Raw genomic sequence first — 144,179 nt, forward strand, 5'->3', positions numbered from 1 at the left:
ATTAGTACTCCAATTTGGTTGTAGGACACACACACACACTTAAAGCCAAGCTTCTTGAAAAGCTTTCCAATGAACACTATCAATCTTGGGGAGTACTCCTACTTGGTTGTAGAACACACACACACTTAGAACCAAGCTTATGAAAAGCTTTCCAATTAGCACTATCAATCTTGGTGAGTACTCCTACTTGGTTGTAGGACACACACACACACACACGCACACAAGCTTCCTTTTACTTGAATAGGTTTGCTTTCTAGTATAAAGGAAAGCCCACCAGTAGAATGTCTGAGTTTTCTTATGCTTTGACTACCTATACAATAATTCCCAATTCATGCATGGTCCAAATTATCTTACTACCCACTTTTGATCTTGGATATACTCTCTATTAGTTTCCAATTCATTTCTTGAGTACATAAGGATGAATACATAAATGGTAGCAAACTCAATGCTATTAAGGACCACTTACCCTACAAACCCACTAAGCCATTCATGGGGATAAAGAGCAAAAGGAAGAGCTCAAGCTCTTGCAAAGACTACCTAGGAAGAAGCAAAGCTAGGAATGCTAAGCTTTAGCAAAAAGCATTAATGACCATTTATAAAGAAACTCTTGAGGATGAGAATAACTTTGAAGATCTAGCCATGGATTCTGACAAGTTGCTTGTGCATTTAGATTAATAACAACCAATAAATTGGTTGATTAAGGTGCAAGTCATAAATTTATCGCACAAGAGGTATGGGAAAGCTTGCAACAATAGGTACCTCTTAACTCTACTTTCACAAAAATCAGAGCCATTAGTGGCCAATATCTATCCACCTTGGGTTATTCACACTCCAAATATCTTTTAATAGCCATGTAGTTGAAGCTTAATTCTTTTTCATGACCGCCAAAACAATAGAAGAGCAGGTCATTTTGGGACAATTATGATGCTGGAATGTCATTTCTTAGAGAACAACACTCGCAAATGGTCAAACCTCAGTAGTCTATCTTTTAAAGGAGGACAAAAGTACCATGGCCATACCCCCTATTAAAGTGCTCCTCTCGTAATCAACCATGACTACCAAATGAATTCGAAGACCCAATCCTTAGCATCGACATAGTGCTGACGAAGGAGACAATGACACATAAATCTTTGCATTAGGAAGGACCTATTACAAGCCCAACATTACTTTGAAGGAGAAGATCAAATATGGATTCCACGTACTTCACTTCATTGGTCACCCACTACTCCAGTCACGAATCTTGACCCACAAGAGTTACCCATACAAAGGTGGCAACTTCGGTGGTTACCCATGGCACTATTGCAATTCCAAGGATACTATTAAGGAAATACTAAAATACGGGTACCAAAGCTTTGCTAAATGTGACCTTCCTCTACCATCAATAACGAGTATCCACCTTCACAATCGCAAAGTATCAATGAAGGCCCAAAAGGACTAGGATTGAAACATCGATAATTGCAGATGTACTGGTTATAATCCCACAAGAACCTGCTCCCAAAAAATGAGTATAACCACGAGAACCTACTACTGGGTCTACAAAGGGAGAGACTATGCAAAGGAAATCTACACGACTGATTACACAATCGTTCTTTCAATGCGACATTTTGTCCACTTCCATGGCAATAGAGCCAAAAGAACTTGCTCCTAAAAATGGAGTAGACGACAAGAACTTGTTGCATTGGAAGAAACCAAATATCTCAAGGCAATGTTGCTACCATTAAAGAACTCTTCTCAAACAAAGGTTCTCATCGATGCCCCAAGATAGTGCTTTTCTTAACGATCATCGAGCCATGAAGAGGACCCAAATAGTGGAGACATTCAACTCATGCTCTTCATGGATGTCAAGAAGGTATGCAACACTAGTGCAATTTTGATCCTTTTGCTAGGTCTAGGTAAGTCAAGGTCACTTTTGGTCCCAGGGCACTTGAGTGCTCACCTAGATTGAGTCAGTGTAGTTCAGGATGGAGTTGCACTTCCTCTGAGTAAAATTTTATGAGCAAGGTTCTATAAGCATTTCAAGATTAGACTCAAGGAATGTTTGGTAGAGAAACGACTTTGGAAATTAGTTCTATCTCTTCATTTTCAGTCAGGGGTGTTTAGTAGAATGCAATTTCGCTAGCTATTTCTAGAGTGTTTAGGAGTGTTTAGGCAAAAACAATGAACCAATAATTAAATATCACACTTCCATTAAACCATAGCTTGTTATACTTCCTCTCCATAGAGTTTTCTTATCACTTTTTGTGGCTCTCATTAAAGGCTTCATCAATGAGAATCAATTATGATTTCACTAAAAAGTGAAAAGTCTACTAAGATTAAAGATATTTTATGATTGTTTTTATACTCTTAAAATTTAAATTCAGGATTTAAGACTCTAAATGATATAATTTATAACTTATAACCTGGTAGATGTGCTCAAATGGGTTTTTTGTTTAATTTGAGTGGCTAAATGACTATATTTGGACATTAAATGTAAAAGTTATGACATTTTAAAAAAATGTTGTCCAAGATGGTTTTGCCGGCAAAACTACCTTGGAAGGCTTCCTACAAATGGCTTTCTTTGGAGAAGCCCCCCGTGAAGAGGGGTGATGAGAGCATTCCTTCAAAGTCCAAGGTAGTTGCACGATGAAACTGCTTCCTTCAAATGAGTTTCTTTGAAGAAACACCCCATGAAGAGGGGTTATAAGAGGTTTTATTCAAGCATACTTCCTATCAAATAGAAGTTATGAGTGGAGTTATGAGGGGGATTTCTATATAAAAAACCACTCTACATGTGGGGTTTTTCAAAATCCTTTCCATCCCAGTATCCACCATACCTAACATCATTGTCATCATTAGATAAAGTTCTCCATCTTTGTGCCAATATTATGGACACAATAGACATTCTCATTTGAAGCAAAAATGTGCTTTTTTTGTAATAAACTATAAAAATATAGTTTCTCTGAGAAACATAGTTTTAGTAACATACCTTGATATGCCTTTTTGAAAGTAGAAATATGATTTTTTTGTTCTTCACAATCTCACTTGCTATTCCATTCATTCCTTGGTCAATTATACAAGCTAAATCTACCACTGGAAGTTAGTACACTACTTTGTGTTAACAACAAACCACATCAAGATCCAGAAGAAGCTTAAGCAGTAACTTAGGCAGCCACGGGTGCTGACTTAGCTAAGTCAGCATGGTAGTTGACTTGGAGCCCATAAATTACATCTGATGACATCAAAGCTCATATGCACGTTAAGGGAAGCCCTAAATCATATGTTGGCTTAAAACTCTTATAGGAAGACCTCCTTCACACAACACGGTGTTGACTTAGGGCTAATTCAACATGGTGGTTGGATCAACCATGTAATGATGCTATGAATTGGATTGCAATGCTTGGGAAGGTATTATAAGGACCAATAAAGAGGCCTATAATGCCAAATCTATCCTTTGGTTAGCCGGGTTATCAAAATCACCCAGCACACTAACTTACGACTAAAGTCAGAGAGGTGGTTGAACTGGCCACCTCATGGTACAACATTTTGCATCTCAATGCTTAAGGGAGTTTTCGTAAGACAAGGGAAGAGGTCCACAACCATAATTTGCTTTTTTTGTCAGCCATGAAATTAGTCCAATAGGGCTTTGACTTACTGTTAAGTATACGTGGGGGTTGAATTGGCTATCTCATCAAGCCAAAATCTAGAGTGGAGCGCTTGGAGGAGTAGCACGGTTATGTTTGAAAAGGGGGCCACAACGCTAAAAACAACTTTGGAAGTCTTTAAAATGCATGTGTGTAATCAAACCTAACTAAGTTGGTGCCACTAACATAGCTTAGTCAGTGTTGTTGACTTAGCCCCAAAACTATAAAATCCCACCAGGGGTTCCAAACACTGACATAGTCATTAGCCTATTATGTTGCCAAAATTCTCCTAGATTTCCTTCACCCTTCATATTCTCATTCAAGCCTCCAATTAAATTCTTACAACACCCTCTCGACGTTGTTGAATACTCCCTCATGTCGTCAAATTCCTCTAACATGGTTAATCAACCCTTGAAGAATCTTTTCACCCTAGAATCAAACATTCAATTTGATTTTGAAGAGGAAATTTATTGAATTCATGAGACACATGTGACGTCCCATTGTGACACAAAACTGGGGGTTTGGTTTTGGTCACGTCAACCCACAAATTGAAGAAGAGAGAAGAGATTTGGGCATTAGATGAAGCTTAAAGAGACACTCACTCTCTATCTTCTCAGATCAAAACAAAGATATAGACATCAAAGGTGAGGTTGTACTCTAGCATTGGAAATAAGAAAGGCTGAGGGGAAGCATTGATTTGAGCTAATCAGACAGCCCCAAAAGTAAGGGCAAGCCATTGTTGGAAGAACATCTTTTGACTCAACACAATGTAAACTGATGTGAAAGGCATGAATTGATGGGCTGATTTGGCTGAATGAGATAGTTGGGAAGAAACATACATCTCGAAAAGATGAAGATTCTGATATCAGTTTCATTCAAAACGGAGCTTGGAACAGAAAGTTATGATGGTTTTACGAAAGGTTCTCAAAACTGCTCCAAACAATAGACCCGACCACTCCGACAACAATAACTTTTATTCTACTAAATGGAACAAATATCTGAATACATCAATAGATAGATCTTGAAAAGATTAAGATTTTGATATAAGTTTCATTCAAAACAGAGCTTGGAACAAAAAGTTATGATGGTTTTGCAAAAGGTTCTCAAAACCTCTCCAAACAACAGACCCGACCATTCAAACAACAATAACTTTTGTTCTACTAAATGGAACAAATATCTGAATACTTCAATAGATAGATCTTGAAAAGACAAAGATTCTGATATAAGTTTCATTCAAAACGGAGCTCGGAGTAGAAAGTTATGACCATTTTATGGAAGACTGTCAAAACTGTCCATACCCGACTGTAGTTATGGAAAGGGCAACGATCTCCTTCAGCAGAGAAGTAGCTTCCAAGATACATGGCAAATTGAGGTCGCCCAGGGGAGTAGAGAATACCCTTAAAACAGATCTAGAAATGACTCACTCATGTGGGTACACTAAGCTTTAGAATGAGGAGAGAGGAGATGGAAGAAGGACGAGGAAAAAGAAGCATGAACTTTATTCAAAACATCAGAAGCAAGAAGAGGGATACAAAGTGAGAGCCTAATGCTCTAGGGAGAAGGGAAGAGATTGGCAAAGCTAGATACAAGTGATGGCATAACTACAATGAGAAGAACCAGATGATGGAGAGGGAGGAGAGAGGTCTCTTTTATAGAGCAATTCTCACCCTCCTTCACCTTGTTACATTTTCAGCCAGTAGATTCCTTCACCCCCCGGTGACATAAGGACATGGGTCACCATCAAATGTCCTTTTGGGCACATTTTGACAAGTGTCCCATCACAAGATCCTCATGACTCTTTGAAATTTGAGAAAGTCAAGAGTCTTTCCCCTTGAACCCATAAGGACCCTCTCTTTTCCATATGTCAACATCCTCCATATACCACCTTGGAATTCTAGAAGGATTCCTCTTGACTTTACACTCTTCCACACTCCTCCACATGCCCTCGATGTGCTTGGCATGTGCTCTCCATATTATTTTAGTACATTATGGAGGCCATGCAGTCATTTGGCCCACTCAAAATACATGAATCATTTCTATTTTTCCAATTACAAAGCAAATAATATATCTCTTAAACCATTCTATCCCTATACCAAGATATTTATAATTCATATCCGTAGTATTTACAATGATGCACCCCACTCATAATCACATTTGCAATCATTTTCACTAATTATTCTAATTAGTGTCAAACCCACATTAATGATTACATGAAATAAAGTAGTCAACATCAAAAGATTGACAAGCCGCAACAAGAGTAGCTGCAAAGAGCCGTCTCCCACCACCAACTTTTCTGTCACGCTTATTGGTTCTTTGTCTCCATGGCTGGCTTTTGTCACCTTGCGGGTCCCACAAATCCTCCCACAAGTTTCAAAAGAAAATATCATTTTTTGTTGTCACACCACACCCCAAGCCTAGCACTAATCCCTCATCAATCATCTGTGACACCTTCAATCTGATAAGAAATCCAACCACATTTGCATCCCAAAGCTTCAACACAACTATCAACATCACAAACGATTAAGAAAATACATGTCGAGTCCTCGCCTTCTTCAATGCTTTATACCAAGCATGGGGTCTAATTGTCCTCTATTTCTCCCTTAGGCCCACAATGGATCTTAGATGGAGTTGTGGTGCACTCCAAATTCATATAAAAGGCCCATTCCATCACATATCACAGTGCTAACTCCTACGGTTCCCATTCAGATCCACAAGTCCAACCATCCATAGAGGCCCTGGGCTAAGTACAATGTGTACCAAGCTACCTTGCTAGCTAGACTTGCTTGTTTATAGTAAACTATAGTGTCAATACGAGCACCACATTTGTTGAAGAGTCTAAGGAACAAGAGGTCAGGTTTACATTGAACATTGACGTGGTCCGCAATGCATTTCAACTCCTGATCATCAATGATCCATTCAAGAACTTCTAATTGCTTAGAGAGAAGCTATAAAACCTAAGTGATTCCTCCATCCATAAATACAAGGGAGGCATTGCATTGTAAGATCTTCAAACGGCCAACTTCATCAAACTTGCACAAGTATTATGCTTCCTCACCATGGTGGACCTATTAGACCACCACAATGTAATTACTCCAACCCATTTAGCTAGACTCTGCCAACCCCAATAGTAACTCACTAATTGGGAATACTATTTTTTCCAAGAGTTGAACATGCACACAACATAATCAAAAGATTGGCAACCCAATTCTATTAATCCCAATCATAAATCATATGGCAATTTCACTGATGCCCGTAGATGATTTTGGCCTAATAGCAATAGCTCGCGCTTTGATCCAGGAACCTGCTTCAGCTGGACTCCCACACTTGGCTCCATCTTTCAAGACTCATATCCATGACAAGAAGAAGTTGGCAGAGGGCCAAGGCAAATCCGCTCGATGGTGGCTAAAACATGTAGCACCAAAGAACAGGAAGCTAAGCAAGCCAAGGCTTGAGGTGCACAATGATGATGACAAGAGCAAGAGACCAAAGCAAATCGCAAGTTAACAAAGGACTCCCACATGACACCCCAAAAGCCTAAACTTCTAGTCGTATGGATTCCAATGCCTCTCAACTCGCAATGGAACACTTGGTCACCAACATCATGAAGGGATAAACCATTATGCCACCAGAGGCTAAACCTTTAGGATCTATGTGGGTGAAACACATGGAAGCAAACATCCCCTATTTTAGCCATAACTACGTGAGCATAGAAGAATAGCATGGGCTACCCATGGAGAATCTTGCCCAAGCCGATAATATGAAGTTAAATTCATGCAAGTCATGGTCCAATTACAATAGACAACCCTAGAAGTTTTCAATTATCATGAAAAGGAGACTATCACTACCTCGACCCAATTGATATTGGCATGGTTGGATAACGTCAACCCCCAATAAGAACTCACAATGGAACAAAATCGGTGCAAGATATCAGAAGCTATGGGTCTAGAGGTTATTGATGCATGTAGATAAAACTAGGCAACCAATAAAGAAATAAGGGTGTACCTAACATAGGTGGATGCCGAATCAGAATGGACCAAAAATACTCAACTCAAGAGACAATGCCAAATGGCACAAGCCAAAGCCCAAAGAGAAATCCAGACCTACAAGGTCACAATAGAGCAAAAGATGTGGCACATATTCCATGTCGTCGAGCAAGAGTCACTATCTTAACACAATGCACATCATGTTTGTGTTGTATATGCCTAGTCTTTTTTTTTAAAGGTTGTTTTTTTTGCCGTGCTTTGGACCTAGGAGTATTTATAGCCTTTCCATGAAAAGGGTGGGGGGGAGCAATGTCCCCCCTAGGATTGTCACCGAAGGGTTTCAAAGGGGGGGGGGGGGGTTTGGCAACATGCATTAGGCCCCCCTTAACAAGGGTTCAAGGGCAGCACCCACAAAGCCAAAATACATGAAAACTCTTGCATGAGTTGTGTGGTCAAAATTGTAAGATAAGGATATGGCTCACAGAGTAGGAGTGCAGTTGATATACTACTTGTATCTTATATCTTCTCGCTTGCTAGATAACAAAAAAAAAAAGAACTAGCTATTTCTCTGTGGACATAGCCCACACTAGGTGAACCACATATATCGGTGTCTTTCTTTCTCTTCCATTATGTGTGCTTTTTTTATAGTGTATTCTATGCATTCCGTGTCTTGGCATTGTTGCTCCATTTTCATATTACTCCTAATAATTGGTATTAGAGCGTTTGTTTGACCAACGCCCATTTGACTCGTTTGGAATGAGGTTCTTGGTTCAAGTGGGAGCAATGATGAAATAAGGCAAGTTCAATTTGAAAAGTTTGATGGTAAAACTATCAGCATTGGAAGATGTAGGTTGAGGATTATATGTACCAAAAGGACCATTTCTTGCCATTAGGCGGGATCGCAAAGAAGCTTGCGTCAATTGGACAAGGAGATTCTTGATAGAAAAGGTGCTAGGAATGATACGATTGTGTCTAGCAGCATTAGTGGATTTCAACATTCTTGTACAAAGGACTTGATGAGCACGATCGATACATTGTATGAGAAACCATCAGCTTCTAACAAGGTATTTCTTATGAAACATCTATTCAATCTGAAGATGTCAGAAGGTGGGTCTATAGCTGATCATTTGAATCAGTTGGATACAAATACAAGCCAAGTAAGGTCTGTAGGAGTAAAATTTGATGATGAGGTTCGAGCTCTCCTGATTTTGTGCTCAATTGCTAGAAAGTTGGGATAGCTTAGTCATGGATGTGAGTAACTCTATTTTTGCGCCAAACACTTTTAAGTTTGATGATGTTGGTGGTGTTCTCCTTAGTGAGGAAATGTGATCGAAAAGCACATGTAAAACATCAGATAATGATCTGACTCTTGAGAATAGGGGAAGACAAAGGGAGAGATGAAAGAGCCCAGGACATCGTGACAAGTCAAGAAGAAGTATATCCAAATCTAAAGGAAGCCTGGGTGGTGGCATTGTGGGAAGATAGGATACCTAAAGAAAGCATGTTTGTTATGAAAGAAAAAGGAAGGAGATGGACAACAAGAGAATATGTAGGAAGCAATATAGCTGGTACTGTGTTGCAAGATGCCTGAATTGTTTTATTGGATACTAACACTGATGCATGGGTAGTGGGCTCAGGGGCTTCATTTCATGCTACACCTCATAATAAATATTTTCAAGACTATGTTCAAGGTGATTTTTGAGTTGTTCATTTAAGGGGATGATGAAGCATTGAAGGTTGTTGGAAAGGGCAAGGTGCTAATGAAATTGCAAAATGGAAACCAATGGTCATTGAAGGGGGTAAGGCATGTTCTTGATTTAAGAAGAAACTTAACTTCAGTGAGACAATTGGATGATGAGTGAATCCAAGGCATGAGTGAACACTTTATAGCTGCCACTCAATCCATGCAACAATATGGAGCTGATTGTTAGATGGTCCCATAGTATGTGCATATAGAGCTACCTATAAATCCATAAATGGTTTGGAGCTTCCTGTAAATTCATGGATGCTTCTTTTAGGTATATAGCGGCATGGTTTTGTCTATCCATTTATGTCAAGATGAGTGGTCAATGCTCCATTTTCTTCTTCATGATGTGCAATGACACACATGTTTTTTGCTCTATTAGTAAATTCTAGCACTAGTATGGAGCTGCTTATAAATCTAAGGCATGTAGTAATGCAAATGTATTCTCTACTAGTTTTGCAATCATGCACATGTTTTTCATTTGGTATACAACTGCTATCAAAATCCTAGCAATGTCAACAACATTGCTACACTTCAAGAACTTATTTTTGCAACTTGGTTTGTTCGAAGAGGAACACATTTTAGCTTTGCATGCAAGCATTTCCCAACCAACATTTGGAAGGCACTCAAAAGATATGTTCCCTAACAATTTCAACCCCACCTTGTCAAAACTATGGGGAACAAATACAGACGCACAACTTCCACGTGGAGTAGTTACTTATTCCACTTCATATTTCACAAAGATCAACGAAGAAACTTGGCAATGCAACACTCAACACATAATACATTAGTACCAAACAAATTTTTTACTTGTGCCTCTCATTATTGGTGACAAGCAACATTAGAGAATTTGAATACATCAACACAAACCCACCAGAAGAATAGACCTTCCTACTAAAGATAAATTTGTAGTTGGAGAAAATGAACCTCCATCTTCTTCACTGTCATTATCAACAAGCAGTCGTAGAAAACATCACTGAAATTGGATGATGTTGTGGGTAGCTTGTTGGCCGAGGAGATTAGACGGAAGTCTATGGATAGCAACAAGTAGGATGCAGCCTTAAATGTGCAAAGGGGCAGATCATAGTTCAGGGGGAAGTCCCAAGAAAGAGGGAAGTCTCGTAGCAAATCCAGGGCACGGAACATTGAGTGTTACCACTGTGGCAAGAAGGGCCATATGTGCCTTGCATCTTTCAATAGCTAATACACAAGCACAACCACGTAATCCACAAAAAAAAACTGAGAGAAAATTATTTTGTTACAACAACTACAACAAATGAAAAGACCTAGAAAACTATTATAGAGAGTTTTGTTTGCTTTTCTTACCTTTTGTTGATGGGAAACAGTCTTTAAATAATGAGATCCCCACATGGCACGACTTTTACACACATCATCAATTTATACATGAAGAGGATAGAGAAATCAATTCAACAAACTTACAGCCTCGCAAGTGCAATGGTCAACACAAGCAATCATGCATCAACATTGTCTATGGAGTTGATTATAATAAATAGTGTCGATATATAAATCTATGAAAACAAATAAGCACGAGCAACAAGGCAAAACCATTTCACCCAGCTTGCCAACTTACATACACACTCATGTCAAATGAGCAATAGTATAGCTCTCTACACAAATTGAATTTCAATAAATACTCCTAAAAGACATATTGCTCAAAAAATGAATGACACGTATCTCTTCCTTGTACTTGTTTTTGATGGATAATGCTAGTACAACCAAAACTTTCACCTTGTTGATGTTGGTACAAGCTTTGTTGTGTCACTACTCCCATCAACAAATATTTGACACGGAGGTGCCCACGGCTCTTTTGCTAATGTACACTGGAAAAGCATCTTACAACATAGGATGCACAACCATACACTCTGTCCTTCATTTGCCTCTCATGAGGGCCAATTACAAAAGTCTCTCACTGAAAAACTACATATGCTTTCCACTACATACATAAACTTGGACTTGGTGGTCTTCAATGAAGTGTCTTTGATAGGACAAAGCACACTCCTTCCCTCAGGCATGCACAGGCATAGAATCAAACACGACCACCTAAATGCCTTGGAGGCATGGACATTATTATTTGTGGTGACTTGTATCAAGCTATCCCTAGCCAAAAACTCTTGGATTTTTTCAAATAAGTTCACATCCTTGCCAATGCTCCCTTCCTTTTGTAAAAACAATGTGCAATGTTATGAATCAAACAAACAATGCACAAAAATAATGATTTATTATCAACACATTGAATCAAATTTGTGTTGGGAAACTCTCCACCCCAAAAACACATGGTATTTTACCCTTACCACACAAACACATCCAACGAAAAGCACCACAATGACACTTTAAATCTAGTTGGCACCCCTTGCACATTTTAAAGGCATCCAAAAGAAAGCATAAAACTTGCAGTAAGACAATTCACATCGCAAACAACCCAAAGGCAACAACACGGCTACATGTTGAGCCTAGACTAAAACTTGGCATGATTGTTGAAACGTGCTCTGCATTGAGCATTGCCATCCATCCCAGCACCTTGATCCTCTTTGAAGCTTTAGAATTGTGAGCAGTCTATGAATGCTTGATTTGGATATGATATAAGGCCAAATGATTGGTTAAAGAATTGAGGGGTCGATTTGTGCTAAATCTAGCCTTGAGAGCCATACGATCATTTTCCATGGCTAAAACTCATGGGCAACAAAATACAAAAAGGGATGGAGGAAAGGTGAAGAGAAGACAAGACTGAGCAAATTAAACGGAAAACTGGCAAAGGGAAAGAAGCTGAGAAGGTGAAAGATATTCGCCTATTGTAGGTACAACGGTTAATGTCGAGAGGTTAAATAAGATGGGAAACTACATATTGTACCAAGTAATCATTCTTCTAGAGAAATTGCATTGACAACACAATTCTCATTTTTGAGCAAATGCAATCAGTGTAATTGGCATCCATGGCCTTTCTTTCAAAACATTCATTAAGTATCAGAGCACCATAAAAAATTAAAGAAATTATTTTTTCCTTACCATAAAGGGCAAGCCAAAATTTACAAGTGGAAATTCACAGATGATATAAAGCATTTAATAGAATTGACAAGCTCTTTACACATCGCCAAATGGTGCCCAAGTACAGCTAAATGTGTGGGTGCCAAAAAAGAGTCTTGGGCAATCTAGAATGGATGCATCCCATTATACACTATTGCCCATTGGGGGTTTTTAAAAATTGAGTGCCATTCCATGGACACCCCCTTTACGCACCGCCCAACAACCTCCCAATGATGGTTTTGTAATTTGTGAGACCTTGAATACAAAGGTGATTAATAGATGTGAATGGTGCCCATCATTGGACAGCCAAGGATGGAAGGACTTCGGAGAGGGCAGGACCTCCCGCCCATCGTTAAAAAACTTTGTTCAAATGGCTACCAGAATGGGTGCTCATGCAAGGAGATTCATAAGCATTATAGACGATTCTTTTTTTTTAACAAGGGAAAAAATTCACCAAAGGCGATGGGACAACCTAACCCTTAGATTTGGGAAAGCCTTTGCATCCCCTCTCATGTTATTCCACGATAGCTTTCATTTAAAGCCCTTGTAGAATCCCCATCTATTCTATTCCTTACAGCCACTAATCCCATACCTAGTGATGTGGTAGGTATGTGGAGGTTTGAGAAGAAGAAGGGTGGTTCGGGAGAGGAGGCACCATGTGGCACAATCAACAAGCCAACAACAACATGTGGCGATCACAGAGTCAAGGGGTTGACTGGACTTGGACATGTGTCAACGAGGCGTAGAGTCAAAGAGCGGGCAGTGGGTAGAGCCATGGTGGCAGGATGCAGAGTGCTACATGGTAGTGGTGGGCAAAGGCGAGGCAAAGGCTAATGTGCTATGTGGTGCCATTAGTGAGGGTCAGAGGAGACAAAGGGCCAGCATAGGAGCATTGATGACCACATGGCGTCTCCTAACAACCACACACGCGGGAGCAACACTTGGCATGAGGAGGAAAAAGGTGCACGAGGACACACTAGCGCGGGTTGCTGCAAAAGCACCATGTGGCATCGTGGTGGCTAGCGGTGGACAGACTACAGGGGAACAAAGGATTGTGCAAATAAAGGTTGGCGTGGCTAGCACACCAACAACATAAAGGCTGGCGACTGACAGTTGTACACACAATGTGGTTGAGGGTAGTACGCACAATGTGGCGAAGCCCATGCGGACACATGGCAAGATGACATATCGATGTCAATGTGGCGGGACCGCAAAGATTAGCGGGTAGACAATGATGTGGCTCGACACGTGGTGGTTGGTACAGATGGATGAGGGTGCCACAGAGAGAGAGAGAGAGAGAGAGAGAGAGAGAGAGAGAGAGAGAATCTTACATATATTAAATATTTTAATTAATATAATATATTTTATTTTATATATACAGTGACGGAATGAAAGTTTATTAAAGTCTTCAGAGGATCGATGGGTCTATGAGACTGTGAAAAACCTGATACAATGAGGTGTGGTAGTGGAGCTACTAAACGAGCATCCACAACAGTGCAGAATGCAATAAATGCAAAATGTCAGTACTAAGTCCTAAGTACAACATAGTCATGTTGATAGTCGACTATATATCAATCTCAGCATCATCATCAACAGCAGCAATAGTACGAGATCAGGATGGATGAGGCAATGGAGGCATGTGGTCGGCAATAGAGTGATGTTGGCCCCTCAAAGGTGCAATCCTGGTATGTCTCCTAGTCGTAGTTTCGTGTCTAACTAGGACCACCGTGATGCCCATTGGTCGAGCTTCGACTCTAAACAAGGATGTCCCCAAGTATGATCTATGTGTCAACCCTCTGTCTAAGCTGTCGGGTCACAGGCTCCAGGTCACGGACATGTCGAGGTCTCATCTCATGGGGGTCTATGTGATCTGGCTGAAAGAACTTTGTGATAGAGCTTTGAGAGGTATCAGTCGAGGAAGAAGTATGCTCTTGTCTCCGTGCTCGAAGTATCCTCTCGCAGTGTCTAAGCACCTCTCACGAATGAAACCAGCCAAACATCGCTATTCTGGGTAGGAGAGGAAATGGGCCAGAATCCCATGCATAAACGGTCTGGCGTAGTCAGCATGATCCAACCGTTCAATATACTGAAATTGGACGGTTGGTAGGAAGGAGGCCCTAACTACTAATGTGGCATAGTTATCCATGCACACACACACACACACACACATGCTTTTTATGATAGTGTTGAATGAGAAATCACATCTAGACCATTACAATAATGCGGTGTTTGTTTGATAGCAGAGGTTGAACATCTAATATATCATTGAAATGTTAATCCTAGAGGGCAGCTATAAGCATCCTGATGATAGTTAAGGGATAGATATACTATAGTAGAGCTAAATTATAAATACATGGGTATTGTAGAAATGTTTATACTCATATAGTCTCATAATTTTTAGATAAAGAGTGCATGAGATGCATACAATTGCTCATGTGTAATTTTTTTGGGGGAATTCTCATGAGAAGAGTCTTGACTTGAGAAGATGAACCGACTAGTCGGCTTAGTCATGAAAGATATATAAAAGGTGCTCATGCATAAGTTGCTCTCTCACACAAAGCTTCAACTGTCTAAGATAGCACACTATTTTTTCTACTCACCTCTGTGGTTGTAACTACCTATGTGATTCTATTCACCTCTATGGCCGAAGCTGGTTGCATGTTCACTTAGCGTGGTGACAATTGGAGTTGCCTATCATTACACTGAAATTGTATATCACCGTTCGATATACTGAAATTGGACAGTTGGCAAGAAGGAGGCCCTGACTACCAATGTGGCATAGTTATGCGCGCACACACAAACACACACACACACGAAATACAAAATAATATATATATATATATATATAAAATAAATTTGATTAGTAAATGTATCTCATACACACATATACTTATTTCTTTACACACACACATACACACATGACTGCTTCCCTAACTATGAATTATTCTTTTATGTACCCCCGTGAAGTCTTTCCTTTACATTTTCTTTTTAATCACCCCGCATACCAAGCCCACTAATTGTCCCATACCCCCTCTAATCCCTTCTTATCCCATGCACTCATTCACTCCTTACTCCATTTGTGACTTAAACTTCACTCGTGGCTAAATTGTTTTTTAAATTATCTAAGAATCCATATGGTTGTCTATATTCCTAGGTAAAGTGATAACAAGCCGGGGAAAACAGGCATTACGTGTCTACCCAAACGTAACTATGATGTTCTAACACCTAGTTTGTTTGGATGGTGGCAGGTAAGTGGACCCCTATACTGCTCGAGGATTCGGCATCTTTTTTCAATATTATGTTTGTCAAACTCAATATTATTAAAAATTCTTAATTTTGATCGAAATTTTTGCAAACTCTAGTTGCATTTTTCAACTTAGATGTCTCAAACATTTTTATTTCTTTATGTCTCAAACTTAGATGCTTCAAATTTAGATGTTTCAAATTTATATTTAGATTTTTATTTTAAAACTTAGATGTTTCAATTTATAGATTTCTTTGTATGTATAAATATATAAATATGTGTGTATAAATATATAAGTTTATTTACACACACACACACACACATTGATATTTCTATTTATTTAAAATACATATATCTCTTACTTTTATATTTATCGTATATATACATTTAGAAAGGAGGAAATGCATGAAAGCGGTTCGGGGAGCTTTAGAGGAGGGCTGTGTGGGTTCAGAGCTGCAACACGTGGTGGTCATGGGGGGGGGTAAAAGAGATCAGATCATGACCACATGGCAAAGTGCACACACACAAAGAGAGAGAGAGAGAGAGAGAGAGAGAGAGAGAGAGAGAGAGAGAGAGAGAGAGAGAGAGAGAGAGAGAGGGTGTATATATATATATATCTCTATATTTATCAATATTAATATTTATATATGTATGTATATACGTACGTATGTAGGTATGAGAGAGAGAGAGAGAAGATATATGTGTATGTGTGCGTGCGTGTGTGTATTTATTTATTTATATTTATATTTGTGTATATATATTTATATATAAAAGAGAGAGCAGGGAGGGAGAGAGAGAGAGAGAGAGAGAGAGAGAGAGAGAGAGAGAGATATGTGTATGAGTGCGTGTGTGTGTGTATTTATTTATTTATATTTATATATAAGAGAGAGAGAGAGAGTACACACAGACACACACATATATTTATATATAAAAGAGAGAAGAGAGGAGAGAGAGAGAGAGAGAGAGAGAGAGAGAGAGAGAGAGAGAGAGAGAGTGAGAGAGAGAGAGGGGGGGACGCGAAGGAGGGCCCCACTACTGAGATGACATAGTTATAGATACACACACATATAATTTTAAATGTATAAATTTATTTATATGTATAAATATATAAATATGTGTATAAATATTTAAATTTATTTATACACACACGCACACACACACACACACACACACAAATATTTATATTCATATTTATTTAAAATACATATATCTCTTACTTTTATATTTATCATATATATACATTTAGAAAGGAGGAATGAAAGGCATTTTAATTATTGTACAATTGAAAAATCTTAAATATTTCTGTGTGTGTGTGTGTGTGTGTGTTGGTAGGTATGTATATGTTTTTCACAAATTTTCTTCATAGTTTGAGATTTATAAATGAAACCTTAAATTTTATTACGGTAGGCAGCCTAGAGGGAAGTTTTGGATTTAAGAGCTCTCCCTGAGCCATGTGTTCAATCCTAACCCCTTGATCTTAAATTGATATCAAGAGCTACAAAAACTCTTCCAAATTTGAGTCTGCTTTTTGTTGATTCTTGCTTTACAATTCAACAATCTATGCACACTATGCTTTTCGTCAATCTGATTACATCTGAACATGATTAAAATCCACCACCTTGCAAACATTCCCTATTCCATAACCAAATACTGCTAGGCTGGCTCTCTTGCCTCATCCAAGGGAGAGAGCTTTCTCAATTGGATGTTGGACTATGCTTAAGAATAGTGCTAGCTCTACTGACCTTCCGCCAGGCTCTTGCCATGCCTATAACATGTAACAAGAGAAAAACAGAGCTAGCTCGGCGTTTTTCTATTGCGATCTACTCCAATTTTCATGTGAGATGATGGAATAAGTTTGTCAAAATGCTCAAAATTTTTTGCTTGCATCAATGTCAAATTCTTAGCCCTCAGTGATCATTTCCTTGCCACTATTGAATTGGTTCTTAGTGCCGCTATTCGCAAATATCAAACAAGAAAGTCAAAAACTACAGGTTGGTTGTCCAACTCTCCATCACAAACTCTTGTTTGCTTTGCCTGAACTTGTGGGACATTTGCTTCACTGCCATCTACTACTTTTGTTTGTAGTAACCTTGTGCGTGTGCTACTAGATCCCTGACTTCAAAACTAGAACACTAGATATGGATGTTTTAATTCTCAATGAGACAATCCAGTGAGTCATCTTACAAGCTTCTTGAGCCTTGGGACGCGAGGTTCTCAAGGAGATAAATTTATGTGATATAGGACTTGTTTGCACTCCTACAACAAAAGAGAAAGAGTTGCCAGATGATGCAACCATCATGACAAGAAAAGTGGCACCCTCACTAGCTATGGGAATTTAGGCGGTGAAATTAGTGTAGTAAAATACGGAGAATGGGAAGGAACCCAACTAAGAGAAGCAAGTGGATGAAGAGTTTTGCCTCACGATGAGCCATCTCTAAGCGTGTGAGGAACAACTGTTAGAGTCTGGAGGAGGTAGTAAATGGTGTTAAACAAACAATATCGTCATGCTATGTTGCAAGGTGCACTTTTTGAGTTGAAACTTTATCAAAAGATCTAGGATGCAATAGAATAATGTTGAGAACTGGCAAGTAAAGAGCAAGGGAATTGATTCCCATAATAATTAAGTGTACGTGTGCTTTTGGCCTTTTAGAATCCCATCCATAGTCTCCAAACTTGCTACTTGCTAATTCCTCCCTTTCACACCACGTTTCCATCTCCTTGTCGATTCGTTGGTACTTGAGTTGCCTTAAGCCGTATTGATTCATCATCACCTTAGTCTTTGATTGGTAAGTAAGGCGATAGATACGATCTTGGTAGATGACATATTTGGGTTGATTAGGAATGGGCGGCAGTTCAAGAGTTGATAGGCGAAAGATAAGTGGCATATAGTAGGTGATTTTGCCTCCCTAGAAGAAGGTCCACTTGCTATCCTACCAAAATTATTCCCCAGCTCCTTCTTCGTAATGCTAATAGAGATATAAGGAAAATAGGCTTGTGAATCAATAGAACTATCATGGCTAGGAGATGAGACTTCGGAGATGTTCGTAGAGATTTTGCACTATTCATACAAAGACTCTAGTACCTTGATCACTCAATCTTGCTCAAATTTGAGAGAAAGCAACCTGCACACTTTTGATAGAAAGAAGACTTTGGAGGTCTTTGAGTTTTAGATTTGAGCCTCAGGGACCGTTGGTTTCCGTGATGGAAATCAGAAAGGCTCAAGTAGAGTTTTTGTACCTTTGCACCGCATCGGTAGAGTCGGTGAATGATTCTTCGACTAGCACTGATGTTACGCAAAGTGATGAGATGGCCAAGCTGGCTAATCTTATAACAGAGGAGTTCTCTGAATGTTTTAGGGATGAACTACCTTATGGGTTACCTCCAGAGCGGAAAGTTCAACATAAGATTGAACTAATCCCGGGGGCAGAACCTGTAAATAGACCTCCCTATAGAATGAGTTTTACTGAAGAAGCGGAGGTGCGTAGACAACTGGAAGAATACCTCAAGTTGGGGCAGATTCAACCAAGTTTCTCACCTTTTGCTTCACCAGTGATATTAAAGAGGAAAAAGGATGATACGTTTTGCCTCTGTATAGATTACAGAGCATTGAATAATATCACTGTTAAGCACAGGTATCCGATGGCTCGGATTGATGATTTGCTAGATGCATTATATGGAGCCGTGATTTTCAGCAAGATAGATCTTAAGTGCGGTTATCATCAGATCCGGATTAGAGCCGAGGATGTGCATAAAACCGCTTTCAGGAGCAGGTTTGGTCATTATGAGTTTTTGGTAATGCCCTTCGGACTTACCAATGCTCCAGCGACCTTCGTCATGCTTATGAATGATTTACTACGTCCGTATATCGGAAAGTTCGTAGTACATTTTATTGACGATATCCTGATATTCAGTAAAAGTGTTACTGAGCATCGTGAACACTTAAGAGTAGTGTTCAGTACTTTGAGGAAAGCCAGTCTTTATGTGAATAAAAAGAAAACTATACTGTGTATGGTTAGGCTTGAGTACTTAGGGTTCATAATTACTCCACAGGGGGTAGAAATGGATCCGAAGAAAGTGGCTGCGATACTAACTTGGCCAATCCCTCAGAGTCTGACCGCGTTGCGATCATTCTTGGGATTTGTCCAGTTTTATAGAAGGCATATCAAAGGATATTCCGGAATAGTATCGCCCTTGACTGATCTGACCTCAGATAAAGTACCTTTTATTTGGAGACAGAATCAACAAGAAAGTTTTAACACCATAAAACAAGCCGTGGTCACAGGACCGGTGTTAAAAATAGTTGATCCCCAGAAACCGTTGTTCCTAGAAACCGATGCGAGTGGCATTGCGGTAGGAGCAGTTCTCCTTCAAGAGGGAAGGCCAGTAGCCTTTGAAAGCAAGAAGCTTTCTCCCTCTCAAAGGAATTGGCCAACTCATGAATTGGAGTTGTATGCTGTTATCCATGCTTTGAAAACATGGAGGCATTATTTGTATGGTTCAGAGTTTTATGTGGATGTAGATCATGATACTCTGAAACATTTTTGTAAACAACCTGACTTGAGGGGCTGCCAAGCTAGGTGGGCAGAGCTCATGCAGGAGTTTAATCTAACGATTCGGTACCGAAGAGGAAAAGACAATAAGGTAGCTGATGCGTTGTCTCGCATTATGCACAACCTGAGTTTCACGGTATTAGAGAGTGCTCTAATGACCGAGATCAGAGAAACTCAGAAGGTGGACGAGTTTGTCCAGAGCTTATGGCCTAAGGCTCATGTATTAAAACCCGGGGAAAATGAAAAGGATGACCTGGCATCCAGAAAAGGCCAAACTTATGCAAGATATACCATAAGGGATGGTATGCTAGTTAGAAATGGCAAGGTTGTAGTACCTGGTCAGAATGATCTCAGGCAGAGAGTCATTCGACAATGCCATGATAGCCCGTGTGCGGGACATCCAGGAGTCAAGAAGACATATGATCTCGTGAAGCGAGATTTCTTTTGGCCAAAGATGAAAAAGCATATTCATGAATATGTGACACGGTGTTTCTCGTGTCAGGTAAGTAAGGCCGAGCGGGTGAAGCCACCCGGACTTTTACAGCCCTTGGAAATACCACTAAGTAAGTGGGAGAGCATTTCCATGGACTTTATTGTAGGGTTACCTGCAACACAAGGAGGGTATAATTCTATCCTTGTGGTGGTTGATCGTCTAACCAAGATGGCTCACTTCATTCCGACTAGAGAGTCTGTTAGTGCCCCGCAAGTAGCGGATTTGTTTATTAGACATATATTTCGTCTGCATGGATTGCCTAGATCCATAGTGTCAGACAGAGATGTCAGATTTACCGGTCATTTTTGGACAGCGGTATTTGAGACACTAAGGACGGAGTTGGGAATGAGTAGTGGGGATCATCCTGAGACGGATGGTCAGACGGAGAGAGTCAACCAGACTTTAGAGGATATGCTGAGAGCATATGTGTCATTGAGGCAGCATACATGGGACAAGTGGTTGCCATTGTTGGAGTTTGCCTACAATGATAGGAAACACTCATCTACTGGGTTCAGTCCGTTTGAGCTGAACTATGGTTATAGACCAGCCAATCCGACTATAGTTGGAGTACCTCAGAAAGTACCTAGTGCCGCGAACTTTGTAGTTCAGATGCGGGAGATGCTAGCACTTGCGAGAGCTAATATCCGTCAGGCTATGGATAGAGCCAAGGTGTATGCGGATGAAAATCGGTCTATAAGAGTATTTGAAGAAGGAGAAAAAGTTTTTCTCAGAATTCCTTCGCACTCGAAGTCGTTGACTTCAGGAGAGTGTGCTAAGTTATCACCTCGATACTGTGGGCCGTGGTTAATTCTAAAGAGAATAGGCAGTGTAGCCTATAAATTAGAATTGCCACCGGGGTGTAAGGTGCACCCGGTTTTTCATGTTTCGCGTTTAAAGAAATTTTTGCATACAGGTGACTCACTAATCGAAGGTGTGGTTTTGTTTCAGGAGATAGAGGATATTGCAAGGCGCAAACCAACAAGAATCCTGGACCGAGGAACAATGCAAATACGAAATCGGAAGATACCCACGGTGTTGGTTGCATGGCATGGTCAGCCTCTATCGGAAGCTACCTGGGAATCCGTGTACCAGTTGCGGAGAGCATTCCCAGATTTCATCATCGAGGACGCTGATGCTTGAAGAGGGAAGGAATGTTATGCTCTAGTCGAGATAGCATGACCTCGGATAGATCGGTGGGCATTTTCTCTTAGATGGCCAACTTTTGTAATAATTAATGTGCGCAATTAAATGGTCAAGAGAAGTAACTGCCAAGGTCCTAGGTGAGGGCGTAATGGCATTGACTAGATAGTTCTAATAGGGCTAGGGCCTAGGTGCATCTAATGTGTAAATTGCCAAGGGGCAATTGTTTTAAAAGGGAACTCCAAGAGAGGGGTGAAAAAAGGATGCATCTAAGTAAGGGCCTAAAATGTGACATGTGGCTAAGAACTATCTAGGGAGATTGGGGTCTCAAGGATAAGGATGAGAAAAGAATAACGAAAAATTGACGTAATGAGACGACTCCTACCTTGAGAGTTTGGCTGGGTGGATATACGAGTTGCCAACGCCCCTGACTACATGAATCTACGTAATAAGTTTTAGGGAATCTGTAACACTACGCGCGTGACTACATGAATCTACGTAATAAGTTTTAGGGAATCTGTAACACCAAGCCTCTAGAGCTATCCTTGTCTCCTCTGGAGTTTTTGTCTTCTGCAGAAACAGATGATTGGAATCACTAATATGGACCTTAGATCAATCTCTCCAACAGAATTATACCATTAAATTTCAAAGCTGAATATATATAAGCATAAATGCAATGACAGCACTACTCATAAAGATGAAACGGTAGAAACACATTAAAAAACCATTGCATGCTTATTGTATTAATGTAGCGCAATGACATTTATTAACCAGCTTTTCTATGCTGAGAAGGTTGTTTTTTTGAAGTTACAAAGTATTTATGGGGAAAACACAACAAAATCTCACACTAGTTCCAATGCCGATAGTTTCTTTCTTTTTCAAAGAATCTATTAATAAATTCCTTAGTGACACGGACACCGAGGAAAATACAAGTCCCCCTTGATATCAAAGCTACAAGGATGTCCCCTTGGCTGGCCACTCTATGGGGATTACTTCGTACAAAGGGCTGAACAAATAGCCACTCTGTTGGTTTATAATGTCATATTGTACCACCATCTATGAAATGAAGGAAAGGGCATGGCTCCCATATACTGATGAAAGCCTCCCTCCTGCGCATAGCACAATCTGAGTCTCCCTGGAGCCTATACTATCCCCCTCTGAGAATATGAATGGTATCTAGCCAAATGTGGGCCAATGTCTCCAAGGCTGATGTGGTCTGCTGCTCTATGGCCTGCTTGCACCTAGCTGTCAACATGTACCAGGCAACGATGCTCACTATCAGCTCTCATCTATGATGGTGTCTAGGTATGCATGAAGGGTAGCTCTTGTCCTACCAATCTGAAGGACAAACTCCCCTGAATGTCCTCGTACCCACAAGTAGATACTTCGTAGCTCAAGCCACTGCTCCCTAGGTCACCACTGTCGCATCCCGAATCCTAGTGGAGACCATCCTCAAAACTCTTCTTCAAAGCTCTTGTGCTAGTGGGTGATCCCAAATGCAATGCCTCTAAGACTCCTTCGTGAAACCAATCGTGAGCATGTAACTGGAAAACGACCAAACCCAAGGCATGTGCCCACTGCAAGGGTTCTATATGCGTCAACTGCCAAAGGAAGTGGGAGATCCTCGTTGGCTTGTAATAGTCCTCGAGCCTGCACCAAAAATCCTCAACAAGCCTCCAAAGAGTCCTCGTTTGTGCCACTGCACTGCTGCGGTTGGTATGCCATCAATCCTCCCGATCTAAATAGCTGGGAAAAAAAATATCGAGGCCATCTTGAATGAAAGAGTCTCTACGAAACCCCTCTCCTAGGTCCCAATGAATCCTTCGTAAGGGTCTCATTTCCAACCACCAAGCCGCCTCCTTTGTTGCGCATAGAGCTGTATCATTATACAACCTCCTCTGATACTGAGCTACTATTCTGGCCCTCTGAGGTGTACATCCTCCAAAGTCCTCCATTCTGAGCACGTGTCTGCATCCTACCGTCGTCTTGCACCATAAATGTTAAAGAAGACTGACTTAAGTATCCACCGCCAATACCAAGATCTCATGCCTCATAAAATACCCAAGCCATAAAGGAGCCCATACAACAAATGGCTCCTCCAATCCTCAGAGCATGCACAATCTCCTTTATCATGGTCTGCGATCCTCTGAGCCCTTGAATTCTCTATCTCAATGCAAGTGGGAGCAACTCCGTGAAAAAAAAAAGCACTCTCCCACTATGCTAGCCGTGGTCTGAGAGAAACCTGCCCAACAAAGGTTGGGTCTCTGCCCAATGGTATGTTCAGACAGCAAACCGATAAGATCGTTGAAAAGGAGAGGCTGTCGCCTCCTCTCTTCAAACAACATGGGATGCTTCAGAAAAAGTGTCTCATTCTGCATCCCAAGCCCTACGAATAGCTACAGTAAATCTCACCTCTTAGCTCATATCCAAGCGAGTTGCCCTCATCCTAGAAAAAATCGCCTAGTACTGGACTCCCAAGCGTCTCCCAACTCTGGCAGGATCTCATGAAGTTTGTAAAGGAGTAGTTCCTTCCACGGCATACTGCCAAGCAACATGCCTCAGATAATGACTTTCACAAGCAACGCTCTGCTCTGGAGCCCTGAGTCCACAATGCCTAACCCTCCTTTGGAGCTTGGCTGAATAATGACATTCCAAGCCATCCCCTCTTGACCACATGAAGTTTTGATGAGTCGCTTAGCCTGGCCATTGGATGATCCAGCAAGAGGCTATGTACCACATAGTAGCAAGCAAAACCTGGTTGACAACCACTACTCTACCTACCAAGGATAGCCTAGCTGAGCTTTAATGCAAGAACTTTCTCTGAATGCTCAGGAATAGCTGTGCCAATTACTTCTCAAATGCGTTGACCAGGCTCCAGCCCTACATGGCAATCCAAGTATTGCCCTGCAATCCCTTTAAGTACCTAAGTAAAATGTCCATACGGTCTCTAGTCAAGGTGTGGTAAATCACTGATTAAAACCCCGTAGGACTTGTGCCAATTAATAAGAGCTCCCCAAGTGAGGCAAAACACCTCCATTGCTAAAACAAATGCTCTGAAGTTGTCTACCCTTCTATCAAGATACACTGCCATATCATCTACAAGCCAAACTGCCGACCAGTCACAGAACTCCTGCCTCTACCGGCCTGATATACATGTTGTCGTACAACCCGCATTACCCTTCACACCTGCTATTATACCAGCTCAAGTACCTTTACAAAGCTTGACCTAACAATAGATCTATGTGCTGCCATGTGGCAGCCAATCTACTGGCCACATGGCAGCCCTAATCTTTCCATGTATGTCCCATCTAGTATAATAATCATACTCCCCCATGTTCTCCTCGTATGAGGGTTCACAAGTGGGGAGGTGACCCTCAGATTCCAACATACCATAGAATGCCTTGTATGGAGTTTTTCCCTCAATCGCCTTAGTTTTTACCCTCTTGAAGATGTGAGCTGCCACATGGACTGCCTCATCCCAAAAGGATCTAGAAAGCTTCTCCCCCCTTAGTATACAAAGCCCCATCTCTCTGACTACTCCATACTTCCTTTTTGCAACCTTACTCTGTTAGGATGTGTGTGGAGTCGTCAACTATCTCATGAACCCTTCTTTCTTGCCCTAGGCATTACAAGCCTCTAAACTGTGAACTCTCACTCTCTACCAGTTTGCAGTGTTTTTACTCTCTTCCCTGACCCTGGCTGTCACAAGGACGTGAATTTATGGGAATTTGATTTGCGACCCCCGTAAGTTGCATGTGATTGCCTTGGGCCTCTGGGGCACGGAAGTCTGGCCATGTGTGCGGGACTTGGGGAATTAAAATCCCTAGTGGGCCCTTGGAAATTGTGAATGTGCAGGCCAATTACTAATCAATTCATTCCTAGGACCAATGTGTCCAACAAAGGAGAAAAAGCGTGGTGCAATTAATATTTGCTATTTTTAGCACGAGACTCCAAAAACAGTAGAGGACACATGTTTGGCATGTAGGAGGCCAAATTCAAGCCAGGAATAGAGAGAAGAGGAGCTGCAATTTAGGCTAGAGGGTCTCTAGATCTTGGCGACCTGTTTCCTGGCTGAGTTTTGGTCTTCTGTTGCTGGTGGTGACCTCCACAAAGCTGGGCGACCTGTTTGGAGGCTATGCCTGCTGCTGAAAGCTGACGAGGAAGTGTTCTGAATTATTTGCAGGCTGGTTTTGCTGTTTTATGGGCCTCAAAAGTGCTGGGAATTCCTCTACAGGCTGATTTCTCTGATTTCCGGGCTCCATGAGAAGAGGAGATCCATCTTGTTGCTTTTCGGGTTGAAAGAAGGCTGCAGAAAGTGGGGCGAACTGATTCCTGGCTGATTTCTGTCAGTTGCTGTTGATTTCGGGGCCTTTTCCAAATGGGGCGACCTGTTTTGGAGCTGCCTTTGGGCTGCGCCAGGACCAAATCATCTGTTCTTTGTTGGATTCAGAGCTTTCCCGTTCAAACAACCTATTCCTATGGATTCTGGGTAGAGAACCGCTAGTTTTGCATGCTTTTGCCATTCTCGGACCGGTTGTTGGCTGGTTATTGCCTTTGGTATTGTTTCCAAGTAGAGGAAGGCTGATTGATGCTATTGGGCAAAGGCCAAGGTAACCACAAATAGGGGCGACCTGTTTTGGACTAAGTTGCAGGAAACGTCAAGGAAAATAGGGAAACGCCCTTTCCCTACGTTTCCTAAAGCTTGACGTTTCCGAAACGTGGAAACGCCTTGAAAACGCCAGCTCTTACGTGCAGCGCTGGTCCACCAAAAAATGGCTAGTGGTCTCCACCAACGATTAGTCAGTGGCTCGCCTGTGGTCGTCAAGCTCTCTGACAACGCTCTTGTGGCGATGAAGACACACCACATATCGTTAGACAGACCTTGTGGTGATGAACGATGGTGCATGCAAAGCTTGTGGTGATGAGCAACGAGGCTAGCGATGAACCTTCGTCCACCATATGTTGCTCTAACGGAACAATCCACCAACATTTCAGTGGTTTGCATGCGTGTGTAAAGACATTCCAAATTGGAATGCATGCGGGCATCTTTATAAGCGCCTTGCGTAGTCTATCGCACTCCATCGTTGGGTATGAAGCCGCTCAAGTATCGTACTCGAGCATTGGTCAATGATTGCTTGAAGTTCGCATGCCCTTGCTTTTTGTGGCATTGCAATTGTAGTTCGCAAGCCCCTGCTTCATTCGACAAACGATGCTACTACAACTATTCTGCATTCCATGGTCAGGCTGCTATCGGGTTCCGTCAGAATTTCAATGTGGTTGTAATGATTGCTATTAGTGACGCAGGCTTCTATTTCGTTCAATGTTTGTGTAGTCTTGACAATTGCCATTGGCTTCGGTCGTTGTGCAGGTGCACGTCCTTATCTCGCTAGAGCACCCTGTTTCTTAGAATACCAGCATTCTCTCTCTCTCTCTCTCTCTCTCTCTCTCTCTCTCTCTCTCTCTCTCTCTCTCTCTCATATATACATTTACTTGGGGGTCATCTTCTCCGCCCCGATCGTCACGATAAGACCAACGATGCAGGCCAGACTGAGTAGGGGATACGCCTCACTGGCTCGACTAGAGAGACAGTGCTTCCACTCCCACTTCTAGGACCCTCGGACCAAGGCTCTTCTCTTCGACTCCTTGGTCCAACTAGCCAGTATTTATGGCAGCCCTTGTTGGGTACCTGGCATGTCAGAGATAGAGTGGACACGGGTGGAGCACTTGCAGATCCTCATGCTCTCACGGATGATCCAAGGGAAACCATCTGTACCACATCACATCATTCAGGCCGAGTTTGGTGCTTCTCCACTCTAGCTAGATGCAACCTTTCAGACCATCACATATCTACACTGGGTTAGATCATATGGGGACTGCACATCAAGGAGACAGAGGTTGCCATGGTTGACTCTCGATTCCTCCATGAGCTTGGCAGCAGAGGGAGACAAGCGATGCTGGTATGCACAGACTCACAGATGGTTTGTGAGACTAGGGTTTCACATCGATAGGATACCTCCTTTTCAGTACAGTTTAGATGCCCCTCCGGTACTCCCACCCACCATCCCGATCGGGCCACACACCAACCAAGTCATTTGAGAGGATCTCCTGTAGCTACACACCTTTAGAACCTAGTTGGAGCCGAGGGAGCTTCCAGTGAAGCTGAGTTTCTACAGAGATTATTGTCTTCGTATTTCGGAGGAGGGATTCATCACACCACCGGGATACACTGAGTTTCATATGCCTCACTACGGATCTCCATCGGACAGTTTCAGGTATCATCACATCGCCTCCGCATAGAGAGCGGCAAAGCAGAGAGGATCCCTAGGGAGCATCACATATGCATATTGTGCGACTGTCAGGAGGTTGAGTCGGAGGAGCATTTTATTTTCAAGTGCCTAATGTACTACGAGATCCGAGGTCGCTACCACTGTCTCATCAGAGACGGCTCCGGGCTCCTTTCCAAATTCCTCGCCTACCTAGATCAGAGATGTCTCGCGGCCTTCATTCATCGAGAGTGACGTTGATCGTCCAGTCTCTAGCCGCAGACGTGACATAGAACTCGACCCGACGACCGCAACACGACACACGAGACATCGAGGGGACACACAGATCACTCTGGGGGACCTCCCGTCATTGTTTAGACCCGAGATACGTCCCACAGGAGTCACAGTGGCTCTGGTCTTGCGTCGAGCATCCTCCAGGAGATCAAGACACACGACACCCCTTGACGGACGCCAACGTCCCATCACCGGCTATGCACCAGCCAAGACGACATGACATACGGAGGATTCCGCTCCGCTCCAATCTTTTCATTGTCACACCCAGATGTATTTGATCATGTATAATCAGACTTACGATTCAGCACGGGTGATGATGCTCGTTTTAGTAGCTACACCCTTACTGTGATTTGTATCAAGTTTTCTTTCAGTCTCATAAACCCATTGGTCTTCCGAAGACTCTAATAAATTTTCTTTCTTTCTTTCTTTCTTTCTTTCTTTCTCTCTCTCTCCAGAATTCTTCTTTAGCCCTTTCATTCCTTTCTTTCCTCCCTCTTCATGAACGATGGCGCCAATGACGACAATCTGCAGTGCTTCTGTATGCATTGTGTGCCGAGAGATGTGATATTTTCTCAGTGCACCTGCCCACTCAAGCTCGCTTCTACTCTCTCCCTTGACGATGCCATCCGTCAAAGGGCACTCAACTCCAAGCATAAGCTTTATTTGCACCCTTTAGTGGTATTGCCCGTTGTACCAACGACTTGAGGCTGCTAGCTTGGGTAAGAGGCGAAGAAGGCGTTTACAAGATTCGTTGCATGCTTTGGTTGGCTGAGGATACAAGATTGCCTAGGGATTGGATGCCGTTCACCGTTTGAAGTTGAGCAGGGAATTACAGGGTGGGCTGGACGGGAAGTCTGAGGGCGTTGGTTTGCCTATAGAGCAGCTTCCCAGAGACCTTTGTAATCAACCTCTTGGCTTCAAATGAATGTTAAATAAATACCGCAAGGGGCGCCAGTGTTTGGGGCCAATCGGTGTCTTTGTTTTTTAGTAGGAGCGCTCTAGCTCCCCTGTGATTTGTGGTGTGGCACAAATTTATTTGTCTATTTACTGTATATGCTGTATTTACGTTGATCCTACGACCCTTTACGTTGTTGAGGCTGGTTTCAGTGGTTCCATTGCTGGGATCCACCTAACTTCTTCAAGAGGGGAGCCTGTGGCTGGGTGCAAGTCCAATGAAGAAGACAGCATACTATTCAATAAATATGTCACACAGGGAGAGATTCGTGAGTCTTACTAAGGAGCAGCAGCAGATGTCTCAATCTCTCGGAGGGACCCATGCTGCAAGAGAGGACACCCAGCATGTTGCAAAGCATCAGGATGATCGGATGGATGCGGAGGATATGGAGCTATTCAAGGCACAGAGGCAGAGCTTTGTGAGTGCTTTCACGCAGTTCACACAGGATCCTCGCTTCCAGAAGACGATGAACTCAGATGCGCAACCGAACAAAAGGAAGCCGGATGATGGGGATAGGGATGTTGGAGCTAACAAGCGACCCCATGTCACTTTTCAGGATCAACCCTCTCAGATCCCTTATGGTCAGCAGTAGTTCAACACAGGTCTCAAGGTAATAATTCTCAGTCCATGGTTTCCGGACAGCAGGGAGTTTTGGCAAAGTCGGTTCAGCCAGGCTATTTTGGTGAAGGGTCAGTGTTTCAGGCTATGGTCAGCCCTCAAGCCCAATTTTCGGGGGGGACGAGCATTTTCCGAGCGAAATCTTCCGAGCGTTTGAGCGAAGGAAAAAAAAAGCTTCCAACTATGCAAAAATATGACAAAAATGGATCAGAAGAAAACATAGTTTCACTTAGAAATATGAAAAGTATTATAGGAATGCCTATTTTATACACGAATATTTATGTGAATCTTTGGGAATGGTGAGAGCATAATGGGATGGCTTTTGAAGAAACCCACATGTAGAGTAGACTTCTCTATGAAAATTCCCTTATGATCCTTCTTACAACTTTTTACTTAATAGGGGGTAACATTGAAAAACTCTCTCACCCTATCTTCATGAAACAGTTTCTCCGAAGAAAACTCATTGAAGCAAGCCATCAAGGTAGTTTCGCCAGCGAAATCCCTTTGAACAAGGTCTTTCAAGGTAGTTTCGCTGGCGAAACTACCTTAGACAGCACTTTTAAAAGTGACATAACTTTCACATCCAATGTCCAAATATAGTCATTCAGCCAGTCAAATTGATCGGAAAACCCCATTTGAGCACATCTATGGGGTTATATTTTGGAAAACCTTGCATATATAGTATTAAATATTACATGTATTTTATGAGAGTGATATATAAGCCCAAGTTAATACTTATTTACAGTAATTTAAACTTCTATAGAAACATGTCCATAAATATATTGTTATTAATACTATAAAAACACTTGAAAGATATTGCCATATGATATAAATGTGTTTAATAAGTAATTATTTATGTATAATATTATTATGTTGAGAGTGATTATGAGGGACGTTTCTTAAATGAATTATTTTTCAATACTTTTTTAAGGTAATAACAAGGGTATAAAGAGATGTCTATGAATAAGAAGATTTATGTTATGTAAAAATGAATGGGTGACTAGTTTGTATATTTTTATGATAAAGGGATCTAGTTCTAATGAAAATAAAAGTGTAAAAACCATGTTTCCTAAAGAAATACTATTTTTAAAATCTCTTGAAAAACACGCTCGTATAAACCTGCTCATAGGTTTTTGCTCGTAAAATTGACGCATCCATTTTCGGGTATGCCTACTAGTCAAACAGTTGTGTTTCAGCCTAATTCACAGCTATGCAAATGTTGGAGCAGCCCAAGGGATGCAAACAGGTATGCCTAACGCAGCAACAAGTAACCTTGCTTTGGGAAATATGCAAAATTCGGGTGCTGGTATGAATAGTACAGCTTTTCCTAATGCTGATAGTGTGGGGGATAGAGTGAGTGCTGCTGTCCCGTTTGTCTATACACCTGTTTATGACAATTTGGCACCTCAGAGGAAGTTGAAGGACTTTAAGGAGGCAGGTGCAACCGTGAAATTTGAGACATTCAGTGGGGTGCAAGAAAACTCAAGGCTTTGACCTTTTTGCAACAATTCGATGCAGCTTACACAGGAGGAAATTTCACAGGGTCATCTAAGATACGCCGGGCTGCTAGTTTTCTAAAGAGGAATGCACTTCAATGGTGGACCACTATGCTCATGCAAAACACTGCACCAAACACGTGGGTAGGGTTCAAGCATGTGTTTTCAGCCGCGTGGCTTACCACGACTTTTGAAGTTGACATTATGACTGCTTGGCATGAGCTGAATTCCATTATTTGCCGCAATTTAGAGGAGTATAACAGCAAGTATTGGGCGGCTTTGTTGCCTGTTAGCTCCTACTGGCTTGTTCCTTTCACTGAGCAGGTTGAGAAATATTGTTGCGGGCTGCCTAAGGAGTTGAGACTATTGCACGAAGACCCAAGTTTCTAATATGTCTCAACTTATCAAGAATGCTAGCACGGCTTATGCTTTGATGCAGGGGAAGACTTCGGGGTTCAAAGGTGGACAGAAGCAAGAAGCTAAGAAAGATGACACAGATAAGAAAACTGGATTCCAATTTTCCAAAATAGAGAAGAAGGCCAATCGTCATAAGGCTGCGTTTGTTGCAAGGAGGCGACAAAATAATAAAAAGGCATCTGAGTATTTGAGTAAAGAGGAGCGGAGAACTCTCTTTGAGGAAAAGAAGTGTTTCAAATGCATAGAGCCACGTCATATATCTCGAAATTGCCCACAGTGGAAAGAGGAGAAGGCTGAGGCAAGAAAAGGTGATCAAAAAGGGAAGAAACAGAAGACCATGGCTGGGTTGATGCCTGATGTGATCAGTGAGCAGCCCTAAGGTGAGGAAACTGAGTTATGCAGAACTTGGGATAAGGTTTGGGATCAAACAGCCCTTATTTGCTTTGATCTATGGCTAACCCGGAGCTCACTACTCCTGTCACACCTATTATAGGGAAGTTGCACGTGCATATCCAGTATTTTGTGGACAGCAAAGATTTTTACATTATGCCACTTGCAAGTTGTGATGTTTTGTTGGGTATGCCATGGATGCATTGTTGGGATGCGGTGATCGAAGCCAAGAAGAGAAAAAATACAATTTTGCATAAGGGGAAGACCCATGTAATTGACACGAAATTAAAAGGGGAGTCTGTCCCAGTTGTAACGGCTTCTGCCATTAATTCTATAATGAAAAATCATATTTCTGCATACATGGTTTTTGCTCGTGAGATACCCCCTGTAGATGAAGAGCATACTGTTTCCCGTTTAGAAAAGCAAAGGGCTGTTTTTCTAACTGAATTTTCAGATTGCTTTTCTAATGAGTTGCCTAGTGAGCTTCCACCAGAAAGGCCAGAGGACCATGGCATTGACATCATACATGGCAATAGTCCACCCAATAGACCACCTTACAGTGTTAGTGCGGCGCAACAACAAGAGATCATGAGTCAGGTAAATGAACTTTTGGAGAAGGGGCTGATTCAACCAAGTTCATCGCCTTATTGCTCTCCAGTTCTGCTGGTTCAAAAGAAGGATGGTTCTTGGTGTATGTGTATTGATTACCACGCCCTGAATAAAATCACCATTAAGAATCGCTTCCCTATACCCGAAATCGATGACATTCTGGATAGGTTGAAGGGGGGAGCTGTTTTCAGCCGCATTGATTTGAAAAGTGGGTACCATCAGGTTCACATACGTTCGGAGGATATCCATAAGACGGCGTTCAAGACTTCTTTTGAGTTGTATGAGTTTTTGGTTAAGCCTTTCGGACTCACTAATGCTCCTGCCACCTTCAATCGTATGATGGACAGGATCTTTCGAGACCACAAAGCCTTTGTGGGTACTTTCTTTGATGACATGATTGTATTTTCAAAAGATGAAGACGAGCATTGGGAGCATCTCACGATTGTGTTCGCTGAGCTCAGGAAGCAAACGTTGCTCATAAACCCCAAGAAGAGTGAGTTTTTCATGGCTGAGATTCATTTTCTGGAGCGTATTGTTTCCAAGGACGGGGTTCGTATGGATCCAACTAAAGTGGAAGCAATACGGAGTTGGCCACAACCAAAGAATTTGCACGAGGTTCGTAGTTTCTTGGGTTTGTGTTCCTACTACCGTCGTTTTATCCGTCACTTTGCAGAAATTGCAGCCCGTATGCATGCGCTTTCCAAGAAGGAGAGACCTTTCCAGTGGGCACAAGCGGAGAATGACTCTTTCGAGGAGTTGAAGCGCAAGCTTACAACAGATCCGGTGCTGATTTTACCAGACTTGAGGAAGTCTTTTCATGTGCATGCGGATGTTTGCAGTAAAAATGGTATTGGAGCTGTTCTCACACAGGATGGGCATCCTATAGCTTATGAGAGTCGCATTCTACAGCCAGCTGAGTTGCATTTATAGATTTATGAGAAGGAGATGTTGGCTGTCCTTCATGCTTTATCCACTTGGAAGCATTATTTATTGGGAGCTGATTTTACAGAGTACAGACGGATCATCAATCTTTGCGCTACTTCTTGACGCAGTCTAAGCTCTCCGAGAAGCACATGAGGTGGGCAAACTTCTTGTCCATGTTTCATTTTCAGATTGTACATGTGGAGGGCAAGAAGAATGTGGTTGCAAATGCCTTGTCCACGAAGCCACAAGTTTCAGCTATGACAATTGCTTATCACAATGGGTTGGATGAAATGAAGGATTTCTATGCGGAAGATGAGCAATTTGCTGAAATCTATGACCAGCTTATTAATGGACTACGGCACGAACATTATGTGTTTAAGGATGGGTTTATGATGATGCATGGCAGGTTATGTGTAGCTAAGCAACTAAGGCAAAAGGTCATGAGGGAATGTCATGATCCACCGTATGCAAGACATCGAGGTATTGATGCTACAGCTAAGGCAGCGGAGCATTTCTTTTATTGGCCTACACTGCGTCGCGATATTGATGAGTATGTCCGCACATGCCTAACCTGTCAAAAGGTGAAGTACGATGGCAAGAAGACTTCTGAACTGTTACATCCTTTGCCCATACGCGATGGACCATGGGAGAGCATAGCCATGGATTTTATTTTTGATTTGCCGAGGACACCTACAGGTAATGATGGAATATGGACAATCATTGATCGCTTCAGTAAGCAGGCGCACTTCATTCCTGTACAGAAGAAGATTGGGACAGATCATATGACGAAGTTGTTCATGCAGAATATCTTCAAGTATCATGGTATGCCAAAGTCCATGGATGAGATCCTTGTACCCGAGTAGATCCTAGCACATAGGGAAAGGAAGGTAAAAGGTAATGTTGTACGACGCTATTTGGTGAAGTTTTGTAACTATTCATCATTGCATACGAAGTGGATGGAGGAGGACGAGTTAGCAGATACTCCTCGGGTGTTACGGCTTTATCTTGAGGCTTTTCAGTTTTAGCCCACTTTACGTGGTACTCATTCAGGTTCAGCAGAGCGGCGGGTGTCTGTAGCATTACCTGATGCACAGGGGGGGAGTTTGCGCTTCCATTCTTGTTGTACAGACCCGCCCATGTATCTTAGAGGACACTTGGTGTTCCATTTTGTTTCACCCGAGGTACTGGTTGCTGACAATATCTTCGCTGTGACGGCCTCTATGATTGGTATCCTAGCCACTTGGTTTTGATGCATCTTATGTGCAATGTATTATGTATTTGTTACCTAGGCTCTACAGATACATATTCATTATTGGTTCACCTGTTGGCGGCATTGGTACGCTGTCCTTTCAGGTTTGGTTGGTCTGTTGGGTTCAGACTTGGTTGATCTATTGATGGCATTGTTGGCTGTATTTCAGATTTGGTTATTTTTCTATTTCAGCTTTGGTTATTTCATTTGCTCCATTGCTACTCTTTCTTTTTGTTTGGTTTGCAAGCAATCGAGGACGTTTGCCTTCTTTCAAGAGGGGGGTTTGTCACGAGGACGTGAAATTATGGGACTTTTGATTTGCAACTTTCGTAATTTGCGTGTGACTGCCTTGAGCCTCTAGGTGGGAAATCGAAATTCCTAGTGAGCCCTTCAAAATAGTAAATGTGCGCACAGTTACTAGGCAATTAATTCCTAGGGCCAAAGTATGCAACAGGGGGCCAAAAGAGTGGTAAAATTAAAAACTGCTATTTTAAGCACAGGACTACAAAAGAGGCCCAGTGCTCTTATTTTGGGTTCAGTTGGCCAAATCAGTTTCAGAAGGAGCCAGATCATCAGTTGTGACCTGCCAAAGCCTACCAGGAGCTGCTAGAGCAAAAATCGCAGATTCCCAAGAGCTTCAGGAGCCTGCCAGAGAAAAACGTCACCAGTCAGGGCCCGTACCAGCACATCCAGGACCTGCCAAAGGAAAACGCACCAGATCCAGGGCCTGTAGCAGATTGCGATTTCTGCCAAGGCTGTCTACTGCAAATTGTGATCTAGTTTCCAGGTTTTCCGAACTGTGCCAGATGACTGGGTCCTATTCTGGTACTGTTTCCAACTATTTCCGGGCTTCTACGGAGATTGCGATTTCTTTTCAGGAGTTTCCAGGCTGTTCAAGCTGTGCAGGGAAAATTGTGATTTCTTTTCTGGGCTGTCTAGGCTGTGCATGAAAATTGCGATTCATTTTCCAAGCTGTCCAGGAAGATTGCGATTTGATTCTGGTGGCTTCCGGGCTGTGCTAGCTGACTTTGGCAACTTTCCAAGTGTGGGTGTTCGCTTCTAGGCTGTTGTCGGGGCTGTGCCAGGGCAGAATCAGCTTATCTCTACAGGATCTTGGGTTTTCTAGCCAAGGTGACATTTCTTCTGTGGACTCAAGTAGAAGAGGGCTTGTCTTTGCTTGCTTTTGCTGTTCCCAGGTTAGTTGCCGGCTAGTTATTGCGTTTGGGTTTCTTTCCTCGCGAAGAAGGGTTGATTTATGCTGTTGGACAGTGGCCAGGGAGGCTATAGACTGTGGCAACCCGCTGGGAAGTACTTGGTTGTTTGATTGCACCAGAGTTCAGCTGTTGAGGGCTTTGTCTTGCAATTGTTCAGCCATGTTGGCTGGTTGGGCACTTGGATGTGCGATTGCGAGAGTGGTTCAGACAATGGATGCTATTGGGGTCTCTGTTGCATGCTTTGGTTGGCTGAGGATACAGGATTGCCTAGGGATTGGATGCCGTTCATCGTTTGAAGTTGAGCAGGGAATTACAGGGTGGGCTGGACGAGAAGTTTGAGGGCGTTGGTTTGCCTGTAGAGCAGCTTCCCAGAGACCTTTGTAATCAGCCTCTTGGCTTCAAATGAATGTTAAATAAATACCGCAAGGGGCACCAGTGTTTGGGGCCAATCGGTGTCTTTGTTTTTTAGTAGGAGCGCTTTAGCTCCCCTGTGATTTGTGGTGTGGTGCAAATTTATTTGTCTATTTACTGTATATGTTGTATTTACATGGATCCTACCACCCTTTACGTTGTTGAGGCTGGTTTCAGCATATTTGCCCATTTCATATGCTTCTCGGAGAGTTTTGTCTGAGTCTGGAAATATCTCAAACCTCGGTGATCTGTTTTAACAGTAAAATCTGCACCCAAAAGATAATGCTTCCATGTATGGATGGCATGAATTTCAGCCGGCAACTCTTTCTCATAGATTCCCAAATATCTGTCTGCATCCCAGAGTCTCCAGCTCTCATAGGCCTGATGCAATGCAGCCCCAACACATTCCCCACAAGCATCACAATCCACCTCGAATGACTGATACAAATCTAGAGGTATTAAGATTGGCTCTGTGGTCGGCTCTGTGGTCAGCCTCTCTTTGAGTGTGGTGAATGTTGTCTTTTGTGGAATTCCCCATCTGAAAGCGGCATTTTTCTTTGTAAGATCATGGAGTGGAGTGGCTATATCTGCAAAATGCCGGATAAATCTTTTGTAGTAAGAACACATGCCTAGGAAACTTCAAACTTCATGCACAATTTTCAGCTCTGGCCATTCCTGAATGGCACGGATCTTTGTCGGATCCATCCGTATCCCATCTTTGGATATTATATGCCCGAAGTAATGGATCTCTTCCAGAAAGAATTCACTTTTCTTGCTGTTTGCATAGAGCTGATGATTTCTTAGCTCTTGAAACACTGTAGCAAGATGATCCTTGTGCTCTTCTTCGGACTTCGAAAAGACAATAATGTCATTGAAGAAGGTACCAGTGAACTGTCTGTAGGGTCGGAAGATGCGATCCATCATCCTATTGAAAGTAGTTGGGGCATTAGTCAATCGAAAAGGCATCACCAAATATTCATACAACCCAAAAGTAGTGCAGAAAGCTGTCTTATGCACATCCTGAGGTTGTATCCTCACTTGGTGATAGCCACTCTTTAAGTCTATTCTGCTGAAAACTGAAGCTCCATTTAACTGATCCAGCACATCATCAATGCGCGGAATAGGGAATCTATTCTTGATGGTCATTTTGTTCAATGCGCGGTAATCGACGCACATATGGAATGAGCCATCTTTCTTCTGTACTAGCAGTACAGGGGAACAAAAACGATAAGAACTGAGCTGAATCAGCCCCTTGGACAACAAGTCCTGCACCTGAGTCATAATCTCCTCTCACTGAGTTGCACCAACTCTGTATGGGGGCCAATTGGGTGGCTCACTGCCAGGAATGAGTTCTGTACCATGATCCTCAGGTCTGTCAGGGGGTAACGCCCCTCGCAAAGCGTCAGAAAAACAATCTTTAAAAATTTCAAGAAACTAAAATTTATTCTGATCTGCCTCACTTATTTCAGCATGCATTTCCATCTCTCTCTCTTTTACAAAATCCATGTAAGCTGAAACTGCGGACTTTATTTCTTTTCCAACATAACTACTTGATATAATGGAAATAGTTTCCCCTCTATTCCTAGCAACCACACCATGTACTTTGCCCCTATGTACAAACTCGAGCACTCTCTCAGGAAGAGTCAACTTCACTGCCTTGCGATGGAACCAAGGCATACCCAAGACTACATCATGATGTTTTAGTGGAGAAATGAAGAAGTCTTCCTGATCCACATAACTCTGTACATGAAGACGGAGCTTCCCTATCAAGGGAGTAACTGGCACAAGGTTCCCACAGAACATCTCGTCGGCATCTAGAGCCCTGCCCAACTCCTTCGTCCTTATTCCTAGCCTCAAGGCTAGATCCTCTGATCCTCTGGGTTTGAAACATGACCCAAAATGTCAGGAATTCCTCCTGCTATTGACTTGTGCCGTCCCCATGGCTTCTCTGCCTCTTTTCCCTTCGGAGTTGAAGGCTTTTCTGGGCACTAGGCAGCCACATGCCCCTCTTTGCCGCATCTGAAGCATCTACCCTCTTTCCTGAAAGTTTCAATCTGTTCAGGGGTAAATTGCGGTCTTCCCTTATAGGGCTTTTGTACCTGGTTTCCCCTCGGCTTTTGAGGCTGCAATCCCCTCTTCTGAGCCTTGGGAAACTCTCTTGTTTCAAACATGGGGGTCACTGGCTTTTTATCCCCCGGTATCCCTGCCTGTAGTGAAGGCACACTAGTAGGATCTTGCATGTACACGAGACTAGCCACATTGGCCAAATGCATAAGATCTAATATTTCTTTAATATCTTTAGTGTTCACTTGGGCCTCTATCTTTGGAGTGAGTCCGGCCCAGTACTTCTTGAGTTGAGTCATGTCAGAAATTTTCTTGAAAGGCGAAACCTGCAAGTATGCGTCCCAAAATTTCTGGTTGTAAGACTCAACTGTATCTTGTGCTTCCATATGAATGCTCTCCCAACCAAGAAGGACATGATCCCGAAACTGTTTGGGAATAAACTGTTTATAGAAAGCTTTCTTGAAGTCCTTCCATTTCTTGAGGGCTACATAGTTGGCTGTTTTAGCTATCCACCATGCACTGGCTGTACCAGTCAAGTGCAAACCAACCATAGACGCTTTGAGAACTCACTGAAATTTTACAAGCTGAAGGCAGCATCAAACTGCCTTTTCAACTTGGCCATATTGGCCATTGTAAGTGGCAAATCTTACTGACTTCCCACCATCTTTAAATTCTTTAGTCTCTGCCTTCCTGCTGGACTTCTTCTTCTTCTTCTTCTTCTTCTTTGGCTCTGAAGATCCAGAAGAAGGAGATGATGTTGAGGATGAAGAGGTAGAGCTAGAAGATGAAGACGAACTGGATGAACTATGATGATGCTTCGCCTTTTTCTTCTTGGGAAAAGGACCTGCTCTTTTCCTCTTTTTGCCCACCACTTCTTCCTGATCTGCTCCAGAGGGAGGCTTTTTTGGCTTTTCCTCAAAAAGAGGTTGTACCATCCTGCGAAAGAAGGGATCGCTTGTTGCCTCTCCCAACTGAGTAATCAACTCTCTGTAGGCATTCTCTTTATTTATCTGTATAGCCTCAGCCTGCTGTACCTGATCAGACTCTGCCATTCCCTCATGGGATGATTGGGCATGCTGCTGTGAAGCCATCTCTGCAACTTGTCTGAGATCTGCAAACTCTCACACACACGGTGTATGCAACTGATGCACTCAGCCTTTGCTTTTCAAAGAGAAAATACCTCAACAAGAGGTGTATTTCATTCACACTTGTGCCAGTACAAGCTATCAACTCAAGGCATGAACTCAAAACTGTGTGCCCCTTTTCTGGCTACTGCAAATGACATTCACAATGCATCTGTTTTCCCCTTTTTCACTGCTCAAAGGCATGCATGTTCTTTACTTGTGCAAATCTCTGATTTTTTTGCTTTTTCTGTTACTTTTCTGACAGAAAAAAGTCTGACAGGTAGGTGGAAACTGATGGCCAGAATTGTCTCTGCGACTGTCTCTTTTTTTTTTCTTTTCTTTTTGAAACAGTAACTGGATGAGTAATCGACTAGTTACACTAACCAGACTAGTACTGTTCTGGTCGGTTAGAAGAACAGTCTAGTTGGTCTGTAACTAGACCACTGACTGAACTGAACTAGGTACAGTCTGGTTAGACTAGTCTGGTTGGGTCAAGTTAACTAGGCCTCTAACCAGTTCACTAACCAAGGTTAAGTTAGATTAACCCATGGTCTGCCACATTGACAAATTTGTCCACCTCAACTGTCTCCCATGTCAGCATGTGTGTATGCCACGTGTCAGGGCCATGTCAGCATCTAAGCTGGCTGCCACGTGTACTGCCATGCCAGCACCACACGTGAGTATGCCACGTCATCTGTGTGCCACGTGTCTGCTGACCTGCCATGTCATCTTTGCTGCCTGGCTGGGCACCACGTCAACGTAGCCTAAGGTTGAGAAAAATTCTGGCAAAGTTCCAAGGTTGTCACGGACTTCCGTCAGCGTCGCAAAACAGCGATGAACAACTTTGCTCGCATCTATTTCACGACGAACACCTCGAAAGCTCTTCTCTTGTGGTTCACCAGTCGACACCCTGTGCTTGCCAACCATCAGTGCACGCGTGAGAATATTCCTTTGGGGTCGTCAGCGCAGAATTCGCCTTCGCAAAACCTCCACGCTACCAGAAACTCCAAACAACGTTGAAAGATCTCTCCAGGTCCTTTTGGTCGTTCAGCGTCGTGAGACTACCCGGAGATGCATGCCAAGGTAAGCGTCACGTGAAGAATTTACTTCACGGAGAGGCATGTTGCTGTGTGGAGATCTCCGTCGTCCAGCTCTTCATCAGATGCACAAGTCTCTAGTGAAGGCGTGTCTACACCTTCACGACGCCTGACCACATATTCACACCCCCAAATCTCTACCTGCATCACAATTTCTTGTGGAGTTTTCTTTTTGCACGCAGCCCATACTTGATCGTCACAGCTACAAAGAGTTGTGAAGCCATGCTCTGATACCAATGCAATCTTCTCGCTTTTTCACAAACTTCTTACTGATGCAATCTTTCTGCTCTTTGCAATCTTACGAACAGCTCCATCGCTATTTCTTTACTCTCTCTCTCTCTCTATCTATCTATCTATCTCTCTCTCTCTTTCTCTCTGTTGGAAAATCAACCCTTCTTAGTACCTGCAACAATTAATTGTTAGCGCTGTTGCATGCAAATAATAATATATATTTGTTATGTGTGCACGTGTGTTCAGTAGGATTAGTCCACATATTATTATTTGCATGCAACAGCGCTAATATATATATATATATTCTCTGGTTGACCGGAGTCAATGCTCTTGATCATAATTAAGGGGGCTTTGACCAATGGTCGAGGCACCTTAATTGTGGCCAAGTCTCTTGAACCGAAGGTGGCACATCTCTCCAACCGAAGTTGGCACAACTTAGTTAACTGTAGTTAACCCTCTTGGCGCATACCAAGTCTCGTTGATCGAAGTCAACACTCTCTGACCGTAGTCAACTCTATGGTTCTCTGGTTAACCACAGTTAACCCTCTTGGTAATGAACCAAGTCTCCCCGACCGAAATCAGGTTTACTTGACCAAAGTCAAGTATCTTTGACCGTGGTCAATTCTTTGACCAATAAAAGAACTCTTTGACCATAATTGACACAAATGAAAACTCTTTAGTTATGATCAGATAAATGGTCAACTGTACTTTGACTTAGGATATTTACATTGTGATGACACTTCTTTGGGTTCATCACTTCCTTCCTCTTTTGACAGGCTTTCTTCTTTCTACATTCTTTTGCAATATGGGCCAGCTTGTCACAATAGAAACACTTTTGATCCCGATTCGTCTTTCTTTTATCACCATTGTCATAGAACGCCCCTTCTAGTAACGATCATCCTTGGGCTTTCTTTTTTCAGGCTTACCCTTGCCGCCTTTCCCTCTCACAAGGAAGGCCTCGCACCACCATAGCTCCATCGTGGGAGCAATAGAGGCCCAAGCTGCTCAGAGGTCGTTGGAGTAGACTGTTGTATTGTTGTGACAAACCTTTGAAGCTTCTAGGGAGAGACTCTAGCACAAGCATAGCCAACTGCCTTGTATCATTGTGTGGCCGATTGCAACCAATTGGTTCGTCACATTCTTGACCTTAGTGAGATGGCCATGGATCTTGTCTCCATCCTACATCCGCATAGTGAACAATAAAAATGGAGGGAAAGGATGCGTGATGTGTTATTTGTTTCATAAAGATCCCTTAAGATCTTCTAGGCCTCGCTGTGGTATCTGCAAGCTGGAAGTGGAGGATGACCACCCAATTGCAGTGATGACCACCCAACTGCAATGCTGTCGACTATCATGGAGAGTGCCTCCGCATTTATGTGTCCAATCTCACACTGCTACTAGGTCTGCCGGTGTCACGAATTTGTTGTCGGATCCATCACGTCCTTGGGCGTCATCTCGGTTCCTTTAGTAATCCCCCATACTAGCCTTGCAACTAAATTACTACATAGGTTCACCTTCCAAATAAGACAGTTAGCCCCATCCAATTTCCCACTTTCTCCAAAGTTAGGAATAGGCATGCGAGAGGCCATTGCAAGCAATTGAGAATGACCTAACAAACTTTGACCAGAGTACAACCATCAAATAGAAAAGTGAAATTACAGCACCTGACTGAATCGGAATCTCCTCCTTCCTAGAGGGACGCCTTTCTTCAGCTCATTGGAGCAAAACACAAGGGTATCACCCTTGTCTCTGATACCATGTTAGAGTTGAGGGTCTACTGAAGAAGTAACCTTATGCAAGCGAATAAACTTCTCAATTCTCTCTCTCTTCTCAATTATCTCTCTCTCACTCTTGACGCACACACACTCTGGGCCAACACTAAGAGAAATGAAGCAGAAGATAGAGAAGAAGCACTCAGATTTTATTCATCCACAGGCATCGGAAAAACCACTCACAAAGTGTGAACAAGAAACATCAGGCAAAGTGCTGGGAAAAAGACAGCTAGAAAGGGGGCTTCCCAAAAATCTAAGACGTGAGGTCGATTCATACTTAGGGGCAACGAAAACGAGGAAACAAGAAACGTGAATGGAAACATTTCGGGGTGTCTACAAGGGCTGAAACGGGGAAATGCCACGACATCAACGGGGGTTTAGAAAAAAGGATTTTGAGCTGAGCACATGCATACTATATACAGCCTACAACCTACCTTTAACTTAAAACATGGAGCATAACACATACCACAAGCTACAAAATTACAACTTTGAAGAAAGATCATAGTATAGAACTTAGACCTATCACCTTAGAAGTTGGAGCAGTGAGGAATAAATGACAAATATGAAATCAATGAGAAAGGCTAAATAGTAAAGATTGGCAAGTTACAAAATGCCAATATTGAATATATCGCTCAAAATTTCAAACTTCATATATGTCGAAACTTGAAAGTACAAAACCCAAAAAGCCTAGTTTATAAGCCTCAAGGCCATCTGCTACATCAATGATGATATGATCAAAATCTAGAATCCAAAAGCCTCAACCTCCTCCTCCTCCTCCTCCTCCTCCTCATCATCATCATCATCATCTGATGCCTCCTCCTCCGCCTCCCCCTCCTCCTCCTTCTCATCATCATCATCATCATCAGTGAGGGTGTCACTTTGTTGTGCACTTCCCTTGTGTTGAAACTCTGGGTCCACAACACAAACGCAGCTGAATGGGAGAGTAGTATTGGTTCCACCTGCTCACGGCCAAGTTCTCCAGCTCTCTCAACATTTGGGGATCTTTCTCTAACACTCTGATTGTTATGCTCTAGCCAAGATAGCATGACCTCGGAAAGATCGGTGGGCATTTTCTCTTAGATGACCGACTTCTGTAATATTTTATGTGCGTAAATGAAATCGTCAAGAGAAGTGACTGCCAAGGTCCTAGGTGAGGGTGAAATGGCATTGACTAGGTGGTTCTGAGTGCTAAGGCCTAGGTTCACCTAAATGTGCAATAATGCCAAGGGGCAAGTGGTTTTAAATGTGCCCCAAGAGAGGGGTAAATGGTGCACCAAGTGGAAAGGCTAAAATGATGACATTTGGCAAGGGGAACATCTAGGGAAATGAGGGTCTCGTGGATATGCATGAGGAAGAAAAAGGACGAATTAATTGAAAAACGTGCGATCCAGGAGAGTAGGCTGGGAGGAAATAACAGATGCCATCGCCCGGTCCTAGGTGAGGGTTGATAGTACCAGACTAGGTGGATCTAAGGCTAAGGGTCTAATGCAATAAATGTGCCTAGGGGCAAAGGAAACTAAAGCATCCCAAGAGAGGGGTGAAATGTTGCATTAGTAAGGCCCTATAATGATGACATATGGCATCTAGATCCATCTAGGGAGATGGGGCTTGTTGAAGCTAGAGAGAGATGAGAATGAGCTCTCACGTATGTTTTTTTTGGAATTCTCAGTTGGCTCTCACGTTTCAACAAGGTTGACTGGGTGGAACAATAGTGGTGCTTCTCCCGTGATTTGTCTGTAGTTAGAAGTTAGTGTGTTACATCAGCATGGGTGACTGATAATCTCGCTCGATCTCATGAGTGTGTGTTAGAGAATAGAGATTCTATCAATTGGTATCAGAGCTCAAGGCAAAGGAAGAGCGACGAGTTAGGTGACGGAAGGAAGGCTTGGAGCGCAGAAGTGACGCAAGGTGGTCAATTGCATCACCTGTTCGTGACGTGCGAGGGACGTGAGGATCGCTGGTTGTGACGAAGGCTGTACGTGACGGGAGCAGGTGGACGCGCATCTCCGGTTGATGTTCTGCAGTGACGATGTGGCGTGGTGTTGACGGGCACTTACGCTCATTTACGTAGGCCTCCCTCCATCAGAGCGATGTCCATCTATAAGCCTACAGAGATTCCGTCGGTTAACGAACTGTAGGCCTAGATATCCTGGTGGATTGACGAGGTGAGGAGAAACGGGCAACGTAGGAAGAGTCGCCATCGCCATCGCCTGCCAAGTTTCCGTGGCTAATTTACGTCATAGTTCCAGAAGGTCGCCGGTGAAACGACGCGCATCAGGGGCGAGTGACAACAGGATACCCATCGGTGGTAGCGACGATGATGAATCATTGATTGGACTTCCGCGGTTTTACCGTTTTTCTTTCCAGCCGTTGATGGGGCTGCTTTGTTTGGATATGACATCGGAGCTACATCAGGCGCTTTGGTATCTTTAACGGTGGAGGGAAAAGATCGTGGTTAGCCCAGGATGCTTAAAACCCGATCGTTGAACTCGAGATATATATAAAAAAAAGCGAACCAGAGATGAGTACGACAAGGGGAATCAATCAACATTTCGAGAAGAAAATCAGGGAGCACCTTCTTTCGATACAGCTTTTGCAGTTTTATATATGGTCCTGTTATTCCTGCACCGTAAAAGGAACGTTCAGAGTATTATATATTTGGGAGTTTAGTGTGCAGGAGAAAGAAAAACAGGAAAGCAAAATAGAAAAGAGGTGTATATATATTTTATTTTGGGTTCTAGAAAAGACTGGAAAAAAAAAAAAACCATTTTCCCTTTTGAAACTATGGAGGCAGAAGGACAAAATTCTAGGGTGAATCCTAGTGAGTCTAGAGCACGGTCTACGCAACAAATGTCACATCACACAGCACCTACTTTGATCGGTAGGATTTCGATATTAGAAGATGCTTTACAGCAGATTATGAACCAGCAGCTTCAAGTGAACGCTGGTCAGAATGAGATCAGGAAGATGGTGCAAGCCTTGTCAGCTAGACCGTCTAGAATTGATAAGGGCAAAGCTCCAGCAGAGCCAGAGCCCAGTATAAACTCATCAGAGCGCGCGAGGGTCAAAGTGCCTAATATCGCTAATTATAGACCGAAGAAGTACGCTGGTCGGATGACCGAGCGCAGTTCTGATGTGATCGAGGTCTGGTTACACAAGTGGGAAGAAGCCTTCGCCATTTGTGAAATCAGATCTGATCTAAAGAAAATCCGTGAGGCCACTCACCTGTTTATTGAGGCAGCGGATAGATGGTGGATAAAGCAACAGAAGGATCAAGTTGCTCCTACCACCTGGGAAGGGTTTAAAGCTGAATTTAAGAAACACTTTCTCCCACCTGATGAAGAGTCTCGAGCTTGGGATGCTTATAGAAATCTGTCAGACGAGTCTGTCGGTGGCAGAGTACACCGACAAATTCAGGGAATGTGTCATGAAAATAACAGACCCTCTCCCTATGTCGGTTCAGTTAAAAGACTATATCTATGGACTGAACGACAAGATCAAAATGGAAGTTCGGGCTAAATATGTGACTACATTAGATGAATCTATTGCAGTAGCCCTGAACTATGAGGATGCCAGAGGCAGATCTGGTGGATTTGTGCAGGCAGGGACTCAGTATGAGTACCCGAAAAAAGGGGGATTTCAGAGGAAATGGACTTCAAAGACAAGTGTCTCGCAGCCAAGTGGCCAAACCAAGCAGGTGAAGCCGGTTGAGGGACCAGTAAAAACAAATACCACCGTTGCGGTGAAAAGGAAAATAACTCCAATGGCAGCCCGGGCTTGGTCAAAGTCCCGGTTGACCCCTGAACAAAAAGAGAAAATGCCCACCGATCTTTCCGAGGTCATGCTATCTCGGCTAGAGCATAACATTCTTGCCACCGGGGTGTAAGGTGCACCCAGTATTTCATGTTTCTCGTTTAAAGAAATTTTTGCATATTGGTGACTCACTACTCGAAGGTGTGGTTTTGTTTCAGGAGATAGAGGATAATGCAAGACGCAAACCAACAAGAATCCTGGACCGAGGAACAATGCAAATACGAAATCGAAAGATACCCACGGTGTTGGTTGCATGGCATGGTCAGCCTCTATCGGAAACTACCTGGGAATCCGTATACCAGTTACGGAAAGTGTTCCCAGATTTCATCATCGAGGACGCTGATGCTTGAAGAGGGAAGGAATGTTATGCTCTAGCCGAGATAGCATGACCTCGGAAAGATAAGTGGGCATTTTCTCTTAGATGACCGACTTCTGTAATATTTTATGTGCGTAAATGAAATGGTCAAGAGAAGTAACTGCCAAGGTCCTAGGTGAGGGTGAAATGGCATTGACTAGGTGGTTCTGAGTGCTAAGGCCTAGGTGCACCTAAATGTGCAATAATGCCAAGGGGCAAGTGGTTTTAAATGTGCCCCAAGAGAGGGATAAATGGTGCACCAAGTGGAAAGGCTAAAATGATGACATTTGGCAAGGGGAACCATCTAGGAAAATGAGGGTCTTGTGGATATGCATGAGGAAGAAAAAGGACGAATTAATTGAAAAACGTGCGATCCAGGAGAGTAGGCTAGGAGGAAATAACAGATGCCATCGCCCGTGATCTGAGTGTGTGTTAGAGAATAGAGATTCTATCACTGATATTTTCTATCATGCGATCCATCCCCTGATATACTTTGCCAATATTAGGCTTATCTCCATCAACCTTTTTCAGCAACAACACAATCGTCTAACACAAAGCATACATGTGTGATGCATTAGCCCAAAAGCCATCGCTGCCTATACACAAGTCATAGACCAACAACCAAAGGGCCTGCCTATAAGTGGGCCATGCATCCCAATTTGGGCTTGCCACAACCTACTTAGGTGCAAGTCTCATTTCAATGAGTCTTCGAAGCATCAGATAATTGTATGCAAGCGTTGTCTCCGCATACTTCAAGAGCTCCTTGCTTGCAACCTTGCGATACAAGGAGAGAGAAAAATGATGATGTGTAATAAATGCAACTATCTCTCTTCCATTGTCAATACTATTTTTTACCCAAGGCAATTTGCCAATATCTTTCAACAAATTATTTAAACAATGGGCAATACAAGAACTTCACTGAATGTGAGGATGCTTTTGCTCCAATAATGCACCTGCAGCTTTGTTGGTATTTTCACCATATGAAACAAGCTGCACAACATCGGATGGCCCACATATTCCACTACATCTGCCCACATCTGCATCAAAACATTTGCTTTTTTTTTGCTGTACTCCACACTCTATGGAGTGTATGTAAAGAGAAGATCATCTACAATATGCCAAAATGCCCTCAAGTGAGCGACTCCGCACATTACTCCAACCATTTGCAACCAAAGTGACCCCACACTTATGCCATTTCTCCTTCACAGGCTGAATGGCTTCATAAACTGCCTTCACCTCATCCTCTCAAAGCTTTCCCCTCAATGCATCAAAAGTGGGAGGGATATATGTGGGCCAACATCTCCTTGAAATAAGTAGATCTTGCAACATTGAAACTAATCCGATCAAGTAAAAAAAAGGTCCATGGCTGAATCTACCTGTACCTTCTATTGTAAAGGGTTCCTTGCCTTCGTGCAGGTGGGAGAGGTGAAGGAGATGCACTAGGAGTAGAACCTGTAGCTCCAAGAACATGTGCACTCCCAGAAGAGGAAACTGTAGCGGAGGGAAGAGGAGTCCTTTTTGCCGTAGCCACATGAGACCCTGAAGTAGCTCCTCCACCTGTGGATGCAATATTCTTTAGTCTATTTACGGGAGGAAATGCTTCAACCTCTCGTGCCAACCTTGCTTTCTTTGCCTCGAAGACTACGCCACATAGCGTAATTCCCTCTCCCTTGATGCCAAGAAGATGGGCCTTCACCCTATCAGGGATCCCACCTCTTTTCAATCCACACCACCTAGACATGAACCTGCGACGAGCGCCTCCTTTCTTGCTGTTATAGGAACCCAGCAGATCAACTTGACTCCACCGAAAATCTGCTTGGGTGAAGTCCGCCTTGGGAGAAGCCTCAAGGATGGCTTCTTGAAGCCATGGAGGATTGAAAGAGGGCTGAAACTAGAAAGAGGGCTGAAGGGCTGAAAGGGAGGGCTGAAACTTGAACAAAGGGGGCTAAAAGAGGACTGAATAGAGAGCGGAAAGAGAGGGCGGAAAGAGAGGGCTGAAGGAGGGTTGAAAGAGGGCTGAAAGAGAGGGCTGAAGGAGTAGCAGCTGAGCTATAAAGAAGGGCTGAGGGGAGTGGATGATGGAGGGGGGCTGAGCCAGCCTGTAGGAGAGAAAGGACTCCCAAGGAGTGAATGGGGCTGAAGGAGGGCTAGAAAACCCTCAAAACTCCAAGAGTGTGAGGCTGAAGGGGTGGAGGGAGTGAAAGATTGCAGAAAATGAAAACGCGGAGAGAGAGAATACCCATTGGCGCAAATCGCGATTTAGAATGGAGCATGTGTTACTTGAAACGGCCCGTTTCAGGGTCCCTAAACGCGTTTCAGACTGGCTTAAATGTTTCAGACAGCTGTTTCAGGGGGCTGAAACGTTTCAGCCCTGAAACGCCATTTCTGGCTGGGGGTTTTTCCTGAAACGCGTTTCGCGGCGCGTTTCATAACTATGGGCCAAAAAGGCTGACTCTGTTCTGCTCCTACATGCCTTCTGTCAAGGGATTCTGTGTGATTTGAACTGAGCCAACTAAGACTCCTTTTTTATAGGCAGCAGGCACCTGACCAGGCCAACCTAGTCAATAATTTTTACCAAAACAGACCCCAGCTGACCTGGGTCTGTTAAGCTCGACCAACATCCAGGTCTGCCTATCTGTATATACCCCACCTGTTCCCAGGCCATGCCAGGCCTATAAATAGACCTGTCCCAATACTGCAAGGCTGCTGCAGGAGTGCTGCTGACCTGCGCAATGTTCCAAACACCCGCGTGCTGCACACTGTTCCAAAGACTGTACCAGCCCGTACTGCAAACCATGAACCAGGTTGTACACTAGGCACAATTCCAGGTAAGTCTCCACACTAACTAGGGCAACTTAACCCTCAGCCTGCTCATATGGGACTCACAAATGGATCAGTGAACTTTTCTAACAGGCCTCGATGAAGAAGATCTCCATTTAAGATACTCATGTATGTTGGTTGATAAAGAGGTAAGATTTTATAACGTTGTAGAACGAGCATGCATGGTTCTTAAGGGAAAGTCTCGATGCCTCATGAGTCATGAATCATGTGAATTGACTCATGAGGCAATTAGGGATCCCCTTAGGGACAGCTGCCTCAAAGGTTGTATGTATTTGTTGTGTCTTATTTCATTAAAAACTAGCATTTAAATTGAACTGCAAACAACAAAGAGCTAAGAACGCTGCCAATAATGGAAATCCAAAAACTAGAGTCATGATTGCCAAGCTCCAAAGTTCGGATGACAAAAATTGCAAGAATTCAAGAGTCAAAGTAAGTCACGTGACAAAAACTGAAAATATATGACTCTTAACAAGAGAATAGAAATTTCACATAGTGTAGGAGCCTAGACTTAATCAAATTTCGTTCTTTCTTAGTCTCACAGCAAATAAAGGGATGATTGCTTTTCAAAGAGGATGTAGAAGAGATCACCCTTCCCATGCAAAAATGTTTTAGTTTTTTTTGGGGAGGGCCGGGCGGAGGGAGGCAGGGAGGGGGAAGGGGGGTGGGGGATAGCAGAGATGCCTCTTACTGTACAAGGCGTCTTGTATGTCTCGCTTTTATCCAGATGCTGGGAAGAAAAAAAATCTTTGGTAAAAATTTAATGATCATGGTGAGCCTGTGGTGATTCAAGGAGCCTCGTGGGATTGTTATGTTTTGCTTCATTTAAATTTTCAAGTCAAAAGTGTAGAATTGGGCTAAAATGGATTATTAACTATTTGAAGGGTTGCAAATCCACTTCCCCCTAATGGGCTGGACCTCGTTCTGAACAACCATCACTAAGCATAGATGCCTTGTGTAGCTCAGGTAGCTGGACAACAAGTATACGGTGGCACGGGACACTGTAGCTTATTGTTGTGCCTATGATCAGGAGGAGTAATGTGCTTCTTATGGAGCGGTGGGTCAAGAACATCCTAATAGAAGCAAACGGAAAAATCCATCTCCATCAAGGAAATTTCCTACCTCAATTTCTGCATCAACAGGGCAGGCAACTGAGTTGCAGCAAAGCCGAGGCCCGAGAAGGGATAGGGAACAGGAGAAAAGTGCATAGACAATAGAATAATGATGCAAGCAAGGACAAGGAAGAGAGGCAAACAGCAAGGTGGAAGGCAGCAAGCAAGAAAAGAGAGTAGAGACATGCAAAGAGGGAGAAAAAAATTAGGGAGAAGGGTTGAAGAGCTCAAATGAGATGTGGGGGCAGGAGGGTAGTGTCAAACAATGAGCAGGAAGACAAAATGAGTATTTCATCTTAATCTCGCCATATAAGCAGTTCCAAGCACAAAACTTGGGGAAGGTACCTGATAGGGAGCAGACTGCTAAAAATATTGCCACAACATCAGCAGCCGCAACTTAGACAGAAACTTCACAAGGTGAAAACCCACACGTCCACTAACACACCAAATACCACATTATTGCCATAAAAACTGTATGCAGCATATGTGTTGCTTCCAGACCTATATATTCTTTGACAGAAAGTTCCTGTCTTGTGAAAAAATTAGCTCTTTTCAGCTGCAACGCTTTCAAGAAAACCAAAACTGGAAGTAAACTTGCCAGCTACTTACAACAGAACTGTTGGATAAAATGGCCAGAATATACATAAAGAAAAACGGAAAGGAGTCTTAAAGTTTAAAAACAAATGGGAAGTAACAAAGCAAAACAATATCTGGCCTGATTGACAAAAGAAGGCCAATCCATGCCCAAATTTATTGAGTCAATTGCATTTTTAACAAGCATATATATATCCCCTCCTGTCCCATAAATATTTAGACAAGTGCTCACCTGCAGAAGTCCTGTGGAGTTTGATTGTCCAACCCAGCCAAGCCAGTTGGCAATGCATTGGACGTGAGTATGCACACATCGTAAGTAACAAAGCAAAACAATATCTGGCCTGATTGACAAAGCTAAACAAAAGAAGGCCAATGCATGCCCAAATCTATTGAGTCAATTGTATTTTTAACAAGCATATATATATCCCTTCCTGTCCCATAAATTTTTAGACAAGTGCTCACCTGCGGAAGTCCTGTGGAGTTTGATTGTCCAACCCAGCCAAGCCGGTTGGCAATGCGGTGGACATGAGTATCCACACAGATACCTTGAACATTCTCCCAAGCAACATTCATAATCTGCAACAATTTAATATTTAATAGAACAAAATTGCCACCTTTATTTGCCTAATTACTGTGTTTCCCCCCCATTTAAAAATGAATCGCTCATCCCACAGCTCATTTGAGACTTACTAGGTAAGCCATCTTGGGACCTATTCCAGGAAGAGCGAGAAGGTCTTGTAGATTGTTTGGGATGTCTCCACCATATCTGTCCTGACACAATGCTGCTAATTTCTTCAAGTAGCCCGCCTTTCTTGAATAAAACCCAACCTTTCATGATCCAAAAAGAAGACATAATTCTTGCTTCCAAAGAAACAAAAATGACAGTACACCTGCAGATGAAATATTAAAGGATCCAAGTTCCAAACTTTAGCATTACACTACACCTTACCGGGTATATAAGTTTACTGATGGATGTTTCCGTTGATCTTGCAATACCTTCAACGGATAAAATGCCTTGTTTCTGAAGCCTTTGCACTGCCCCTGATTACCAACATCAGGGGTTCAGAAAGTACTTCGCAACTCTCTTTGCAAAATATATTTGGAAACCTTCTTTCGGAAAGTTCTATGTGCAGAGCATGTGAGTGAAAATACAGCCTGTTAATTTGAAGTAGCCTCTATCTGAAGAAATTACCCATTCTATGATAGAAAATAGATTATCAAGAAGTTCACAGTATGATTTGTAGTTAAACATCATTGTCAGAGACGTTATGACAGAAATTACAAAACAAATCCATTCAACCCAACCATCAAGTAAAAAATTGAATTCACACCATTCAAGAAACAAATCAAGGAAAATGAAATATATGAATTTGCTATAGGTCCCTCTCTTTTCTTTTCTTTATTTTCATCCTTTTAATCATCTTGGTGTAAATCTTTTCACCAAAAGTATGTGTCTATGTATGCAAGTAGCTACATATATAGCTAGGTGGATATATATAGGTATGTGCGTAGGTATGTAGGTGTGTACATATGTTATTATGGAGGATGTACTTGTGTATGTAATGTAGGCATGTTCGTGTTTTATGTATGTACATGTGTGTCTACGTATGTACGTACGTACAAAGGTAACTAGGTGTGTAAGCCCCTAGAAGCGAATATTGATTACCTCTGTCCGAAATGCTACTAATTCAAATAATTGAGAGGGGAGCTCTTCTCTAATAACAAAGTGTGGAGATGCATACAATGCAAGCCGAAATATAACCTTTGGGAGGAACAGTCCAACACATGCAAGACCAGACTGTCCAAATGCAACACAAAGGGACAATGCCAAGTCACATCCAAAACAGCTGATGTAGACACGTACAAAACCCAAGGGAAAATCATCCCTGCTCATCTGGCTCAGAAAGAGCTTGGAGTGGAGGCTGAAAAGAAAAAAACCGAGGCTCAACTAGCAAGCTTGGCTGCAAAAGTAGCTGAAGCAAATACGATGATAGTAAAGGCAGGCCCAACGTCGTATGCACATTGCTTCATAACATCTCGGCTCTCCTACAAGGGACCCAACTGTATGTTGGAGAGGACTTCACTTCAAAAGAGTAAGAAGACCACGGGAAGCGCTTTGAAGCACGTAAGAACCCTCAACCTAGACTAGGCTCAACCAACAAGGGGAGTCCACTAAAATTGTTAAGGGCTTCATGACCCATGGGATCATGAGAACCCTTGATGCCTTGATGAAGGATTCACCATGGGGCGTTCAACAAAACTCAAACTCTCCTCCTGGACATGCGCCTTTTGTTACCTTCCGGCATCCTCTTCAAGAATGCTATCGTTCAATCCTTGATTTGTGGAGATAGCTGTCTCAAAATCATGTTGGGTTAGAGCTTAGAATGTCATTAAATCATCCCTCAACGAATAGGCTACATGGGCTTTTGTAACCTAGTAGCCCTAGCTTCCACTCCCAAGGCCGTGGTCTTTGAGTCTAGACCAGCTATTTGCTCTCGCACTACCTCCATCACTTTCTTTTTCTTGACCTCCGAGCTAACACTCATGTCATGTGTATCCCCTTCTCTTTGTTGGACACTGGTATGCTTGGTCATCTTTTAACTAAAATTTCTCAGTCTCACCCCTTATTGCTTCTCCTTAATTTTTGCATTAGCAATACTCAAGCAAGAAATTGTGGAGAACTTCCCTCTTCCTCAGAGCTTTCTTCGATGCCACGGGTGATAGTTTTGATGACAGATCGGTATCGCATAGGCATGCTTTGGTTGCCTTTGAAACTATGTCCTTTGAAAGTCAGCAAGAGCTTAGATTGCTTTGCTCCTTCAAATGTCCCCTACGAGATGAAAGCTAAGAAGAAGACAATGTCTTGTTGGATGAGTTGTCTGCTAAGTCAATCGCACCATCTTTTGACTTGAGGAGTTAATTGTCAATTGATTTACCTTCTTTTGTTGATCTTGTCAAAAAGTAATGATTGCTCCTATCATATGTACTACCTCATCCATACTAACTTGAGATGTAGGTTTCTCCACCCCATCTTTGCTATTATGATCATATGTATTGCACCACATGCAGTTGTGATAGTGTCTTACGCACTTGCACTTGCACTTGCAAGAGGCGACTTGATCGCCACAAATTGGTATCAAAGCACACTGACGTCTCTGTGGGAGGACATGTGGACTGGATGAATTCAATTAGTTCCATAATACTTGGAGTTTTGAATTTGGGATCTGTTGCACGCTTGGGATGTTTGATTGCCTAGTGATTGGATGCATATTCGCCATATAAAGTTGAGTATTGCAAGGTGTGCAAGATATTGGAAGTCTGTGGGCAATGGTTTGCCTGTGGTGCAGCTTTCAAGAGACCTTGTAAATTGTAATCAGCCTCTTGGCTTTATAAGAATATTAAAGAAATACCGTAAGGGGCGCCAGTGTTTGGGGCCAATTGGTGTCTTTGTTTTTGAGTAGGAGCGCTCTAGCTCCCTGTGATTTAATCTGTGGTGATTGATAATTTCATTATTTGCTGTGTATGATGTGGTTAAAGTGGGTTCTACCACACTTTGATTAGTGAAGGCTGGTTTCAAAGATCTTCAAACATGGAAAGATATTTTGAGCGAGAGATGAAAGTGGAATGGAAAATTTCCTATGTCGACCCCTTCGGATTGGGAGTCCGGCCAATACAACAGGTATCTTGCCTTATGACACGCAAGATTCAGTAGTTGAATGCCAAAATAGGAATTTTAGAAGATGCTTGTAACAAATTATTATGCAACAATTATAAGCAAACAAAAGTCAAGAAGAGTTAAAAAAAATTTTATGCATACATTTGTTGAAGTGTGTTCTAGGGAGGATAAAGGTAAAGAACTAGCAGAACCAAAGTTTGGTGTCCATACGCAAGAAAACATAAAACTAACATGGCCTAACATAGCAAACTATATGCTTGATAATATAAAGGCCCAAGAATTTTGATATATGAAGGCCTAACATAGCAAACTATATGCCTAATAAATATGAAGGCCCAAGAATTTTCCAAGGTTGGCTTCATAAAAAGGGACAAGGCTTTTGCCATTTGTGATGTACATAATGACATTATGGAAATCCGCGAGGCCACTCACATGTTCACTGAGGTAGCACATAGATGGTGGATCAAGCAAAAGGGCGGTGTTGCTTGCGTTACTTTGGAGAACCTCAAGATGGAGTTCTAGAACATTTTCTCTCTTGATGAAGCATCAAGAGCGTGGGATGAATAGAAGTATGTCACACGAAAGAATTAAAAGAATATACCAATGATTCAAAGAAATTATAATAAGATTCTTGACCCATTATCACAATTTGTTCCAGTCAAAGATATATATTTTCTACTTGAATGAAGGTAAGTGGGCGATCCAATAGCAATTGCATTGAATTATGAAGATTGAGAATCAAAACCAATGGTTTTGTGCCTCTCGGGGCTCAGAACGAGTACCCACAGAAACCTATGTTTGTGAAGAAGTTTGTAAAGAAGTGAAGCAATCAGCTACCTTCAACAATAAGCGAGATATACCTTTGTAAGACTAGAATATATCCAATCATACAAATTTAGAATTATTGTTATTCTAAAGTCCAAAAATTTACACAGAAAAAAAAAACAGAAAACGAAAGAGAAGAAAAAAGAGGTAACAAAAACTTTTTTAAAAACAAAAGGAAGACATACTTAGCAAGCAAAGCAACACTTATGGTCGTCATCAATGCCCAAGCATAAGCATAAGCAGCTATATTGCGTTTCTAATGACCCGCGGAGTCTCTTGGGCAAACCAATGCTTACTAAAATACGTCAAATAAACAAAAGAGAAAGAAAACAAGAAATAAAGAAGAAAGGAAGAAGGTGACAACGCAAAAATAAACAAGCAAATCAAGAGACAAAATCTTTTAAAAAACAGGAATAAAATCAAAATCAATCTCTCTCTCGGGAGAGCTAAGGATCATGATGGATTGCAAGCGGAGTATGTAATCCATGGGATTGATGCCTTAGATTTTGTTCTTTCCCGTCTCTTCAATGAGTCTGTTTGTACAGGCCTACCACAGTCCTGGTTAGGCAATACCATAGTACCTATCCACAAGTCGAGGGACCCTATGGAGCCGTCGAATTACAAGACCATCATGATTGGACACGTTATGGCCAAGATCTATGCATCAGTTTTGGAAAGCCGTATAAATGACCACGCCGAGACGACAAGACTCAGAGCCAGAGGGCAGGCTAGATTTCGCAGGGATCATTCGACACTTGACCACATCCTCACACTCACGGCACTGGTAGAGGAGGCGAAGTCACAAAGGCAACGGCTTTATTGTTGCTTCGTGGACTTCAGGAAGGCATTTGACACAGTTCCGCGATTCAGATTGTTTCAAAGGATTCGTCAGATGGACTTCAGTGGAGAGATACAGTGGGCTATCATGGCTTTGTATGAGAGGGTCACTGGTCGGGTTCGGACACGTGAGGGGCTCTCAGAGGACGTATGCAGCACGATTGGGGTGAAGCAGGGTTGCCCGCTCTCTCCTACTCTCTTTGGATTATATATTAATGAGCTAGAGATGTTTGTACAGATGACAGGCGGTGTGGGCTCTACTCTCTCAGGATCCTCCATTCCTATCCTCCTGTATGCGGACGATGTGGTTCTCATTTCCTCTACTGCTCAGGGCCTCCAGGCACATATTGAGGCACTCCATGGGTTTTGCCACGACAGGGGGTTGACCGTAAACCTTGGCAAGACCAAGGTTATGGTTTTCAAAACCTCTGATCGTATTTACAGCACGGATGAGTTTTGCTTCACTTATGACGGACAGCCCATTGAGCTTGTTAGAGAGTACACTTATTTGGGGGCAATTTTCAGGGGACCGGTCTTCACCATGACATATGCAACACGAGATAGGATTAGTAAAGGGTATGCTTCGTTGGCTCATCTTGAGCGTCAGTGTTTTCAGTCCCACTTTCAGCATCCCGATACGAAATCCTTGCTTTTTGATACATTGGTGAGACCAGCTGCGATGTATGCAGCTCCTTTCTGGGCAGGAGACCTCGGCGCTGCAGATCGAAGACGAGTAGAGAGGTTACAGATCATCATGTTCTCTCGGCTCATTAGGGCCAAGGCTACAGTTCCGCATGAGATCATACTAGCAGAGTTTGGAGCTACTCCCCTTGCATTGGATGCAGCGTTTCAGTCGGTCATGTATTTGCACAAGGTTAGGGAGTTTGGAGACTCAGCAGCAGGCAGAGCTAGGTTGCCATGGTTAGCACTTGCATCTTCTATGGAGTTGGCACGATCTGGGGCCCGATACTGCTGGTACTTCAGACTCACTAGGTGGCTCACATCTCTTGGACTAGACATGGATAGACTGCCTCCCTTCCGATACAGCATAGATGCCCCTCATCTCGAGTTGACTCACCACGAGCTTAGCCAGGTCACGAGAGCAGACTTGCTGCAGCTTCATACGTATCGCACTTGGATTTATCCCACGCAGCTTCCGACGAAGATGGCCACATATCGTGACCACTTCCTTTGGATCTCAGAGGATGGATTTGTCATTCCACCAGGCTATACAGGTATCCACATGTCCCACTCACTGAGGATTGCCCTTGGCCAGCTTAGAGTCTCTTCGCATCAGCTCGAGATAGAGACTGGTAGGATGCGACGCATGGAGGATGGACGGCGACCAGGCCGAGAGACCAGGATCTGCCCTTGTTGCACCATGGGAGAGGTGGAGTCAGAGGAGCACTTCATTTGCAGATGCCCGCTATATTATGAGCTCAGAGGTAGATTCCACTGTCTCTTCACGGATGGCTTTGGACCTCTCTCACGAGTGATGGACTACGAGGATCAGCATTGCCTAGCTCTTTATGTCAGGGAGGCCACTATGCTTCGACGAGACTACCTCAGAGACCATCAGCACAGGCCGGAGCGTGATAGAGCCCAGCTTGATAGAGCTCAAGCACACGCTATACCAGAGGACAAAGACCAGGAGGAGCACGAGGAGGTTAGAGCTCACACAGGACACATGCCTCCACCCTGTGGATGTACATATGAGATGGTTTGTAGACGCCACAGGATCTTGTTACATAGGGGACGTACTCGCCGCTTCATCTCCAGACGATCCAGGATGATGGCAGCTTTTCGGAGGAGACTTAGTCATGGAGATCTCGCCCCACCAGCCGCTCACCTCACCTTTGCTCAGATTTGTACTCTCATAGGAGGAGGCAGAGTCGATGGACGGGATTTCCAGTATTATTTTGGTTCTCAGACTCCGTGACACCTGGACTTGTATCTTTGCATTGGCATATTGTACTCATCCCCCCATTTTGCACCCAGGGGCGGTTTCCTTGCATCTAGTTTACTTTGTATTTAGGCTCAGATTTGACATTATGTACTTTCACTTGCATTGTATTGCGTAGCACTTAGATGATATTCGACGATGCCTCTTCTTTGTGGCACGTTGATTTTGTGCTATCTTGTATGCAGAGTTCTTGATGTCCCATGGGCCCATTTTGGTCTTTAGTGGACAATAATACACTTTCTTTCTTTCTTTCTTTCTCTCCCCCATCAGCATTGGCACACAAATTGAGGCTGATGGCATTCATTTGAAGGTCGTACGGATATCTCACGCATCCCAAGGCGCGTTGATTAGTCGTATGGATTGTACAAACCATTCGGGCACGCTATATGAGGCTGTGTATGGAGCTGCTGCTGCTGTATAGAATCGCTGCATGCCACCCGAGATTGATTCCTGGCTGTACGGATCAGTTAGCACGCATCCCAAGGTGTGGTTATTGCTGTATGGACTGTTTTCACACAGCCCAAGGCTGTTTTGGCTGTTTGTACGGCCCATTACACTCCCCAACGCTTTTTGCTAGCTGTACGCTCTTCCTCTCCAGCCCGTGATCCTTCTGCTCTCTCTCTCGTTCAGAACATTCTCTCTCAGTATAGGCAAGAGCTAGTATAGGCAAGAGGTAGCACTAAGCTGCTGCTCCTCCCCAACCTTTGCTGCCTCCCCTCCCTCTCCCTCTCTCTCCCTCCCCTCGCAGCGGCTCCCCTCTCCCCCTCGCAGCTCACCTCTCCCCCTCGCAGCCCCTCGCAGCTCACCCCTCCCCCCCCACAGCCCCCCTAGCAGCTCACCCCTCCCCCCCTCGCAGCCCCTCACCCCCCCCTCGCAGCTCACCCCTCCCCCCTCGCAGCCCCTCGCACCCTCGCAGCCCCCCCTCGTAGCCCCTCCCCCCCCTCGCAGCTCCCCCCCCCTCGCAGCTCCTCCCCCCCCCCCTCACAGCTCCTCCCCCCCCCCCCTCGCAGCTCCCACCTCTCCCCTCGCAGCCCCCCCCCCCCCCCCTCGCAGCCCCTGCCCCCCCCCTCGCAGCTCCCCCCCCCCCCCTTCCCCCCCCGCAGCTCCCCCCTACCCCCCTCCCAGCCCCTCGCCCCTCCCAGCTCCTCCCCCTCGCAGCGGCTCACCCCGCTCAGACCCTCCCCCTCGCAGCTCAGCCGCTCAGGCCCCCCACCCCGCTCACCCGCTCATCGCGCATTGGCAGCGCTCGCCATCTCCCGCTTTTCAATGCCGCCGGTTTCCCGTTTCCCGTAATTAAACATGGCCGACATCGTCGAGCATGTTACAGAAGGAGCAACAGCAGCAACATCAATGGCCTCCACGACCGACATGCTGCACTATAGTAGAAGAGGACTTGCATCCTCTTCAAAGGACAGAGCAGTACCCGCACTTGCCGCACTCCCAGTCGCAGGTACACCGGTTTCAGCTCCACTATCTCATCTTCCGCCCAGCGCAGTGCCCGCACTTGCCGCACTCCCAGTCACAGGTACACCGGTTTCAACCCCATTATCTCATCTTCCACCCATAGCCACCTTGTACCCACAGTTTTTTTCACCCCTCCCCTCTCAGGTCCCTTCTTCTCCTACCCCTTCTCCAACTTTAGCCTTCCCCTCCTCTCCATCCTCGGTACCCGCTTTCTCTCCCCCTCTCCAGCCTTCTCCCTCATCCCCGCTACCCACCTTACCGGTTTCCCCCCTTTCTCCCTCTCTTTCTCCTTCCATGCCTTGCACTGTTTGTCCTTGCCAGCACATCCTACCAGAGCTTCAGCACTTTCAGACCCACCTCCAAGATGCCCTTCAGATGCTTCACAGGAAGGACGAGACCATTGCTCTACTTACAGCTCAGGTTGCATCTCTTACTGATCGAGTGACACAGCAGGACCGGGAGATCTTGTCTATTAGAACAGATCTTCAGGTCTTACAGGCGACTCATAGGACTCTTGCTGGAGAGATTCATGGACACACAGAGCGAGTGCAACAGATCGAGACTCGCGTTCAGCACTTAGACACATCTCCCACTACAGCAGTAGCAGCGGTTGAGGAGCGTTTGACCTCCCTTCAGACAGAGGTCCAGAGAGCCACAGAGTGGGTGGATGTCGTCCGCCGTCAACCATCACAGCCTCAGAGATCGACTGTATCAGCTACATTGGCCGAGTCACAGCAGAGGGCCACAAAGGCCCTCAACATTCGCATTCATGGTATCTTGCCCTCGGAGACAGAGTCCACGATGACACAGGCTGTGACCTTTGTCTCTCAGACATTGGGAGTACAGGATCATGGCATAGTAGGAGCATATAGAGTCGGGAGAGATCGTACTAGAGAGCAGCCTCTCATTATCAGATTCAGAGATGCCCAGGCACGTCTAGCTGCCCTCAGGAGGAGAGGGACACTCAGAGACCACCCACAGATTTCCATGGACGAGGATCTGACTCAGATACAGGTTGAGGAGCGCAAGGCGCTCATGCCTCAGAGAGACGCAGCCCGAGCTCAGGGCAAGTGGGCAGTGATCAGGGATGGCAGACTCATCACAGGCACCTTGAGGCGTGCTCCCACAGTGCCTAGGGATGACAGACCAGCAGATATGGCCCCACCTCCACCTCCTGCTCCGACCGCCTGACGGGACAGGGCTCATGGGACACACCACCTGTCAGATAGTCTACGCATCGCTATATGGAACTGCAATGGTTCTTTTACAGCACAGCCAGGCAATCTACGGGGGGCTTTCTTTGGGAGAGATATCATCTTTTTCACAGAGACACACGAGAGTCCAGAGAGACCTTTGCCACAAGTGACAGGATATACATGGAGATCTGCCTTCAGACAGCACACTCGAACATTTGGAGTGAGAGGATCTGGAGGAGTGGCCATTTTGTACAGAGAGCATCTCGATCGGATCATCACAGTGGAGAGAGCGGATTCACATGCCCGATTCTTGTGGGTACGCATCCACCGCAGAGCCCCTCAGCGAGATCTCTTTATTGCAGTTTGCTACTTCCCCCCGACGCAGTCGTTTTATTCTTCCACTGGACCAGGCCAGTCCATATTTGAGGATCTCTCAGCGGACATTGCAGATTTTTCACATCGCGGAGAAGTCATCCTCTTAGGAGACTTCAACGCGAGGACCTCAAACAGACAGGCCCTCACTTATGACTTCATGGAGGATCCGGTCATACTTCCGGCATCTCACAATGATAGCCTCTGTCGGACTTCATCAGACTGCACAGTACAACCCACAGATCAGGGACGTCAGTTACTGGAGCTCCTCACCTCGCACAGTATGGTCATTTATAACGGCTTGTCCAGGTGGCCACAGTCTTCCATGCCTACATTCTCTTCTGCTTCTGGGCGTGGCACTAGCGTGATCGACTACATCATAGGTCCCCCGACTCTAGTCCCTTCCATCCATAGCCTTACTGTTAGCCCCTTCATGCCCTCTGCCGACCATGCACTCATCCACTTTACTTTGACTCATGTCTCCCATGACCCACCACCCCCTCGTCATCACGACCGCCAATCCTATTATGAGGTTCATTTCGACCACCAGTTCGATGATGTATATAGCCAGAACCTCAGCCGCCTACTCCGTCCTCATCTATTAGATGCTCTACCATCCACGCAGGACCGGTGGGAACTTGTACATTCTTCACTCGTTTCTGCCGCCCACATGTCCTTCCCTGCCACGTGTCATTCGTCTAGTCCCCCACCGGTTGGTCTTGTTCCTTGCAACGGTTGGTATGACGAGGAGTGTAAGGAACTCCGCAGGAAACTTCACCTTGAGACCAAGGAGAAGTCTCCCCTCCTTACCGAAACCAAGAGAGACTACAAGTGGTTGGTTAGGCGCAAGAAACGCCCATTTCTAGCCCAGAATGAGGAGGAGCTGAGAAGCTTGCTTTTCAGCTGTGACTCCAAGGAATTCTGGAGAAAATTCCTCCGCTCGAAGTCTCAGAGCCCCCTTACAGATCCACGTGTCTGGTCTGCATATACTTCAGCTCTATACGATGTTCCAGATCAGCCAGCCATCGATTTATCCCATTCCCCTAGGCCAGCTTCATCTATTCTTTTCACACCAGAGAGTGTCCGTGCAGTAGTCCACCGATTGAAGAACGGGAGAGCTAAGGATCATGATGGATTGCAAGCGGAGTATGTAATCCATGGGATTGATGCCTTAGATTCTGTTCTTTCCCGTCTCTTCAATGAGTCTGTTTGTACAAGCCTACCACAGTCCTGGTTAGGCAATACCATAGTACCTATCCACAAGTCGGGGGACCCTATGGAGCCGTCGAATTACAGGACCATCATGATCGGCCACGTTATGGCCAAGATCTTTGCATCAGTTTTGGAAAGCCGTATAAATGACCATGCCGAGACGACAGGACTCAGAGCCAGAGGGCAGGCTGGATTTCGTAGGGATCATTCGACACTTGACCACATCCTCACACTTAGGGCACTGGTGGAGGAGGCGAAGTCACGAAGGCAACGGCTTTATTGTTGCTTCGTGGACTTCAGGAAGGCATTTGACACAGTTCCGCGATTCAGATTGTTTCAGAGGATTCGCCAGATGGGCTTTAGTGGAGAGATACAGTGGGCTATCATGGCTTTGTATGAGAGGGTCACTGGTCGGGCTCGGACACGTGAGGGGCTCTCAGAGGAGGTATGCAGCACGATTGGGGTGAAGCAGGGCTGCCCGCTCTCTCCTACTCTCTTTGGATTATATATTGATGAGCTAGAGATGTTTGTACAGATGACAGGCGATGTGGGCTCTACTCTCTCAGGATCCTCCATTCCTATCCTCCTGTATGCGGACGATGTGGTTCTCATTTCCTCTACTGCTCAGGGCCTCCAGGCACATATTGAGGCACTCCACAGGTTTTGCCAGGACAGGGGGTTGACCGTAAACCTTGGCAAGACCAAGGTTATGGTTTTCAACACCTCTGATCGTATTTACAGCACGGATGAGTTTTGCTTCACTTATGACGGACAGCCCATTGAGCTTGTTAGAGAGTACACTTATTTGGGGGCAGTTTTCAGGGGACCGGTCTTCACCATGACATATGCAGCACGAGATAGGATTAGTAAAGGGTATGCTTCGTTGGCTCATCTTGAGCGTCAGTGTTTTCAGTCCCACTTTCAGCATCCCGATACGAAATCCTTGCTTTTTGATACAGTGGTGAGACCAGCTGCGATGTATGCAGCTCCTTTCTGGGCAGGAGACCTCGGCGCTGCAGATTGGAGACGAGTAGAGAGGTTACAGATCATCATGTTCTCTCGGCTCATTAGGGCCAAGGCTACAGTTCCGCACGAGATCATGCTAGCAGAGTTTGGAGCTACTCCCCTTGCATTGGATACAGCGTTTCAGTCGGTCATGTATCTGCACAGGGTCAGGGAGTTTGGAGACTCAGCAGCAGGCAGAGCTCGGTTGCCATGGTTAGCACTTGCATCTTCTATGGAGTTGGCACGATTAGGGACCCGATACTGCTGGTACTTCAGACTCACTAGGTGGCTCACATCCCTTGGACTAGACATGGATAGACTGCCTCCGTTCCGATACAGCATAGATGCCCCTCATCTCGAGTTGACTCGCCACGAGCTTAGCCAGGTCACGAGAGCAGACTTCCTGCAGCTTCATACGTATCGCACTTGGATTTATCCCACGCAGCTTCCGGTGAAGATGGCCACATATCGTGACCACTTCCTTCGGATCTCAGAGGATGGATTTGTCATCCCACCAGGCTATACAGGTACCCACATGTCCCACTCACTGAGGATTGCCCTCGGCCAGCTTAGAGTCTCTTCGCATCAGCTCGAGATAGAGGCTGGTAGGATGCGACGCATGGAGGATGGACGGCGACCAGGCCGAGAGACCAGGATCTGCCCTTGTTGCACCATGGGAGAGGTGGAGTCAGAGGAGCACTTCATTTGCAGATGCCCGCTATATTATGAGATCAGAGGTAGATTCCACTGTCTCTTCACGGATGGCTTTGGACCTCTCTCACGAGTGATGGACTACGAGGATCAGCATTGCCTAGCCCTTTATGTCAGGGAGGCCACTATGCTTCGGCGAGACTACCTCAGAGAGCACAGACCGGTAGAGCCCAGCCTCATAGAGCTCAGGCACACGCCATACCAGAGGACAGAGACCAGGAGGAGCACGAGGACGGCAGAGCCTACACAGGACACATGCCTCCACCATGTGGATGTACATATGAGATGGTTTGTAGACGCCGCAGGATCTTGTTACATAGGGGACGTACTCGCCGCTTCATCTCCAGACGATCCAGGATGATGGCAGCATTTCGGAGGAGACTTACTCATGGAGATCTCGCCCCACCAGCCGCTCACCTCACCTTTGCCCAGATTTGTACTCTCATAGCAGGAGGCAGAGTCGATGGACAGGATTTCCAGTATTATTTTGGTTCTCAGACTCCGTGACACCTGGACTTGTATCTTTGCATTGGCATATTGTGCTCATCCCCCCCATTTTGCACCCGGGGGCGGTTTCCTTGCATCTAGTTTACTCTGTATTTAGGCTCAGATTTGACATTATGTACTTTCACTTGCATTATATTGCGTAGCACTTAGATGATATTCGACGATGCCTCTTCTTTGGGGCACGTTGATTTTGGGCTATCTTGTATGCAGAGTTCTTGATGTCCCACGGGCCCATTTTGGCCTCTAGTGGACAATAATACACTTTCTTTCTTTCTTTCTTTCTCACTCCTAGCTGCCCATTCCTCTTGCTGCCTCTTGCTTGCTGGGATCTGCTGCCTCTGGAGGTGTTTTGGAGCTGGATTGAAGTCATTTTGGAAGCTCGTTGTTGCTCCTTTGTTGTTGGAAGCCCCTCGTGGCCATTCAGGCAGTGATTGGGCACCCAGTCACAGAGGGTGTAATCAAAGGGGCAATGTGTGGATTTTCTTCCTGTATTCTGGTCACTTGTTCAGTCTGAGATCTGTGTTGAGGCTTGATCACCCTGAGAGGCTAGTCAATGGGTTGTGGGATTGCCATAACTGGTTGAGTAAGTTGGATAAGTTGTGGAATGCTTGGACACCTTTACAGTTGGTCATGGACAATGGTGAATGCCTTAGCCTTGCCATGGCACTTGGGTACTAGTGTGTGCACTAGGATGGAATGCAGGTTATAGCCAAGGTTTGGCTTGAACAGTGGAATTGCCCGTGGGGCAGAGCACAAAGGTGAGCCCTTGTCGTATGTACAAATCTCATTCTTAAAGAAATAAATAAATGCCGGAAGGGGCGCCAAGAGTTTGGGGCCAGTGTGGTGTCTTGTACTTGGTTTCATTGAGCAGGGTCACTCTAGCCTCCATCCAGTTATTTCTCAAATTGTTTTGAGGTGGTATTGTTTAAAGTTAAGTGGTTGGAAATGATGCAATGTGGCTATGAGTAATGAATATGCAATGCAAGTTATGGTCTACTGCCCTTTAGGAAGCTGAAGGCCGGTTACACGTTCTTATGTCTTCATCCACCACATCAGTGAAAGATTGCCCAAGAAATAAAGAAAAATGCATGGCAAGGATGGTGATCTTAGAATGCAATGGAGAAATGAAAGAGAGTCCTAAGGATGAGAAGCTTTAAATTCAGTTGACAAAATCTTCTCAAAGACAAATTCTATTTTGTTGTGTGTGTCTGTTGCTAAGAAAATAGATGATGCACTTGATAGTATCCTTTCAAACCCGTAGCTACAAGTTATTCAGCCTATGCCAAACCAGAATTAATAAAGATGAAAGGGCAAGTAGCCAATCATAGTGCAATTGTGTTGTCTGACTCTGCATCAACACAAGTTGGAACTCCATATCCAAGATTGTTGAGTGGAGAACAAGGAGGACGAAACAGCTCAAATGTACTCCATGAAAAATAATGAGTGGAAGTACAAAGTACAACCATATGCTATATGGCCTATCTTAGGACTATGTGTCCTAACCCTAGATAGGATTAACAGTACTAACAGTCTGAAAAGACTAAATCTAGGCTACAAGAGGAAAATGTAGCAAAAAATCCTCCTCAATGTTATGGCTGAAGTATCCCAGAAACGTCACAGAAATACCTGGAAACTAAATCACGATTGCACATGTTCATCCGTAATGGATATAGCAACCTATGATAGTACAAGGATAGCAATGATGTGTAACAAAAGTAACCAAGTATAAAGCTTGCCGAAAAGCTTCAAAATTGGGTCACAAAAAAGCCTTCATGAAGAGATCTGCCAATTTATCATGCGTCGGTATGCCTCCAGCTAACAGTCACTCCCTGATATAATGATAGGAAACCATGCAGTCAGAATGAGAATGAGTGATTGCAACATAGAGTCACATCACTAGATACACTGGATAGGGTTGTGCTATCTAAGCACACCTTGTAGGTCACATGCAAAGTGTGCCTACTAAGCACAAAACTGCCTGGCAAGGAAAACCTCCGGAGTAATAAGTGCTTCGTACCTAGTCTATCATCTGTCACTCCCAGAGCATATATACTTTTAAAAAACCTGGAGTGAAGAGGTGAACAAGTACAAGGTATACGGCATCAACATAGTCAAATAAAACGTTTCTTCGTTTCAACAAGTTTCATTTGGTTTGTTTCGACTTTTCAAAATGAAATGGATAGGTTCCAAATTGATACTTAATATATAGCCTTATAAGGGCAAATAAGATACGTGACCATTTAACATTTTATGGAGTCAAAACTTAAAGCCTAGAAAAAATGGGGCAAAAACGTGTATTTTGATTTGGGCGAAACAAAGGTTTTGTTGAGAGAGTTTCCTCCTGTTTCAAAAGTTTCATATGTCTCGCGTTTTGAGGTTTCGAACACGATGAAACGGGTTTTCATGTGACCATTGGCATCAATCACCAAAAGGAAGCAAGTTTTCATCAAACACACCCGAGGTTCCGTTGGCTGAATCTCATTCCATGCTACACAGGAGTGGCAATTGGCTTGGAAGGAGAACCTCTGAAGCAACTTCTGAAAGTACTTGGTTTGCATCAATATGTCGCAAGTCATCAACATATAAAACACTGACCAGAAAATCATGTGACGCTGCAGGGGATAGAGAGTACACTCGGTTGTGGATCATCTCATACCAAGCTCAAGGTGCCTGTTTAAGGCCATATGGAGCTTTCCTGAATCTGCACACTTATCCTCACAACTACCTGAACAAAACCACAAGGTTGTGACAAAAATTTATTTCTGCAAGTCCCCATGTAGAAACGCAGTCTTGATAACAATCCAACCAAATTGGCAGCCACAGCTATCATGCATCTCATAATGGTCATCCCTGATGTGGGAGCAAAGGTCTCCTCGAAGTCTATGCCTTTCTGCTAAGCATACCTCTTTGCTACCAGCATTGCTTTATAACAGTCCACTCTACCATCAGCTTCCCTTTGAAGCTTGTATACCCATTTTGTACCAATGACATACTTGCCTTTAGGCAAATTAGTCAAGTACCATGTATTGCTCTCCATGATTCACTATGCATGGCTGCCTGCCAATGTGGATCCTCCTTTGCATCCTCAAAGGAGAATGGCTCCTCCTCACCGCATGTACTCTCAAAAGCATAATGAGTGAATAACCCACATGCATGATGAGATTTAGCACAAATCCTAGCAGGCAAAGGAGCATCCAACCTGCTCTCTCGTAATGTACCAAGCAACCAACGAGGCACCCGCTTGGATGTCTGTATAGCTGCACCTCCCTCATTCTCACTGCATGCGTAACACTGGCCTCATATGAATAGCATATGTGCTGGCCATAAATCAGCCATTACAGGCTGTAGTATCAGCTGCAACAAGCTGAATAGGTGTATTAACAATTCCCCCCTCCCCGGCACTTCCACCATCCTAAGGTAGCATTAATTCAAACACATCCCTTGAGTAAATCTCAGTCTGTCTACTGCAGGACAGCAATGATTGAGGAGAAAGTTCATCAAATATCACATCTCTACTCACAATGATCCTCCAGCTGGAGGGATGGCAGAGTCTATATCCTTTGCTCTCATCACTATAACCCACAAAGATTCATTAATTGCCTTGTCCAGCTTAGTACAATGTTACTCTGGCACTAATGCATAAGCCAAGCATCCAAATACACTTAGGTGTTGCCACATTAGGCTTCTTCCCGAAGTAAGCCTGATATGGAGTTATGTGCTTTGGTGGGCATCTGTTTAAGACATGGCATCTTTTTAAGACATATGTCACAAACATAATTGCCTCCATCCACAATCTAATGGTTAAACCCTTAATCTAATACTTTATCATTGTAGGCATATTTGTAAGACACGTTAAGACACGACACGTTAGACACGCTTCAGACACCAGTGTCTAAAGTGTCTAAAAAACAAGACACGTCATTGTAATAATAAATATTTGATTGATATATGTATAAGAATACAAGTGTACAACTTGCTAGCATAGCTAACAGCTAGATTCTAAAAGTACAATAACTTACACTTAAACAAAGCACTTGTACAATGTACTCAAAACTGTCACGATCTGTGACGTATTCCTTTTCTCTATATCTTAGACTTATGGATGGTTTCATGAATGGACACTTGTGGAAGGGTATGCCTTTTCGACGGGACACTTCCTATGAGGCACAACCCTCCACCAGGGTCTTATTTTGAGTGGGAGGGGATGTCACAATCTGTGACGTATTCCTTTTCTCTATATCTTAGACTTATGGATGGTTTGATGAATGGACACTTGTGGAAGGGTATGCCCTCTCGACGGGACACTTCCTATGAGACACAACCCTTCACAAGAGACATTCTATGGAAGAGACACTCCCATTGTAATGTACCCTCTCATCAAGGGTCACACCCTTCACAAGAGGTACACACCTCTTCATGCACATACACTTTGGAGTACACACCTTTTCATGTGTGACTCTTCACCCTCTATATAAGAGAGGCCCAACTATATGGATGACACTACAGACACTCAAGCAATACAAATATTCCTTGTTCTCTGCTATTTCAATCTCCTTTCTGTTCCTTAGCACATTTCTAAATATAGTAAATCTAGGATTTCTTACAGTGGTATCAGAGCAAATTTCGCTCCTGCCTGTAGGAAATGCCCCCCACCTTCTAGCACCTATCTGATACACCTCTTTCTGCTAGAAGGATATCCGCGCACATTGTGCATGGAAGAGATGGAGAGAATGAGCGTAAAAATTTTTAGCGCCAACCGCACCTAAAGTCATCAATGGCCTCTCCATCTCCCCCACATCACGAGTTCATGTGAATGGACACGACAAAAATCGTGTCTTTTGATGTGCTTGGGCTATCCCAAAACCAAGGGACGCACCTTTTCCACCATCGGACACACCTTTGGATGAAGAGTTTCTGACTCCTCACCTAAGGGACACACCCCATCGTGGAAAAAATGACATTTTTTCGTGTGGGGACACCCCTTTTTAAAACAGGGTCACACCCCTTCACAAAAAGGTACACCTATTCCAAGGGTCACACCCCTTAGAATAGGCACACCCTTTGGCACCAAGCACCACCCTACAAAAGGGTACCTAGAGGGCCTAAAAAGGGTCACCAGCCCTAAACCTAAGGCCCAAATCAAGACTAACCTTACGTTCAAGTAACCCAGCCTTTAATTTTTGGGAAAAGCAATGCCTAGTAGTTATTCCGACCTTCGTAAATCGGTTTTGGGCGTCTCGAAAGTCGCGCCTTCTTCTCGAAAGTCGCGCCTGCTGTTCCGTACAGTCTATTCATGTCGATTCTGCCCCTCCCTTGCCTATTTCTTCTTGCCACCCGACGCCAAGCCCACTTCAAGCTTGCCGTTTCTGTTTGCAGCCTTGTGCTCGGCCTTCCATAGTCACGCCAAACATGCCCTCAGCCTTCTATCTGTTCGCCAGCCTCTGCTCAGCCATGGATGCGTTCCATCGCCTTGAAGAGTGACAGCCTGACGCCCATCTCTACACAGCTTGCTAGATCTCTTCACCTCGCCATCTCAGCCTGCGAACAGAGGAGGCCTTGTTGTTCAGCAAATTCCCTCAACCAGCCCCTCTTGTACAAGAAAACCTCGCCTCTACACAACAGATCCAAATCTTGTGTGGTTCGTGGTTTTGCTAGCAACATCTTACTGCCCACAACCGGACTCTTTGGTCGCTAAATCGCCTCCCTCTATAGCAAACCCTAATTTCGAAACTTGAAGCCTAACATCAGGACCTCCTTCGACTCGCAATTGATGCTGTACTTTTTCCAACCCAAAGCCCACCGCTGGTGCTTTTCAGCACAGTTGGGCAGCTCTAATCTATTCCAGGTGGATTCTTTCATTCTATTTCTAAGGACTCTCTTTCATATTGTTATTTGACGCTCATTATCAAATTACAGCAAATGAAAGCCTCCTCCTTAAAGCATGGAAACCCCTGGTAATTCCCAGTCCCTTCAACGACATCTTCAGGCCTTTCCTCGATAAGTTCGTCATCATTTACCTCGATGACATCCTCGTTTTCAGCAGATTCCTACATGAGCACAAACAACATCTTCACCAAGTTTTTGAAGTTCCGCGCAAATTCTCTCTACATCAACATTGAGAAGAGTGAGTTCTTCAAGACCCAACTCGAATATTTGGGGCATGTTATTTCAGCTCAAGGCATCTCTGTGGATCCCAAGAAGGTCGAGGTAATCCGAAACTGGCCTACTCCTAAGAATGTTCATGATGTCCGCTCTTTTCTCGGATTGGCAAACTTCTACCATACAAAGGTCTATCAGTTTTCCGAAATCGCAGCTCCTATGTTCGAATTATTGAAAAGCACAACAGTTTTTCAGTGGCTTCTCGAAACAGAGTATACTTTCCAACAACTCAAGCAAGCACTCACTACCACACCAGTTATGGCTATTGCTGACCCAAACCTTCCATTTGAGGTCATGACCGACGCTTCCGACATCGCTACAGGAGCAGTCTTGATGCAAGAAGGCAGAGTTATTGCTTTTGACAGCCATAAACATTCCGATATCCAAACCCGATACCCGGTTTATGATAAGGAGTTTCTTGCCATTGTACATGCTTATCGCTCTTGGAAACATTATCTCATGGGAGGCGACTCGATGGTCAAGACAGACCATCACTCTCTAAAGTATATCTTTACTCAGCCAGTCATGAACGCTTGACAAGCACACTAGGTTGAGTTTCTGGCCAACTTTCACATGACCATTGAGTACATTCCCGGACTACGCAATGCAGTTGCAGATGCTCTCAACAAGTTAACTCTAGCATCAGCTATGGTAATCTCTACATTATCTGTGGATGTTCCGAATTCATTCAAAGGGAAGTATTTCAATGATAAAGTCTTCCGCACAGCAGTACAAGTTCTTTCAAAAGATCAACCTTTGACTTCCGAACAGAAGATTTTCTCATCCTATTCTTATACAGATGACCTTCTGTATTATCAAGATCGTGTCTGTGTACATCATGACAAGGATGTTCGACATCTTTTGTTAAAAGAGCATCATGTAGTTCCTTATGCTGCCCATCCAGGCATCAACAAGACTTATAGGTTACTCAGTGCAACATATTACTAGCCTCAGATGAAAAGCGACGTCATCAAAATGGTTACATCTTGCTTATCTTGTCAACAAATGAAAGCAAGCCGACGACTTTCAGCAGGACTTCTTCAGCCTCTTCCAGTTCCAACTGAAAGGTGGGAAAGTATTTCCACGGATTTCATTACAACACTACCACGATCCTCCCGAGGTAACACTCAGATTATGGTAATTGTTGATCGACTGTCCAAAATGGCACACTTTATTGCTTGCAAAAGCAGTGCACAGGCTCCGGACATCGCCAAACTCTTCATACAACACATCTTCCGACACCATGGATTGCCCAAGAATATCATATCCGACAGAGATCCTAAGTTTACCAGTCACTTTTGGATTTTACCGTTCGAATCTTTGGGTACAACTCTACTGTGTTCAATTCAGCCTACCACCCAGAATCAGATGGCCAAACTGAAAGAGTCAACCAAGTTCTGGAAGAAATGCTTCGACATTATGTTCAATCACACCTAGCAGCTTGGGAAGAGTATCTACCACTCCTTGAGTTTGCTTATAATAACTCTTTCCATAGTGCCATCAACTTGACTCCATTCCAAGCAGCTTATGGACACACTCCGATTGTACCAACGAATTTTGTACTTCAACATCGAATGGCCCTAGCTGATCAACTGGTTCAAGAAATGCACGACATTCTCCTCCAAGTCAGGGATCATATGCGAAAAGCGCAAGAGCGGTATCAACGGTCTGCCAACAAACATAGACGTCACCTGGAATTTGACACTGGTGACATGGTGCTATTATTTGTAGCCCCACATCGCTATAAGACGGTTAAGTCTGTGTTTCCTAAGTTGCGACCAAGATACTATGGACCTTTCCGGATCGTCAAGAAAAATTCACCTTTAAGCTACAAATTGGAATTACCACCATCATGGGGTAAAATCCATCCGACATTTCATATTTCTTGGCTAAAGACGTACATTCCAGGCGATGAAGCAGTTCCTCCTGCAGGTGATTATGTCTCAGAAATCGAAGAGGATTATGTTCTCTTTATTCCTAAGCGTATTCTGGACCATCAACAGAGAGAGACTCGACATCGACTTATCACGGAATTCCTTGTTCTTTGGCGAGATCTGGACGACTTCGACGCTACTTGGCAATCTGATGAAGACTTACAGCAGTACCCTGACATTTTACAGCAGTATTTTCAGAATTTACCATGATATTTTCTACATCACTTTATTATCTCCACCAGGGTCTTATTTTGAGTGGTAGGGGATGTCACGATCTGTGACGTATTCCTTTCTCTATATCTTAGACTCATGGATGGTTACTTAACAAGAGCCTAGAGGGCTACATAGATTATATACCAATCATCATCGATCAATAAACATAAATATCATGACAACGGTCTGTCAGTCACATGTGACATGAATGAAATCTACATCTCGATACATATAATAGGAAACTTTCGACTCTCAAGATTCATCCTAATCCTAATCTACGAGGTCTCTGCCACTGCTGGATCCAAAGTCGCCATCAATGATAGCATGGTTAAGTCAAACTCAACGTTTGTTGGTAAACCCCACCCACACCCAAAAAAAAAAAGCTAGAGTGTCTAAAGGTGTCTTAAGGTAAGACACGTGTCATAAGTGTCTTAAGTGTCGTATCATAAGAGACGAGTGTCTTAACAACCATGATTGTAGGAAGCGGTAAACAAGTGTAAGAGGTTCCTTTAGTTACTATAATTCCTTCATTTTGTCACTCTTTCTTTCATTCATATATGTGAATGAGAGAGAGAGAGAGAGAGAGAGAGAGAGAGAGAGAGAGTTTTTTCCTCTTTTTTTGTATTGCGGTGCCAGTGGAGGCCTAGCGAGGGGTTGAACTCACACACCCTCTCACACACACACCCGACCAACCACCAAGCCTTTTTTGGCTCTCTTTTGTTTCTTGATATGCTTGTTTATTTTGCTTACTCACCTTCTTCCTTTCTTCTTTGTTTCTTGTTATCTATCTCTTTTGTATTGTGTCCATAGCTTTTGACGAAAATATTTTATTTTGGTGGTTTCTCTATCTGGCTGGTTCATTGTCTATTGATGAGTCTGCACATCTATTCTATGCACATTAAGTTAAGAAGTTTGTGATTCCACACCGCACACCACACTGTGTGAGCTCCTAGGCAATTCTATTAGTCTTCCGCTGTGCGTATCCTCTGTTGGGTCATTTCTAACAAGACTTTCATCTTTTTTTCGCATGGATTCGATATTGAGGCCTCTAGACTCTATGGAAGGACAGAAATCATAGTGCCTTTGAGGACTCCACGTTTTTCAAGTTTTCCTATTTCCGGATGTCACTAAGGCAATCTTTTTATAATTGCTCAGTGCTCGTCGTATAGATTCCTCTATCTACTAGATTTGTCTTATATAGAAATCTGAGATGGCAACTTCTTTCTTTGAGAACTACTTCTTGTAACATAAACAAATATGAATTTAACCCCCAAAAAACTAAGTGTATATGTGCGTATATATGTATACATATATGCGCATATATGTGTAGGGTTATGTGTATGTGCATGTGCATGTGCATGTGCATGTGCATATGCATGTGCTTGTGCCTGCACATGTGCATGTGCATGTGCATGTGCCTGTGCTTGCGCATATGCATGTGCATGTGTAGGGTTATGTGTGTGTGTGTGTGTGTGTGTGTGTGTGTGTGAGTGAGAGAGAGCTCGAGAGCGTGAGAGAGGAGGTCATGAGAGAGAGGAGGCCCCGTACAGCTCCCCCACCTGTCTGTACACATGTACGGTCGTCGTACAGGTGCCGTACGGCCATACGAACTGGCCCGACTCTTCCTGCGCAACCCCGAGCAATCCCATTCCAGTTGTGTGTGTGTGCATGCTTAGCTCCATGGAGGACCATCTTAAAAGCTATTCCCGGAAGGACCTGTCTCGGGACTCCAAAAGACAGCAAGTTGATTTCTCTACTTCAGCCTCTGTAGATGCTCACTATGTTTTCGACATGCTCAAGGATGAATTTCATCACAGCCGGAAGGAGTGGGCCAAACCTCCCCCGGCCCTTAAATATAAGCTAAAGTTGCCCTCATTGGTCGCTCCTCTCCGAAAGTTTTCTCAAAGCAGTTATCATTTTCTTCCCAGGGAAGCTACCTTCAGCAAATGATGTAGCTCAGTGGGTTCAGGATTTGTTGGGAGGTTGCTTTGTTGAAGGAGTGTACTTTGCTTCTCGAGGTTTTTATGAAGTGCACTTTTTGGATGCCTCATATCGTCAGCAGATATTGGAGATGTCCCCTCTATTCTATGGCAGACAAATGGTGCATGTCATGCCATGGTCGCCAAATAAGGATTATCACGGTCTCATTCGACATCACTGCCCTGTATGGGTTGAGGTAGTGGATTTTCCGGATTATATGAGGGCTGAGTTACCAAGTCTGGCAGCTACTTTGGGGCAAGTTGTATGCCCACCCCGTCCTTCGGGTAATCGAAATCGGTTTTGTGTTCTTTGGGATACAGATCACCCAACCCCTCCTTCCATTGCGGTAGAGGTAGAGGATGTTCCCTTGGGCGAAAAATATTTTGACTTAAAATGGGGAGTATTTGCAGGTGCTTGTTTCACATGTCATAAGTTTAGCCACCTAGCCTCACAGTGTCCTGCAGTCCTGCATCAGCTCCCACCTACAGCTATTGCTCCGGAAAATACTTCCCCTCCAACTTATGGTCCGGGGCCTAAGGCTATGCCTAGCAAGTTGGGGGATATGGCATCTAAATCTTCCCCTCCCAAAGAAAATGTGGTTCAGGTTTCAGCCAAGCAAAAGGGAAAGGGCAAAATTTCAGAATCTCATGCCTCTCTCCAGGGTGCCTGGCAGCAACCCAAAAAGATATTTGCGCTCAAGCCACGACTGTTACAATCTCGCCATTGCAATGCCTCTACTTCCACCCCTGGTCAGGCCTCTACCCCTGCTGATAGCCTCACTGTCACGATCTATGACGTATTCCTTTCTCTATTTCTAGACTAATGGATGGTTTGATGAATGGATACTTGTGGAAGGGAATGCCCTTTCGACGGGACACTTCCTATGAGGCACAACCCTTCACAAGAGACACTCTATTGAAGAGACATTCCTATTGTAATGTACCCTCTCATCAAGGGACACACCCTTCACAAGGGGTACACACCTCTTCATGCACATACCCTTTGGAGTACACACCTTTTCATGTGTGACTCTTCACTCTCTATATAAGAGAGGCCCAATTGTATGGATAACACTACATCTACACTACAGACATTCAAGCAATACAATTATTCCTTTTTCTCTGCTATTTCAGTCTCCTTTCTGTTCCTTAGCACATTTCTAAATATAGTAAATCTAGGATTTCTTACAGTGGTATCAGAGCAAAATTCGCTCCTGCCTGTAGGAAATGCCCCCCACCTTCTAGCGCCGATCTGATACATCTTTTCCGCTAGAAGGATATCCGTGCACTTTTTTTTTTGGATTGCAAGTAATACCTGGAGTCAATAGCTTTGTATTATCTGAATTGTTCTATTTACAATGTCCTTGCATTGAATTTTTCTTTTGCTCTTTTAAAATATCTGCAAAAATAAATTTTTAGCAATATGTAAATGTATTATGCAAATGTAAAAGAGAATCGAATTAGGAGAAACATAGGGTGGAAACCAACTTACTTTCATGTTGTTCAAAATGAATGAAAATTCTTTACGGATATTGTTCTCAATCTCCATAATAATGTCATTGTGTAACTGAGAGAGAGTGCAGCATTGTCCCAATGAGATGGATGTTAGAAGGATGTCATTCTCAATAACATTTATTTCAATTATTGGACCTGAAGACCTCTCATCTTGGTCCATTGCCACAAGTTTTGTGCCTATCATCCTGCTGCATTTATAGTAAATGCAGCATTTATAGTAAAAAGAGAAAATAAAGTTTTGCGAGGCAATCGTGTACTTAATGTTGATGGAGTTTGCAACGGGAGCACAACATCAGCCAGCCCTTCGGTCGAAAAACAGCCTACAAACAGATTTTTCGCCATGACAACAGCAGCCTGGTGTGCCAGTCCTTATTGCGATCTGAACACGATATTGTGTGGTAGATGATGCCTGAGGTGTCCTTGAAATGCCGGGTGAATTACCAGGGGTTTCCATGCTTTAAGGGAGATTCTTTCATTTGCTGTAATTTGTTAATGACAAGAGAATCCTTAAAAGCAGATTGGAAAGACTCCACCTGGCAAGGAGAGCAGGCTATCAATGGCGCAACTGGCTGCAGGTACCCGATTCTGGATCGCAATAAGGACTGGTGCACCAGGCTGCTGCTGTCATGGCAAAAAACCTGTTTGCAGGCTGTTTTTCGACCGAAAGTCTGGCTGATGTTGTGCTCCCGTTGCAGGCTGGAAAGGAGCAGGGCTGCAATACCAGCGGGGCTGTAAAGGGAAAGAACCTGGCAGTGACAGAGGCAAAGGGCTGGCAGCGAAAAAAAAAGGCAGAGGACTGGCAGCGTGATTCTGTGTGAAGGCTGCAGCAGGTGGCGTGGACTGGCAGCGAGATGGCGAGGCCAAGGTGTGCAGCAAATCGACGCGGGCTGGCAGCGAGATGGCGAGGCAAGTGGCTGCGAACCTGCGTGGAGCTCCGTACGGTGCAGATCCGTACGAAAAGGGGCTGAGGCGGCTGCTGCACGTGGAGATCCGTACGGTGCAGATCCGTACAGAAACGTCCAAGAGGTTCGCCTCTTTTCGTTGGGGCTGCCTAAAGTTGGGTAGTTGCCCAAAAATTAATTTGGGGGTTTAGTTAACCCTAGGGTAGGGAAGTCCAAAAAAGGCCCCTGAAGTCAACATACAAGGCGAATCACTACTGCAACTTCAAATTTCCCAGCTTCAAGACAGCATCTCCGACTTGGTCCAGAAAGTTCAAGAACTTTAAGATTCTCGCAGTACCACACATAAAGAGGATGACGTGACGCAACCAGATGACTATGCGGATCCATTCCCACCAGAGGTAGAAAACACTGAACTACGTGCCCTCTACCGTTTATTCCGAAAGCCTACACTGGTCAACACAATCGCCGAACAGTTGACCAATGGCTCGCAAAAATGCGTATGTATTTTGATACTGTGGACCTCACTGAAGGCAAAAAGATCGCCTTGGCAGCCTCCCTCCTTAAGGATACAGCTTTCCTATGGTGGCAAAGACGCTTAAAGGACGGCAAAAGTGTGTTAACATGGGAACGTTTTGAACACATACTCCGTAAGCAGTTCATACCTGCCAATGCGGACTTCCAAGCACGTTCAAAACTCCGACAGTTGGAGCAAACGGGCTCCCTGTCTTCCTACATCTCTCAGTTCACCACATTGGTGCTGGAGATTGATGGTTTAACTGAGGATGATCGCCTTCATGCTTTCATCTCAGGCCTAAATCCCTCGTTACGCATTGATGTCCTTAAAGCAAACATCACCACCACAGCTAGCGCTATTGCTTACGCAGAGCGCGCATTACAGATTTCCAAAACACAAGGAAGCAGAGTGCTAATCGCACACAGAACTCTACTATGGCCAAAGGTGCTCGCCCTCAAGATAACACCAGGTTCCTACAAGTAAAGAAGTGGGCTCGTAAACGTCAAGTAAAGACTTCACTTCTGTTGGTTACGGCAGTAGAGGAGACACCAACAAAGGATCCTCCTGAATACCTCAACCAACCTTTTTTCTAGCCTTACCTGGATATTTTTCCACAGGAATTGCCAAAGCAGTTACCACCTCGACGACCAGTGGATCACCCAATCGAACTTATTCCCGACAGTAATCCACCGTCGAAACCTCCTTATCGGGTTTCTTACACTCAAAATGAAGAAAACCAAAGACAGGTCACCGAACTACTCGACAAAGGTCACATTCGGCCCAGTCACAGCCCTTTCAGATCTCCTGTACTACTTGTGGAAAAAAAGAATAAGTCAATGCGCCTCTGCATCGACTACCGAGCCCTCAACAAGCTCACTATCAAAAACAAGTATCCATTGCCTCGCATCGATGATCTCTTCGATCAACTTCTACATGCAACACAATTCTCAAAGATTGATCTTCGTTCAGGTTATCATCAAATTCGCATACGAGAAGGCGATGAGTACAAGACAGCTTTTCGAACAAAGTATGGACACTATGAATGTTTTGTCATGCCTTTTGGGTTAAACAATGCCCCGGCCACATTCATGACACTCATGAACGACATCTTCAGGCCTTTCCTCGATAAGTTCGTCATCATTTACCTCCATGACATCCTCGTTTTCAGTAGATCCCGACATGAGCACAACCAACATCTTCACCAAGTTTTTGAAGTTCTCCGCGCAAATTCTCTCTACATCAACATTCAGAAGAGTGAGTTCTTCAAGACCCAACTCGAATATTTGGGACATGTTATTTCCGCTCAAGGCATCTCTATGGATCCCAAGAAGGTCAAGGTAATCCGAAACTGGCCTACTCCTAAGAATGTTCATGATGTCCGCTCTTTTCTCGGATTGGCAAACTTCTACCATACAAAGGTCTATCAGTTTTCCGAAATCGCAACTCCTATGTTCGAATTATTGAAAAGCACAACAGTTTTTCAGTGGCTTCTCGAAACAGAGTATACTTTCCAACAACTCAAGCAAGCACTCACTACCACACCAGTTATGGCTATTGCTGACCCAAACCTTCCATTTAAAGTCATGACCGACGCTTCCGACATCGCTACAGGAGCAATCTTGATGCAAGAAGGCAGAGTTATTGCTTTTGACAGCCATAAACATTCTGATATCCAAACCCGATACCCGGTTTATGATAAGGAGTTTCTTGCCGTTGTACATGCTTATCGCTCTTGGAAACATTACCTCATGGGAGCCGACTCTGTGGTCAAGACAGACCATCACTCTTTCAAGTATATCTTTACTCAGCCAGTCATGAACGCTTGACAAGCACGCTAGGTTGAGTTTCTGACAACTTTCACATGACCATTGAGTACATTCCAGGACTACGCAATGTAGTTGCCAATGCTCTCAGCAGGTTACCTCTAGCATCAGCTATTGTAATCTCTACATTATCTGTGGATGTCCCGAATTCATTCAAAGGGAAGTATTTCAATGATAAAGACTTCGGCACAACAATACAGGTTCTTTCAAAAGATCAACCTTTGACTTCCAAACAGAAGATTTTCTCATCCTATACTTATACGGACGACCTTCTGTATTATCAAGATCGCGTCTGTGTACCACATGACAAGGATGTACGACGTCTTTTGTTAAAAGAGCATCATGTAGTTCCTTATGCTGCCCATCCAGGCATCAATAAGACTTATCGGTTACTCAGTGCAACATACTACTGGCCTCAGATGAAAAGCGACGTCATCAAAATGGTTACATCTTGCTTATCTTGTCAACAAATGAAAGCAAGCCGACGACTCTTCCAGTTCCAACTGAAAGGTGGGAAAGTATTTCCACGGATTTCATTACAACACTACCACGATCCTCCCGAGGTAACACTCAGATTATGGTAATTGTTGATCGATTGTCCGAAATGGCACACTTTGTTGCTTGCAAAAGCAGTGCACAGGCTCCGGACATAGCCAAACTCTTCATACAACACATCTTCCAACACCATGGATTGCCCAAGAATATCATATCCAACAGAGATCCTAAGTTTACCGGTCACTTTTGGATTTCACTGTTCGAATCTTTGGGTACAACTCTACTCTTCAGTTCAGCCTACCACCCAGAATCAGATGGCCAGACTGAAAGAGTCAACCAAGTTCTGGAAGAAATGCTTCGACATTATATTCAGTCACGCCTAGCAGCTTGAGAAGAGTATCTACCACTCCTTGAGTTTGCTTATAATAACTCTTTCCATAGTGCCATCAGCATGACTCCATTCCAAGCAGCTTATGGACACACTCCGATTGTACCAACGAATTTTGTACTTCAACATCGAGTGGCCCTAGCTGATCAACTGGTTCAAGAAATGCACGACATTCTCCTCCAAGTCAGGGATCATATGCGAAAAGCGCAAGAGCGGTATCAACAATCTGCCAACAAACATAGATGTCACCTGGAATTTGACACTGGTGACATGGTGCTATTATTTGTAGCCCCACATCGCTATAAGACGGTTAAGTCTGTGTTTCCTAAGTTGCGACCAAGATACTATGGACCTTTTCGGATCGTCAAGAAAAATTCACCTTTAAGTTACAAGTTGGAATTACCACCATCATGGGGTAAAATCCATCCAACATTTCATATTTCTTGGCTAAAGACGTACATTCCAGGCGATGAAGCAGTTCCTCCTGCAGGTGATTATGTCCCAGAAGTTGAAGACGATTATGTTCTCCTTATTCTTGAGCGTATTCTGGACCATCAACAGCGACAGACTCGACATCAACTTATCACAAAATTCCTTGTTCTTTGGCGAGATCTGGACGACTCCGACGCTACTTGTCAATCTGATGAAGACTTACAGCAGTACCCTGACATTTTACAGCAGTATTTTCAGAATTTACAGTGATATTTTCTACATCTCCACCAGGGTCTTATTTTGAGTGGGAGGGGATGTCACGATCTGTGATGTATTCCTTTCTCTATTTCTAGACTGATGGATGGTTTGATGAATGGACACTTGTGGAAGGGTATGCCCTTTCGACGGGACACTTCCTATGAGGCACAACTCTTCACAAGAGACACTCTATTGAAGAGACATTCCTATTGTAATGTACCCTCTCATCAAGGGACACACCCTTCACAAGGGGTACACACCTCTTCATGCACATACCCTTTGGAGTACACACCTTTTCATGTGTGACTCTTCACGCTCTATATAAGAGAGGCCCAATTGTATGGATGACACTACATCTACACTACAGACATTCAAGCAATACAATTATTCCTTTTTCTTTGCTATTTCAGTCTCCTTTCTGTTCCTTAGCACATTTCTAAATATAGTAAATCTAGGATTTCTTACAGGGAAGGGTATGCCCTTTCGATGGGACACTTCCTATGAGGCACAACCCTTCACAAGAGAAACTCTATTGAAGAGACATTCCTATTGTAATGTACCCTCTCATAAAGGGACACACCCTTCACAAGGGGTACACACCTCTTCATACTCACTTCTCAACTGTGGGTTGATGTGCTCAAGAGGGGCATCCCTGTATATGACAATGATGAGGATTATAGAGCTACTGATCTAGGAGGCCAGGTGGACGTCGATGTCATGGCTGAGGCCTGACAACTTACACCTTCACTATGCTTTTTGGTTCGGCTGTACATACCTTCTATGTCTACTTCAATTACTTGCATTACATACAATGTTCAAGGTCTTTGCAATGTCAATAAGTGGAGACTTTTTTGGCACTATGTACATAGAATGCACCCCGATGTAATTTCTTTACAGGAACACAACCAACACTTCTTGGCTGGCCAGCAAGGCCACTTTGGTGGTTATGACATCTTTTATGCTGGTACAATGCACTTTTCGGGGGTATGCATGCTAGCAAAACATGATATGCAACCCACGGTTCCTTACAATGACCCCCAGGGTCGATGGATGGTGATCAGATGCATGTGTCATGCTGATCTTTATGAAATAGCATCTGTCTATGCCTCTCAAACTTCTGCGACAAGAGCTCGAATGTGGGCCTCCCTCAAACAATATCCATGGCTGTCTAATGCCTTTTTGTGTGGAGACTTTAATAACTCGCCTGCCATCCAAGACAACACCACTCATCGTTCTCACATGATCCCCACTGAGCTTCGACATTGGGAAGATATGCTTTCTTTCTTGCATGCAGAAGATTTATGGCTCTCAACAAGGGATAGAGATATGGGTTGCACATACCGTCACAATGCCTTTACTCACTACTGGGCTCGACTTGACAGATGGTATTTGTTGCATGCTCAGCAGTATGCTAGTTTCACATGTGCACTATGGGTTGATCATTCCCTCTTGCTATCTGATCACTTTCCAATATGCTTGACATTATCTATAGCACGTTTGACAGATGATATGCCTTTTTTTGTCGTCGCCTACTCCATGTTAATAGTGCTTATTTGCTTCATCAACAATTTCAGAACATGGTGAGAGTGGTTGTCCGCCCCCTCCTCTTACATGCTCAGGAGGACATGGATTTCGCTTGTATCAGTCTTGCCCATCGTTTGCAGGCTGTTATTCAAGATTATGGACGGAGTTACATGGGAAACCTCAGGCTTAAGCTGAAATGGGCTCAATCTCACAAGCAACAAATGGATGTAATCAGCTCTTATAAGCAGTTCACCTCCTCTGAACAGGATTCTTGTGCTTATGCGGTTCACATCATCCATCAAAATGATCTTCGCAAATTAAAGAAGTGGCAAATCCGAGCTCGCATGAAACCCCTTTTGGATAAGGGCTGCTCCTCCAAAGCCTTCTTTAAAAGCCTGCATGCGGATAGGCGAAAGGAGGACATTTGCAGGATCAGGCAAGATGATGGCACCTGGACCACCTCCAAATCAGAATTGGAATCGCAATGCTCTAGTCATTTCCAGCATCTCTTTTCTCCTCAGCCTGATCATTCAATGCAAGTGAATGCAGCTAGGTCTCAATTTATGATGCATGTTCAGCCTATATTGTCTAGGTCTCAATTTATGATGCATGTTCAGCCTATATTGTCCCCGGAACAGGCTCGTGCACTGGAGCAGCCCTTTATGCTTAATGAACTGGATGATGCTTTGAGTCATTTACGTAAAGGCAGCTCTCCTGGTTGGGATGGATTGACTGTTGAATTTTTCCGTGTATTTTGGGGTGATCTCAAGAACACTCTGCTTCTTATGATCAATCATGCTTGGGCAGAACAATCTCTTCCTCCTTCTTGGAAACATGGCCTTGTCAAATTGATCCCCAAAAAAAGGTTGTGTGAGACAATGGCTGATTGGCGGCCCATATCTCTTATGCCAGTCATTTACAAACTCATTGCCAAAATGATTGACCTCAGGGTTCGATTTATCTTGCAAGCAGGACTTCATCCCAGGCAGTATGGGTTTGTTCCCAGAAGACAGATTACTGACAATATCTCCAATGCTTTGCTTGCGATTTAGTATGCCAAATATTCTAAACAAGATGTTCTCATTCTGCAAGTGGACATTGCCAAAGCATTTGATACTGTCCATTGGGATTTTATTTCTCAGACCATGCATAAATTGGGATTTGGCCCTCGGCTGGTCCATATTATATACTGGTTCTATTCTCATGCCACTGCGCAATGTTTGCTTGGTGGTGGGTTGTCAAGAACATGGACTATGACCCGCTCAGTGAGACAGGGTTGCCCTCTTAGTTCGCTATTGTATGCCATTGCTACTCATCCGTTATTGTTGCATATGGACCATCTGGCAGCTACAGGGCAGCTTCATGGCTTGCAAATTCCAGGGGCACACCCGTTTCTTGCACAGGCATATGCTGATGATTCATATTTCATGCCCAGGAATTCTCAAAGTGGCCTCTCTCATTTGATGCATACTCTGAATGATTTTGGCATAGCTGCTGGACTGCATATTAACTTTCAGAAATCGAATCTTCTAGCATTGAAAGAAGCTGATTGGCATGCACTTCTCTGGCCAGGCCGCATCCTCTCTTCCCATACTATTGTGAGGCATTTAGGGTATCCCATTGGCTGGAATATTACCCCTCAACAACAGCTCAAATGGGTGCTTCAAAAGATCAACAAGAAGCTGGAATACTGGCATTTGTCCACTTGGCCTCTACATGTTCGACTTCGGATAGTACAGTCTATCATTATGGCATAAGTGCAATTTTATCTGCCTCTTCTTCCCTGGTCTTTTAAGCATTTGGCTTCCTATATGTCCCAGGCTATGGAGATATTTTGGAAAAGCAAATCTCACAAAAAGGCTTTGCGACTACTTCCCATGCAGTCTGTTTGTTCTCCTAAGACTCATGGGGGACTGAATATTCTCAATCTTCAGTTTCATATGTTGGCAAGAAAGAGCACTATGATTGCTGATTTTTTTCAGCAAAAACAGCCATGGGCTATTATGTTAGCAGCTATGTGTGGAAACATGACGTCCCATGCATATGGGCATTGGATTACAGATCACTGGGAAGCAGTCATGACCACATTTCAGGGGAAAATTCCTGGTTGTCCTGTTTCTACTGCTTTTATTCATGATTGGAAGAGAATTCTCTCTTATGCTAAATGGATAGGTGCTTCTTCCCATCATAATAATTCTTTTCGCTTGGAAAGCATCCATTGGAGCAAGGTGTTTGAATCGCCTCTCGCTTTACAGGCACCTATTAAAGCATATAATCTTATGAAATTGGGCATAAGATTTGTCGGAGATGTTGTGGATCAACAAGGTTATGTGCTTTCATTTCCACAAGCTTGCAGGACATTCCCCTTGGGTCTGCATCATAGGCCCATTTGGAGAATACTTACAACTATGTTGCAGCCATTTGTTCCTATTCCTCCACTGTTTGTACAGGACAGATTACTGGACTGGAATCTGACTTCCTTATCTCCTGCTACCTGTTCGCTTTCAATGCATAATCTGGCCTCCTCGATGGTCTACAAATTTCTTCTTCCACCGCCATGGATTGATAAGCATGCCAACACTCTTTGGAATTTGGATAGGCCTTTATCTTGGTGGCAATCACGACTCAAGAAATTTTGGAAAGCCAAATTGCCATTGAAACAGAGGCTTTTCTTTTGGAGATGTATGGGAGCTTTTTCCATTGGGGTGAAATTGGCTGCACGTCGCATTGCTTCCCCTTCTTGCCCCCATTGCTCTCATCACCGTGAGACAGTTCCCCATTTGTTATGGTCTTGCCTGCACTCTCGGATATTGATCACTCATGTCTCTCATTTGCTGCGGCTTCGGTTTTCCCTCTATCAGATTCGGGAAACTCTTCTGGATGTTTAGATGCTTCTCATCTCAGATGTCTCCATTCCTCCTTTTCTTTCACGGGACTCGTTTTTGGGTACTATGGACCATTTGAACACGGAGATTGCATTCTAGGATGGGACAACAGTTTCCTCAGGCATATGCTTTCTTCAGAATGTCCCTCAAGCAATCTTTATATGATAGTTATGCTGCGAGGGACTTGGATGCTACTAGCCTTGAAGTGTTTTCTGACTGTTTGAGTTCTTCCATTAGGCTCTCTTTTGGAGTCTAATGTCATGTACATTGATCTCATGTTAATAATATAGTTACTGGTTTCACGAAAAAAAAAAAAAGTATGTGCATGTGCCTGTGCCTGTGCTTGCGCATGTGCATGTGCATGTGCCTGTGCCTGTGTGTGCATGTGCATGTGCATGTGCATGTGTCCATATGTATGTATGTATATCCACATTTGACTAGAATATCCAAGAAATCTAAATTAAACATTTACAGATTAAGAAATCTAATACTTGGTATACCGTGTCAACCGCTACCGAATCAGCCATATGAAATCACAAAACCTTCAATTAGATAAGGAGGTGAATACAGTCGTCCCCTATCAAAAAAATGGCTGCTCTCAAAAGCATCTCAAAGAACACTTCACTAAGCGAAATTCTTTAAAATGCACCATCCTTCTTCTCGTCTCCCATATACATGTGCATGTCAATCCAATCTAGAATAGCATTCAAGCTCATTTGCCATATACTAACTTGCTTTTTGCATGTATAAAAACTCCCCTGTCTTAAGCTGCAAGAAGCCAAAACCAACCGTGTGTGACCTCATCTTTTGTTTGGCTTGAAAGCAAAGCTGATACCAGGACAGCAAACCTACGCTCCTGCCAAATCCATGGGAGCCACCAAATGATAAGGAAGCAGTCTCAATCCCCAAACAAGCGCAAAACTTAGGGGTGTGATCACAAGTTAATAGTCCTAAAGTTTCCAAATAAAATAGTTTCACAAAATCAAGCAAAAAGGTTGGATATGACAAACCTTAGGTGGAAGAAAACTGCCCGCTTTCTCACAACCCATAACATCAACAGGTGCATTCCTAGAGGCTCTCATCTTTCGTATAGTCTCTAAGACTTCTTGCCAGCGCCCTGGCATCACTAAACCGACAAAATTCTCTATATTACTTTGCTACTAAGTCTTCAAAAGCACTACAAAAGAATTTGTCTTTCTTATGAAGACAAACTCAACTGAAAAGCCTTCCTTAGGTGCTTGCAAAAGCATTAAAATGGAGCAAAATACATAAGAGGCCACAGTATGGTTAGAGGATTGCCCAAAATGGATAGAAAAAAACATCATTTGAAATTCGGAGATGATAGGAATTTTTCACTATATAGCTAAGGTCTCAGCACCCCAAAGCAAATGATACTCAATAGGAAAGGATAGGTGACATAAGAGCAAGTTTTGTGAAAGGCCACTTAGTTAAGTGTAACTCAAAATTAAAAAGTTAATCAAAATCAGCATCGAAGTCTCTACTAAAGAAGTATTCTCTAACGAGGCAGTGCTGACAAAAACATAGAGGCTCACTCTTAGTTGATTCGCTCTGGTGAGAATTTAGAGATTGCAAATAGCTACTCACTTATAGAGCCAACTCCAAATGATGCGCCCCTAACACAAGAGCAGGAACACAATAGAAAAAGTAGCAGACTGTAGTAATTATAGGAAGTCAAGTATAAGATATTACCATGTATGTTGTGAGCCGTATGAAATAACCAAGGGGTACGGCACCCATGTAGGCAGTAACCTCAAACTGTTGCCATGCTGATAGATCTTCGCATATTTTATGCAAGTGGCTTGACACCATTTTTCTTTCTTAAGTAACCTTACTTTAGGGGTTGTATTGACTTTCAATACATACTTTTTGTGGAATACGTTCAATACATAGAAGAACACATACTCTAGATATATAAACCAAGTACACAATTGTGCATATCCATGAATGTCATATTCACGCATTAAATGATCAGACATAGTACTTTGTTGAATTTCAATATTATTATTTTCATCATTAATAGTCCCTAAAAATATGTCGTCAAAGGATGCAAGGTGAGTAACCTTAGAAAATCGATATCAGGGCGGCTAAAGACAATTTAAAAGAAAACCTGTGACAAAGAGGGATGGGTTTTTTTTCAAGAAAAAGAGGGACGGTTTGAGCAGAAATATTTAGTATTTATTGAAGTTCATGGTGATAATGCCTTCCATATATAAGAGGGATGGTTTGGTCAGAAATACAAAGTATATGGTGATAATGCCTTCCAGCCATGAGGGAGAATGTTGCGAGACAAGTCGCACTTACTGGTTGACGCGGAAGACATGACGCTGATTACTTCGAAGCATGGTTTTGTCGGACTTGTTGGAACTCGCTTGACACTAGAGCTAGAGCCTGCCTCACCCTTTCAATCATGCATTTTTTCAAAATAGAATCATAATGGAATTTAAGACTGCCAAAGGGTGAAGAAAAACAATTCATTGTTCAGGACTCGTGTAGAAAAATAGGCGAGTTCTTGTAGCTCCATAATTTGAAAAAAGTCAAATGAGAACACGTTCGAAAGAAAATCATGAAATACCTCAGGAAAGCTATTGAGCTTTCAGGCACGCTACATTTTCGTTTCTTCCTAATCGATTCGGGTTGTTTTTGTCTTGGAATGACCACTTGTTTATGTACGATCTGCGTGGAATCGTAGGCATAAAGAGAAAAATCGCTCACTGCTTTCTTCCTAGTCCTCCTTTGGCATCCTGCCAGAGCAAGCAGCAAGCAATGTACAATCATTTCGCAATGAACAAACCATACGAATGCAATCCGTATGTAGCATCCCAACTAATTTTCGCATGTCACGTCTGTTCTGTGTGCATCAGCAAACATCCTAATAAGAAAACACGCAACTCTAACAAAGAACAAAATAACCCAGTATAGCAGAGGATGCCCTTATAAGAAAAGCACACAGCTCTAACAAAGAACAAAATAAGTATAGCAGAGGATCAGGTCGTCGATAGATGTTAGTCGTAAGTTGCTTGCGGACTATTCTCCAATGTACTTACGTATCTATCTATCAATAACGAGGATTGTTCCAGACTTGGCACAAGCGCAAAACGTGCTAAAAAGGGAATAAGCAATATTCTCCACGTATCTATCTTCTATTTATCAATAACGAGGACTGTTACAGAACTGGCACAAGCGCAAACGTGAATTTAAAACAGGAAGCTGCACATCATTGAGCTCTTTCTGGATTCGCAGCCAAACAGCCGGGAAACTTTGTTGACGCATCTTTCGACTTGGCTCGAATAACAAACATTCGATCTATTTCAGCACCTTGCTCTCCGTCGTCCATGCTCTCTACTTCTCGTTGAATGAAGAACCGTTGGCGGGAGTTAGCGGATTATGGGGGATTATTTCAAAGACCTCAAGAGTTTCTAAGGCCTTTCTCTATCTATGAGTAACCTCACCCGTCTACCACGCTCCGCTAGATCGCAAAGCTGTGATCATAAATTAACTTTAACTAGGTTGCGGTCGTCTTCCAGCATGTAGCTACTAACTCGAAATTGAACTTGAATCTTGGCATTTTATCAAATTTTTAAAGGAAAAAAGCAAATGTGGAGATGAGACACGACACACACGGCTCATTAGGACCCGATCCTCCGTGCAAATATCAAGGGTGGTTCAGCTTCCATTTGTTGAAAGGGAGGTTTTTTTTTTTTTTTTTTTTTTTCCCCTTTGTTGTGTCTTTTTTTTTTCTACAGTGCAGAATTCACAGGACCATAGGAAACAGAAAAAAAAAACTGCACGGAAAGAAAAGCCCCCCTGATCTTTTCGACGATCCCGACTGCTCCAGCTATTCACAGGTACGGCTCACTTGGCTCTTTGATGCAAATCCCACGATAGACAGTCTTGCAGGCTCACCACCATGCTTTGAACCACCCTTCGCAAGCGACCTTTAATTCCCCACAGCCACAGCGTCTGGTTTTGCACCACTTTTGTGTGTCTGGTTTTGCGACAAAACAATCACCAGGTTGACAGGCAAAACGGAGGCTCCTGCGACCATCGATGAACTCCCTGAAGGTCACGAGGCGTTTGTCGTCGACGAAAGTCGTACCTTCTCTGAAACAGGTTCCGATTACAGAAGGTCCCGCTACCCAATTATCCTAATTCGTCGCAGATTATACTCGTCGCTCAATCATGCACCGCGTGTCTGCGCTCCCTTATCGTGACCAGTCACCTAACAGCCTGTGTCTCCGTTGGACGTCACGCTCAACAATCCGTCACTGTTGTTCGTCCGTAGCTTCCGTCAAAGCTCACGAACCTCTTCCTTTGCCTTGTGCTCTGATACCAAGTGTTACAGATCCCCTAAAACTTATTACGTAGATTCATGTAGTCACGCGCGTAGTGTTACTAATTCCCTAAAACTTATTACGTAGATTCATGTAGTCACGGGCGTTGGCAACTCGTATATCCACCCAGCCAAACTCTCAAGGTAGGAGTCGTCTCATTACGTCAATTTTTCGTTATTCTTTTCTCATCCTTATCCTTGAGACCCCAATCTCCCTAGATAGTTCTTAGCCACATGTCACATTTTAGGCCCTTACTTAGATGCATCCTTTTTTCACCCCTCTCTTGGAGTTCCCTTTTAAAACAATTGCCCCTTGGCAATTTACACATTAGATGCACCTAGGCCCTAGCCCTATTAGAACTATCTAGTCAATGCCATTACGCCCTCACCTAGGACCTTGGCAGTTACTTCTCTTGACCATTTAATTGCGCACATTAATTATTACAAAAGTTGGTCATCTAAGAGAAAATGCCCACCGATCTATCCGAGGTCATGCTATCTCGACTAGAGCATAACACTTGGCTTCCAAAAGAAGAATGGATGGAAATCAACCCTCTTCTTGTAAGTTGTCTCAATGTCTTCATTGCTTTAGTTGCCACAGTACTATGCACCTTCAAAGCTAAGTCAATTTCCTACGTTGGTTTTTGTAATGGTTTGAAGTATTGTCATGAGACTAAACCTTAAATGTGGTTTAGAAACCCACCATAATTTTTTGATCTGCACATAGATATTGCGGAGGAGAAGAAACGATTGATGTAAGGAATGGGCACAGTGAAGGGCATAGGCATAACATGGAATACAACTACAAACCTTGTAATACCAGAGGATGTACAAAAAATAAACATCAATGATATTGATGCCGTAGTCAATACAAAGCTGAAGAGATGTGTCTCCTTTGAGGAAGAAGGAAATTTGAGTTTTACAGAGTTATAGTGAAAGTAGGCTTGGATGGAAAAAATCATTGAATTTTTATGAAGATTAGATACACTCAAGAACCCTATGGACCAATGCAAACAAACATATGGAAAAGGGGACTTCTCATTGTGAAGTTTAAGTGGCATAAACAAAAAATGGAAATACCAAAATCTACATAACATTTCCAAGGCCATTAGATGCTGAATAATTTATTTCTGATACACGCCTATGGCATGAGAGACTCAACAATAACAGCCCTGTTGTCATAGGAGTCAAGATCATGCAGCCCTCTGTTGACCGTTCCAGTAAGTACAATGCTGTTATCATGCCGGAAGCTATACACGGCACAATAATAACCATAAAAAATGACTCTATAGCCCTTTTTTGCTATGGCTTAAATAGGAATTAGATTAAACTTTATTCTTGGAACATACATAACTTACAAAAAAGTGATTGCATCACTTCAGACTGAAGTGACTTCTACTTGACCGATCCCTCTTATGGGATATGATACATTATTGGCACATGTAACTATGTGCCCCTTAGGTGCATCATCCAAGGACTGAAATAGCTTCTTTATAGGAGGTGATGTGCTTAGAACGACTACTATTGAAGTACCAATTCGACTAGAATCAACCACAGATAAAGCTGCATGTGACAACAAAGGCCCACAACCAGCAATATTTGCTGCCTCATGGCTGTGCTTGTTGGGGTAAAGGCACATTGCCACCCCTTTATTAAAGATATGACACCTATGACTGTCTTAAGACAGTCATAGGGTAAAAACCTAATCCTAATAAAACTTAAGAGTTTGTGGTGTGGCTCATCACTTCACACCCGCATCTTGAGTGTCACTCCTCTCTCTCTCTCTCTCCCCCCGTTGTTCTTCTCCCTCTTTCCTTCCCCTTCAACTGGTATCAGAGCCAGCCTCTCTTCCCCCTCTACCCTTGCCTACCATATCCTCTACCCCCCTCGGGACTTGTGCCCTTGGCATAGCGCAAGCAGCTAGGGCTGCAGCGCGGGACAGCAACGCGGGGCGACGAGGGGCAGCGCAGGCAGCGCGCGCGGGCAGTAGCTGGGCATCGAGTCGATTCGCGCCGTACAGTTGTGTACGGACGTACGGCCGTCCGTGCAGCCGTACGGACACTGTACTGTCGACCGTACCGTACGGACCGTCGTACGAACTGCAACAGGGAGGTGCTTTTTCAATTGGGAGCAGCGTCAGGAACTTCTTCGTCAGGGATCTGCGTCAAGGAAGGTTTTTTTTTTTTCCAAATTTTTTTTTTCTTTTTCGTACCCTGCACAAGTACACAGGTACAGCAGGTACAGTGCTGCCAGTACAAAGGTACAAAAGTACAGCAGGTACATCAGTTTTTGCTTTGGGGAAAAAAGAAAAGGAGAGAGAGCACTCTGCTCTTCATTCAGGATCATTTTCAGTTCTCAAAACTGTGTTTTGAAAGTACAGCAAGTACCTTCGTGTCCCTCGTGCTTGAGGTGAACAGTACCACAGTGTATGGTTGATTGCACAGTTATCTGGTTTCGGGAAGGTAATGCCTTGATTTTGCAGAGGACTTTTATGCTTTTGCTGAGTGCAAATCTCAGCTTTTGGGTGACATTTTCAAAGGGCTTTTGCCTGGAAGTCTATGCAGTGTATGCCTTGAGGCAATGTGCAGCCAGGGAGCCCACATTGGTCTTGTTTCCGCAGTGTATTCAGTGACATTTCTTGCAGGTCACATTTTGTGTACGACACCTTGGAAAATCTCAGTTGAGCCATGCTTGGCCAGGGCGCATCGAGTTTACTCGGTCCCTAACTGTCCATCGTTGACAGTGCTCAAAAGATTTTCTCTTCAGTGTCTGTACGTTGGGATCTGTGTTGTTATCGTGTACACAGGGCTGTTTCTGCATTGCATTGTCAGGTGAAAGTGCCAGGAGAGCGCTATTTTTTTTTGTATGCTACCTCAGTTTTGAGGTGTTTTTCACTTGGTACAGGTGTCAAATCAAGGGGCTTTTGCCTAGATTTTGCTTGAGAGCACTTGGGTTACTGTAACCTTCCACCATCGCTATAAGACTGGTTGACAAACTCCATGAGCATGCCTCACTATAAGAATTCCTGAGGAAAGCGGTGAAGATGGAACGGTCCCAGTTAAGTTTCGCCTTAACACGTACTTAGACTGCCCAACTTCCAAGAGAAGAGGGCTCCCAAGCTTGGCAGCAACTCAAGAAGGAGTTAGAAGAAATCAAAGAAGGTCTGAAAGACAGAACAAGGGGGGATGGACAGTCACTCTTTGAAGCTCAGATAAGAAGTGGCCTTTGGTGCACCGACTGCAAGGGTTTTGGCCATGGTTACTGGGAATGTCCATTGAAGCATAAGGTACCCACTCCAACCTCCTTTTGCATATTTTGTGAAATTCATGGACACGATGCCTCCGAGTGTAGATATCTTAAGGGGTTGAGAAAGCTTCTAACGAAGTATCCAACTGGGAACCTTTAGTGGCTACAGTCAACAGAGCTGCATCAATCACTTCGGGGCCAGTACCCTTAGTTTCAGCCGCTGTGAAGGCACCTGAACCACCTCTCCTACCATTCCACCTCTGCTTCTCCCTAATCCTCCTTTGCTCCAAGCTCTTGCTCCCAATCAAATTGGGTCTCCATACTTCTATCCTCCGTCCTACTATGCATAGTATTAGCCACCTATGTGAGGGGGTGGATATGGATCCCCTTATCAACGCGGTCGACGGGGTGGGTTCCAAGGTGGACGTGGAGGTGGAGGCAGGGTACCAACTTTCGCAAGCCCATCATGTGCTACAGATGTGGTGAGTACGGCCACTACCAAGATTTCTGTACACAACCATTCGAGGGACCCTCTTGTACACAGTGCAATACAAATGACCACTACACCAGAGATTGTCCCAATGGCCGAGGGGAATCAGCATCCCAAGTCAACATGGTTGATGTAGTAGTGGCGGGGGAGAGTGACAAACCCCATTTGATTGGTGCCGGGTTGGGAGCTGTGACAAGGTTACAAATGAAAGGTGACAGTAGTAAGGATGACTCAACATCAATATCAGAGGCCTCATCACCAACTAGTACCAACTCAGTCACTAGAGGATTGTCCCCACCTCCTTCCTCCAAGGTGGACAGTGGGCAGATGAGTGCATCACCCTTGTCTTCTCTTGTTAGTGGGTCAGAAAGAACTAGAAGGGCTTCACAGTCGTCAAGACCTGTCACTAGCTCCAAAAGTACCTCATTTCCAAGTGAGCAATCTCCTTCAAGGTACCAAGAGGTGGTTAGGAGTGTCACCAAAGATCTTCAATACAGTTTTGAAGATGAAGCATGCAGTTTGGTCACTTTAGGACAAGGCAATAGTGGGCAAAATAGTTGGTCTCACACCCACGAGGAGGCAAGCGAGAGACTAGATTCGAGCAAGTCTAGCACTAGAAGGGGACTACATCCAGGAGGTCACCATCTACGGAAGAGGTGTTTTCCTCATCCAGCTGAACTCTCCTACTACCGCCTTAACACTTGTGAAGCAGATCTCTAGCATGATGGAAGATATGATGGGTCTAGTGGGTCTAGATCTTTGGCACGCTCATGGTGCTGAAGTGAACTTCTAGTTGAGCTTCACGCAGGAGAAGCTGATTCATTGTTTGTCAGTAGGAGTTATTAGATTACTGCCTGAGGCAAGGATGATCCGGCACACTACTACCCCCTCCAGAAGTGTGTTGAGATGTTCAGAGTGGATGTTTCCTTCATGTTGCACTGGGCATGGAAGATAGACATAGAGCCGATGTCCATCTTGGTATGTCGTCGCATGGACACCGACTAGTCGCCCTCAAAACCACTCTCAAAGTCACAAAAGACAGTTTTTTTGGAACAGGCACCCTCCCATAGGCGAGCCTTGTTATGGCAGGCAGCCTAGGGATATGTTTAGGTTTTCTTACACCCCCTTGAGCCACTTGTCATGAATCTAAGCTCTTCATCTTATGCCCTTGATTTAGTTTGATATAAAAGCTAAGCTTTTGACTAAAGCACTAAAAGCATATAGGTGCTTTTCACAATAAAAAGACTATATAAACATTTCAAACCTATTCTATTTGAAGAGATGGTCTAGTTGATTTGCAAGTTTGGGCTTATTGGTATGTGAAGCTTTGGAGAGCCTCACGATGATCTTATGCTCTACTCTCACAAGCCTAAAAGCTCGACTTACTACAGTGATCAAACTCCCATTTTCCCGCTGTTGGAGAGGCACGGAACGTTGGCTAAGTGGAGAGTGAGAATGTTACGTGCTCTACTTCGGACTTCCTCTAATGATAATTGTCTTTTTGTGCTATCGAGAGTCTACTGAATGATTTGAGAATGTTTGAGTCATCCTTCTGAAGGACACACTTAGATCCTCTCAGGGTCACATTGTCAACTTTTCCGGATATTGTCTCTCAGCGTTCGACTACGATTATAACTATTGACATTCAGGTAATATGTCTGTTTCTTATTTATTTGCGAGACTTATCCTCGATGCTAATATTCTCGGCGTTATCTCGGTACCCAGGGAAGGGCCCGTTCCCTTGGATTATAACTTTTTGGGGAAGGAAGCGCGTCGCCTCCTCGCCCACACTATGTGTGGCTATAATAATTATATATTATATATTATAATATAAATATTTTCAATTATTGGTCCATTCAAAATTTATTGTTTTAATCTGAATTCTTATAACATTCCTCTCGTTTAATGCATGCTATTAATACGAGGGAGCAAGGAAATCTAAGATGGATGCAACATTGAAGGATGACTTTACCTTTATTCATATGGTTGTAGTCCATGTGACAATATTGTAAAAACTTCAACGAGGATCAGATATTGTATTGCCTTATTCATGTATTTGTTGGACTTCAGCTTCCAAAATATGGACATCACAAAATCAATAATAAATCACCACCCCTGACATTTGCAGGGAGGATCATGTCCACTGTTTCTCTTTTTTCCTTAAACAATTGATAAAATAGTAGGATTCAGCTTCAATTTCGAGTTAGTAGTTACTTGCTCCACAATGGAAAGACTGCCTGCCGCAAATCTAGTTCCTGCGTTCGTAGAGGCAGTGGATTGGGAGGAGTCACAACCTTTGGCCATCCTTCTCTTGGATTTTGAGAAGGCTTACGACAGGGTGGAGCGGTCCTTCCTGGAGGGCGCTATGCAGAGGTTGGGTTTCTCAGACAGATGGATCAGAGGAGTCTTTGCGCTTTATGCAGACCGCTCTACTTGGATGCTTATCGGTGACACACGGGCGAGGCCTTTCCTCTCTCTCACTCAGTCCGTTAGCGTTGTCCCCTAGCTCTCTTTCTTTTACTTTTCGTGGTGGAGTCATTGGGCGACTAGTAACTTGAGATCGCAGGTGGCGGGCCTCACACGGTTGAGGCTCCCAATCAGACAAGAGAAGTTGCTAGACTCAGAGTTTGCAAATGGCATAGCCTTATACGTCGAGAGTACCACTTTGAGCTTGGAGAGAGTTAGGGGAGCCCTAGCCACCATCTACAGCAAGGCCTCTGGTGCATGGATGAATTGGACAAAATCCATCGGTTTCTTCATAGGCTCTGAGGAGATTTGAGAGTGGGGGAGTGCCTTTGGCTTTCGTTCGATACCTCGGGGTCAGACAACGAGATACCTCGGATGCCAGGTGGGGATGATATTACAATAGAGCAGCAGATTGCCTCGGTTCTCGAGAGTGTTTGGCATAAGCTTCTCTATTGGAGCTCGGCCTAGCAGGCCGTGCCTTAGTTGCAAACCTGGTCCTTCTTGCCACGGCCTAGTACATTGCCTTTTGCTGGTGCTTTTACAGAGCGTGCATTGGACAGCTTCGACGTTTGGTTCGGAATTTTCTTTGGGCAGGATCGGATGGCACGAGGAATACCAGAGCCCAGGTTGCTTGGCAGACGGTGATCATGCCGTAGGTATTGGGAGGCTTGGGTATCATTGATCTGTGATGCAGAGCAGAGCCCTCCTAGGGAAGTTGGTTGTTCGTGGCCTCCCCCCAGGTGCAAAACCTTGGAAGCTCTTCTTACAGCAAGGGTTTCTCAGGAACACCCTATGTTGGGATAAGTGTGATCAAGGGCTTGCTCTATGGTGCATGTGTGCATCTAGGGGAGTCACATGTGTGTGTTGTAGAGGCACATCTAGTGCTATGATGTGTCTAGTGTGTGACCTAAGTGATGATGTAAGCAGAAAGGCCCCCACATGGGAGGTTCCTTTGATTTAGGCCAGTCCCACTGATGTAGGGAAGGTGCCTATGATCTAGGCCACCCTCTTCTTATTTCTATAAGAGAGAGTCACCTCTCACAATCAATAGAACACTCATTTCTATATCTCATGTGTTCTCACTCCTTGCCATGATGCATCTCTTTTATCCCACTGACCTCTTCATTTGGTATCAGAGCAAGGTTGATCCTACCTAGCTCCTAGAGTCACCTAGAGCCATCTGATCGTTAACTTTTAGAATGCTTCATGCTGTAGCTTTATCTAGTTAAGGCGCATGTCTTCACCGTTGGGATCTGTGCAATTAGGCTTATGCTGCCCGTGGCGACACTCAGACTGCTCGACGAAATTTCGCGCAATTCAGCCTGCTAGAGCCATATCTCGTCAATTACTCTGAGGGCGAGCTGGGCGACACTCTTGGGAAGGTGCTGATGAATTTTGGTGGACAATGGTCCATAGAATCCACGCGGTGACACAACGCACAATTTTGCTATTCTTCTCTCCTGGAAGTAGTCCTCAGTAAGAGCTTCCATTTGCCTTTGAAAGCCCTCTCAAAGCTTTTCTCTTCAGCTTCAATTGCACCCTCCAATTTCAGACTTCTCAATTTGGGGGTAACAGTGATATCTACTTCTAAGATGAACCATTGAATATGGTTAAGTGCTAGAAAGTTTCATTATTATGTCAGTTATCTTTGGTCTTTTGGATGTTTGACCAGTGGAAGTGATCTGAGGCATTTTTCAGTCTTATCTTTGGACCACTGTCCTGCAGTTTGACAGTTTTGGTAAATGCTCATAATGTATTTAGGTTTTGAATATGCTTGAATGCTATTTTTTGAAGCAATAGACATTGTATTTCCTTTATGCTAAGAGTTTGGGGTATCTAACTCTCTCTCCAATCAATTATACTTGTGGAGAAGGAGACTTATTTGTAAGGGACTAGACACTACCATATTAGTGGTAAGACCTTCCCAATATGCCTTCATCATATTGTTCCTTTAACATTGATTATGTATCTCAGAGGAAAGCATTCCAAAAGAAGCCTAGAATGAGAGTAAAGTCTTGTAATGGTAAATATTTCATCAAGGTGAACACTAAGAAAAAGACATGTGCCTTCTGTGGAGTACCCAATCATACTATGGAGTATTGCCATCTAAAAAGGTTTTCTCTACAGCTGCTCTTCAAGAGACAATCCCAAGAAGAGGAGAGGAATGATTCCCAAGAGAATGAAGCATTTCATGTGAAGAAGAGCTGCATCAACAACAAAGAAAATCTTGGTGAAGGAAAGACTCCATCAACAAATGAAAAATCAAACTTTGTGGTAGAAGACAAGGACAGCTGCCTTCTAGGACGCCCTTCAGGCTGCCAGTAGCTGCTGTCTGCCCCCTCCCTTGCACCTCAGGTTGGGCTTCAGGGCCCTCTTCCGGGACTGTTCTGCGTGAGTTCTGGGGAGCTGTGTTCCTGGGTTGCTTCCAGGCATTGGCGGAGGGTTTTTTCTGTTGTCATTCCTCGCAGGCTGAAGTTGGGAGCATTCTTTAACCAAGGGTTTTTTTGGGATTCTAGTGGTTGGTTGCGAGTTCTTGGTGGGTATTTTCAGCAGAGATAGCTCCTCCCCTCACGACAGCGCAAGCTGAGACAATGGAGGACACTAATGCCACTCTCGTCGCCGAACTTGAGGAGATCGAAGTCACAGTTTTCTTTCCTCCTGACATTGTGCAGATGATTGAGGTAGCGGAGGAGGGTTTTCGTTTGACGCACATCATTGGCTTTCTCCCCGGTAGAGGCCAACAGTTACGTGATTGGGTGTACACCAGCATGGCCTCGTTGGGTGTCTCAGTTACATGTTTTCGTTTGCTTGGCAGAGGGTACTTTTCTTTTGGCCTTCAGTCCGCAGAGCGGGCTCAAAGAGTACTTATGAGCTCTCCGATTCAGTTTCAGAGCAAAGTCATCCATTTGTGGCCTTGGCGGAAGCACTTCAGTACTACATCCCCAAGACCGCGTCAGGTCTCTTTTTGGATGCTTTTCCCTGGACTTCCTGATGAGGTTAGCTCTTGTCGCAGAGCTGTGGAGCATATGGCTAGCGTGGCAGGTACAGTCATCCCATCAGGCGCTAGACTTTCCTATGCTCAGTCACTTGCTGGTACAGGTGTTACGAGGGTTAGACTCACTTCAGAGTTCCCCCCTCCTCGACCTTTGCCTACTTTGATTTCGTACTCCACGGGAGATGGGGTCTAGATGCAGCAGAGGGTTTTGTACGAGGGGCTTCCTGATCAGTGTCTTGTCTGTCGGAAGAGAGGTCATTTTATTAGGGATTGCCCTAGTCGTAGGCCTCGTTCAGAGACTCCGGATCTTTCTCACCCTACGAGAGACCCAGAGTTTCAGTTCAGCCTCCAGGGGTCTTTGAGCCTGCTTCGACTCATTCAACAGAACGAGAGGAGACTCCTTTGGGTGGGCCTCCAGTGGAATTAGAGGACCTGGAGGTGCCTCCAGTGCAACAACTTTCACGGAGAGCTCAGAGGAGACGGAGACAGAGTTTTAGTCACCCATGCGGACAGGCACCTCGTCGCAGATTCTTCCTCTCCCTCTCACCTATTCCAGGAGCAGAGTCAGGACGGCTCAACCCTTTCAGCTCTTCAGACTCCTAGACCTGACCCCAGGATGGTTGACAGAGATCTGCCCATTGAGTTTTGGCCCTTTTTGGCTCGAGGGGTTATCATAGACTCCCTCACTCGATTGGAACTTCTACTAGTGTTTTGCCGACGGTCAGAGGAGGTAGAGGAGTTCTTGGGATCAGCTACTCTCTCCAGAGAGGGGCATGTTCTTCGTTTCTCCGCTGGTAGCTTTTGATCTCGGGGGAGCGAAAGCTGGTTAGCTAAGTTACTTGACAGTGAGATTGCTATACAGCTTATGAGCATGACTCAGTTTTCATCGGTTCACCGTTTTGTCGGCTCGCAGATTCATTCTTGCCCTAGGACTCTTCGACCTGGCTTCGGTGGCAGGGCCTTTCTGTTTCTGTTCTTTGAGATTTAGGGAGACTTTGATTTGCCCAGGAGTGTTGGTTGGTTTGACTTTCAGCTCCTTGGTTCGCGTCAGAGTACTATTCCCTTGGATGGAGCCATTTTACATGAGTTGGGACAGATTTTGAGTTTGATCAGAGACCGGTCTTTCGATTGAGCCATCAGAGAGAGAGTTTTATGCCGTTGCCACTAGCACACCCTCACTTCCATCCGATGTCTAGGTTGTCCATCATATCTTGGAATGTGAGAGGACTGAACGGCCGCAGATTTACCTCAGATGCGGATGGTCGTAGATTGGGAGTTCCTAGATTGCAGTTGCTTAGGGACTCCCTTCGGTTTATTTCCTCAGGGTCCCCTCCAGACATTGTGCTTATCCAGGAGCATAAGCTCTCCCAGGACAGGATTGACAGATGCAGATCCTTACTCAGAGGACAGAGCCGGACTTTTTGGAGCCCAGCGGATGGCACGAGAGGAGGAGTTTGCATTTCAGTTTCAGCTAGGTGGGCCTCAGAGATCACCCAAGAGTGGAGAGCAGAGCATGCTATGTTATTCTTCATATTGAGAACACAGCAGTTGGTGTTCTTAGTGTGTATGCTCCCACGGATCCAGCTCACAGACGTGCTTTTTGGAGACAGCTTAGAGAGTCCCTTCCTCAGGCAGACACCTGGATTGTTGGAGGTGACTTCAACATGGTTGAATTCGCTGAAGACAAGTCGGGTCAGACAGAGGGTGGCCTTTCCGACAGGGAGAGAGTGGAGTGGGATAGTTTTGTTTTGCATGTTGGACTTCATGATGCTGTTCGATTGGACGACTTTCGTCAATTGGCAGACTTCTTGAGAGCATCTGGAGAAAGCTAGCCTACTGGAGCACGGCTAGACTTTCTTTGGCCGGAAGAGCACTGGTACTCAACCAGGTTCTACTAGCGACTATGTGGTATGTTGCGTCATGTTGGTGCTTTCATGCTGACTCGATCCGTCAGGTGAGGAGATTGCTCCGGAACTTCCTGTGGAGTGGTGGTGATGGTTCTGCGGACACTAGGGCCAGGGTTTCATGGGATACTATCACTTTACCCGCCTCGCAGGGAGGACTTGGAGTTCTTGATCCTGAGTTGCAGAGCAGAGCCCTTTTAGTCAAACTTCTTGTTAGAGGTTTGACTCCAGGAGATCAGCTGTGGAAGTAGTTCCTACTGCATGGGATTCACCAGTGTACCCCCAAAGCAACAGGCCAGTGGGCAGGTAGAGTCAGTTGGATTTTCCTGACAGACCAGCATTGTCAGCCTTCCTCACCTCCAACAATCCATTGTGAAAAGGCTTATACAGATATGGGATCTTTTTCGACAACACCTCATCAGAGCAGTTCCCTCCTCCAGAGAGGAAATTGTCCGACAGCCACTATATCATAACCCCCTGGTTCGGTATCAGGGATCTTCCCCTGGTACAGAACTTAGGACTCCCTTGGCCAGATGGCATGCTCAGGGGGTTGTGACAGTCGGAGATTGGTTCAGGGGAGGTGTGGATATGTAAGAGGAGGAGATCAGAGATAGACACGGGCCACTTGGACAGATTGCTGCCACTAGATTACTGATCATGAGAGCTATTCCTCAGGGGTGGAGGGATATGCTTACAGATTCAGCCTATGTTCATCCCATCCCTACTTGGTCAGGTTGTTTTAGTGAGGCTGGGCTATGCATTGGAGTTCGTTTAGGACCGGCACCGTTTACTTATTTTTAGACGGACTCCTCTCAGAGATTGTATCCCACTCAGCCCTTGGATCGATAGGAGCTCCTTTGGCAGAGAGGTAGGGTCATTGGTTGCCTTGGTAAGGAATGGGCCACAGATCCTTCCAGGTTGACCATTGCAGAGGATCCTAGATGGAGACTTTGGATCTTTCAGGGTCGACCTCTTGCAGAGCTTGATTGGGACCCAGGGGAGTGGGCGTGGCCTGCACCGGTGGCAGGTGCCCGTCCTCTTTCTTTTTTCCAGTACTCGATGAGGGCAGTTTACAGGCTTCAGCAGAGAGACTCTCATCATCTACCATCTGCCTCACAGCATTGGCACGCACAGGGACTTAGTGCAGAGCTCTTGCTGAGTTACTGGACTCACTTTTGGGGCATCAGTAGAGCCAAGAAAGTCTCCTACTTCCTTTGGCTCACTATTTATAGGGCTATACCTGTGGGTACTTGGCTTCAGCAGATGGGTAGACCCTCCTTGTGTATGCGTTGTCAGCTGGCAGAGGAATCTAGTAAGCATTGTTTATGGAGCTGCCTCAGCTCTAGAGTGGTTTGGACAGGTATCTTCAGGATGTTCTCATATGTTACATCCGAGTCCTTTCTGATGACATGGGGCGCAGCCCTATGGGGGAGAGGATTTGGAGCCTTTGCCCTCTACGAGTCAGAGCCAGGAGACCACGGTTTCTCCATGCAGTATCACCAGAGACGGGGTCCCACAGATGTTAGCATCATGGAGCCGCAGGACTTACTTTTGGTACTAGTACCAGCTCAGCATTACAGGCCTACTTCACCTGCAGGGTCAGCCTGGGAGGTGATCTCTAGTATTACCCTATGGCAGATATGGTGTTCGCGATGTTCTTTTGTCCTTGGGGGTCATTTATGCACGGAGGCTGACACTCTTGCTTCCATTTGGGCGGAGATTATCTTCACTCTCAGGAGTCAGTGGGAGCGGTGTACAAGCACCTCTTTGGTAGCTCATGGGAGACTTTTATCCTTCATGAGGACATGGGACTGCTCATTATTTTTTCATTTGACCCCTTTTGGGATGTCGTGGCATTTTAGACCACCTCCATGGCTTTTTAGCCACATTGTTGAGGCTAGGGATAGAGTACTTTCTCTCCCACCTGTTGTATAATTCGTTTTGAATGGAATATATCACTTTTTCTTTAGTTAGTTGTTATATTGCTATAAATATATGTAAATATGACTGCTCATATCAAATGTTTTACACTCAATGTCCAAGGGATGTGTGACAGTAGGAAATGGAAAACAGTGTGGCTGTACATCAACAGATTTCAGCCTGACATGGTGGCATTACAAGAACACAACCAACATGTCTATGCAGGAAAGACAGGACACTACTGTGGCTATGATATTTTCTATGCTGGGGAGCACTCTTTCTCAGGGGTGGTCTTTCTGATCAAACATGAGCTTCACCCAATTATTGCTTTAAATGACAACAAAGGCAGATGGCTTGTTCTTCAATGCATTATTCGAGGAGAGGTGTTTGAATTTGCTTCTGTTTATGCACCTCAATCCTCTAGAGAAAGAACTGCAGTTTGGGATGCCATGCAACAATATCCATGGAGATATCATGCCTTTATATGTGGGGATTTCAATAATGCTCAACAGGGTGACAATATCTCCATACATACTCATATGTTAACCCCTGAAAGACATGCATGGTCTCAATTACTGATGCGTCTGGATTTTGGTTGACCTTTGGAAGGAATTGCAGCCTTTATCACCTGGATAGACCTTCCAACATAATGCCCTGTCTACTTATCAGGCATGTCTGGATCGATGGTATAGTGTAGCTCCGCAACAAAATGGGGATTTTACATGCAAAATGTGGATTGATTATGCCTTTGTGCAATGCACCTCTATGGTTGCGGTTATCCTTTCATGCTATGCCAGATGATAGATTGCCACAAAGGCGACATCTAATCGTGAACAATAGCTACTTGCAACATGCTACTTTCAAGGCCATGGTTACTGAAGCATCTCATTCTCTGTCTTCTCGCAGCTATATTCATATTGATGATGCCTGGGATTCTTTTGTTTTCAAAATGCAAGTAGTGATTCGAGGTTATGGCAAGTCTTACACGAAGACTATGAGGGAAACTATTGCTCAGGCCAAACTCACTTGTCAGGACCTCACTGAACTTAGCCATCTTCGTTCGTTGTCCCTGCATGAGCAAATAACACTATGCCAGGCGAGACATTGTCTTAAACTCAATGATCACAGGAAACTGGCTAAATGGGAGACTAGAGCAAGACAAAGAGCCTTTACAGATAAAGGCTGCTCTTCCAAAGAATTTTTCAAAAGCTTGCATCAGAGGAGATTAAAAACAGAAATTTGCAGGGTGCTCATGCCTGATGGATCATGGACCACCTCGCGGTCATAGCTTGCTTGTGTTTGTATGCATCATTTCGCTCAGCAATTTGGCTCTGCAGTTCCTCCCTCACAGCAGGTTTTGGTTGCACGAAATTTACTGTTGCAGCATGTTTCTCCTATTATTTCCACTACTCAAGCTTTGGAATTGGAGGAACCTTTTACTGAGAGGGAACTGTCAGATGCAATCAAATCCTGCGGCAGATGGAAATCTCCAGGATGGGATGGTCTTACAGTCGAGTTTTTTCTAGAATATTGGCCTCTTTTGAAGCATACATCGCTACATATGGTGAATGTTGCATGGCAAAATCAGAAAATGCCAGACACATGGAAGAGAGGTCTTGTTAAACTCCTTCCAAAAAAGCAAAGTTGTGAATCTTTGGCAGACTGGAGACCTATCACCCTTATGCCAGTTATTTACAAAGTCACTACAAAAATGATTGTCGATTGGTTAAAGGGGTTTTTACATGATGGGTTGCATCCTGCCCAATATGGCTTTGTCCCGCGTAGGCATATCACACATAACATTGCTAATGCCTATGTTGGAATTGAATATGCCAAATACACGCAGCAGGATGTTTTATTATTGCAAGTTGATATTGCCAAAGCCTTTGATACTGTTAAGTGGGATTTTATTTCATTGACTATGCAGGCATTGGGATTTGGCACAAAAATGCAGCAAGTTATCACTTGGCTATATCAAGATAGTAAAGCTGCCTGCATACTTTCAGGGGATATTTCTACATCCTGGACTCTTGGTTGTTCTGTTAGGCAAGGATGTCCCTCAAGTGCTTTACTTTTTGCCATAGTCACTCATCCAATGCTTCAATATCTGGACCACCTTTTGGACACTGACCAGTTGCATGGTTTGGAGATTGCTGGCAGTCATAGCATGATCGCTCAAGCATATGCTGATGATTCATTCTTTACCCCAAAAAATACTCGGAGTGATCTGTCCATGATTATGCAGGCTCTTTCTACATATGGATTGGTTGCTGGTCTTCGGGTAAATTTTTCAGAAATCAAAATTGTTGCCGTTGCATGAACAGGAATGGCACAGTCTTCTGTGGCCTGGGGAAATTGTCCCCGCTTCTCAATTCATTCGACATCTTGGCTATCCTTTAGGTTGGGGACTCATCCGTTCCCAACAAACTGATTGGGTGCTAACAAAGTTGAGGGTAAAACTTGAATATTGGAAGCTTGCAACTTGGCCACTACATGTTCGTTTGCGAATCGCACAATCCATTTTGATAGCATACATACAATTTTATCTGCCTCTCATTATGTTCACTAAGGCAGAGCTGGTTTCCTTTATGTCAGCTATCATGGAAATTTTCAGGTGTTCAAAAAATGGCAAGAAAAGTCTCAAATTGCTCTCTATGCATCGTCTCTGTTCTCCAAAGATGCACGGGGGTCTGAACATTCTCAATATTCAAATGCATTTACTTGCTCACAGAGGAAAAATGATGTTGCAGTTTGTGCAAGGAGATCAGCCTTGGGCTTTCATGATCCGCTCTCTCTTATTACATATTCATACTTCTGCCTTTGGACATTGGCAGCCTACTCAGTGGGATTTCCTATTTGGCTCTATCCAAGGCAAGATCAGAGGCTACCCTTTTGTCTCTCGCCTGCTTCTCGATTGGAAACATATCTTATCCCACTTAGAATGGCATGGCCGAGATTCTCTATCGGGAAACTCTTTGAGAGCTGAGAATATTTATTGGTCTAAAGTATTCCACCCTTCTTTGGCCATTCAAGAACCGAGAGGTTCTTATTTTCTCTCCTTCAAAGGCATTTCATCTGTGGTGGATGTACTTCAGGATGATGGCACACTTTATCTTTTTCTATGACTGCTAGCAAATACGGTTTGGGAGCTCATTATCGTCCTTTATGGCACAGGATTTCAGCAATGCTTCAACCGTTCTTGCCGGTACCTCGCTTGGAACTTCAGAATAGGCTTTAGGATTGGATTTTACTCTCTTCCTCCTCTTCAGCCCGTCCCTTGAAGCTCTCACATATCAATGTGTCATCTCTGTATAAAGTGTTATTGCCTCCGCCTTGGATTTCTGACAGAGCAAATACTGTTTGGCATATGGATCGCCCACTAAAGTGGTGGAGAAAACGGCTGCGTCTCCTTTGGCATTACAAAGTCCCTCTTCGGCAACAGCTTTTCTTTTGGCGAGTCCTGCTTGGCATTTTTCCATCTGGCCAGTTACTCGCACACAGACATATTGCTCTGGCTGTTTGTCACAGCAGATGCCTGCACTCTACTGAATCTGTGCTTCACATCTTTTGGTTCTGTCCACATACTTGTGACTTCATCGCTCTCATCCGACAGAGGCTTCGAGCGAGATTTCCTACTGTTACTTTTGGCAGAATTTTCTGGTTGTTTGGTTTTCATCCAAAGAGATAGGGTTTTGACTTATTTTTTGTATGGGTACGCTACTGGGCACTATGGACTTTATGGATGGACAGAAATCATAGAGTCTTTGGTGATCCACTTTTTTCGTCTTTTATTTTTTTCAAACGATCTCTGCAGCAATCTTTCTATGATTGTGTTGAGACTTGTTTGATTGATCAGGATATGTATACAGCTTATACTGAGATCTTTAGTTGAGTAGTAGTTACTTCATTTTCGAAGTAACTATGAATGTAATTATTTTACAGCAATAAAAGATTTCTTCTCACAAAAAAAAAAGTGTGTGTGTCATAAAGTGCTATGATGTGTCTAGTGTGTGACGTAAGTGATGATGTAAGCACAAAGGCCCCCATAGGGGAGGTTTGTTTGATTTAGGCCAGTCCCACTGATATAGGGCCTGATTGCCACTGATGTAGGGAAGGTGCCTATGATCTAGGCCACCCTCTTTCCATTTCTATAAGAGAGAGTCACCTCTCTCACAATCAATAGAACACTCATTTCTATATCTCATGTGTTCTCACTCCTTGCCATGATGCACCTCTTTTATTCCACTCACCTCTTCACCCTACACACTGGGGGACAGTGGCAGCATTCACACAGATGGATCTTCTCAAAGTCCCTCCTTATGGGGAAGGGTTCCTCCTTGATGAGGAGCTTGAATAAGGTCTGGCAAAGATTAGCAGGGGTCTCATTCGTGCTCAGCATAGATGCAGAGTGGGGTTCGAGCGTCAACCCCTTGTTTGGTACCTAGAGATCAGAGATCATGAGGGGCGTATGCTCTCACATTGGTTGGGCACAGTGGGACCGGCCGGCCCCTTTGGCTGATGGAGCAGATTACCCATGGAGGCAGAGACTTGGCTTGGCGCCTTAGCGCATTTACGAGAAGTAGGGCAACGGATGAGAGAGATTGACCTAGCTATCCCTGAGTCCTGGTAGGAGGGACTTCGTGTGTGGATGGACAGCAGATAATTGGGCCAGTTTTCTCAAATTGGTGTCCCCTTGAGGATGATGATGCAGCGAGGCTGCACATAGCCTGTTTTTTTCCATGTAGGACCTGGAGGCCTACTCCAGGCACTCACTGAGAGATACCTAGAGATGGATGGGAGTCAGGATGGGATTCATTGGTAGATGATTAGAGTGGTGGGACATTTGGGGAAGGAGTGGCACATTGATCCTCCCAGTATCTCAGAGCAGGATGCCTCCACATGCTGCCTTTGGCTTTGGGAGGGTATGTCCTTGAGGGAGGCCCAGTGGGATCCGGGAGAGTAGTTCTGTTCCTCCGGGGGCGGCCTTGCCGAGTAGGTGGACAAGGTGCCCTTCTTTCTCTTTACAAATGACGACCGGCATGCTGGCTGTCCGCTTCCTTTGGGGTGGTACCGGTTCCTACTTCAATGAACCACTTGAACACAAGCCACAGGTGCTAGGCAATCGGCAACACTGTTTTGAGACCTTGAGATATGTCGCATTACTTCTTGGAACTCTTGACCAAATTCCATAGGTTGTTGATGGCGTGGTATCATACTTTCACTTCGAACCTTTCAGTCTTCACTTACTTGCCATCACACTAGTTGTGAGTCATCATGTACCTCAAGTTGGGTGAGGTGATGGTCCCTTGTAGGCCGAAGATGAGGGTTGAATATTCAGCCTGATTACAAGTATTAGCTAACACGGGGTCACACTATTGAAACTTTGTTTACTAGTGAGATTAGTGCTGCTCCTGCTCCCAATGTTTTTTTTGAAGACAATTCTTTGCTGAAAATTTCTTTTATGACCAAACAAGATCACCACGTGGAGCTTAAAGTGTGGCTCAAACAGCTGATTAGGTACAAATAGATTTCGTGGCCAGAACATTACTGCAATAGGACTCGTTCTAACTATGGCTAGGACCATTCATTTAGAAGCAGGAGTGTAAGGCTGAAGTGTAAAGAAAGTACAATGTTGGAATGATCTCGTAAGTATCTTATTAGAATTGTAGGAATATATATATATATATATATAGATAGATAGATAGATAGATAGATAGATAGATAGAGATGTATAAACGTCTTCGAACGGCCTCGCGGGCCTATGAAACAAAGTACAAAATCAAAGGAACACATACTCATACAAGCCACAAAGGGCTGAGGAGTATACTAGACTTAAATGAAAGTTACAAAACATTTAGACTCCAAATCCAAAACTAGTGACTAATTGCTACACTCAGAGTCAAAGTAGGAGTCAGAAGACATATCTAGGAGCCATGGTGGCCCTTCTGTGAGCTGCAAAAATTCTCATATTTGTGTCTGTCTGGTCGTCTCACACTGTGGTGGAGGGCGTGTACCAAGGTCTCTATATTCGGTGGGCCATGTCAACAGTGACGCCTCTGGTCGGGCAGTCTCCTCCCAATTGGTGAGTGACCATCCAGCCACAATTTCCCCAGGCCATAGAGAGGAATGCTACTCTTTAGCATGTAAAGACATAAGCTTCGATTTTTGAGAATTTACATGAAACCAGCAGCTAATCCATACAAGGATAGACAATGAGTGTGAAGGATCTTGCTCAATATTTTTCGGGGGGGAAGAAAGAATCCTCTGCATAAGCTTGTGCAAGCATGGGCTTTCCGCCATGTATCTCTAAACCGTGCAAGGCATTAGTATCCACAAGGTAATCTATATATCGAAGCATCGGATAAGTAGCTATTGCATATAGTAGTGAGCTGAGCGGGCATCCTTGTCTGAATGGTCGATGCAAACTCCACTGGTCAGAAATGTTACCCGATAAGATGTGGTCGGCTTTACTGTCAGAGTACAACCAATATATGACATGCTGCATTTTATCCCCCAAACCCAAACATTGCATGGTTTGAGAGATGAAGTCCCATTGAACAATATGAAATGCTTTGGCGATGTCTACTTCCAGCAAAAGCAGACCTTATTGTGTGTATTTTGCATATTCTATCCCAAATTCATAAGCATTGGCAATATTATCGGTGATATGGCGACCAGGTATGAAGCCATATTGGGTAGGATGCAGACCATCATGTAGAAAACATTTTATTCTATCAACCACCACTTTAGCAACCACCTTATAAATGACCGGCATAAGTGTGATGATTCTCCAATTAACACATGACTGACATAGATTCTTTTTTGGGAGTAGCTTGACCAGCCCTTTCTTAGCGTCAAGCATTTACTGATTTTCCCAAGCATAATTTATTATATGCAATAAAACAGGCTTGAGAGCATCCAAATGTGCAAGGAAGAGTTCCACAGTAAGACCATCCCAACCTAGAGACTTCCATTTACGACAGATTTCAATTCATCACACAACTCCCTTTCTGTGAAAGGTGCATCCAGCTGCTTGGACTTGATGGGAGTGATAATCGGAGATGCTGTAAATGCTTCCGTCTTGCAAGCAAAGCCTCCTGTGAATCAGATCCCAGATCGCCAAATTGTCGAGCAAAATGAGTGATACATGCCTGAGCAAGCTGCATCCGAGAGGAAGTCCAACCACCATCAGCTACCAAAACCCGCAGAATTTTTTGAGTCTGCCTCTTATGATGCAGGCCTTTAAAAAACTCCTTAGAAGAACAACCTCTATCAGGGAGATCCTTTTGCCTGGCTTTTGTTTCCCATATGATAATTTTCCTATGGTCATTGCTCTGTAAATGTCTGGCCTACATAAACACATGAGCTGTGACTGAGTTAAATCTCTGAAATGGATGAGTGCTGTCGAATTTTGATAGTTGAATTTAGCATCAGCAATCGCTTTGCGTAAGTTATGTAAATAACTCTTCCCCTGCTCCTAAATGACAGACCGCATACGAGAGGCAAAAGCATTCCAGGCATAATGAAGATCAATCTGAATTTGTTCCCAAAGAGGGGTATAGCATGATAAAAATTGTGTTTATACTAATCACACTCCAAATAGCTGTTGTGAACTATAAGGAATCATTTATTCGGCAACCTGTCATGTGACATGTCATGAAAGGACAATCTCAGCCATAGAGGAGCATGATCAAAATGTGAAAAGGCGAAATCTACCCATATCTGGCAAGTGAGAGCATCGTACTGGTGTGCATTTCCCATGTGCCAATGGTCCAATCTTGCCCAATACGAGGAATGGGCATTATGTTGAAAGGTATATCCAGGAAGCATAGGTTTCAATTCATTTCAAAGTTTTACAAGGCTGAGCCGAGAGATAAATTGGGACCAATGATAACGTTCAAGTGCTAGTATGTGGGTGTTGGCAGGTGTATTATCCCCTTGTTTTGGTGCATTATTAAAATCCCCACAAATAAATGCGTGGTGCCTCCAGGATTACTGTTGCATTGCCTCCCAGATTGAAGCTCTACAATGAGAAAGTTGAAGTGCATAAACTGAGGCAAATTCAAGAATTTCACCTTGACTAAGACATTGCATAATGATCCACCTGCCTTCTTTACCATTGGAAGGTGAAGAGGAAAGAAACAGCAAGGGAAGCTCACTGGACACATCCACACAACGACAAACCCATATGCAGTGAGCAGGTGAAAAGCAAAAGAAAGATAGTGACATAAGCCAATGAGATGTGGAAAGAGCTTGAAAACGAGCTGCATAGAGAATTGCAACAGCAGCAAGGAGTCGAAGCTGGCTGAACAGAGTTTGAAGGATCGGACGAAGCGCTAGACTGCAAGATGGATAACAAACATTCGATCTATTTCAGCACCTTGCTCTCCGTCGTCCATGCTCTCTACTTCTCGTTGAATGAAGAACCGTTGGCGGGAGTTAGCGGATTATGGGGGATTATTTCAAAGACCTCAAGAGTTTCTAAGGCCTTTCTCTATCTATGAGTAACCTCACCCGTCTACCACGCTCCGCTAGATCGCAAAGCTGTGATCATAAATTAACTTTAACTAGGTTGCGGTCGTCTTCCAGCATGTAGCTACTAACTCGAAATTGAACTTGAATCTTGGCATTTTATCAAATTTTTAAAGGAAAAAAGCAAATGTGGAGATGAGACACGACACACACGGCTCATTAGGACCCGATCCTCCGTGCAAATATCAAGGGTGGTTCAGCTTCCATTTGTTGAAAGGGAGGTTTTTTTTTTTTTTTTTTTTTTTTTTCCCCTTTGTTGTGTCTTTTTTTTTTCTACAGTGCAGAATTCACAGGACCATAGGAAACAGAAAAAAAAAACTGCACGGAAAGAAAAGCCCCCCTGATCTTTTCGACGATCCCGACTGCTCCAGCTATTCACAGGTACGGCTCACTTGGCTCTTTGATGCAAATCCCACGATAGACAGTCTTGCAGGCTCACCACCATGCTTTGAACCACCCTTCGCAAGCGACCTTTAATTCCCCACAGCCACAGCGTCTGGTTTTGCACCACTTTTGTGTGTCTGGTTTTGCGACAAAACAATCACCAGGTTGACGGGCAAAACGGAGGCTCCTGCGACCATCGATGAACTCCCTGAAGGTCACGAGGCGTTTGTCGTCGACGAAAGTCGTACCTTCTCTGAAACAGGTTCCGATTACAGAAGGTCCCGCTACCCAATTATCCTAATTCGTCGCAGATTATACTCGTCGCTCAATCATGCACCGCGTGTCTGCGCTCCCTTATCGTGACCAGTCACCTAACAGCCTGTGTCTCCGTTGGACGTCACGCTCAACAATCCGTCACTGTTGTTCGTCCGTAGCTTCCGTCAAAGCTCACGAACCTCTTCCTTTGCCTTGTGCTCTGATACCAAGTGTTACAGATCCCCTAAAACTTATTACGTAGATTCATGTAGTCACGCGCGTAGTGTTACTAATTCCCTAAAACTTATTACGTAGATTCATGTAGTCACGGGCGTTGGCAACTCGTATATCCACCCAGCCAAACTCTCAAGGTAGGAGTCGTCTCATTACGTCAATTTTTCGTTATTCTTTTCTCATCCTTATCCTTGAGACCCCAATCTCCCTAGATAGTTCTTAGCCACATGTCACATTTTAGGCCCTTACTTAGATGCATCCTTTTTTCACCCCTCTCTTGGAGTTCCCTTTTAAAACAATTGCCCCTTGGCAATTTACACATTAGATGCACCTAGGCCCTAGCCCTATTAGAACTATCTAGTCAATGCCATTACGCCCTCACCTAGGACCTTGGCAGTTACTTCTCTTGACCATTTAATTGCGCACATTAATTATTACAAAAGTTGGTCATCTAAGAGAAAATGCCCACCGATCTATCCGAGGTCATGCTATCTCGACTAGAGCATAACACTTGGCTTCCAAAAGAAGAATGGATGGAAATCAACCCTCTTCTTGTAAGTTGTCTCAATGTCTTCATTGCTTTAGTTGCCACAGTACTATGCACCTTCAAAGCTAAGTCAATTTCCTACGTTGGTTTTTGTAATGGTTTGAAGTATTGTCATGAGACTAAACCTTAAATGTGGTTTAGAAACCCACCATAATTTTTTGATCTGCACATAGATATTGCGGAGGAGAAGAAACGATTGATGTAAGGAATGGGCACAGTGAAGGGCATAGGCATAACATGGAATACAACTACAAACCTTGTAATACCAGAGGATGTACAAAAAATAAACATCAATGATATTGATGCCGTAGTCAATACAAAGCTGAAGAGATGTGTCTCCTTTGAGGAAGAAGGAAATTTGAGTTTTACAGAGTTATAGTGAAAGTAGGCTTGGATGGAAAAAATCATTGAATTTTTATGAAGATTAGATACACTCAAGAACCCTATGGACCAATGCAAACAAACATATGGAAAAGGGGACTTCTCATTGTGAAGTTTAAGTGGCATAAACAAAAAATGGAAATACCAAAATCTACATAACATTTCCAAGGCCATTAGATGCTGAATAATTTATTTCTGATACACGCCTATGGCATGAGAGACTCAACAATAACAGCCCTGTTGTCATAGGAGTCAAGATCATGCAGCCCTCTGTTGACCGTTCCAGTAAGTACAATGCTGTTATCATGCCGGAAGCTATACACGGCACAATAATAACCATAAAAAATGACTCTATAGCCCTTTTTTGCTATGGCTTAAATAGGAATTAGATTAAACTTTATTCTTGGAACATACATAACTTACAAAAAAGTGATTGCATCACTTCAGACTGAAGTGACTTCTACTTGACCGATCCCTCTTATGGGATATGATACATTATTGGCACATGTAACTATGTGCCCCTTAGGTGCATCATCCAAGGACTGAAATAGCTTCTTTATAGGAGGTGATGTGCTTAGAACGACTACTATTGAAGTACCAATTCGACTAGAATCAACCACAGATAAAGCTGCATGTGACAACAAAGGCCCACAACCAGCAATATTTGCTGCCTCATGGCTGTGCTTGTTGGGGTAAAGGCACATTGCCACCCCTTTATTAAAGATATGACACCTATGACTGTCTTAAGACAGTCATAGGGTAAAAACCTAATCCTAATAAAACTTAAGAGTTTGTGGTGTGGCTCATCACTTCACACCCGCATCTTGAGTGTCACTCCTCTCTCTCTCTCTCTCCCCCCGTTGTTCTTCTCCCTCTTTCCTTCCCCTTCAACTGGTATCAGAGCCAGCCTCTCTTCCCCCTCTACCCTTGCCTACCATATCCTCTACCCCCCTCGGGACTTGTGCCCTTGGCATAGCGCAAGCAGCTAGGGCTGCAGCGCGGGACAGCAACGCGGGGCGACGAGGGGCAGCGCAGGCAGCGCGCGCGGGCAGTAGCTGGGCATCGAGCCGATTCGCGCCGTACAGTTGTGTACGGACGTACGGCCGTCCGTGCAGCCGTACGGACACTGTACTGTCGACCGTACCGTACGGACCGTCGTACGAACTGCAACAGGGAGGTGCTTTTTCAATTGGGAGCAGCGTCAGGAACTTCTTCGTCAGGGATCTGCGTCAAGGAAGGTTTTTTTTTTTTCCAAATTTTTTTTTTCTTTTTCGTACCCTGCACAAGTACACAGGTACAGCAGGTACAGTGCTGCCAGTACAAAGGTACAAAAGTACAGCAGGTACATCAGTTTTTGCTTTGGGGAAAAAAGAAAAGGAGAGAGAGCACTCTGCTCTTCATTCAGGATCATTTTCAGTTCTCAAAACTGTGTTTTGAAAGTACAGCAAGTACCTTCGTGTCCCTCGTGCTTGAGGTGAACAGTACCACAGTGTATGGTTGATTGCACAGTTATCTGGTTTCGGGAAGGTAATGCCTTGATTTTGCAGAGGACTTTTATGCTTTTGCTGAGTGCAAATCTCAGCTTTTGGGTGACATTTTCAAAGGGCTTTTGCCTGGAAGTCTATGCAGTGTATGCCTTGAGGCAGTGTGCAGCCAGGGAGCCCACATTGGTCTTGTTTCCGCAGTGTATTCAGTGACATTTCTTGCAGGTCACATTTTGTGTACGACACCTTGGAAAATCTCAGTTGAGCCATGCTTGGCCAGGGCGCATCGAGTTTACTCGGTCCCTAACTGTCCATCGTTGACAGTGCTCAAAAGATTTTCTCTTCAGTGTCTGTACGTTGGGATCTGTGTTGTTATCGTGTACACAGGGCTGTTTCTGCATTGCATTGTCAGGTGAAAGTGCCAGGAGAGCGCTATTTTTTTTTGTATGCTACCTCAGTTTTGAGGTGTTTTTCACTTGGTACAGGTGTCAAATCAAGGGGCTTTTGCCTAGATTTTGCTTGAGAGCACTTGGGTTACTGTAACCTTCCACCATCGCTATAAGACTGGTTGACAAACTCCATGAGCATGCCTCACTATAAGAATTCCTGAGGAAAGCGGTGAAGATGGAACGGTCCCAGTTAAGTTTCGCCTTAACACGTACTTAGACTGCCCAACTTCCAAGAGAAGAGGGCTCCCAAGCTTGGCAGCAACTCAAGAAGGAGTTAGAAGAAATCAAAGAAGGTCTGAAAGACAGAACAAGGGGGGATGGACAGTCACTCTTTGAAGCTCAGATAAGAAGTGGCCTTTGGTGCACCGACTGCAAGGGTTTTGGCCATGGTTACTGGGAATGTCCATTGAAGCATAAGGTACCCACTCCAACCTCCTTTTGCATATTTTGTGAAATTCATGGACACGATGCCTCCGAGTGTAGATATCTTAAGGGGTTGAGAAAGCTTCTAACGGAGTATCCAACTGGGAACCTTTAGTGGCTACAGTCAACAGAGCTGCATCAATCACTTCGGGGCCAGTACCCTTAGTTTCAGCCGCTGTGAAGGCACCTGAACCACCTCTCCTACCATTCCACCTCTGCTTCTCCCTAATCCTCCTTTGCTCCAAGCTCTTGCTCCCAATCAGATTGGGTCTCCATACTTCTATCCTCCGTCCTACTATGCATAGTATTAGCCACCTATGTGAGGGGGTGGATATGGATCCCCTTATCAACGCGGTCGACGGGGTGGGTTCCAAGGTGGACGTGGAGGTGGAGGCAGGGTACCAACTTTCGCAAGCCCATCATGTGCTACAGATGTGGTGAGTACGGCCACTACCAAGATTTCTGTACACAACCATTCGAGGGACCCTCTTGTACACAGTGCAATACAAATGACCACTACACCAGAGATTGTCCCAATGGCCGAGGGGAATCAGCATCCCAAGTCAACATGGTTGATGTAGTAGTGGCGGGGGAGAGTGACAAACCCCATTTGATTGGTGCCGGGTTGGGAGCTGTGACAAGGTTACAAATGAAAGGTGACAGTAGTAAGGATGACTCAACATCAATATCAGAGGCCTCATCACCAACTAGTACCAACTCAGTCACTAGAGGATTGTCCCCACCTCCTTCCTCCAAGGTGGACAGTGGGCAGATGAGTGCATCACCCTTGTCTTCTCTTGTTAGTGGGTCAGAAAGAACTAGAAGGGCTTCACAGTCGTCAAGACCTGTCACTAGCTCCAAAAGTACCTCATTTCCAAGTGAGCAATCTCCTTCAAGGTACCAAGAGGTGGTTAGGAGTGTCACCAAAGATCTTCAATACAGTTTTGAAGATGAAGCATGCAGTTTGGTCACTTTAGGACAAGGCAATAGTGGGCAAAATAGTTGGTCTCACACCCACGAGGAGGCAAGCGAGAGACTAGATTCGAGCAAGTCTAGCACTAGAAGGGGACTACATCCAGGAGGTCACCATCTACGGAAGAGGTGTTTTCCTCATCCAGCTGAACTCTCCTACTACCGCCTTAACACTTGTGAAGCAGATCTCTAGCATGATGGAAGATATGATGGGTCTAGTGGGTCTAGATCTTTGGCACGCTCATGGTGCTGAAGTGAACTTCTAGTTGAGCTTCACGCAGGAGAAGCTGATTCATTGTTTGTCAGTAGGAGTTATTAGATTACTGCCTGAGGCAAGGATGATCCGGCACACTACTACCCCCTCCAGAAGTGTGTTGAGATGTTCAGAGTGGATGTTTCCTTCATGTTGCACTGGGCATGGAAGATAGACATAGAGCCGATGTCCATCTTGGTATGTCGTCGCATGGACACCGACTAGTCGCCCTCAAAACCACTCTCAAAGTCACAAAAGACAGTTTTTTTGGAACAGGCACCCTCCCATAGGCGAGCCTTGTTATGGCAGGCAGCCTAGGGATATGTTTAGGTTTTCTTACACCCCCTTGAGCCACTTGTCATGAATCTAAGCTCTTCATCTTATGCCCTTGATTTAGTTTGATATAAAAGCTAAGCTTTTGACTAAAGCACTAAAAGCATATAGGTGCTTTTCACAATAAAAAGACTATATAAACATTTCAAACCTATTCTATTTGAAGAGATGGTCTAGTTGATTTGCAAGTTTGGGCTTATTGGTATGTGAAGCTTTGGAGAGCCTCACGATGATCTTATGCTCTACTCTCACAAGCCTAAAAGCTCGACTTACTACAGTGATCAAACTCCCATTTTCCCGCTGTTGGAGAGGCACGGAACGTTGGCTAAGTGGAGAGTGAGAATGTTACGTGCTCTACTTCGGACTTCCTCTAATGATAATTGTCTTTTTGTGCTATCGAGAGTCTACTGAATGATTTGAGAATGTTTGAGTCATCCTTCTGAAGGACACACTTAGATCCTCTCAGGGTCACATTGTCAACTTTTCCGGATATTGTCTCTCAGCGTTCGACTACGATTATAACTATTGACATTCAGGTAATATGTCTGTTTCTTATTTATTTGCGAGACTTATCCTCGATGCTAATATTCTCGGCGTTATCTCGGTACCCAGGGAAGGGCCCGTTCCCTTGGATTATAACTTTTTGGGGAAGGAAGCGCGTCGCCTCCTCGCCCACACTATGTGTGGCTATAATAATTATATATTATATATTATAATATAAATATTTTCAATTATTGGTCCATTCAAAATTTATTGTTTTAATCTGAATTCTTATAACATTCCTCTCGTTTAATGCATGCTATTAATACGAGGGAGCAAGGAAATCTAAGATGGATGCAACATTGAAGGATGACTTTACCTTTATTCATATGGTTGTAGTCCATGTGACAATATTGTAAAAACTTCAACGAGGATCAGATATTGTATTGCCTTATTCATGTATTTGTTGGACTTCAGCTTCCAAAATATGGACATCACAAAATCAATAATAAATCACCACCCCTGACATTTGCAGGGAGGATCATGTCCACTGTTTCTCTTTTTTCCTTAAACAATTGATAAAATAGTAGGATTCAGCTTCAATTTCGAGTTAGTAGTTACTTGCTCCACAATGGAAAGACTGCCTGCCGCAAATCTAGTTCCTGCGTTCGTAGAGGCAGTGGATTGGGAGGAGTCACAACCTTTGGCCATCCTTCTCTTGGATTTTGAGAAGGCTTACGACAGGGTGGAGCGGTCCTTCCTGGAGGGCGCTATGCAGAGGTTGGGTTTCTCAGACAGATGGATCAGAGGAGTCTTTGCGCTTTATGCAGACCGCTCTACTTGGATGCTTATCGGTGACACACAGGCGAGGCCTTTCCTCTCTCTCACTCAGTCCGTTAGCGTTGTCCCCTAGCTCTCTTTCTTTTACTTTTCGTGGTGGAGTCATTGGGCGACTAGTAACTTGAGATCGCAGGTGGCGGGCCTCACACGGTTGAGGCTCCCAATCAGACAAGAGAAGTTGCTAGACTCAGAGTTTGCAAATGGCATAGCCTTATACGTCGAGAGTACCACTTTGAGCTTGGAGAGAGTTAGGGGAGCCCTAGCCACCATCTACAGCAAGGCCTCTGGTGCATGGATGAATTGGACAAAATCCATCGGTTTCTTCATAGGCTCTGAGGAGATTTGAGAGTGGGGGAGTGCCTTTGGCTTTCGTTCGATACCTCGGGGTCAGACAACGAGATACCTCGGATGCCAGGTGGGGATGATATTACAATAGAGCAGCAGATTGCCTCGGTTCTCGAGAGTGTTTGGCATAAGCTTCTCTATTGGAGCTCGGCCTAGCAGGCCGTGCCTTAGTTGCAAACCTGGTCCTTCTTGCCACGGCCTAGTACATTGCCTTTTGCTGGTGCTTTTACAGAGCGTGCATTGGACAGCTTCGACGTTTGGTTCGGAATTTTCTTTGGGCAGGATCGGATGGCACGAGGAATACCAGAGCCCAGGTTGCTTGGCAGACGGTGATCATGCCGTAGGTATTGGGAGGCTTGGGTATCATTGATCTGTGATGCAGAGCAGAGCCCTCCTAGGGAAGTTGGTTGTTCGTGGCCTCCCCCCAGGTGCAAAACCTTGGAAGCTCTTCTTACAGCAAGGGTTTCTCAGGAACACCCTATGTTGGGATAAGTGTGATCAAGGGCTTGCTCTATGGTGCATGTGTGCATCTAGGGGAGTCACATGTGTGTGTTGTAGAGGCACATCTAGTGCTATGATGTGTCTAGTGTGTGACCTAAGTGATGATGTAAGCAGAAAGGCCCCCACATGGGAGGTTCCTTTGATTTAGGCCAGTCCCACTGATGTAGGGAAGGTGCCTATGATCTAGGCCACCCTCTTCTTATTTCTATAAGAGAGAGTCACCTCTCACAATCAATAGAACACTCATTTCTATATCTCATGTGTTCTCACTCCTTGCCATGATGCATCTCTTTTATCCCACTGACCTCTTCATTTGGTATCAGAGCAAGGTTGATCCTACCTAGCTCCTAGAGTCACCTAGAGCCATCTGATCGTTAACTTTTAGAATGCTTCATGCTGTAGCTTTATCTAGTTAAGGCGCATGTCTTCACCGTTGGGATCTGTGCAATTAGGCTTATGCTGCCCGTGGCGACACTCAGACTGCTCGACGAAATTTCGCGCAATTCAGCCTGCTAGAGCCATATCTCGTCAATTACTCTGAGGGCGAGCTGGGCGACACTCTTGGGAAGGTGCTGATGAATTTTGGTGGACAATGGTCCATAGAATCCACGCGGTGACACAACGCACAATTTTGCTATTCTTCTCTCCTGGAAGTAGTCCTCAGTAAGAGCTTCCATTTGCCTTTGAAAGCCCTCTCAAAGCTTTTCTCTTCAGCTTCAATTGCACCCTCCAATTTCAGACTTCTCAATTTGGGGGTAACAGTGATATCTACTTCTAAGATGAACCATTGAATATGGTTAAGTGCTAGAAAGTTTCATTATTATGTCAGTTATCTTTGGTCTTTTGGATGTTTGACCAGTGGAAGTGATCTGAGGCATTTTTCAGTCTTATCTTTGGACCACTGTCCTGCAGTTTGACAGTTTTGGTAAATGCTCATAATGTATTTAGGTTTTGAATATGCTTGAATGCTATTTTTTGAAGCAATAGACATTGTATTTCCTTTATGCTAAGAGTTTGGGGTATCTAACTCTCTCTCCAATCAATTATACTTGTGGAGAAGGAGACTTATTTGTAAGGGACTAGACACTACCATATTAGTGGTAAGACCTTCCCAATATGCCTTCATCATATTGTTCCTTTAACATTGATTATGTATCTCAGAGGAAAGCATTCCAAAAGAAGCCTAGAATGAGAGTAAAGTCTTGTAATGGTAAATATTTCATCAAGGTGAACACTAAGAAAAAGACATGTGCCTTCTGTGGAGTACCCAATCATACTATGGAGTATTGCCATCTAAAAAGGTTTTCTCTACAGCTGCTCTTCAAGAGACAATCCCAAGAAGAGGAGAGGAATGATTCCCAAGAGAATGAAGCATTTCATGTGAAGAAGAGCTGCATCAACAACAAAGAAAATCTTGGTGAAGGAAAGACTCCATCAACAAATGAAAAATCAAACTTTGTGGTAGAAGACAAGGACAGCTGCCTTCTAGGACGCCCTTCAGGCTGCCAGTAGCTGCTGTCTGCCCCCTCCCTTGCACCTCAGGTTGGGCTTCAGGGCCCTCTTCCGGGACTGTTCTGCGTGAGTTCTGGGGAGCTGTGTTCCTGGGTTGCTTCCAGGCATTGGCGGAGGGTTTTTTCTGTTGTCATTCCTCGCAGGCTGAAGTTGGGAGCATTCTTTAACCAAGGGTTTTTTTGGGATTCTAGTGGTTGGTTGCGAGTTCTTGGTGGGTATTTTCAGCAGAGATAGCTCCTCCCCTCACGACAGCGCAAGCTGAGACAATGGAGGACACTAATGCCACTCTCGTCGCCGAACTTGAGGAGATCGAAGTCACAGTTTTCTTTCCTCCTGACATTGTGCAGATGATTGAGGTAGCGGAGGAGGGTTTTCGTTTGACGCACATCATTGGCTTTCTCCCCGGTAGAGGCCAACAGTTACGTGATTGGGTGTACACCAGCATGGCCTCGTTGGGTGTCTCAGTTACATGTTTTCGTTTGCTTGGCAGAGGGTACTTTTCTTTTGGCCTTCAGTCCGCAGAGCGGGCTCAAAGAGTACTTATGAGCTCTCCGATTCAGTTTCAGAGCAAAGTCATCCATTTGTGGCCTTGGCGGAAGCACTTCAGTACTACATCCCCAAGACCGCGTCAGGTCTCTTTTTGGATGCTTTTCCCTGGACTTCCTGATGAGGTTAGCTCTTGTCGCAGAGCTGTGGAGCATATGGCTAGCGTGGCAGGTACAGTCATCCCATCAGGCGCTAGACTTTCCTATGCTCAGTCACTTGCTGGTACAGGTGTTACGAGGGTTAGACTCACTTCAGAGTTCCCCCCTCCTCGACCTTTGCCTACTTTGATTTCGTACTCCACGGGAGATGGGGTCTAGATGCAGCAGAGGGTTTTGTACGAGGGGCTTCCTGATCAGTGTCTTGTCTGTCGGAAGAGAGGTCATTTTATTAGGGATTGCCCTAGTCGTAGGCCTCGTTCAGAGACTCCGGATCTTTCTCACCCTACGAGAGACCCAGAGTTTCAGTTCAGCCTCCAGGGGTCTTTGAGCCTGCTTCGACTCATTCAACAGAACGAGAGGAGACTCCTTTGGGTGGGCCTCCAGTGGAATTAGAGGACCTGGAGGTGCCTCCAGTGCAACAACTTTCACGGAGAGCTCAGAGGAGACGGAGACAGAGTTTTAGTCACCCATGCGGACAGGCACCTCGTCGCAGATTCTTCCTCTCCCTCTCACCTATTCCAGGAGCAGAGTCAGGACGGCTCAACCCTTTCAGCTCTTCAGACTCCTAGACCTGACCCCAGGATGGTTGACAGAGATCTGCCCATTGAGTTTTGGCCCTTTTTGGCTCGAGGGGTTATCATAGACTCCCTCACTCGATTGGAACTTCTACTAGTGTTTTGCCGACGGTCAGAGGAGGTAGAGGAGTTCTTGGGATCAGCTACTCTCTCCAGAGAGGGGCATGTTCTTCGTTTCTCCGCTGGTAGCTTTTGATCTCGGGGGAGCGAAAGCTGGTTAGCTGAGTTACTTGACAGTGAGATTGCTATACAGCTTATGAGCATGACTCAGTTTTCATCGGTTCACCGTTTTGTCGGCTCGCAGATTCATTCTTGCCCTAGGACTCTTCGACCTGGCTTCGGTGGCAGGGCCTTTCTGTTTCTGTTCTTTGAGATTTAGGGAGACTTTGATTTGCCCAGGAGTGTTGGTTGGTTTGACTTTCAGCTCCTTGGTTCGCGTCAGAGTACTATTCCCTTGGATGGAGCCATTTTACATGAGTTGGGACAGATTTTGAGTTTGATCAGAGACCGGTCTTTCGATTGAGCCATCAGAGAGAGAGTTTTATGCCGTTGCCACTAGCACACCCTCACTTCCATCCGATGTCTAGGTTGTCCATCATATCTTGGAATGTGAGAGGACTGAACGGCCGCAGATTTACCTCAGATGCGGATGGTCGTAGATTGGGAGTTCCTAGATTGCAGTTGCTTAGGGACTCCCTTCGGTTTATTTCCTCAGGGTCCCCTCCAGACATTGTGCTTATCCAGGAGCATAAGCTCTCCCAGGACAGGATTGACAGATGCAGATCCTTACTCAGAGGACAGAGCCGGACTTTTTGGAGCCCAGCGGATGGCACGAGAGGAGGAGTTTGCATTTCAGTTTCAGCTAGGTGGGCCTCAGAGATCACCCAAGAGTGGAGAGCAGAGCATGCTATGTTATTCTTCATATTGAGAACACAGCAGTTGGTGTTCTTAGTGTGTATGCTCCCACGGATCCAGCTCACAGACGTGCTTTTTGGAGACAGCTTAGAGAGTCCCTTCCTCAGGCAGACACCTGGATTGTTGGAGGTGACTTCAACATGGTTGAATTCGCTGAAGACAAGTCGGGTCAGACAGAGGGTGGCCTTTCCGACAGGGAGAGAGTGGAGTGGGATAGTTTTGTTTTGCATGTTGGACTTCATGATGCTGCTCGATTGGACGACTTTCGTCAATTGGCAGACTTCTTGAGAGCATCTGGAGAAAGCTAGCCTACTGGAGCACGGCTAGACTTTCTTTGGCCGGAAGAGCACTGGTACTCAACCAGGTTCTACTAGCGACTATGTGGTATGTTGCGTCATGTTGGTGCTTTCATGCTGACTCGATCCGTCAGGTGAGGAGATTGCTCCGGAACTTCCTGTGGAGTGGTGGTGATGGTTCTGCGGACACTAGGGCCAGGGTTTCATGGGATACTATCACTTTACCCGCCTCGCAGGGAGGACTTGGAGTTCTTGATCCTGAGTTGCAGAGCAGAGCCCTTTTAGTCAAACTTCTTGTTAGAGGTTTGACTCCAGGAGATCAGCTGTGGAAGTAGTTCCTACTGCATGGGATTCACCAGTGTACCCCCAAAGCAACAGGCCAGTGGGCAGGTAGAGTCAGTTGGATTTTCCTGACAGACCAGCATTGTCAGCCTTCCTCACCTCCAACAATCCATTGTGAAAAGGCTTATACAGATATGGGATCTTTTTCGACAACACCTCATCAGAGCAGTTCCCTCCTCCAGAGAGGAAATTGTCCGACAGCCACTATATCATAACCCCCTGGTTCGGTATCAGGGATCTTCCCCTGGTACAGAACTTAGGACTCCCTTGGCCAGATGGCATGCTCAGGGGGTTGTGACAGTCGGAGATTGGTTCAGGGGAGGTGTGGATATGTAAGAGGAGGAGATCAGAGATAGACACGGGCCACTTGGACAGATTGCTGCCACTAGATTACTGATCATGAGAGCTATTCCTCAGGGGTGGAGGGATATGCTTACAGATTCAGCCTATGTTCATCCCATCCCTACTTGGTCAGGTTGTTTTAGTGAGGCTGGGCTATGCATTGGAGTTCGTTTAGGACCGGCACCGTTTACTTATTTTTAGACGGACTCCTCTCAGAGATTGTATCCCACTCAGCCCTTGGATCGATAGGAGCTCCTTTGGCAGAGAGGTAGGGTCATTGGTTGCCTTGGTAAGGAATGGGCCACAGATCCTTCCAGGTTGACCATTGCAGAGGATCCTAGATGGAGACTTTGGATCTTTCAGGGTCGACCTCTTGCAGAGCTTGATTGGGACCCAGGGGAGTGGGCGTGGCCTGCACCGGTGGCAGGTGCCCGTCCTCTTTCTTTTTTCCAGTACTCGATGAGGGCAGTTTACAGGCTTCAGCAGAGAGACTCTCATCATCTACCATCTGCCTCACAGCATTGGCACGCACAGGGACTTAGTGCAGAGCTCTTGCTGAGTTACTGGACTCACTTTTGGGGCATCAGTAGAGCCAAGAAAGTCTCCTACTTCCTTTGGCTCACTATTTATAGGGCTATACCTGTGGGTACTTGGCTTCAGCAGATGGGTAGACCCTCCTTGTGTATGCGTTGTCAGCTGGCAGAGGAATCTAGTAAGCATTGTTTATGGAGCTGCCTCAGCTCTAGAGTGGTTTGGACAGGTATCTTCAGGATGTTCTCATATGTTACATCCGAGTCCTTTCTGATGACATGGGGCGCAGCCCTATGGGGGAGAGGATTTGGAGCCTTTGCCCTCTACGAGTCAGAGCCAGGAGACCACGGTTTCTCCATGCAGTATCACCAGAGACGGGGTCCCACAGATGTTAGCATCATGGAGCCGCAGGACTTACTTTTGGTACTAGTACCAGCTCAGCATTACAGGCCTACTTCACCTGCAGGGTCAGCCTGGGAGGTGATCTCTAGTATTACCCTATGGCAGATATGGTGTTCGCGATGTTCTTTTGTCCTTGGGGGTCATTTATGCACGGAGGCTGACACTCTTGCTTCCATTTGGGCGGAGATTATCTTCACTCTCAGGAGTCAGTGGGAGCGGTGTACAAGCACCTCTTTGGTAGCTCATGGGAGACTTTTATCCTTCATGAGGACATGGGACTGCTCATTATTTTTTCATTTGACCCCTTTTGGGATGTCGTGGCATTTTAGACCACCTCCATGGCTTTTTAGCCACATTGTTGAGGCTAGGGATAGAGTACTTTCTCTCCCACCTGTTGTATAATTCGTTTTGAATGGAATATATCACTTTTTCTTTAGTTAGTTGTTATATTGCTATAAATATATGTAAATATGACTGCTCATATCAAATGTTTTACACTCAATGTCCAAGGGATGTGTGACAGTAGGAAATGGAAAACAGTGTGGCTGTACATCAACAGATTTCAGCCTGACATGGTGGCATTACAAGAACACAACCAACATGTCTATGCAGGAAAGACAGGACACTACTGTGGCTATGATATTTTCTATGCTGGGGAGCACTCTTTCTCAGGGGTGGTCTATCTGATCAAACATGAGCTTCACCCAATTATTGCTTTAAATGACAACAAAGGCAGATGGCTTGTTCTTCAATGCATTATTCGAGGAGAGGTGTTTGAATTTGCTTCTGTTTATGCACCTCAATCCTCTAGAGAAAGAACTGCAGTTTGGGATGCCATGCAACAATATCCATGGAGATATCATGCCTTTATATGTGGGGATTTCAATAATGCTCAACAGGGTGACAATATCTCCATACATACTCATATGTTAACCCCTGAAAGACATGCATGGTCTCAATTACTGATGCGTCTGGATTTTGGTTGACCTTTGGAAGGAATTGCAGCCTTTATCACCTGGATAGACCTTCCAACATAATGCCCTGTCTACTTATCAGGCATGTCTGGATCGATGGTATAGTGTAGCTCCGCAACAAAATGGGGATTTTACATGCAAAATGTGGATTGATTATGCCTTTGTGCAATGCACCTCTATGGTTGCGGTTATCCTTTCATGCTATGCCAGATGATAGATTGCCACAAAGGCGACATCTAATCGTGAACAATAGCTACTTGCAACATGCTACTTTCAAGGCCATGGTTACTGAAGCATCTCATTCTCTGTCTTCTCGCAGCCATATTCATATTGATGATGCCTGGGATTCTTTTGTTTTCAAAATGCAAGTAGTGATTCGAGGTTATGGCAAGTCTTACACGAAGACTATGAGGGAAACTATTGCTCAGGCCAAACTCACTTGTCAGGACCTCACTGAACTTAGCCATCTTCGTTCGTTGTCCCTGCATGAGCAAATAACACTATGCCAGGCGAGACATTGTCTTAAACTCAATGATCACAGGAAACTGGCTAAATGGGAGACTAGAGCAAGACAAAGAGCCTTTACAGATAAAGGCTGCTCTTCCAAAGAATTTTTCAAAAGCTTGCATCAGAGGAGATTAAAAACAGAAATTTGCAGGGTGCTCATGCCTGATGGATCATGGACCACCTCGCGGTCATAGCTTGCTTGTGTTTGTATGCATCATTTCGCTCAGCAATTTGGCTCTGCAGTTCCTCCCTCACAGCAGGTTTTGGTTGCACGAAATTTACTGTTGCAGCATGTTTCTCCTATTATTTCCACTACTCAAGCTTTGGAATTGGAGGAACCTTTTACTGAGAGGGAACTGTCAGATGCAATCAAATCCTGCGGCAGATGGAAATCTCCAGGATGGGATGGTCTTACAGTCGAGTTTTTTCTAGAATATTGGCCTCTTTTGAAGCATACATCGCTACATATGGTGAATGTTGCATGGCAAAATCAGAAAATGCCAGACACATGGAAGAGAGGTCTTGTTAAACTCCTTCCAAAAAAGCAAAGTTGTGAATCTTTGGCAGACTGGAGACCTATCACCCTTATGCCAGTTATTTACAAAGTCACTACAAAAATGATTGTCGATTGGTTAAAGGGGTTTTTACATGATGGGTTGCATCCTGCCCAATATGGCTTTGTCCCGCGTAGGCATATCACACATAACATTGCTAATGCCTATGTTGGAATTGAATATGCCAAATACACGCAGCAGGATGTTTTATTATTGCAAGTTGATATTGCCAAAGCCTTTGATACTGTTAAGTGGGATTTTATTTCATTGACTATGCAGGCATTGGGATTTGGCACAAAAATGCAGCAAGTTATCACTTGGCTATATCAAGATAGTAAAGCTGCCTGCATACTTTCAGGGGATATTTCTACATCCTGGACTCTTGGTTGTTCTGTTAGGCAAGGATGTCCCTCAAGTGCTTTACTTTTTGCCATAGTCACTCATCCAATGCTTCAATATCTGGACCACCTTTTGGACACTGACCAGTTGCATGGTTTGGAGATTGCTGGCAGTCATAGCATGATCGCTCAAGCATATGCTGATGATTCATTCTTTACCCCAAAAAATACTCGGAGTGATCTGTCCATGATTATGCAGGCTCTTTCTACATATGGATTGGTTGCTGGTCTTCGGGTAAATTTTTCAGAAATCAAAATTGTTGCCGTTGCATGAACAGGAATGGCACAGTCTTCTGTGGCCTGGGGAAATTGTCCCCGCTTCTCAATTCATTCGACATCTTGGCTATCCTTTAGGTTGGGGACTCATCCGTTCCCAACAAACTGATTGGGTGCTAACAAAGTTGAGGGTAAAACTTGAATATTGGAAGCTTGCAACTTGGCCACTACATGTTCGTTTGCGAATCGCACAATCCATTTTGATAGCATACATACAATTTTATCTGCCTCTCATTATGTTCACTAAGGCAGAGCTGGTTTCCTTTATGTCAGCTATCATGGAAATTTTCAGGTGTTCAAAAAATGGCAAGAAAAGTCTCAAATTGCTCTCTATGCATCGTCTCTGTTCTCCAAAGATGCACGGGGGTCTGAACATTCTCAATATTCAAATGCATTTACTTGCTCACAGAGGAAAAATGATGTTGCAGTTTGTGCAAGGAGATCAGCCTTGGGCTTTCATGATCCGCTCTCTCTTATTACATATTCATACTTCTGCCTTTGGACATTGGCAGCCTACTCAGTGGGATTTCCTATTTGGCTCTATCCAAGGCAAGATCAGAGGCTACCCTTTTGTCTCTCGCCTGCTTCTCGATTGGAAACATATCTTATCCCACTTAGAATGGCATGGCCGAGATTCTCTATCGGGAAACTCTTTGAGAGCTGAGAATATTTATTGGTCTAAAGTATTCCACCCTTCTTTGGCCATTCAAGAACCGAGAGGTTCTTATTTTCTCTCCTTCAAAGGCATTTCATCTGTGGTGGATGTACTTCAGGATGATGGCACACTTTATCTTTTTCTATGACTGCTAGCAAATACGGTTTGGGAGCTCATTATCGTCCTTTATGGCACAGGATTTCAGCAATGCTTCAACCGTTCTTGCCGGTACCTCGCTTGGAACTTCAAAATAGGCTTTAGGATTGGATTTTACTCTCTTCCTCCTCTTCAGCCCGTCCCTTGAAGCTCTCACATATCAATGTGTCATCTCTGTATAAAGTGTTATTGCCTCCGCCTTGGATTTCTGACAGAGCAAATACTGTTTGGCATATGGATCGCCCACTAAAGTGGTGGAGAAAACGGCTGCGTCTCCTTTGGCATTACAAAGTCCCTCTTCGGCAACAGCTTTTCTTTTGGCGAGTCCTGCTTGGCATTTTTCCATCTGGCCAGTTACTCGCACACAGACATATTGCTCTGGCTGTTTGTCACAGATGCCTGCACTCTACTGAATCTGTGCTTCACATCTTTTGGTTCTGTCCACATACTTGTGACTTCATCGCTCTCATCCGACAGAGGCTTCGAGCGAGATTTCCTACTGTTACTTTTGGCAGAATTTTCTGGTTGTTTGGTTTTCATCCAAAGAGATAGGGTTTTGACTTATTTTTTGTATGGGTACGCTACTGGGCACTATGGACTTTATGGATGGACAGAAATCATAGAGTCTTTGGTGATCCACTTTTTTCGTCTTTTATTTTTTTCAAACGATCTCTGCAGCAATCTTTCTATGATTGTGTTGAGACTTGTTTGATTGATCAGGATATGTATACAGCTTATACTGAGATCTTTAGTTGAGTAGTAGTTACTTCATTTTCGAAGTAACTATGAATGTAATTATTTTACAGCAATAAAAGATTTCTTCTCACAAAAAAAAAAGTGTGTGTGTCATAAAGTGCTATGATGTGTCTAGTGTGTGACGTAAGTGATGATGTAAGCACAAAGGCCCCCATAGGGGAGGTTTGTTTGATTTAGGCCAGTCCCACTGATATAGGGCCTGATTGCCACTGATGTAGGGAAGGTGCCTATGATCTAGGCCACCCTCTTTCCATTTCTATAAGAGAGAGTCACCTCTCTCACAATCAATAGAACACTCATTTCTATATCTCATGTGTTCTCACTCCTTGCCATGATGCACCTCTTTTATTCCACTCACCTCTTCACCCTACACACTGGGGGACAGTGGCAGCATTCACACAGATGGATCTTCTCAAAGTCCCTCCTTATGGGGAAGGGTTCCTCCTTGATGAGGAGCTTGAATAAGGTCTGGCAAAGATTAGCAGGGGTCTCATTCGTGCTCAGCATAGATGCAGAGTGGGGTTCGAGCGTCAACCCCTTGTTTGGTACCTAGAGATCAGAGATCATGAGGGGCGTATGCTCTCACATTGGTTGGGCACAGTGGGACCGGCCGGCCCCTTTGGCTGATGGAGCAGATTACCCATGGAGGCAGAGACTTGGCTTGGCGCCTTAGCGCATTTACGAGAAGTAGGGCAACGGATGAGAGAGATTGACCTAGCTATCCCTGAGTCCTGGTAGGAGGGACTTCGTGTGTGGATGGACAGCAGATAATTGGGCCAGTTTTCTCGAATTGGTGTCCCCTTGAGGATGATGATGCAGCGAGGCTGCACATAGCCTGTTTTTTTCCATGTAGGACCTGGAGGCCTACTCCAGGCACTCACTGAGAGATACCTAGAGATGGATGGGAGTCAGGATGGGATTCATTGGCAGATGATTAGAGTGGTGGGACATTTGGGGAAGGAGTGGCACATTGATCCTCCCAGTATCTCAGAGCAGGATGCCTCCACATGCTGCCTTTGGCTTTGGGAGGGTATGTCCTTGAGGGAGGCCCAGTGGGATCCGGGAGAGTAGTTCTGTTCCTCCGGGGGCGGCCTTGCCGAGTAGGTGGACAAGGTGCCCTTCTTTCTCTTTACAAATGACGACCGGCATGCTGGCTGTCCGCTTCCTTTGGGGTGGTACCGGTTCCTACTTCAATGAACCACTTGAACACAAGCCACAGGTGCTAGGCAATCGGCAACACTGTTTTGAGACCTTGAGATATGTCGCATTACTTCTTGGAACTCTTGACCAAATTCCATAGGTTGTTGATGGCGTGGTATCATACTTTCACTTCGAACCTTTCAGTCTTCACTTACTTGCCATCACACTAGTTGTGAGTCATCATGTACCTCAAGTTGGGTGAGGTGATGGTCCCTTGTAGGCCGAAGATGAGGGTTGAATATTCAGCCTGATTACAAGTATTAGCTAACACGGGGTCACACTATTGAAACTTTGTTTACTAGTGAGATTAGTGCTGCTCCTGCTCCCAATGTTTTTTTTGAAGACAATTCTTTGCTGAAAATTTCTTTTATGACCAAACAAGATCACCACGTGGAGCTTAAAGTGTGGCTCAAACAGCTGATTAGGTACAAATAGATTTCGTGGCCAGAACATTACTGCAATAGGACTCGTTCTAACTATGGCTAGGACCATTCATTTAGAAGCAGGAGTGTAAGGCTGAAGTGTAAAGAAAGTACAATGTTGGAATGATCTCGTAAGTATCTTATTAGAATTGTAGGAATATATATATATATATATATAGATAGATAGATAGATAGATAGATAGATAGATAGAGATGTATAAACGTCTTCGAACGGCCTCGCGGGCCTATGAAACAAAGTACAAAATCAAAGGAACACATACTCATACAAGCCACAAAGGGCTGAGGAGTATACTAGACTTAAATGAAAGTTACAAAACATTTAGACTCCAAATCCAAAACTAGTGACTAATTGCTACACTCAGAGTCAAAGTAGGAGTCAGAAGACATATCTAGGAGCCATGGTGGCCCTTCTGTGAGCTGCAAAAATTCTCATATTTGTGTCTGTCTGGTCGTCTCACACTGTGGTGGAGGGCGTGTACCAAGGTCTCTATATTCGGTGGGCCATGTCAACAGTGACGCCTCTGGTCGGGCAGTCTCCTCCCAATTGGTGAGTGACCATCCAGCCACAATTTCCCCAGGCCATAGAGAGGAATGCTACTCTTTAGCATGTAAAGACATAAGCTTCGATTTTTGAGAATTTACATGAAACCAGCAGCTAATCCATACAAGGATAGACAATGAGTGTGAAGGATCTTGCTCAATATTTTTCGGGGGGGAAGAAAGAATCCTCTGCATAAGCTTGTGCAAGCATGGGCTTTCCGCCATGTATCTCTAAACCGTGCAAGGCATTAGTATCCACAAGGTAATCTATATATCGAAGCATCGGATAAGTAGCTATTGCATATAGTAGTGAGCTGAGCGGGCATCCTTGTCTGAATGGTCGATGCAAACTCCACTGGTCAGAAATGTTACCCGATAAGATGTGGTCGGCTTTACTGTCAGAGTACAACCAATATATGACATGCTGCATTTTATCCCCCAAACCCAAACATTGCATGGTTTGAGAGATGAAGTCCCATTGAACAATATGAAATGCTTTGGCGATGTCTACTTCCAGCAAAAGCAGACCTTATTGTGTGTATTTTGCATATTCTATCCCAAATTCATAAGCATTGGCAATATTATCGGTGATATGGCGACCAGGTATGAAGCCATATTGGGTAGGATGCAGACCATCATGTAGAAAACATTTTATTCTATCAACCACCACTTTAGCAACCACCTTATAAATGACCGGCATAAGTGTGATGATTCTCCAATTAACACATGACTGACATAGATTCTTTTTTGGGAGTAGCTTGACCAGCCCTTTCTTAGCGTCAAGCATTTACTGATTTTCCCAAGCATAATTTATTATATGCAATAAAACAGGCTTGAGAGCATCCAAATGTGCAAGGAAGAGTTCCACAGTAAGACCATCCCAACCTAGAGACTTCCATTTACGACAGATTTCAATTCATCACACAACTCCCTTTCTGTGAAAGGTGCATCCAGCTGCATGGACTTGATGGGAGTGATAATCGGAGATGCTGTAAATGCTTCCGTCTTGCAAGCAAAGCCTCCTGTGAATCAGATCCCAGATCGCCAAATTGTCGAGCAAAATGAGTGATACATGCCTGAGCAAGCTGCATCCGAGAGGAAGTCCAACCACCATCAGCTACCAAAACCCGCAGAATTTTTTGAGTCTGCCTCTTATGATGCAGGCCTTTAAAAAACTCCTTAGAAGAACAACCTCTATCAGGGAGATCCTTTTGCCTGGCTTTTGTTTCCCATATGATAATTTTCCTATGGTCATTGCTCTGTAAATGTCTGGCCTACATAAGCACATGAGCTGTGACTGAGTTAAATCTCTGAAATGGATGAGTGCTGTCGAATTTTGATAGTTGAATTTAGCATCAGCAATCGCTTTGCGTAAGTTATGTAAATAACTCTTCCCCTGCTCCTAAATGACAGACCGCATACGAGAGGCAAAAGCATTCCAGGCATAATGAAGATCAATCTGAATTTGTTCCCAAAGAGGGGTATAGCATGATAAAAATTGTGTTTATACTAATCACACTCCAAATAGCTGTTGTGAACTATAAGGAATCATTTATTCGGCAACCTGTCATGTGACATGTCATGAAAGGACAATCTCAGCCATAGAGGAGCATGATCAAAATGTGAAAAGGCGAAATCTACCCATATCTGGCAAGTGAGAGCATCGTACTGGTGTGCATTTCCCATGTGCCAATGGTCCAATCTTGCCCAATACGAGGAATGGGCATTATGTTGAAAGGTATATCCAGGAAGCATAGGTTTCAATTCATTTCAAAGTTTTACAAGGCTGAGCCGAGAGATAAATTGGGACCAATGATAACGTTCAAGTGCTAGTATGTGGGTGTTGGCAGGTGTATTATCCCCTTGTTTTGGTGCATTATTAAAATCCCCACAAATAAATGCGTGGTGCCTCCAGGATTACTGTTGCATTGCCTCCCAGATTGAAGCTCTACAATGAGAAAGTTGAAGTGCATAAACTGAGGCAAATTCAAGAATTTCACCTTGACTAAGACATTGCATAATGATCCACCTGCCTTCTTTACCATTGGAAGGTGAAGAGGAAAGAAACAGCAAGGGAAGCTCACTGGACACATCCACACAACGACAAACCCATATGCAGTGAGCAGGTGAAAAGCAAAAGAAAGATAGCGACATAAGCCAATGAGATGTGGAAAGAGCTTGAAAACGAGCTGCATAGAGAATTGCAACAGCAGCAAGGAGTCGAAGCTGGCTGAACAGAGTTTGAAGGATCGGACGAAGCGCTAGACTGCAAGATGGAGGGTTCAGCAGCTCAAAGGCTAGGCGTGACAGTAGGTTGCAGCGTCGAAAACCCATGTGAGCAGCACGATACGCAATAGCTGGCCGCAGGAGATTCAAGAATGCCTGACGAAGCAGCAAGGTGGGGAAAATTGTATTCACGCATAAGGTTCATGATCAGGTCATCAAGCAGCTTTACAGAAGGTTGCCGCCAGGTCATGGAGCAGTTGTGGCCTAGCAGGTCGAGCAGGTTGCGAAGCAGATCGTGGCTTGAGCAGTTCGGTACATACATACATACATATGTGTGTGTGTGTGGGGGGGGTACACACACATGTCTCACACACACACACAACACACACACACACTTTTTTTTTTGGTAATATCCAGTGCAATATATTTATATGCTCATAAATTTACATGATGGGAGGTCTCCGAAATGGAGAGTATCCCAAAGATCAGAAACATAAAAAGAAAAGCTCTATGCAAGAAGCATCCATATCACCCTCATGGCAGGCATCATATAAGGATTGCCGCAATGAGGCTCGGAAAGATTCATATGACTTGTGAATCTGCCGACCCAAGTATGCCAAATTATGCTCACTCTAGATTGTGCAAAGAGCCCAATATCTCACCCAAGAGAGAAATAGTGAGTATTGAGACAAAGACCTCATAAATCTGCCAAAGAGCCAGAAATGTTTCCCAAATCTGTGACTCGGGAAACGGAGCTGAAGATTATCTGAAATTCTCCTGAGGAGGATCCTAGAACACGGGCAGTGCCAAAGCAAATGAAGAACAGTCTCTGAAGGAGCTTGACATCTTAAACATGTGGATGGTGCAATGCGACGTTTAGCAAGTGTGACCCCCACTGACAATGTGCTTGTCATACATCTCCAAAGAGAAAGTCTTTATTTCAATTGCATTTTACACTTCCATAACATCCCGAGATTCTTCCGCCACCATCAGAGGGGCTTCCTTATATGCCGTAGAGAATTAGCATATTGCTGAATCCATGGAGCAGGCTGAAGAAGCCTGTGGGCTTTGATGGAGGTTAAGGCAGGAAGAGGAATAGGATGAGTGCATGTAGCAGAGGGTTGCAATTGCCAATCCGTAAGCCTGTCTGTGTCAGCCACAGGAGAAACAGGTAGAAAAGGATGTAATAAATTAGCAATTTTCTTCCATATAGACCTATGATGCATTCCCAATGCATAGGAAGCAGTGGCATGAGGAAAAGATAAGACATAGCCCTGATCATCTACCACATCATGTATGTATCTAATAATTTCTAATTCCCAATTTCATGAGATTGTATGCCCGAACAGGTTCCTGTAAAGTGAGTGGAATGTCAAAGATGGCACTCCAATGAATACTTTCTTTCCTCATTGAGTTTGTTCCTGAGCAATTATCAAGAGCCCATTTGACCTTAGAAAGTACTTGTTTCCAGTCAAATATCAGAGCAGTAGAGAAAGGATAGCCAGGTATCTTCCCTACAAATCTCCCAATGACAACCTCCCAATGATCAGTAGTCCAATGACCATAAGCACAAGTCCTCACGTTGACACACATGGATGCTAGCATACAAGTCCATGGCTGTTGTTGGCGGAAAAAAGTATGCATTATAGTCGCCTTCCTTGCAAGTACATGATATCTTATATTGAGGACATTAAGTCCACCATGCATCCTAGGAGAGCACACCATTTCCATCTTCATCAGTCTCAATGCTTTCACAACAGTTTTTGTCCTCCATAACATCTCCATAGCTTGAGACATAAAGGCTGAAATATCCCTGGAGGACCAATGCAGCAAAGGCAAATAGAACTGGACATAGGACATTACAATGGAGTGTACTATTTTGAGCCTGACATGAAGAGGCCAAGTAGAAATCTTCCAGTATTCCAGTTTATGTTGAAGTCTTTGGAAGATCCATTTTAGCTGCTGCTTCCTGGTGATATGCCATCCTATGGGATATCCCAAATGCCTGACTACATCTTTGGAATGCACCACCTGACCTGGCCAAAGAATAGAATGCCAGTCACATTGTTTCAGGGGAAGTAATTTAGATTTGTCGAAATTGACATGCAATCCCGCTGCCAAACCATACAATGAAAGAGTGGCCATAAGCATGTGAACTTCCCGGGGAGAATTCTGTGGCATAAAGAAGGAATCATCAGCATATGCTTGTGCCAAAAAAGATGCAGCCCCAGGGATTTTAAGACTAGTCATCTGTCCTGTGTTTGTAAGATGATCAAGATACATTAAAAGGGGATGGGTCGCAATGGCATAGAAGAGAGCACTAAGAGGGCAGCCCTGTCTAACTGATCGACCCAATGTCCATGACCGAGACAGATGACCCCCAAGAATGCACTGAGAAGTAGAGCCAGAATAAAGCCAGTAAACTGCATTTGCTATCTTGGGATCAAAGCCCAAATTTGTCATGATTTGAGAGATAAAATCCCATTGAGCAGTGTCAAATGCCTTAGCAATATCCACCTGCAATATAAGCACATCTTGATGCAAATACTTAGCATATTCAATTGCAGTCAAGGCATTGGATATATTGTCATGGATTTGTCTTCGCAGATTCCTTCATCTTCTCTTTTCCTTTTCCTGCAAGTGACTACACCTGATTGATTGGTTTGGCATTCTTTGCTCCATTTCTATTTGCTGTCTTAGCTTGCAAATTCTCATTCTTTTCCCGTGTCTGGGGCGGCAAGGCATTGGGAGGGGGCTGATGCAGAACCATTTGGGCATTCAGAGGCTAGATGCCCAAACTTGTGGCAGGCAAAACAAGCTCCTGCAAACACGCCCCATTTCAATTCAAAGTACTTTTTTCTCAATTGCACTCCCTCAACTTCCACTGCAATAGAAGGAGGGGTAGGTGTATCAGTGTCCCAAAGAATGTAGAACTTGTTACGGTTTCTCATGGGGCGTGGAGGACAAATGACCTGTCCCAAAGAAGCAGCCAGGCCAGGCAACTCTCACGCATATAGTCCGGGAAATTAACAACCTCAACCCATACAGGACAATGATGTCGTATACGACTTTGATAATCCTTGTTTGGGGACCAGGGCATAGCATGTACCATCTGCTTCTCGTAAAACAGGGTTGTTGGTGATGGTGATGGCAATTGCAATCACCTGATCGCGCAGATTCTTCAAGAAGCCTCTGCTTGCACGAAGCATCTGATAAATGCACCTCATAAAAGCCTCTGGAAGCAAAATACACTCCCTCTACAAAGCATTCTCCAAGGATGGACTTAATCCACTGCGTGACATCACTGGCCGCTGGGATTCTTCTGGAAAGAAAATTATAACCGCAGTTTGAGACAACTTCCTGAGAGGATTCACGAGGGACGGCAATTTCAATTTGTACGTGACCTCTGGAACCGGTTTGCCCCATTCCTGTCGTGATTGCTGAAAGTCATCCTTAAGGGTGTCAAACACGTACTGAGCTTCCATAGTAAGTTTATCATCTTGTGATGTAGGCTCTGATAGGCGGCGCTTAGCATCTGCAGGTCTTTCTTTTTGAGCATATGTACAAACATCCAAACCTGAAGCCATGATTGAGATATGACAAGACAAGAAGGAAAAAAAGAGCGTACAAAGACATGACTGTACAGAGAAGTACAGAAACAACAAACGTGTACGGAGCTGCAGAGGTGGTCTTCCTGAAATCTGTACGGAGATGCAGACGGGACTGTACGGAACTGCGAGCAGAACTGCACGGACGTACGTCCACCTAACCTTTACGAAATTTGCAACCTAGGTTTGTACGGACGTACGAACAATGTGCGAACGCTGTACGGGGACCGTACAGGTATATGGATAGAAGGGGGAGGCTGTACGGAAACCTTGACGAGGTTGAACAGCAGAGGTCACTCACACATACACAGACACATACACACCCACACAACGACACTCACCATATCTTCAAACACACACACTTTTTTTTTTTTTTGGGTGAAACCAAGAAAATTATATTATGAAACATCCATTTACATCAGGGCAGTGTTCTAGAAAAGAGCCAATGCCCTATCCATCAGAAGCAGTAAAAGAAAAGCTGAATACAAGAAACATCCAAATCTTCCTCATGTAAGGCATCATATAAAGACTGCCGCAATGAGGCTCGGAAGAACTCATAAGGGTGCTGAAGGGGAGAATTCAGATATGCATGATTTCGCTGCAGCCAGAGGGTCCATAAGGCCCAATATTTGATCCATTGGAAGAAAAGAGAATACTGTGACAAAGAAGCTGATCGCTTGCCAAACATCCAGAAAAACCTGTAGAACCTGTGTGTAGGAAATCTGAGAGATAAGAAATAGGAGATCTTGTCTAGAAGGTCTCTGGAGTATGAACAAAACCACAATAAATGCGGAATACTCTCAGGAGTATGATGACATCTTGGACAAAGAGGTGAGGCAATCCTTCTTTGAGCCAATTTCACTCCCATTGGAAGAATACCAACAATGCATCTCTAGAGAAAGAGTCTCTGCTTCAATGGCATTTTCAACTTCCATAGCAATTGGAATTTTCCTTTCCACCAGGCTAATGACTTATTCAGATGCCATAGAGAATTAGCATGATGAGCAATCCATGGAGGAGGTAATATCAATCGATAAGCCTGTATAGAAGTCAATAAATGCAAAGGCCGAGAGGATAATCTTGGACTTGAAGACTGAAGGTGCCAATCTTGAAGCCTATCTCTTACATTCAATGTTGGAATCATGGTTGTTAAGACACTCGTGTCTTACGATAAGACACTTAAGACACGTGTCTTACCTTAAGACACCTTTAGACACTCTTGTTTTTTTAAGTGGGTTGGGTGTAACAACAAACATCGAGTTTGACTTAACCATGCTATCATTGATGGTGACTTCGGATCCAGCAGTGGCAGTGACCTCGCAGATTCGGATTAGGATGAATCTTGAGAGTCAAAAGTTTCCTTTCAATTATATGTATCGAGATGCATATTGCATTCATGTGACATGTGATTGACAGAGTGTTGCCATGATATTTATGTGTATTGATTAATGATGTTGTTAAATCTTTAAAATTGTGAGTCATGACTTGCAAGCTCTTGAGTAGTGAGTCTTGCATTGTTACTTCTTGCATTGTTTAAGTGTAGCTTATTGTACTTCTAGAATCAAGCAACTAGCTATGCTAGCAAGTTGTACACTTGTATACTTATACATATATTAATTAAATATTTATTATTACAATGACGTGTCTTATCTTTAAGACACTTTAGACACTCGTGTCTGAAGCGTGTCTAACGTGTCGTGTCTTAACGTGTTACAACCATGGTTGGAATCTGAACCAAAGGGAGTAAGAGATCGGCAATAGCTTTCCAAATAGGTCTGTGATGCATCCCAAGATTGTATTGTCGGCATGCTACCCAGAAAAGAGAGAATATGTCCTTGCGTATCTACCACGTCATCAATGAACCGGATGCCCAACTTCATAAGATTGTAAGCCCTGATTGGTTGTTGTACAGCAAGGGGAGAGGAAAATACAGCACTCCAATGAAGGCTTTCCCTTCTAAGTGAGGAAGCTATAGAAGCAGGATGGGGAGACCATTTGATGTGAGAGAGAACTTTCTTCCAATCTTGAATCAAGGAAGTAGAAAATGGACAACCAGGGATTTTACCTTGAAATTCGCCGAGTACTACTTTCGATGGATCAACTAGCCAATGTCCATAAGCATTTGTGCGCATCTGACCACACAAAATTGCCAACATGATAGACCAAGGCTGCTCTTGTTGAAAAAAGGTCTTGAGCATAGTGATCTTTTTGCCAACACATGAAATTTGATGTTTATTATATTCAAACCACTATGCATTCTTGGTGAGCAAAGCAGGTCCATTTTGAGCAACCTTAAAGCTTTTTTATGAAGCTTAGTTTTCCAGAAAATCTCCATGGCTTGAGACATAAAAGAAGAGAGATCTCGAGATGACCAATGTAATAGAGGAAGGTAGAACTGGACATAATCTAGAACAATGGACTGGACAATTCGAAGCCGTACATGCAGGGGCCAGGTGGAGAGCTTCCAATATTCTTATTTTTCCTGAATTTTGTTTAACACGCAAGATATTTGTTGCTTATTTCTGATTTTCCAGCCAATGGGGTAGCCCAAATGTCTTACTATGTTTTCTGGATAAATAATCTGGCCGGGCCACAGGATAGCATGCCAGTCACAATGCTTGAGAGGCAAGAGTTTTGATTTCTGAAAATTAATTTTAAGACCAGCTGCCAACCCAAAATCTGAAAGGGTATCCATCAATAGGCGAAGCTCCAGAGGACTGTTCTTTGGCATGAAGAATGAATCATCCGCATAAGCCTGTGCAATGAAAGGCCGTGAACCAGAAATCTGAAGCCCCTCTAACTGTCCAGTATCAACCAGATGATCCATATAAAGAAGCAAAAGATGTGAAGCAATGGCATAGAGCAAAGCACTGAGAGGGCATCCTTATCGAACTGATCGTTCCAGAGTCCAAGACTCAGACAAATGATTCCCTATAAAGCATTGAGCAGTGGAATCTGAGTAAAGCCAATATATGACATTAACTAGCTTTGGCCCAAAACCAGGTTTAAACATGATTTGAGAGACATAATCCCACTGTACCGTATCAAATGCCTTTGCCACATCCACCTGCATGACCAAAACATCTTGAGCTGAATATTTTGCATATTCCATTGCGAGGAGAGTATTGGAGATATTGTCATGTATATGCCTTCTTGGAACAAAACCATATTGCCTGGGATGAAGTCCATCATGAAGGCTATCCTTTATCCGATGTACCAACATTTTAGCAATAAGTTTATATATAACAGGCATCAAAGTGATGGGCCTCCAATCATCCATTGTCTCTTATAGAGGTTTTTTGGGCACAAGCTTAACCAGACCATGCTTCCAAGCTGAGGGAAGATGTTGATGCTGCCAGGCTACATTAATGAACTTCAAAATTGGACCCTTCAATTCAGCCCAGAAGGCTGTAAAAAATTCAACCGTCAAACCATCCCAGCCAGGGGATTTATGTTTACCCAAATGCTTGAGGGCTTCATCCAATCTGAAAAAGACATTTCCAGCATGGAAGCTTTTTGCAAAGAAACAATAGGAGAAACAAGCTCAATAAATCTGTTCTAAGGCAATACAACCTGAGATGTAGAAGAAGATGGCTGAGAAAAAAGAAGCTGAAAATGATCCAGACATTGTTTTTCTAGTTGAGATAAAGTCTGTGTCCATCAGGTTTCCTGACCCTCATGATGGATTGACTTTGTCTATGTGCATGTAAAGTCCGAAAGAAAGATTCCGAGGAACAACCCTTATCCAGCATAGGTTTAACTATAGCCCTTGTCTGCCATTTGGAAAGCTTGCGTTTATCATTAGCATCAATTATGGAAGAAACACAAGACAATAAATGTTGCTCAGAAGCAGAAAGAGACCTTTGATGACTAATCTGTACCAAATACTGCTTATATGATTTTGCCCACTGGATATGCTGTCTAGTTTCTGCCATGTACCATCTTCCATATTCCTTAATGACATTTTGAATACGATGTACAAAAGAGTTCCAAGCAACGTCCAGATCCTCCTGAGCATGGAATAACAAGGGCCTGCAAGCCAGTCTGATCATTTGCTGGAATTTTTCGTGAGAAAGATATAATTGATTGACCTGTAAGTGTCTGACTGAAGAGACCTGCATGTCATCCAGAGGCATACCAAATGAAAGGTTGAGCCAAAGTGGAGTGTGATCAGATAGTTGTTGAGAATAATCAGTCCACATTTGACATGTATAATCATCATATTGCTGAGCATGAATAAGATACCATCTATCAAGCTTGGCCCAATATTCTGTAAAAGCATTATGATGATATGTAAATCCCATAACTGAAGGGTGAGTTGCTGTTCATAAATCTGCAAATTGAAGTGATGAAGTCATATGTTCCCATTGCTGGATTTCAGAGGGCAGCATATGGGATTTATGCGTGGTATTGTCCTTCCAGTGAGGAGAATTATTGAAGTCACCACAAAGTAGAGCATTTGAGGACCAAGGATATTGCTTTATGGAGTCCCACATTTGAGCTCTAGAAGCTGAATTTTGAGAGGCATACAAGGAGCCTATTTCAAAAATCTCTCCATTGATTATACATTGGATAATCATCCATCGGCCACAAAGATCATTATATGCTATACAGGGCTGCAGATCATGTCTGGCTAAAATGCACAGCCCAGAGAATTGTTCAGATCCTGCATAAAATATATCATATCCTGAAAAGAACCCATGCTGGCCAGCAAAAGAATGCTGATTATGCTCTTGCAGACACACAACATCTGGATGAGTTTTATTTATATAATTCCATAGGAGCCTGCATTTATTTTGGTTGCAGAGGCCCTGTAGATTATAAGAAATACATTTGAGAGAAGCACGCATGAAAATATGTACAAGAGATGAACTATTCTCAAAAAGAAAGGGAGGCATCAGGCCTCTGCCATTGCCACAGGGTCTTGCTGACCCTCAAAATCCAATTCCCTGACTAGATCATCTTCTTCACAAAGTGGAAGACCCTTCTTGACTGCATTAACCCATGCCTTTTAGATGGGGCTGTCCGAAGAGATAGAAGGTTGACCCGGAGATGGAGCAGAAGCATCCCATTTACGAGATTGGAGAGGTCTTTGTTTGAGAGGCACCGTCTTCTTTGCAGTCTGCCATCCCTCGTGGGAAGATGAATTATTTTCCACTAACTTGCTTTTTCCTTTATCCTTGTTTTGAGCTGAATTGGCCTGGCTCCTTGTATGAACTGAAGGCTTTACTCCTTTAGCTTCAGTCTTTTCCACATATGTCTTCTGACCTTCTTTATTCGATGGCGGAGGAATGGCAGCTGGAGGAGGTAGATGAAGGATAGAGGGACACTCAGAAGCTAGGTGCCCAAACTTGTGACAAGAGAAACAAGCTCCAGCAAAAATGCCCCATTTTAAAGTGAAATATTTCTTTCCGAAATGAACACCCTCAATCTCAACTGCAATGGCAGAGTAGGTTGGTCTATCAGTATTCCATAAGATGCAAAAACGATTTTTATTACTTGTGGGACGAGGGGGACAGATCACTTGTCCCAATGCCATCGCTAAGCCTGGAAGCTTTGTTCTCATGTAATCTGGAAAATCAACCACTTCAACCCATACAGGGCAATGATGCTTGATGAGATTCTGATAGTCCTTATTAGGGGACCAGGGCATGATGTGCACCATTTGACGACCAAAAAATAAAGGGGACATTTCCAGCATCTTTTGTTTTGTCAAGGCATCCAAGAGATGAACTTCATAAAATCCTCGGGAGGCAAAATAGACTCCTTCTACATAGCATCCACCTAGGAGAGAATTCACCCATTGTCCCACATCATTAGCCGAGGGTATTTTGCCTGGGAAACAGATTATAACTGCAGTTTGAGAGAGCTTCTTCAAAGGATGCACAAGAGAAGGCAACTTCATCTTGTAAGTGAGTTCCGGAGCAGGTAGTATTCATTCTCTTCTACTTTGTTGAAAATCCTCATTCAACATGTGAAACACATAGGAAGCATCTTCAGATGAAGGAGCTATGGGGGGCGAAGTTTCCCTTGATTG

General features: G+C 44.1%; 1 protein-coding gene across 1 annotated transcript; it reads right to left on the bottom strand.

Moving 5' to 3' along the window:
- Nucleotides 1-22,257: 22,257 nt before the first annotated feature.
- LOC147898916 (endonuclease III homolog 1, chloroplastic-like) lies at nt 22,258-89,479 on the bottom strand. The gene is made up of 8 exons (XM_087379248.1): nt 89,039-89,479; nt 88,768-88,864; nt 87,456-87,562; nt 87,235-87,301; nt 52,606-52,697; nt 52,347-52,484; nt 52,119-52,232; nt 22,258-22,386 (listed from the first exon to the last, which is right to left on the bottom strand). Exons 2-8 carry the CDS (start codon nt 88,784-88,786, stop codon nt 22,258-22,260), a joined length of 666 nt encoding a protein of 221 aa, XP_087235374.1. The 5' UTR covers nt 88,787-88,864; nt 89,039-89,479.
- Between the last annotated feature and the right edge of the window lie 54,700 nt (nt 89,480-144,179).

The sequence above is a fragment of the Dipteris shenzhenensis genome, chromosome 9 (genome assembly GCF_047967505.1).
Source record: "Dipteris shenzhenensis isolate YYH24624 ecotype China chromosome 9, Dip_SZ_1.0, whole genome shotgun sequence".
NCBI lineage: Eukaryota > Viridiplantae > Streptophyta > Polypodiopsida > Gleicheniales > Dipteridaceae > Dipteris > Dipteris shenzhenensis.

Excerpts from the sequence above, each read along its gene's own strand:
- LOC147898916 (XM_087379248.1), bottom strand. Across the intron at positions 87,302-87,455 it reads GCAGTTTTCTTCCACCTAAG|GAGCGTAGGTTTGCTGTCCT; the intron begins GTTTGTCATATC and ends TGGATTTGGCAG. Across the intron at positions 52,485-52,605 it reads TCAGTAAACTTATATACCCG|GTTGGGTTTTATTCAAGAAA; the intron begins GTAAGGTGTAGT and ends GGATCATGAAAG.